Source organism: Podarcis gaigeae, assembly GCF_964106915.1.
Source record: "Podarcis gaigeae genome assembly, chromosome: 10".
Lineage (NCBI taxonomy): Eukaryota > Metazoa > Chordata > Lepidosauria > Squamata > Lacertidae > Podarcis > Podarcis gaigeae.
This window is the reverse complement of record NC_139686.1, coordinates 45,756,875-45,878,770: the sequence shown is the minus strand read 5'-3', so window position 1 is coordinate 45,878,770 and position 121,896 is coordinate 45,756,875. Positions and strand designations below refer to the sequence as shown.

The 121,896-nt window shown below is 41.4% G+C and overlaps 2 protein-coding genes and 1 long non-coding RNA gene across 8 annotated transcripts; 2 read left to right on the top strand and 1 right to left on the bottom strand.

The window, feature by feature from the left end:
• Nucleotides 1-227: 227 nt before the first annotated feature.
• On the top strand, nucleotides 228-20,659 carry LEMD3 (LEM domain containing 3). 3 transcript variants are annotated; one of them, XM_083699115.1, is made up of 14 exons: nucleotides 231-450; nucleotides 916-1,818; nucleotides 7,862-7,896; nucleotides 9,437-9,500; nucleotides 10,901-10,968; nucleotides 13,994-14,073; nucleotides 14,788-14,936; nucleotides 15,618-15,719; nucleotides 16,538-16,640; nucleotides 16,792-16,970; nucleotides 17,408-17,489; nucleotides 18,096-18,201; nucleotides 18,281-18,359; nucleotides 18,556-20,659. In XM_083699115.1, exons 1-14 carry the CDS (start codon nucleotides 300-302, stop codon nucleotides 18,717-18,719), a joined length of 2,265 nt encoding a protein of 754 aa, XP_083555241.1. In that variant the 5' UTR covers nucleotides 231-299; the 3' UTR covers nucleotides 18,720-20,659. The 3 variants fall into 3 exon arrangements, with proteins under 3 accessions (XP_083555240.1, XP_083555241.1, XP_083555242.1); XM_083699116.1 differs by lacking the exon at nucleotides 231-450 and adding an exon at nucleotides 548-739; XM_083699114.1 differs by having other exon boundaries at nucleotides 228-1,818.
• Nucleotides 20,660-22,559: 1,900 nt separating this feature from the next.
• On the top strand, nucleotides 22,560-81,477 carry MSRB3 (methionine sulfoxide reductase B3). 4 transcript variants are annotated; one of them, XM_083699525.1, is made up of 8 exons: nucleotides 22,560-22,978; nucleotides 34,515-34,658; nucleotides 37,123-37,249; nucleotides 46,102-46,210; nucleotides 49,432-49,509; nucleotides 53,457-53,485; nucleotides 73,842-73,939; nucleotides 78,789-81,477. In XM_083699525.1, the coding sequence occupies exons 3-8, from the start codon at nucleotides 37,174-37,176 to the stop codon at nucleotides 78,951-78,953; spliced, it is 555 nt and encodes a 184-aa protein (XP_083555651.1). In that variant the 5' UTR covers nucleotides 22,560-22,978; nucleotides 34,515-34,658; nucleotides 37,123-37,173; the 3' UTR covers nucleotides 78,954-81,477. The 4 variants fall into 4 exon arrangements, with proteins under 4 accessions (XP_083555651.1, XP_083555652.1, XP_083555653.1 ...); XM_083699526.1 differs by lacking the exon at nucleotides 34,515-34,658 and having other exon boundaries at nucleotides 22,635-22,978; XM_083699524.1 differs by lacking the exon at nucleotides 37,123-37,249 and having other exon boundaries at nucleotides 22,766-22,978.
• LOC310825752 lies at nucleotides 22,841-27,387 on the bottom strand. Its single transcript, XR_014555515.1, has 2 exons — nucleotides 26,880-27,387; nucleotides 22,841-26,829 (listed from the first exon to the last, which is right to left on the bottom strand). It is a non-coding gene; the product is annotated as an uncharacterized lncRNA (long non-coding RNA).
• Nucleotides 81,478-121,896: the final 40,419 nt, after the last annotated feature.

Here is a 121,896-nt window from a genome sequence, read left to right as displayed (position 1 = left end):
AGCGAGTGAACCCCACCCCATCTCTTGAATTTCCGTCCAAGCCAAGGTGCTAATCCTGTCAGGAATAAAAAAGTCGCCCTTGGAGATTGGGTCGGCTTTCCCCATTTTTTTCGAAGCTATGAGCAGAGCGCGCGTGTGCAGCGCTTAACTCTCCTTTTTTTACCCCGCACATGGCAGGGCTTCCATCGGCGAACCGGAACTCTCGTCAGAGGAACCTATAAGACCGCAGCCCCTTGGGCGGGGACCGGAGCTTCGGCGCGTGGGTAGGAAGCGGCCGCGGCGGCTGTTGAGGGAGGAAAATGGCGGCTGCCGCCGCCGCCGCGCAGCTTACCGACGAGGAGCTTTTCTCCGAGCTGAGGCGACTCGGCTTCTCGCCGGGGCCCGTCACCGAGAGCACACGGCCCGTCTACCTGAAGAAGCTCAAGAAGCTCCGCGAGGAAGAGCGAGCTGGCGGGGCCCGAGCCGCCGCCGCCGCCAGCAAGACCCGGAACAGTAACAACAATAACCCCGGGGCAGGCGGCGGCGGCGGCGGTTTGGCGTCTCGGCTGGCCAGCGCCGACCTCTCCTCCTCCTCCCTGTCTGGGGCGGCCGGCGGCGGCGGCGTCCGGGCCCGCGGCGGCGGCAAAGTGCTGCTGGGCTTCAGCTCTGACGAGTCGGATGCGGAGGCCGGTCCCCGGGGCCCGGCTGGCGCCGCGGGCAGCCGGCGGGAGCGGGGCTCAGCCTCCCGGAGGGACGCGAGGCCTGCGGCGGCGGGCACTGGCTGCCTCCCCAGCGGCGCGGCGGCGCCTCCTCTTCGGAGGAAGCCCCATGCCTGGTGGGGGGCGACGGCCAGGCGGGCGGCTGGAGCTCGGGAGCAGATTCCGGGCGGCGGAGAGGACGACGACGACGGGGAGGAGGACGACGAGGAGGAAGCAGCCGCCGAGGACGAGCCCCAGGAGGAGCAGCCGCAGCAGCAGGAGCGCTGCAAGAACCGCGCCGTGAACGGGAGCCGGTTCCTCTCCAGCAGGAGGGACAAGTACTCGGACTCGGAGGAAGAAGAGGCGGCGGCTGCGACGGGGGCCAAGCAGCAGGTGCTGAGAGAGGAGGCGCTTGCCCGCCACTACCTGGCCCGAAGGAGCCTTAACAGACCTGCCTCGCCATTCTCGGGCCAGGCAGGTGCAGCAGGGGGCTTGATGGAGACTGGCCAGGGTGCTGGTGGTGGCCGTGCATTGAATGTTAGGGTGGTTGCTGCTGGCAGGAGCAGTGACAGGGGGAGAAGTCGAGAGGAAGACGAGGAAGAGGAGGAGGTCGACCTGGCAAAAAGGGGCGGGTATCTGGATTCCAGTCCACCCCTCCTGCCCAGGTACCGCGGCGGCGGTGGCGGCTCTGCGAGGAAAGCCCACCAGCAGCTGTTTCTTCCGCCGCTGCTCAGCGGCTTGGACAGTAGTAGCAAAATGACTGATTCCTTGGGCGGTGACAGGAAACCAGCCAACAATCATATCCTCACTGGTGGCTACAATGTGGAACCCAGGATATATACCGCTACCACCAGCCTCTCTCCAGGTGCTACCACTTCCTCGTCCACTAGAATCAATCACTCCAACCACACAGGTTCAAATCATACTTATCCGAAAAACACCTACAAGCAGAAGGTTTCGGAGCCCGAGGAGGATCTTCTGCAGCAGTTCAAGAGAGAAGAAGTATCCACCACAGGAGGCTTCAGTGCTCATTACCTGTCTATGTTCCTCTTAACTGCTGCATGCTTGTTCTTTCTGATATTGGGGCTCACGTACCTAAGAATGAGAGGTTCGGGAATAACTGAGGATGTGGGAATTGACAGTAAGTATTGGGAAACAGGGCAGAAGCCCTTTGCTCCACTTAATGACGTAAATAAATGCGTGAAGTATGTCACATAAGGAACCCAGAAGCTTGAGTTGCTGCTTTGTTTTCTGTCAATCCTAACAACTTCTTCTGTAGACTTGTGGATGTTTTTGCTTACCGAGTGGAACGAGAAACAGCTTTTGGGCAAACCACAGAGACCTCTCTGTTCCTTAATTCAATAGCCTTTATGTAGATTTTGTTTCCTCTTAATTTCTTGCTATTAATTTTGTTAGAACCTCTCAAACTTTTAAGGATATGTCCTGAAAGATGGATTGGGGTCATTGGCCAGGAGTTGGTGCACTTGACTATCTTTTTTCTTCTTCTCAGAACAGAATAATTACTCCTATGCCTCTTAGATTTAAAAATGGGAATCTTATTCTAAGCTTGTGATTTGTAGCTGTGGTGTTCGTGGGGTGAATCAGATTGTAAATGATGTTTGAAACTCAGGTACTCATCCAACTAATTGACAAAATTCAGACACAGGAGATGCTTCTGTTTGAAAATGAATGAGTTGCATAGGGTAAATTCATTCTGATGCACATGTTGTATGTTAATTCCTACATGTAAATCTAATTATGTAGGTATTTATAACATGTGAGTGACACCAGTGTTTAAATTTAATGTAAATTCTAAATTTAAATTTAGGATTTACTCTTAGGATTCTGAAAAAAATGCTAATTGTCAGTGACTCAAAGTTGGCTTAGTTACAGTGGGTTCTGACAGTTGGAAGGAACAGTGGGAGGAAATAGCAGGTGTTTGAGTTCAGCTGAGGGGGGATAGGGTAGTGGGAGATCTTGAGCAGGAAAAAATAATTAGTTTAAAGTGGTTTTAACAAGATGATTGTCTTGTTTAAGGCATAAACACCTTGGATTTAATATGCTGTGCAGGAAAAAAAGGGGAGCTTAAAGGCCCCCTGAAAATCTGACATACACACACCTTTTGCTAAGCAAATCAGCACCTTTAAATGATTTCCTGTAACTTGCGGTTCATTGACACAGCCACAAGGCTAGATTTAGAAGATCTTTCCATCTTAATGCTGTGTTTTTGTTGGTTTACTCTTGGCATTTTCATGGTGACCTGGTTTTCATGTCACCCTAAGCCTAAACCATAGTTTAGCAGAAACACACAGGTCCCAGGAGACAGATTTGTGCCTACCTTACTCCTCCCTATCACTCTGCTGCTATGCTAAGTCAGCGCTTGACTTAGCATGTGGTCCTGGGTTTGTGGTTTAACTGTCTTCATACTAACCATTAGATGTAACCCAAATTTGTCCCATGGTTTGTGGCTCATTGTTTGTTTGGAAGAGCTAAACTGTGAGCCTGGGTTCAGACAACATGCTAAATCAAGCTATGGCTTAGTGTAACACAGCAGCCAGAACCACTGGGGAGGCAGTGCTCTTCTCTGGAAACTTGCACTCACATTTGGACTGAGCCATGGTTTGGTTTGGTGTAGTGTAGTGTAGTGTAGTGTAGTGTAGTGTGATGTATGATGTATGAACCAGGCCAGTGTTGTCCTGCTGGTAAAGATGGAAAAACAGAATATGATGGTTCCCCCAATGGTAGTTTTGTGATTTATGAAAACCTTTTTACTAGGAAAACATGGATAAAAGACTATTTCATACCTGGAAGCTGCAGTCTTCCTTGGTTTATTTAATCAGGCAAAGTGCTTCTTGTATACATTTGAATCCTTCTAGCTTAGGTGTATGTGTTCATTTTTATTAATCCACAATTGCCTGCCTGAAGTACTGTTTAGACAAAAATCACCTTGATGGATTCTAAAAACTAGGTAGATAAGTAATATGCTATCAGAATTCTGAAATTGTGCTGCTGTATGATGAGGTTCAAAAGTCAAAAAGTACGTGCTACTGTTTTTATCGGCCTGGTTTTTGTGTTGCTTCATATACCATGTAGATAACATGTGAAGCAGCACCCAAGACTTGAAATTCTTGGAAATAGCAGCCATATAGAGAGAGAGAGAAATTGGTGCCAAATCATAACATTTCCCCAGAGTTCTTGTGCCTCAAGCTATATTCCTAGTGGTTTGGTGATATGCTTGGCTTTTGAATCTCAAGCCTCCAGATTGCGTGCACACACATTCACCTGTTGGTTTTGGCAGGTGGGTACTGCATATTGAGTCATCTTGGCCCTTTCCTTATTAATATGCTATATGCATGCTAATTGCAATTTATATTTGCTTCTGAAGTTCTCTGTGGATGTAATCTTACGGTCTCTGAGAGAGTGTATCAAGGGCCATAGAATAGATAGCATTGATATTGAAGGCAGAGATCTGGACAGGGGCATCTCATATGAGTCTCTATCTTTGCTGCTGGCTTCAGTACCCTGCTTGAACTAATGTCAGAGCTCCAGCATCTATAGGGTCAAAAGAGGGACATGTCTGGAGCCTCCCATGAAGCAGCTTGGAGCTGAAGTATTCAAAGCTGCCCCAGTCCCATGACACTCCAAACCAAGGAGAGGAAGTTTAGACATGTTTCTAAGCATGTCTGAGGAAGCAAAATGTCCTTTAAAGAGTTGGAATGTGTATAATTCTAGGAAGGCTCAGGTGAGGAGAACAGACAAATGTGTCTTGTCGCCAATTTCTAAATGTGTGTAATAACTGTAAGCTTAGGATTTTTTTGGGGGGGGGTTAGAGGTTTTGTGCAGTAGCTTCTGAACAAGTGGATCTTGAAAACTGAAATTTGTATCAAAACTGCATACTTTTTCAGGTGGGTAAGAATGTTTATTGTGTTTCTGAAACTGAGGTGCACCCAACAAAGTTGGGGAGGAGCTGTAGCTCCTGGGTGCTGCACATGCTTTTGTACGCAGAATTCCCCAAGTTCAATCCTTGGTGTCTCCAGGTGTGACTGGGAAAGGCCATATCTGAAATCCTGGAGAGCTAATGTTAGTAACTGGGGACAGTGCTAAGCTGGATGGAATAGTGGTGAGACCCAGTCAAGGCAGATACTTGCCCTACAGCTCCCACAGTCCCTGACATTGCTGACAGGCACTAATAGGAATTGGAATCCAACAACATCTGGAGGGTCACAGGTAGGCCACACCTACCTACTCTGCTGCATTTGCCTACAGAGTGTGGAAATGTTGTTGTTGGTACGTAAAGTGGACTTACGCTGCATATAGCAACATGTTCCTCTGTGACATGGGACTAGTGATCTTGGTAGCAGCCATGTGATTCTAAGCAATAGCTACGTTGAGGTACAACGTATATGATCCTCCAAGCAACTTTCTGTTGCTTGATTTAAAATGTTTGTTAAAGGTAAAAGTTTCTGTAAGTGGTTAGAAACTTGACTGCCACTGCAGGCCTTCAAAATAGGGCTGGAATGTTCTTGAGCAGGAAGCTATGTGATGTAATATTGTTTTCAGGGACTTGGTACAGGGGGAAAAAATGGCTGCCCCAGGCATAAACGTTTTCTTTTTAAAAGCAAACTACCTTGTTACTGCAAGTTGACTAACTGCTTCCCTCACTCACCTCAAAGTCAAATAAGCTTTGTTCCCCCCCAATTATTATTATTTTATTTCATAAAATTTATGCACTGCTTGATTGTAAAAAACACACACACCCTCAAAGTGGTTCACAAAAAAGTTAAACCAGTAGGATTATCAATAAGAAGAATTAACAACAATTTAAGACTTTCAAAAGTTAAGATAAAGCATATTAAAACTTGCACCAACTTTCTAAGTATCTGGGCAAGCAAATGTTTCCAGCGGTCACTGAAAAGAGTACAGTAAATGCACATGGCATCTGCCAGATATCCATAGGCAGAGAGTTTCAAAGTGTAGGTGCTGACACTATAAAAGATCAAGTTCTTACAAATGCAGAACGGGTATTATGTGCACCTGTAACAGTGCTGGTTCCGCTGCTTGAAGTGGTTGAATATTTATTTATTTACAGTGGTACCTCGAGTTACATACGCTTCAGGTTACAGACTCCACTAACCCAGAAATAGTACCTTGGGTTAAGAATTTTGCTTCAGGATGAGAACAGAAATCATGCACCAGTGGCAGCGGGAGGCCCCATTAGCTAAAGTGGTGCTTCAGGTGAAGAACAGTTTCAGGTTAAGAACGGACCTCCGGAATGAATTAAGTACTTAACCCGAGGTACCACTGTATAGCATTTGTACCCCACTCTTCAGTCAAAAAGGCTCCCAGAGTGGCTGACAAGAAATCAAAACAAGCCATTCCCTACCTGCAGGCTTCCACTCTCATAAAAGGAAGGCATATCCCTGAAAGCTCCCCTAGTCCCAGGCTGGGAAGAAAAATTCAGCAACGGTGGTGGGGGTAGGGATTTCTTTTCCAGCTCTACTTAAAAGCTGGGCAGTCTTTTCCACAACCTGGTCAGAGAACAGTTGGCCATACCAATAGTTGGAATTGTGCCTGAAATGAACTGTTAGCTGGTGAAATTAATGGGGGTGTGTGTGTCAAATGCTCTCTCAAACTGGTTTCAGGCCGTAACCTGGTTGTAGCCAGTGTTAGAAACTCAGATATATAAGATAGGCACCAAATGGCTCTTTAAGCCCAGGGTTACAGTCACCAAACTGGAATGTCTCTTTTCCATTTTGGGGCCAGATGGCTCGAAAGTCATATTTTTCAATATGACTTTTTGGTTCCTGAAATTCATTCTAATTGTGCAGATAAAATTTTAAAGGACGTGTTGTTAGTGTGTGAAAACAGGCAGGATTTAAGGATTTCCAGGAATGCACCTCCAGATAGTGCAGACATCAGGCGCCATCCTGGCGCTGGACATCTGCACTTGCTTGCAAGTGGCCAATAGTGCATGGCGAGTGGCAAATTTTGAATGCTGGTTTCAGCATTTTGCAGCAGCTGAATCTCATATACACAATTTTTTCACCTGCTATATTATCCTCACAACATCTTTATGCAGTAGGTTATGCTGAGAAGAACAACCATCTCAGTGAATTTCATGGCTCATTGGGAATTCTAACCTGGTCTGTCACATTGGTCCTGGTCTGTCACTGAAACCATTACATGACATGCTTAAAATATATTATGTGTACACCTAAACATAACATTGGATATGTTTTTCTGCTTTCTTCTCAAATGTAAATGCTTGACTTTATGAGCACTATCAGTGTAGTCAGCAAGAACTGTTCTTGTATACCTGTATACGGCCCAGTATACCTGAAGGAGCATCTCCTCCCCCATCGTTCTGCCCAGACGCTGAGGTCCAGCGCGAGGGCCTTCTGGCGGTTCCCTCATTGCAAGAGGCAAAGCTACAGAGTGGCTGGGGAAACCCAGCCAGATGGGCGGGGTGCAAGTAATTATTATTATTATTATTATTATTATTATTATTTCTTTTGGCAATACTTAAGTCTTCAATTACTGTTTGAGGGTACCAAACAAATTGGGCTTGCTGCTGATTTGTGCTTAGTAGAGGTCTGCTGTAGAAGGTAGGGGGGTGAGACCTTTTTTGCCAATTTCCCCCTCTTCCTGCAGCCCCCTGAGCCTCCTAAAAGTCTCCTCTGACAGGTTGGTGAACCCTTTGAAGTCTGCATGATGGGTAGCATTGAGGAAGTGGGCATCTGTGAATATTGTCTTCCAGCCCTCTTCCTAGAACAGGAAGTCTCTGCTGAATCTCTGTGCCTTCCATACGCAGAATAACTGTTTCCATTTGTGGAACAGCCACTCTGTATCCAACTAAAATCTAGTAAGTTGTTGATAGCCTGCTCAAATTCTGCATTTTAGCTGTTTAGGAGCAAGTTTATGCTTTCAGCAGTGACATGCTATGGTAGCCAAGCAAGTCAGGTGGACAACTTCCCCACTTGCTTCTAGGTGTAGTAACACTATCATACACAAAATATTATGAATGGCATGATATTGTGCTAGTTGTCACATTGTAATTACTGGATTCCTTTGTAATATGTATAATAATGTAAGCTGCATTTAACCTTGTGGTTTTAATTTTTGCAACATTTAAGATACTGGTATTGAAATGGTATTAAGTAAATTTCTTTTCCCCCCCTTAATAGATAAAAATCTTCTCACTGGGATGGTTAATAGAAACGTGAGTATGTTCTTAGTATCTATGTTGAGGGCTTGTCTTTGAGCTGTATTATGTCCTGATAATTTTGATTAAATAGGTTATTGACAACCTTAAATCTTGGATAATCTTAATGCAAGAGTTTTGTGTCTGCAAGCTAGATCTCCATTTTACTAAAAATTTGTGTCCTAAGAATTGTTGCCGACTCTGAGAAGTCCAGTTTGTAGGCCTCTTGATTATAAGGCTGTGTTTGAATTACTTGTACACAAACCCTACACTGCAGAAAAAAAATAGTTGAATTAGGGGAAATCCTGTTTTGCTAGCTTAAGCACATTAGGTTCTGAAACCATTTACTCTGATGGCCTTATCATTTCCAACCACTCACCTAGAAGTGAGGGCACTCAGTTCCTTGTATTGCTTTGCTTTCAGTATGCAGTAGCCTCACAATTTTTGGCAAGGTAGATCAGTCCCTATATGACAAACTACCATCCAAACGTAACACAGCATTTCATATAACTACACTCTTCTTTGAGCCAGTATTGGAATAGTGGCAGCTGAGAGAGAGAGACTCATGGGAAAGTAAATTGTTCGTTCCTTTTAATTAGAGCGTTGTGCCTCTCCCAGCCCCTGGGTTTCCTTGCTGTTGAGTGATGTTTCTCAGAATTTAGGATGGTATACTTTTAAGTCTGTGGCACTAAAGATGTGAAAGCCCAGGGGGCAAAAACATATTTTTCTCCCAATTTTGAAGAGAACACACACTCCTGTGAAACAGTTTCTCTTTTGGAATGAGTGAAATTTTATTCATTTGGAATGTCTAGTGTGAAAATTTCTATTAAAGGCATTCTGAAGCTTTAGAAACTGATAATTTCTATCTATAACAATGTAGAAATATGCAATGCTTGGATCAGAGATGCATTTCTGCTCCTAGGGCATGCTGCCATCTTCATGAAGAACATTGCTTTTGTTTCCTACAGCTTTCTTAGTTTGTGCATCTCAGAAGTAGGAAAAAATAAGATAATGTGTGTAGATAGCACAGGATGCAAATATTTGCAGCTCTTTAGTATTTAGCATGCTTACCATTTTGTAAACTTATATAAGGATTGCTCTATGAATTTCATAAGTATGCCATACTTAGCATACTTACTGCTTTGCTTGTAGAAAATGAAGCCATGTGTCATATAGCAACATGTTACATACAAAAATGTATCATTTATATTGTTTGTATTTCTATAATTTTGTATTTGTGTTATTGTATTTGTATTTATCTGCTTATTCTTGAGTCACCTTGGAAGCCTTTTTGGCTGAAAGGCGGCATATAAATAATAACATAGCGACATAATACATTTTATATTAAAGCAGCAAAGTAAGTTTCATTTAATAAGAATGTATCTATTCGATATATTTTCATTTTCCCCAAAATGGGGGGAAACAATTTCCCCCCACTGCTTCAATTTTTTGAGGGGGGAAATTGTACATATCTGTGTTGTGCTATCTAGGATATATGCTATTTCCATTATTTCAGACTTTGTTATAACACTTCTTAACTGGCTTATTAAATTTCTAGGTAAATGAAACAATTCTTATGAACAGCTTATATAAACTACATGATAAGCTGGCACAAATAGCAGGTGAGCATTTAAAGCCAATATTAAACTGTTGGATTTCAAAAGAATGCGTGTGTAAAGATTTATAGCAATAAGCAAATTTTGAAAGTGCTTTGTGATTGCAGGAATAAGAATAATTATTTCATTCGTATGGATACAATAATTATTGTATTAAATCAGTGCTAATATCACAGATATTATGGTAAAATACCTTGTCTTGACTGTTGAAATATGCTTATAAAACAAGAGAGATTTTAAAACGAGAACTTAAACATTGCATTAATCAGCAGGGTAACTAATTCCCTCATAAAAAAACATAGAAAAAGCTGTGTTGGCCCATTAGGGGAAAATGTAAAAGGTAAGTACGTTTATTGGGACCAGGTAGAACAATATGAAATAGTGAGCCAACTTTCAAGCTGTCCAGAACTCTTCATCAGGCAGACATTAAAACAAAATTTGACAGGGCAGGGTGGAGTAAATGAGGTTCGGGGGAGGCAAGAAAAAGCAAGGAGTGGTCTACTTTCTGAAGTCTGCAGTTTATAGCAATCCTGAGCTGGAGTACAGGCATTCCCCAAGGTCCAAGACAGATTGCAGGTTGCATTCATTACTGTTGGGGCTGAAAAGCAGAAATGGATGTTACCCTTGTTTTTAAATATATATAAATGAGCCATTTTCCAGTTTGGTGTCAGGCTCTAACTGGAACACATGAGTGACTTATGAGGCAAAGAACAGAAAGGAGGAGGAGTCTTTACGTTAGCAAAACTTTGGATCATTTGCATCAGTCCCCCAAGGTCTTCAAATGGTAGAAGATTAGCTATGAGAGACTACTTCAGTTAAATCCATCTTGCATTTGGTTTTGATTTTTCGTCGGAAATAAAGTTAGTAAATAAAAGTCAGCGTAGTGGTATTCAGTTTCTTACCTGTCTTTCACCATGAGGTCCAGGGGAGAGAGTTTACAACAACTTAAAAATACAAGATTGAAAATATTTAAGAGAGTACCTTTGCAATATGTGTATCAATAGGAACTGTACAGAAAACCTACCGGTATTTTAAGTCTGAGAAATTTTAGAAGTGTATATACTGTAATTGTTGAAGTACACAATATCATTGAACTTAAAGATTATTAGACTTTATTCCATACCTGAATAGAATTTGACACTTAAGTTAATCTTGAGAATAAGCTCTAGTGAAGAAAAGGGACTCTACTTCTGTGTATACATGTATAAGATTGTACTGTCAACTGTTAGTAGAGTCATCTAGAGATTTATATACTATTTATCTTATAGGATACTTTTCTATCAAAGCAATATCAAAAATAATTTACAACATTTCCCCTCATGTATCCAAGTTAGTATTAATATATCCAAAGTTTATTTAGTCACATAACTGTGAGAAATACATAAAAATACTTTTCATTATACTAGGAGATCATGAATGTGGCAACTCTATCAAGAAAGGTCTTTCTCTCCAGGAGGCAGATACATATTTAAAAGTAAGTAAACGCTCATCATTTTAAATATTGCAATTAACTTGGTATGAATGTTACATTGACTTAGCTTTGTGTTCAGTTATTCCTCTTAAAACATATTTTTGTCAGCAAAACAGAAGCTTCAGTGGTAGGTTTCTTAGCATGTGTGATTTAATAGCAAAAAAAATATTGAGTGGGAAAATGTAGGTTTTGGTTTTTTTTTTAAAAAAGCAGGATTCTGTTCTTGTTGGTCAAATTACTCATTATAACCTATATATTTAAAATACATTTAGCCGTCCTTACCTGCTTCACTATTGATCAGAAAGCTCTCTAAGAATAGGAGAAACCCGCACTTGAAGGGTTGTGGGAGACCATAAGCATCAAACTGAAGTGTTTACATGCTATGTGCGTTTTCAGTTGAGAACCATGTAGCCAAACCTTGAGTGTTTTGGTCTTTAGAATAGAGGGATCAAGCCCCAAGCACAATGGTTTCTCTTCATTACCTGATGAGGGTTTCCATACATTTTTCAGCAGACTGTTGTTTCTCTGCTTTGGGGTGAAGTACTGTGGTTCAGCTGACACCTCTAAATTTTTACTTAATATTGTATGGCACCAAGGAAGGATGTGCACTCTACTCAGTTGCCTCTGATTAGGCAAAAAACCTAAGCACCATACCCTGCTGTTCTGGGGAGAGAATTCTGAAGGTATGACACTTGAATACAAGGTTTTTCAGGCTACTGGAGAGTAGTCCTGAGCAAAGAGTAGCAAGAAGCTCACAGATTTTAAATTTGGAGTGGGTATGTTGTGGGGAAGATTCTTCTGCCTTATTTCTTCTTATACTGCTTATTCCTTTCGCTCATCTGTGTGTACCTGTGTCATGAGGGAAGTCCTTTGGCAGTTTGCCAGTCTTCTACAAAGGAGAATTTTTTGCAGTTGAGAAGCATGATAGTTTGACTTTATCTCTGGACAATATGAAGGCTTTGGGCCTAATCTGATCCGCATGAACATGGCAATATTGCTAGTAGAAACATAAGTGTTGAATTTTGTTGCTCATACATAAGTATGTGAATGTCATTTTCTGTAATTTGTTATATAAATATTTAGCTGTTGTATTCAATAGCCCAGGAGGAATGTTGATGTGATAGTGAGAGACTGACAACCATAGATACTCCCCCCCTCCAGTTAATTAACTTCATAAAAACTGGTTCTGCCAGATTTTTTGTCCAAATTCCTGCATAGCTACTTATTAACTAAATTCTTCTACTCTGAGTACAGGAATTTGCATTGTTGATTATCAGCTTATTTCAATAGCATAGCAACATCTCAGTCCTGTGTTGCCTTATTAGACATTTACTAGCAACAAGAATAGTTCTAAGCTAAATTCTCTTTGGCCCTACAGTGGTGATACAATACATTTTTCTGTTGAAATATGCACTATATCACTGTTGGTTGGTGTATAATATGCAGTCTGGGGCTATTTTAAGACCTGTGTGTTTTGAGGGAATGCAGAAACAAGGAAGCTAAGGCCAGGGAGATTGTGCCACCGACTCTGAAGATACTGTCAGTTGGCCTGGGAGGTCTCTGTTGCTCTATATTTTATACCATTCATGTGTTTTAGTGTTTTAGAATTGTAAACTGCATTGAGTTCTCTGGCAGAAAAACAGCATAAACACAGTTCATTAAACAATAAATATACGACTTTAAAAAGCCTTACATTATAGACTCTCTTTTCATAGGAAAAGGGCAATATTGATTTGCATTCTTGGAACGGGAAGTAAGCAATTAAACTAGGACAGACGTATAGAGCAGGGTGCAATTTTTTTTACAAAAGTAAAATTTCCATTTTACAATTCAAACACAGAGTATGGCATTTGTGTGTTCTAACATGCTTTAAAATGGATTTAAAACTTTGATGATTAAAAATGGGTAAATGCATTGTCATTCTAATGCACTGTAATACTTTCAGTAGTTTGTACATGTAGACTTGCAAGCAGCACATCCCAGTGCAAATGACCTGATTGTGTTGAGAACTGGGGCAATTTTCCTGTTTCTCTCCCCAAGTAGTAGCAGATTGGAAGAGCATTGGTTGCAACCAGGCACAAATAAGTGTTCAAAGGTGCAAAGGAATGGTTTTTTAAAACAGTATTTTGCATCCACCGGAAAAATAATTATATCAAAAAAATCAAACTTCACAGAAATTAGCAGAGCACTAGTATTACTTTTAAAATGCATATATTTGTAAAAGATATCTAGAGGCTAACCTGTTACCAGTCTAGACATTTTATAGCTTTGCATCCTCGCACTAAAATTATCTGTTTACTGCATTTTATTCTGCTATTAGTTTTTCTGTTCCTCTGTGTGAAATACACATGGCTGCTGCCATTTGTTATTACCGTGTTGATTTATTAATGTAGTTGATTTGGTAAAAAAGCCAGGAAATGCGGTTGCATTTTATTGCACAGCTATTATTAGCATTTAAATATTACTCAGTGCTGAACACAGAATCAAAATTGGCAGAATGGCTTTTGTTCCTATCAGTATGACAAGGGAATGGAAGGGGGTAGGAAGGAAGCACATTTAGAGTCAAAGTCTGGTCGCTTGATAAATGTCAAAAATTTGTTCAAAAGTGAAGAGGCCAAGCCAAGTGAGGGTATGGGTGCATCTCCAGTTGCATCAGACAGCAGCCTGGTAAAATTGTCATAGTGTATTGAATGCTATTGCAGGGGTTTGAAAGGGTGGTGCAAGCAAATACTCCATTTAATTTTCCTGCATTTGATAGACAAGTTCCGACTATAAACCACAGAATTTAATATTGATAAACCAAGCTGAATAAAATGTCATTGGCTTTGCATGTTCCAGATGTTGAGGAAGGAATTGATGGTTGAGGAAGAATTTATATATAAAAATGTGGTGGTGGTGGTGTTCCCTTTTATTATATTAAAATGCTTTGGATGATATTGTCACATTTTTGTAGCATTTATTTTGGAATTTCTCTTGCAACGACTCCTGCCATTGAACCTTTTGCTTTGTTTTCTTTGTTTCTCTTTAGAGTTTAGGTCCAGAATACGAAGGTGTATCTAATGAATCCCTGCAATGGATTCTAAATAGTGGAGAAGATGTTGGCATAAAGTAAGTGATTTTATTTTGTAGTCTGCTTTCACACAGAAGCTCAGTTCAGGCAACCTTTTAAATAATGGTTCGGTATTATGAACAAGGGACGCGGATGGCGCTGTGGGTTAAACCACAGAGCTTAGGACTTGCCAATCAGAAGGTCGGCGCTTCGAATCCCCGCGACGGGGTGAGCTCCTGTTGCTCGGTCCCTGCTCCTGCCAATCTAGCAGTTCGAAAGCACGTCAAAGTGCAAGTAGATAAAGTAGATAAATAGGTACCACTCCAGCGGGAAGGTAAACGGCGTTTCTGTGCACTGCTCTGGTTTGCCAGAAGTGGCTTAGTCAAGCTGGCCACATGACCCGGAAGCTGTCTGCGGACAAACACCGGCTCCCTCAGCCTATAGAGTGAGATGAGTGCGCAACCCCAGAGTCGGTCATGACTGGACCTAATGGTCAGGGGTCCCTTTACCTTTATTATGAACAAACGCAGGATCCATATTGCTCCCTCAAAAAGTGGTACACTTGCCCTCCAAAGCAGAATAATATGAGGTTTCTGATTGGCTGAGGGCGGTGATGAATGATAAGCATAGGTTGCTGATTTAGTTGTTACAACAATGTATACTTAGTATAAAACAAGAAATGGAGGGGAAACCACAGAAGAAAGGAGGCATGTGTGCATTTGTGACTCATTCATGTCTAAGCCATAGCTGTCATAATATCTCTTTTTAAATAGGTTTGTTGACAACAGCTCTGATGAAGATTCCATAACCAATACAACTAATGTAAAATACCTGGTATCAACTAGGCCACAGATGTCTTTTACATGTCGTTTTCGCCGTGCATTTATTACTGTAACATGTAAATCGTTAATTCTGCTTTTGGGTGAGTTTTTCCCCCTGTCAGTTTATTTTAATACTTGTATATCTCTAGGGAAACTGCGAGAATGATGTTACCAGACAAGTCCTTAAGATTTTGTAATCTACTTCATGGTAGATTAGTTTACGGGAAAGAGGAGAAAATAGGCAACCACTTTCTAAAAAAATTGTGTAGGCAGGACATGTTGGCAACATCAAAATTCTGTAGTGCAAGAAACAGTCTTTATCTTCTCTTCATTTACAATGAGATCTTAGCAAAGTCTGTCCCTTTCTCAAGAAAGAAGCACTAAAAACTACAGGCATTCTCACCTTGTATAAAAAATTGTTACTACTCCTATAGTTCAGTAAAAATTATTCATCAACATTTGGTATAAAGCAGAGGTGGGAAACCTCCAGACATTGCTGGATTGCAGCTTCCATTGTCCCAGATAATTGACAGTACTGAGGATGATGGGAGTTCTAGTCCAACAACATCTGGAAGGCCACAGGTTAAAATACCCCGGGTAAAAATATTCTTCATAAAAGATACCAAGGTGTAGATGGAAGTAGTAGATGAATGATGTTCCTCCTTAAATACCTTTAAAATGTTAGTTTTGTGTAAAATACGTCTACTGCATAATGACAGCCAGTGATTTTTTAACATAAAATTTGGATTATTCAGCTAAGAAAATCTTTCTATTTGGCACAGGTATAGGAATGGCTTGGGGAGTCTTAAGGTATATGAAATACCGATGGTCTAAGGAAGAGGAAGAGACCAGACAGATGTATGATATGGTTGTAAAAATTATAGGTAAGTTTTAGCTAAATTTGGCAGTGGCTGGACTCAAACACAATACTAAACTTTGGGTGTGGGTGTGTGAATGAGTGAATGCGGCAGACTCCCTCTCATTCTCCTTTCTCCAGTTCAGCTGCAAGCAGATGAGAAACTCTTGCTTTCATTTTCGGTAAACTGCAGTTAAATTTTACTTGTGAGCCCTAAGCAGTGGTTAGCTTAACTATGAATCATCGAATTTGTAGAGTTGGAAGGGACCATGAAAGTCATCTAGTCTAACCCCCTGTAATGCAGGAATTTCAACAACCGGTTCCCTGAAGCAGGCCAACTCCATTAAAAAGCAGTGTTGAAGTTAGCTTGTTCATTATACCATAGTTAAGACTAACTACTATTTGCCTGGGTTCAGAAATACTGGTAAAATGCTGTTAGTTAAAAATAGAAGTGAAGGCTTCTGATATTCTCTTTGAAATGGAGTAGAGGGAAGCAAGGAGCTGATGAACTGTAGGCTTGTGTTTATAATGCTAATCCATAGTCTAGCATTACATGTGAATGAAGTCAGCGTCTCGCCAGATGACCCTGTCAGGGGAATCTGCATCATTTTCAGCTTTGTGTACTGTATTGAGAAATTAAATGCTATTCAAGGATGGAAAATGGAGAATATTTCATGCTGGAAGATCCTTGAATAGCTTATTATGATGTCTTCTGATATACCGTATATCTTACATGTAAGAGGGGCAGTATCTTGAAACATTTTTTCTTTAAATACTATCATTTGTAAATGTGATTGATTCCAGTTCAGATTTTACAGTATTGCTAACTTGGTGCAATTATTTCAGATGTTTTAAGAAGCCACAACGAAGCATGCCAGGAAAACAAAGACTTGCAGCCATATATGCCTATTCCACATGTACGAGATTCCTTGATTCCACCTCAAAACAGGCATGTACAAGTTACATCATAGTTACATTATAGTCAGTTTATACTGATGCATGTTCTGTTTTGCCTACAGTGGGAGAAGTACACCACACTGATAAGTAACTTTGCTTTTGTAACTTTTGAAAACTTTTTTTGGGTTTGTTTTTAAATATAGGAAAAAAATGAAAAAAGTATGGAACAGATCTGTTGATTTCCTTGCTGCTAATGAATCTAGAGTTCGCACAGAAACACGAAGAATAGGTGGTGCTGACTTCCTGGTTTGGAGATGGATACAGCCATCTGCACCATGTGATAAAATAGTAGTTATACCATCTAAAGTATGGCAAGGGCAAGGTAAGTAACTGTTTATTTATACATCCCTTCAGTCTGCATTTACCCTAGCTGAGGTCTGTTACCATTTTAAACAAAGTTTAATACAACTTAATTGTAGTCAGAAAATTGTGCTTTAAACAGAACTTTTTTATCATTGCTTCTTGCAACATCTATAGCTACGTACGTTCTTTCTAATACTAGTGTCTTGTACAGTTATAAAAAGTGAACTCTTATCCCTCAGGGCTGTTCCTTGGCTTTTGAAATCTTTGTGTCTCAGTGTGCTCTAAAAGTTAGTTTATCAGATTCCTACCATAAAAGCTAGTAGTTGACCCCACACATAATGCACACACTTGTATGCTTTTATAACTTGTGTAATCTACAGGAAACTGATTAATATTTGAAATATGTGGACTAGAATCAAATCCTATTTGCTGATTGAACTTCTTTTCCCTTGGCAGCATTCCATTTAGATAGAAGAAATTCACCACCAAATAGTTTGACACCATGCCTAAAAATTCGCAATATGTTTGATCCTGTCATGTAAGTACTTTTTAAATTCACTGCGAATAGAAAACATTGAGTTTATGTTTTGTCTTGACAGTACAGATGCAGAAGGAATAAAAATTCATTATTACTGTCTTAGTTGGTATAATGACACTGGGCAGCTGGAGAGGGAGACATAAGAACAAATTGCCTGAATACTGTTTTCATTTTTAACTTCATGTGATGACCCAAGCAACTAGGCGTTTCTCTTTGTTGAGAACCAGCCTTTTACTCTGACTCTTCCACTATTCATAACCTTATATTTTTAATGCATATTCATTTCAGAGAAGTTCTGTTCCAAGGAAGTCACTACTTGTAGACCTATAGGCCATATTTGCATGGATTGCTAAACCAGGGGTGGGGAATATTTTGATCCTTGTTGGACAATAATTCCCATAATCCCGAACTACTTATGTGATGCTTGCTAGCGTTCATGGGAATGGGGCTCCAACAACCTTTAAATGTCCACAGGTTAACCATCTCGATCTAGAGAAAATGTTTATTACTGTGTTTCCTAATAAGTTTGTATCGTTATTTTTTTTAACAAAAAATCAAAATACTAATAATGATGTGCAAGTTTTGTTTTATATGTGTGTATTTTAGGGAAATAGGTGACCATTGGCATTTGGCAATTCAAGAAGCGATCTTGGAAAAATGCAGTGATAATGAGGGAATTGTCCACATAGCAGTAGACAAAAATTCACGTGAGGTAAAAAAAATGATTTAAAGTCGATAGTATACTCAGTTTCTCTATTTGATACAAATCAAAGCTTTATTTCTCTCCTCAGGGTTGTGTATATGTCAAATGTTTATCTCCAGAATATGCTGGAAAGGCTTTTAAAGCATTACATGGATCTTGGTTTGATGGTAAGTTGTTCTGATTTACAATTAATTTAGCAGGTTGGTAGTTGGCTATACATCAGTCTCAACAGCAAGAGTGACTAGCTTCTGGATAAAAGTATTGCATGTCATAGTATTCATCTCAGTTATATGCGCAAATCAGTGTGTAGAATAATGCTTTAAAAATTCAAAATCTTAACATTCTGAACTTTCTTTACTATAGGGAAACTGGTAACTGTAAAATATTTACGGCTAGATCGATATCATCATCGTTTCCCCCAGGCTATTACTTGCAATGCTCCATTGAAGCCATCAAATACACGCATGAACTCAATGTCACATCTTCGTCTTCGAACAGGCACAACTAACTCTCAGGGAAACTCCTGAGACATCTTACTGCTACCAGAACTGTTGACTTGCAGCAGGAAAAATTCCTGTCTGGTCCCGTCTTCCACTTTTAGTACTTTTTGTATGTAACATTTTCATTAATCAAAGTTCCAGAGGTCTCATTTTTCAGGATTTCTGAGCAATGAGGCAGTAATACTGAACAATTGCTCTATGAAGTGTTTTGGAGCTCAAGCAAACAAACACATTAAGTTTTGCATGACAGATGTTGAATTTATTAAACATTCTCAGATGTGGCTGTATTTTTGCACCAACAAGTGTTTGATAACAGTCTAAAAGCATGGAGATGTACTGTATTTCCATAGTTCCTGTGAAATAATCTTGTGGGTATTTTGTAACACAACCACCTACAGTTTCTGATGGCAAGTAAGTAGAAGTGTTAGTTTCTGTCTGGTTTTTGGCTTCTGTTGCTGTAAAAGCTTCATCTGTGTCAGCCTAAGGATGAGAAAGGAATTAGGTCTTGGTAATTGCTGAGAGAAAATAAACTGAATACAGGTTTACTGGTTTTGTATATAAATGTAGATGCTGGTGGCGGAGGCAGCAAAAGTAATTTTGTTTTGTGAGGATGTCTGCATTAAAGCAGTGAATAAGCTTCCTATTTTATTCATAACCTAATGTTTTCTATGTTTTGGCTGTACCATTACATAAAGGCCAAACACCTTGAAGTATTAGATACAAGTTAAATATCTTTTATAGGTTTTATATTAAAATATATGGTTATGATTTTTGTGTGAATGGTCTGATATTGTAACTGTGATAATGGATTCAAAATTATGTGAGCAATAAAGACACAATTGGCAGGTACTCAAACACTTTGTGAAAAGCTGTTATTTATTACAAGGAGAAGCTTTGACAAAATTGACCACTGGGGAATATACTTTCCTATATGGTTTTGCTACCTAGGCATGTGTGAAATTAAACAGATGCACATATTTTTGGAAACAAAAATCTTGATTGTTAGAGCTTAGAAGTGCAGAACACTTACAGCAAGAATTTGTGTTCAATAGTAAATGTGTGCATTGTTTACACCTAAAACTACAAAAATGTTGACCTTTAGTTGAAAATATCAAATAATTGGATTCAGTAATTCCTGTTGAAGCAGCATAATTTGTCAATCCACCTGGATATTGCATAAGTGAAGAGATGGGAAACCAGCCAGTTTAAAATACATTTATTAAAGCCCAGTTTCTATTGTAGATATGGATCTGCAGCATGAACTTGCACAAATGCACGTTTTCTTATGGTTAAGTGAACATGATGCACACTTCTGTAACAGAAAATCCTATTGTGCCTTACCTTTGTGCTTTTTTGTGGGCAACATGTTTAATAATGATGGTCGGTTTCTTATCTTTGAAAAAAACTTGGTCTATGTCCTGGATGCTAATGAACAAGTATATGTAATATAATCAGCCATGCAAAATTCTACTCACCAAGAACAAGTACATATTTTTGACCAGCGAGTAGATTTTTGTCAAGCCTGGTAAATTTTTCATGAGATTTACTATATACATATACAAATATGTACAATATATATGTATATGTATTATATGTATATAATCAGATTTTGCTGTATTTGTGCATCATAGTGATTTATTGAGCTGAGTAACCATCTTGTGACCTGTTGCAAGTGTGAATGTAAAATTTAGTTGTGGCAGTTTAAAAGGTTGCCTTTTGATGCAGTCGCATCGTTCTTGCTTCTAAACTATTTGTAAACACACTGTACATTTATTATAGTAATCTGTACTATTATGCAGCTTATTTTACCTTTAAAATGTTGACCAATATTCCTCCCTGCAAGACAGATGGGAATGTGTATAATACCTTGGACATTTGAGAAAAATCAGATGTTTGTAATTTGTAATTTGTCCTGTAAAAACACAAAAGCAAAACTAAACTAATTAAAGATTTATTAGGGCTTTTTACACACGTGTCAGTTTTTGTGACATTCTGGGGCTTATGACAGCTCTTGTATACTTCCTTTTTGGGGGTGGAAGAAGGCATGGAAGAGGGTTCAATATAGACTGCAGCACGAAGAGCCACACTATACCACATTCCACATAAACAGTGTTTTTCATGCTGCCAGTTTCTGCTAAAAGTACTGAAAAATGGAGAGCCTTAGTTTGACACCAACTCCAAGTTAGATATCATTGGTACATTATGTGACTTGCCATCAGAATTCCATAAATATGTGTGCTTATAGAAGGTGGTGAGATGACTATTATATACAAAAAATGCAATTGCAAGAGAACCTGTTTGGTTCCAGCCATTCATTTAAACCTCCTTTGTATAGTGAGTGGAAAAGACAACTTTAGAAGATGCTCAACTCCTTGTTTACAAGAAACAAAATGGAGAAAGTATAGGAACACCACAAAAGGCATTCATTATTTTAAAGATTCTTCAATACTCTATAAAGACCCCAAACTTCCTGCTTTTATCAGTTGCCCTTATGAAAACTCTGTTGGGTGAACCTGGAAAACGTAGTACATGCCTACTGCCATTTAGAGACCTTGGTGTACTGCTGCTGGGAGTTCATGCGCCCAGTGTCTCTTGGTGGTGGTCTTTTCTTTTAAAAGCAGTGTTTTTAATGTGAGCTTTTTCTAGCCTTTTTTTCTAGCTTTTTTCCCTAGCTTTTTCCTCTTTTTTTTCTAGCTTTTTCACTCTGCCAAATGCGCCAAAGCTGAACAGCAGTGAGCCCTTTGATTTATGTGCCTTTGTGAAATCTTTTAAAGTAGTACTTCTTTGTTTCTTTCAGCAGGTTTTATGAGAGGGGAAACAATGCATTTGTTTATGTTGATGCTTTTGTTTTAAGTCATTTCAGCATCTGAGGGAGTAGACGCTCTAGAAGCTCATGTCGCTGAAGGAAGCTGGAAGTTCCTATTTTAATAAGCTGCAGTCTAATCCAGTTCTGCCCTTAAACCCCTTTTTATTGTGCCTTCTTGAAACTTCCTTAGGAATTATCCCGCAAAGTGGGTGGGGCTGTAGCTCTTAAGATGTAGGGCACATCCTTTTGTGTACAAAAGGTTCCGCATTCAATTTCCAACATCTCCAGGTAGTGCTGGCAGAGACCCATGTCTAAAACCCTGTAGAACTACTGCCAATCAGTGTAGAAAATACCAACCAATAATAAATATAGACCAACCTTAGACTTGGGTCCCCAGCTGTTGGACTGCAAGTCCCATCATGCCTGGCCATGGGTCGTCCCGGCTATGGATGATGGGAGATGTAGTCTTAACGGCTGGTAATCCAAGTTTGAGAAATACTGAATTCTGATCTTTTTGCTGCACCACTACGCAGCTCTGCCATGGGTTTTGTAGGCTTCAAGCTTGCTTTAAACCCCCCCCCCCCCAATTACTTACTTGGACCTAACAAAGCAAGAGGTCTGATGACTTCTTTCCATCCTGGGTATTGGCTTATCTGTATTACACTTTTATCATGTACTGGTCTTTTTCTAAACAGCTCTATGAAGAGCACTCACATTTAAAAAAAGTAGTCTGACCTACCCAGCTTATGCCTCATAGTAGATGCTGAAGAAATGCAACTGGAAAGGTTAACTTAGCTAGCGCCTAAGTTTGCTTCCACGCCCCCGTTCCTTCTTTTGCATCTGTCTTTTAGGCCGCGATCCTAGGAGCGTGGGGATGCGGATTGCTTTCTTTACAGATCTCTCTGCAAGCCTGTCTTACTTGTTTTGGACTTGGGAGAAGCTGGCTGGAGGGGGAGGAAAAAAAAAAAAGCCAATCAAATAAAACGCCGTGCTTGCAGCAGAGCTCTGAAAAGGCACACGGCCAAATTCCAGCTGGCAGCAGAGCCATAGGGACCCATCATCACCCGAGGACTTGATTTTGAGGGGAGTCAGGAGTTCGCCTCCCCGGGGGGGTGGAGTGAAGCTCACCCCGAGGTGCCTCAGGAAAACCACAGCCCCTATTTATCCCCCCTCGGCCGGCTTCTCCACAGCTCGCGCTCTCTATGCTCATATTTGGAGTTGCCTGGGCGGCCGGTGCCCAGGAATTTCCCGTCATGCCTCTCCGAGAGGCGGCTGGGCCTGTCATTTCGCCGGGCCGTAGGCGGGCGGCGTAGCTGAGGGGGAGACGGTGCCTTCAGCTCCGGCTGTTTCTTCTTCTCCTCCTCCTCCTCCTCGTTCTTCCCGCGTTTACTTTCCGCCTCGCCGCCCTCCATGCGCGCCGAGTTTCCCTCGCTGCTGCTCAACTTCTCTTGCCTTGTGGCGGCCGCTGCGCCGGTGGCAGGTAAGGGAGACGTCGTCGCCCGTCATTGCTGCAGACCGGGCAGCCTGCCTTGCCCTGCCTGCTTGCCTCCCTTCGGGTTTCTAGAGCTTTCCATCCCGGCCCCGCTTTCTCTCTAAGACCCCACACCACCTTAAAAGTCTAGGGAAAGGAAGCCATGTCATCCCTCCCTGAAGCTCAGGCATGTCTACTCGGGAGTAAGACCCCACTGAGTTCCGTTGGCACTTGTTCCCAGGTAAGTGGGCACCGCAAGAAGCACTCCTAGCCTAGGAGTCCTAACTCCTAAGGGCTGAGGTGTCTTCACCTCCCTTCCCCCCCATAAAATATTTGAGGTCCCCCCCCAAAAAAGTTGATAGGCATTGCCATTCAAATGGTTTCATGTACACCCTGAATTGTTATCGATTTTGTGACGGGCGGGGCTTACTACCCCCCCCCCAATATTTTGATCAAGTTGGCACTCGGACTCCTAGACTGCAGCCCACTTAACCTGGGAGCAGGTGCCATAGATACTAAAGGGATTTTCCTATGAGTAAGAAACCCCAAAACAATCCACAAATGTCTTCGGAATGGTGGACAGTATGCTTATCTAAAAGGAAAAACCTTTACTTTTTGTTTCAAGGGGTTAAGAAGGTAATTGTGGCCATAAAACCAAGGGCTGGTAATGATTTCTGGGTTAAATATGTAGGTAAAGGTTGCCCTGCTTGGAGTATCGCAGGAAGGCCCTTCTCACCTAGTATAATGTTTCCACATCATGGCCTCTGGAAGCTCCCGACAGGAGCATGACGTACAAATTTGCATGTTGCGTATGTGCAGTTAGCTAACTTTAGCATCAGGATTTAATGATCTTGTGGTGCGGTATCCTCTTTAGATAGCGGTGTGTGTTACAAACTGTGTTAAACCAGCTCCAGCTGCATTTAGGGACCCTGTACTTCTGTCCCAAAGTCCTGCCTGGACAGCAGCACTGCTTATGTGGCAACAAAATCCAAAGAGTACTGTACTTTATTTGGTTTGCTTTTGGCACCTGCAGTAGGCTGGAGGGTAATGGGAGGGGTGAACCCTCACCCGCATAATATAGGGTTGCCTCTAGATCCTCTTTGTAAGGATCCTATACTGGAGGAATTTACATTTGTTTTCCCATTTTGGGTGTAATAATTCCCAAAGCAAATCATGTTCTAAAGGAGAAGTTATTTAATGGTCCAAAGTGAGCTTATGACTCACGAATAGAAATAAAGCTGTTGGCAACTTTCTGGACTCTTGAGAATGTATGTCCTAACTGGCCATGGAATGCTGGAATGCTAGATATAAGTCACATCCTATTGAGGGCTTGAAAAAATGGTTTACTCTTTGTTTTAATGCTGTGGAACCATGATGCACAGGTGAAATCATTTCAATCTCTGTACACAAAGTACAGAATAGATACAGAGGACCAGGAGGAGCTCCTTTTTTGAATTCATAAATGGGGGCTAATACTTTACACACAGAACTATGCACATATAAACGGATAAATGATTCCTTGGAAAAAAATAGACAAGCAATCTTTTATCAGCTAATTACTTTGAAGGTTGTGGGACTTCAGACTGTAAAACTTCCCTTTCTAGTTGCTGATATTGAATCCTCTCACAAAAAATAATAGCATGACCTAGAGCAGAAAGAGGAAGACTAAGATACACAATATATTAGAGTGAGCAAAGTTAACGGACAAACTGTGAAAAGGACAATAGTGATTTTGAAAAAGAATGTGAACCCTTTACAATATATTTGCAGAAACAAAACAAAAAACATGGACTCAATGGCAGGATTTAAATAAACATTTACAATTTTATGTATAGAGAGCAAGAAGTATAACAATATGATAACATAGTATTATATACAAACAGCAGAAAGTATCATTTGATGTAATAAACCAGAAATGAAAGCTGAGGGAAGTCAACAGGGAGGGGGGAAATTGGAAAATGGATGTTTTGTAATGATATTGGATATTTGTTACAAGAAAAGAAAATCAATAAAAAATATTTTTTTAAAAAAGATACACAATGTATTAACATTTAGGTCTTTTCCTAAAGTTTATTGTAAGACGGAAACAAGGATGTAAATTAGTGCTGTGAAAAAGTATTCTATCTTGGAATAAGATGCCTTATTCTATATTGAGAGACACTTTTTTGTTGTTCATCTCTCAGAATCTTGGGCAGGCATTCAAAGCTTCAAGGTAGTCCAACAGATATTGCCTCCTAGTGTCCTGCCACCACCTTTGCCTAGTCAGCTGGAATTCAGGAAAAGGACTCCGCTTTCTGAACAGTGTTGACAATTCAGGGATTCCCTCATGCCTATCAGCTAAGCCATGTCAAGGATCCCAATTCCTTTGGATAATGTCACTGAAAATAGTTCCCTGTTTATGGAATGCCTCCCTGTTGAGATGCATCTGTCTCACTCATTATTAACTTTCAGGAGAAATTTTAAAACATTCCTGTTTATGCAGGCTTTTGATTGCACTAATATACTTGGCAACCTTGAAATTATTAGCTCTGAGGATAAGTGACATTGATTTTTTAAAATGTTTTAAATTTCTTAAAAGTTATAATTCCTATTCAGTTTTTGAATGCTGAATTCTCATTTCTTATTCTTAAATACATTCCCGTGTTCCTTCAATGCACATTGGAATTAGTAGTAGCATACTGCTCACAAGATTACATAGATAGAATGACTTGTGCCTTCCCCATATTCTTGCTCAGGGTGGCCCAACTTTTAATCCCAAGTGGGCAGCAAGAGTGCTTTTACACAGAACCCACAGGTTTCACACTTCCTTTTCATGTGGAGATGGGGGGGAGCAAGCTCAAAGTTTGATGCCCCCCCCAGCCCTTGCACTGCCTTTGCAAAGCTAGTTAAGCAAGGCTCGGGGCTTTGGGAAGGAGGTATGAGGCTCTAGCAGCATCCTTGAGCCCTTCTACCTCTTTCCCAAAGCTGGGAAAAGTGCTAACTAGGCTTTCAGAGGAGGCAGGAGGACTCTAGAGCCCTCATTCCTCCTTCCCAAAACCCAGTGCCTTGCTTACCTGGCTTGGGGAATTATACATCTCTACTTCTTGGGAGAAAAGCAATGACAAACCTAGATAGCACCTAAAAAGCAGAGACATCACCTTGCCAACAAAGGTCCGTATAGTTAAAGCTATGGTTTTCCCAGTAGTGATGTATGGAAGTGAGAGCTGGACCATAAAGAAGGCTGATCGCCGAAGAATTGATGCTTTTGAATTATGGTGCTGGAGGAGACTCTTGAGAGTCCCATGGACTGCAAGAAGATCAAACCTATCCATTCTTAAGGAAATCAGCCCTGAGTGCTCACTGGAAGGACAGATCCTGAAGCTGAGGCTGCAATACTTTGGCCACCTCATGAGAAGACTCCCTGGAAAAGACCCTGATGTTGGGAAAGATGGAGGGCACAAGGAGAAGGGGACGACAGAGGACGAGATGGTTGGACAGTGTTCTCGAAGCTTCTAAAATGAGTTTGACCAAACTGCAGGAGGCAGTGGAAGACAGGAGTGCCTGGCGTGCTTTGGTCCATGGGGTCACGAAGAGTCGGACATGACTAAACGACTAAACAACAACAACAAAGGTGACAGTTGCATAGAATATATTAGGAGAGGAATGAAGCTTTTTGTATATCAGTGGAATATAAACAGGTGATGAATACGAACTTGTAGTGTACCAATAGAGTATCAGTATCGGGAACTCGGTAGCTCAGCCAGTGGGATTACTTTCACCACCCAAGCAAGCCTTCCTTACCAAAGAAAACTGGGAATGCACTTTTAGGGCCCATTGGCAGCAGCATCTCTACCTGCTCCACAACTGATGCCACATTTGACCTTAGGTGTGGGGCAAGTGAGTGTGGGTTTCGGAAAATGGCCTCTCAGACCAAACTGGGACCAGTGCTGGGTCTAATTATGCCCATTGGCTAGAGGTTCTCCATGCCTGGTTTAGCTCACGTTCTATAATAGAAGATGTGGATCCACCCACATTGTGGCATAGTGCAGATCACTTTGATTCCAACCTAGTGCTGAGAATTTCTACTTGCTTGCTGACTCACTACTGTTTCTTATGGGACGCTTTTTTATGCTTACTTTTATAGTTCTGTCCTAATGCCTAGAGTGTAGTTTCCTTCTTTGTGTTGTTGTTGTTGTTGGAGTTTGCCAAGAAATGTGAGCAAGAGAGCCCTTCAAGGCTTATTTCCAACAGAATTTCCATGTGACTATTAAACTTAAACATTTGTTTCTATATTATTTTAAAGGTTTAGTGCTCTTGAGATTATAATATTTGGTTTAACGATATTTATTTCTGCACTTGATATAAAAGTATCAGATGTCCACGTCCTAATGGCAACCTATGAAAACATAATTAAAGATTTGAAAAAGCTCTGCAAAGTACTATAGTAAAAGGTAAAGGTACCCCTGCCCGTACGGGCCAGTCTTGACAGACTCTGGGGTTGTGCGCCCATCTCACTTAAGAGGCCAGGGGCCAGCGCTGTCCGGAGACACTTCCGGGTCACATGGCCAGCGTGACAAAGCTGCATCTGGCGAGCCAGAGCCGCACACGGAAACGCCGTTTACCTTCCCGCTGGTAAGCGGTCCCTATTTATCTACTTGCACCCAGAGGTGCTTTCGAACTGCTAGGTTGGCAGGCGCTGGGACCGAGCAGCAGGAGCGCACCCCGCCGCAGGGATTCGAACCGCCGACCTTTCGATCGGCAAGTCCTAGGCGCTGAGGCTTTAACCCACAGCGCCACCTAGACTCTGCCATAAAAGCTTATGCCACAATTCATTTGTTAGTGTTTACGGTGCTGCATGACTTCTTGTTAATATTGTATGTCTCTCTTATCCATCTTAACTATTAGTTTCCCCAGGATACAATATCTGTCTGCTTATATAAGAGGAAAAGGTTTGTGTTGGGCTTTTTATTCTGAACTGACAAAAGACTTCAAATACTCTTACTGATTTTTCCCTTGAGTTGAAGGTTAGAGAGATGGTGAATTGGAGGAGACAGCTTCAGTATCTGCTGTTTTAGTATTTGTTGTAGCATAGTCACACCTAAATATCAGAACGTAAATCCTTACAGCCAAAGAGTGCCACCAAATGCAGTGCTTTAATTTTTTGTTAGACGTTAATGGTAACCATTCATTTATGGAAAAAAACTCCTGCTCTAGTGCATTCGGGGACACCAGTGGTGCAGGGACTGGCCCTCCAGATGTTTTGGCACTACAACTCCCATCATCCTTAGCTAACAGGACCAGTGGTCAGGGATGATGGGAGTTGTAGTCCCAAAACATCTGGAGGGCCGAGTTTGCCTATGCCTGGTCTATTTACTGCTCCTGGTTATCCGGGACTATTCATATCAGCAACACCCTTTGATTCTGTTAAATACTGTTCATCTACAATCTTTCAAATGTTGCTATCCATCTTAATACCATGGTTATTTACAGTTATGTAAGTTTTATAAATTGGTCAAACTTAAAAATCAGGTTTAACTGAATTAGGGGAAATGTTTGTGTGGGAGTGTTTAAATTGGCTTTATTCTAATCTTGTTTAAGGTGGCAAGGAATCAGATTAAACTAAGCCAACTAAGGCGATTTTAAAGGAGAATAGGTGTCTCCACTAACTGGATTTTCACCTATTTAATTAAATAAGATTTCAAAAAGATTTTTGTTCAAACTAGGCCAGAATCATTCCTTTAAACAGAGAATTGGCTCATGCATTGAGTGTTTAAAAGCAGATCTGCAGTACTGTACAGCAGAAAGTAGATCTTGCCTGGCAATGTAGCAGTCTCCTCTGGCACGTACAGAGTTTACCAAGGCACTAGTTTAATCTACTGCATCCAAAAATGCTTAACTGAGCACCTGTGCCATCTGTAGCCCTTTTCTGGAGGGAAGACCCTGGAACATGGGCCCTGGAACTTTGACTATAACATCAGTTTTCAGGGACAAGAAGAAACTAATATAATTACCCCCATGATTGTATATCTTTTTTGTGCACATTTCTGTGGATTGCCTTCTAATTATAGATCCATTCTCTGTTACAGAAGTGGTGATCCATTTTCTGTCTGAGGGCCATATTTCCTCATGGGCAGCCACATACCAGTGGGGGGCAGGGCCCAGGGTCAACAATTCTACTCTTCTACTGGATTCTACTCTTACCTTTGTCCAGTAGGCTATATTACAGCTACCCAAAAGTCAGGCGTTTCTACACCCTGACCCACCACCCTCAACAACTCTCTTCAAACAAGCAAGAGGTATTTTTTATCACAGTTCAAGAACACATTGCAGCCAGGCGAAAGCACCTGAGGACGGTGCAGAGCAGGACCAGTGATGGGTATTGCCTGGGGAGAATCTTCAGGAAAGACAGAAGTCCATAGAGGGCCACATTTGTATCCCAGGCTGGTTATTCCCCACCTGAGCTCTATTACAACACCAGAATATGCTCACTATGCTTCCTTGGGCATCATCCTTGATCTCTGAAAATTTCCTACACTAAATGTCTCATCAACAGGATGCCTATGCAATGCCTGACCTCATTTTATGAGTCACCATAGCCCTGCTTGATCCTCTAGTGTGTATCACCCTTTGCATTCTATGACTCTGGCACCTATATTCATTTTCCATACTCTCTACTGGATGAGTTGGTCTTTTTATATATTCTGCCAAGAGTATGGAATGCTCCCTTTTCCTAACTCACAGCAGCTATAAGCAGATGGAGCGTAGTTTCTGGGAAACACAAGGAAGTAAGTCTTCCACTGTTGTCTTATTACTTGCACATTGAGTCTAGGGGATTCCCCAGGATGGTTTTAGACTTGCCTTTTGCAAGAGTTTTAAAGTGGTGTTTATTTTCCTTTATAGAGAACTACTGTGCTCATATCTTCTTGCAAGGAAAATGCAGCTATGTTAAATCCTCAGATCAATAGCTGAGCAAGTGCGCACTGTCATTTGGTTGTTCCACTGACATCAGCTGGACTTTTGTAATGAGTGCAATAACAAAGCAGAATTTACTGTTCTGTCCTTCTCATCAATCTGGCCCTTTTAAAAACCCAGCAATTTTAAATAAAAATGGGGAACTACTAAAAAACCTCCAACAATTCCAGGCCTGTACTAATATTATAAAAAATATAATTACCATTTGAATCTGGCAGTTGTGTCAAGTGCTTGTTTATCTATTTACTACAAGCACTCAAATAATAAGAAAATTAGATGATAATCAATAATAATGATAAATGATAATATTTGATTGATGCCTGAACATGGGTGAGATGTTAGGAGGTTTGCGTTCCCTGTCTGCAAGGTGAGATATGATAAGAAATTCTCTTTGTCACCTGGACTGCACTAATAAAAATGACACTTCATGATATGTTGTGTTCTTTGGGGATTGGGCTGGGCTACAGAGGCCACAGAAAACAGAGGATTTGGGAATCAGTTTTGTGCCTGCATCATAAATGGAATGCCTGACTATTCATGGGAAGCAGGGAAAGGGGTTTAAAAGAAGACTCAGTAAATCAATTTGGTATTTAAATTTTCAGACTTAATTTGTGTTCCCAATATTTTCTTCTTCTTCTTTTTAAATGCACAGTTGTGTTGCTTTTTTCCTTCTCCTAACTTCAGACTTGGCTGGAGTTTAGTCATTACATAGGACAAGGGAGGATATGAAATCAATAATTCAGCTTTAATAATAGTCCACAAAAGCTTCCATGACATAAGAGGAAGAGTTTTTTTCTCCCTCATGGTCACAGGCTGAACTTTTGTGACACAGTGAAAACCATTAGAAGGTAAAAAAACAAACAAATGTTTTTTTGGGTTTTTTATCCTTGAGTTCAGTGAATAGTTTAAATCTCATTGTGGCATACATTTTTACTTTAAATGTCTGATGAAAATGGTATTTTATACATTATTAAAGAAAATGAGAAGACCATGATTGCTGCCAAAATGACTTTTGCACTTACTGGCTTCAGTGTGTGAATTGTGAGAGACCAAGTTCTTTATGTAATTTTCACTCTAGTCATGAATTTGCTAGGTGCCCTGAGGCAAGCCATTATCTCTTAGGGTTTGCAGTAAGAGGGTAATATTACTGACTACCTGTAAGGTAGGGTTGTTGTAAGGGTTACTAAGATCACATGTACATAAAGCACCCTGAATGAACTCTAAAGAGCTATATAAATGCTAAGTGTTAGCATCATCTAGATTTTTAATGCAGTAATTTAACATAGATGTGGCTGCTGCGTATGGTTCTGCACCTACAATTCTGATGGCTTAAAAATGCTTTCTTTGTTTGGGTATTTTATGGGCTATTGACTCCCAATATGTTGTATCAGCAAATTCATTGACATTAAGAATTTACTGCAGCTTTGAGTGACTGTCAGTTCTCTGCTGTGCTAATGGCTTGTTAAGAAAGACATCTAACGACTTAGAACTGAACACAAGCCATTTCTATTCTAAGAAGCAATTATGTATGCTGACACAGCATATGCTATTGAAACAGCCGTTCTTACATGTTGTTCCAGCTAACTATATATTTCATCTCATAACTATTAAATGTTCAGGTGGAAAACCCTCCTTGGTGACATTTTGTCCCCCACCCCCATTTAATGCAGCCACCTACTTTAAAGCTAGTTCTTCAGTTTTAACCTTTCCATTAATTTGTTGACAAAATGTATAAATAAGGTATGACATTAAAGGTTCAGCCAAAACTGACTTAGGAGGTGGAACCCTATTAACATAGAGGGTAAGTGGGATTACGGCAAATTGAATTTTTCCTATGTTTCTCCATTGCAGACATTCCATTACAGTCTCTCAGCATTCTGTCATATTCCCTAATACTGATTTGAGTCTTCCTCTCCTTGTGCTAGGGACACGGGTGGCGCTGTGGGTTAAACCACAGAGCCTAGGGCTTGCCCATCAGAAGGTCGGCGGTTCGAATCCCCGCGACGGGGTGAGCTCCCGTTTCTCGGTCCTCGCTCCTGCCAACCTAGCAGTTCGAAAGCACGTCAAAGTGCAAGTAGATAAATAGGTACCGCTCTGGTGGGAAGGTAAACGGCATTTCCGTGCGCTGCTCTGGTTCACCAGAAGCGGCTTAGTCATGCTGGCCACATGACCTGGAAGCTGTATGCTGGCTCCCTCGGCCAATAAAGCGAGATGACCCCAGAGTCGGCCACGACTGGACCTAATGGTCAGGGGTCTCTTTACCTTTACCCTTTACCTCCTTGTGCTAATGTAGCCAAAACCATATACGGTAAGCTACACACAAGAGGGAAGTATTGGCAGACTCAGGGTATCCCAAAGTATGTACAAGTAGGGAAAAGCCTCCTGCTGAAACAAACCTAAAGGAGAACAACAAAGAAAACAAGTATCAACAGGCTTGATGCTTATACTAATTACAAAAGAACACAAATTATTGTGGAGCAATTGCATTGTTGTTTCTGTTTTTAAATGAATTATTTTGTTTTATATTTATTCTGGGCTTCCCTGAATAAGCTATGTGTGGTGCACCTAGTTCCCCCATTTCATGGCTGAGGATTTGAATTTGGGTCTTTCTAATTCGCCCCTTTGCCTGTGTTAACCATACCAATCCTTCCTGCTCCTGGTCATCAAATAAGGCTGACAATCTCACCTGTACCTTGCTTCCTTCCCAGGATCCCCCTTCCGCCCGTTGTTGCAAAATATCCCTGTCAATAACTCAGGCAGAGATCTTGCAAGAACAATCAGTTTTCTTCCTCTGAAGAGTTGCTGCCTGCTGCCCATTGGTGGCCTAAGAGTCTGCCCACCTACTATGTCTTTTGTCTGAGACCATGCTCAGTGTTCCATTGGCATTGGAAACTTGGTTAGCGCCACAGGGCTTTTTTTGGGGGAAGCTCAGTTGGCCCCCTCTCATTGCTTTTCTGAAGTTCTGTTAATGCCTTTCCCCCCTCTTGTTCTGAGCTATATTCTACTTGTGCCTGTTTTTTCATATGATTATGTGTTGATTAAATTATGTTTTTAACTTGTGATTGTGAGCTGCCTTAGGGACTCCACGCGGAACCCCATGTGGATAAATTATTTTATATTCCATGCACCTGCCTGTCAATTTGACTGTTTACTCGAGGGAAATTGTGAAAATAATAGGCGCTTTCATCACTGTAGACTTCACTTCTGCTGTGCAGCTGCAATACACCAAGGCAAGATAGTGAGCCATCCGTCTTCTTTCACCGCCACCCCAAACTTTAGGTGATCAATGCCTGATTCTTGGGTTTTATGCAAGATTCACACTTTGATGCCTTAGTATCTGTGGATTTTTGTCAAGGGTATTTTAAACTTGTGGTATTACCCACTCCTCTGTTTGATGAAATGTTGTTCCATATGTCTGGCAAAGCCTACTTTTTATTGTTAAGATGGTTTGAGCATACTTATAACACCAATCCTGGCTCAATTACACTGGCTTCCATTTAGTTCTAGGTCCAATTCAAAGTGCCTGTTTTGACACATAAAGCCTTAAATGGCTCAGGACTGCAATGTTGTTGTTTAGTCGTGTTCGACTCTTCGTGACCCCATGGACCAGAGCACGCCAGGCACTCCTGTCTTCCACTGCCTCCCGCAGGACTGCAATACAGTACCTCAAAAAACTGACTCTCCCCATATGAACTGACCCCAACCCTGTGATCATCATCTGAGGCCCTTCTTTATGTGCCTCCTTCTCGAGAGGTCTGAGGGTGGCAATGTGAGAAAAGGCCTTTTCTGTGGTGGCTCCCTACTTGTGGAATGTTCTTCCTAGGGAGGCCTGCCTGGCGCCTTCATTATGTATCTTTAGGTGCCATGCAAAAACTTCCATCTTCTCCTAGGCCTTTGGCTAATTAAAGAATATATGGCATTTTAAGCTATGTATGTGGATGGAGTATTGTTTTTGTTTGTTACTATGTTATGTGTTTTTGTGCTTTTATATTGTAAACTGCCCTGTGGTCCTCAGATGATGGGAGATATAGAAATTCAATGAATGAATGAATGAAATATGTTGTGAGAAGCTTAAGCACCCTCTTTTTCTAAGCATATTTGGGCCTCTCCCCCTTTACCTCTTATTAGCTGGATGACAATAAGTGTCAGACTCCTGAGATGAGGCAATCCTTTCTGAATTTTCAGTGAAATCCCAAATTGCATGTGTTCACTGTGTGTACCGTTACACAAAACAGATGGACTTATTTAGTCTAGAGCGCTTAATTGCTTCTTGAGTGTGAGCCAACCTACACTTTTATTCCTAGTTGATATTAATCTTTTTAACTTTCAAAAGTTCTATCATCTGGTTTAAGCAACAACACAAGCCATTCCTTTCGCTCACACTTTTTTCCTATGCTAACCACTAGGTGGTGCTCTGCTCCTTAGCTAGTGGAAAGAGCAGCATTAATCATAAATCACTAAGCCAAAGCATGCTAGAGGCCTCTCTACTCCTGGGGCACCCAGTTTTTTGGTTTTTTTTAATGGTAGAATACATCTTTGTTCTTTGCCTGACCTGAAGAGTGACATCACTGCCTTTCTTCCTGTTGCACTGTAGCTGCTTGACTCACAGTCTTTGACACAAGCCAGATGGCTGCAATTGGTAGGCGCACAGGCTGCCTGGTACTACAGTTGATGAAACAGAATAGGAAGACGTTTTATGATCAGCTGCGGGAGCACAATAAGACTCCAGCTTTGCTAGGTAATTACGTTTTCACTGCACACTTTTATTCCTCATGGTGAAGGTTGCTTGGGAGAAAAGATTACATTTTTATTTGTGTGTTTGGAATGCATATACCTTTGATCTTTTATTAGTCAGTAGTCTGCTCCAGAGGAATGTTAGTTGGGTGTTTTTTGGTTTTTTTTTTAAAGAAAGGAAACAAAAAAGCAGTTCTGCAGTCACTCGTGGAAATGACATGTTTATTTATGTTTAATGGTTCTCTCAGGCTATTCATTGCGGTACTTACCTTCTCACTCTTCCTCCCCACCTCTCCATTTAGGAACTCACAAACATTTCATTTCCATCGCTTTCTAAGTCAGCGTTCAGCCATGTTAATTGAAGCAGGGTTTTTATTGTTATGGTAGTTGTTGGTACTTCAAACTGATTTAATAATACATATATTGATGCTTCTTATGTAAAGGGACTGGAAGAAGCAACATGCAACTTCCCCTTTGCTTGACGTAGGGGAAGTAGAAACAGTCATCCTTCTTGTACAGTGGTACCTCGGGTTACATACGCTTCAGGTTACATACGCTTCAGGTTACAGACTCCGCTAACCCAGAAATAGTGCTTCAGGTTAAGAACTTAGCTTCAGGATGAGAACAGAAATTGTGCTCCGGTGGTGTGGCAGCAGCGGGAGGCCCCATTAGCTAAAGTGGTGCTTCAGGTTAAGAACAGTTTCAGGTTAAGTACGGACCTCTGGAACAAATTAAGTACTTAACCCGAGGTACCACTGTATATATTTAGGGTGGCCGCATATCCTACATTAGAGGACAGTTCTCTGAAGACGTGGTCAAAATCCAATTTTAAGGATGGAGAAGGAACAACAAGGGGCCCTCTCAGTTAGTTCATGGAGAGCAGACTGCAGACACCACAGGTCACCTGGTCACTGTAACAAGATGTATTTCGTTTAAGCTAGGAGATGCCTCTAAATCTGCATCCTAGAAAATTTCACACCAATAACATATCCTCTTCTATCCACACCTTTGGTGATGTGTAACTGGGTAACCTACATACCTTTGCATGCCCTTTACATTGCATAACTAATGCGTGAGTGCACACAATGCAAATGGAAAGGATTGGATCCCAAGGTTTGTGTGAGTAGAAGGCCATTCATGCAGCAGATCTTTCCTGTCTCATCCAGACCATGCATCTCTGGAGCACAGACTGTAGTGTGGGGTGGGAGCTACTGCTGTGGGGAAAGGGAATCACTGACAATTGGGAAGATACCTGTTGCATGAGTGTAGTTCTGCTTTCTCAAGGTGCCTTCTCTTGCATAACTTTTAGGTTCAATCTCATGTTTTTCAGAACTTAAAGAGGGAGCAAAGAAGATATAACTCTTTCCCACCAGGGCCTTCCTCCTACTCTTTCGATGTTTGCACACAGGTTTCTAGGCTATTGGTGTGCCCTGATTTAGTGTACTCAAGATGCCCACAAGCCAAATGAAAATGGTGTCAATTTCCATGTTGATCCTGTTTGGCCAAATTACACATCAGGGAATTAGCATGGAGGCCATAGATGATACTTTACAAAAAAGGAATTGCCCAGGTTCTTGTACAAACATCTGCGAAACTTTGCCTCCCTTTCTACTGCTTCCTGCAACTTTAGTTTACCTTCAGATTACAGACGGATGAAGTTGTTGTCACGATGCAAAATTAGTGCAGCTAATAAAATGTTTTATTATACAAAGTGTGCAATCTATTGCAAACTCCTGGATATTCAGATGAATGGGAATAGCAGAAGAGAGATGCAGCCTTGCACAATCTGTTTTATTGCAGCCTGCCAACTAGAAGTTTCTTTTTGGTTTGCATTGCAGAAACTTAGGAAAAGATTCTATGTTTATTTCACAGGGTAACTGCACTTTGCCAACTCTTGTAACAAATTTCCAGTCCCCTCAGATTAACTTTCCTCTCTGCATCTCTTGCTCTTTGACCAAAGGCCTCAGTGCAGTGTTCATGGGATTACACCATTTAAATATGATGACAGGGAAATTGTTAAAAGTACTCAACAGTTTCAAAGTGCCTATTATTTGTGTAACACTATCTGCCCCATTATTTTGAAGGGACCTGGAACATTCATGTAATCTCATAATAAGTGAAAAAGAAAAGTTCTGTGTTTTATTTTCTGAATTTTTCATGAGATCATTTCCCAATCATCCTTGAATTCCCTTCTTTTTTGTGTCTTGTATTTTAGTAAGGTGCATCAACGCCTGGTGCAGTCAGTGTGTTTGCTTATTATGTTATCAATCATGCTAATGTAATCAAGCATAAAAGCCTGACGGCAAGGAATTAGATAAAATTACTTATGAATGTGTATTTGGAATGTTAGTCTTGTATTTTCCTTTCATTTTAAAAAAAAATCATAACCACCAGTTTTGCTGTGAATGTATCTAACATTTTTGATGTTTTAATTTTATTTTCATCTTTTTTTTTTCTCCCTTACTCAGCTCTTGCCCCTGTTCTTTGCCTCTGGTTGTGTTGGTGAGGATATTACAGTGATGTCTGCATTCAACCTTCTGCATTTGGTGACAAAGAGCCAGCCAGTGGCCCTGCGAGCCTGTGGGCTTCCCTCAGGTTGAATGGCTGCTACTTGTTGTGGTCATGCATATGGAGGTCCCTCTTAGTGACGTGGGTGCCTCTGCTACAGTAAATACTATGCCATGCTTTGCTAAACTGCTAGCTATCTAAAACGTCTGAAGCTGAAAGTATTTGTTAAAGAGACACCATGCTTTACAGCTATGTTGAAAAATTATTTGAGAAATGTCTTGGAGGCCCATACATGACACAATTCCTTTAGATTTGACAACGTTTCTCAGTTCACAAAGAAATAAAAGAACAACAACCCCAATACTGTATAATTGTCCTGTAAATAATAGTCACATTAAATACTCCCCTAGCAATATATAAGCAATACAGTCGTACTTTGGAAGTTGAACGGAATCTGTTCCGGAATTCAGCTTCACTTCCAAAACGTTCGGAAACCAAAGCGCAGCTTCTGATTGGCTGCAGGAAGCTCCTGCTGCCAATCGGAAGCCCCTTTGGATGTTCGGGTTCCAAAGAACATTTGCAAACCGGAACACTCACTTCCGGGTTTGCGGCATTCGGGAGCCAAAACGTCCGAGTAAAATTGACTCAATAAGTGTCATAGTTTCCACTTCAAAACACTAGCACCTACTTTCCAGTCTAGATGTACTTAAGTGTACATTAATGAGGGAGAATGGAATTAGTAATATGACATATATATCTATAAGTAGTCACTGCCTTCTGTATTAGAAATTAGAGCTGGTCTGACTTTTTTTGTTCACCTTTTTGTAACAGATTTGCACTTTAAGATAGTTTATGAATATCTTCAGAGCAATCTGCTTCCCCTCTCAACCAATACCCTCCCTTGTTCCAAGCCTATCACAATTTATGCCACCTTATTGGCCTTTTCCTAATATTGCTATTCATCTGGAATAAATCTTATTTTTCTGTAGGAAATATTTGAAGTTATATGTTTATATAATTGAGGTGTTTTTATTTTTTTTCCAGTGCACAAAATTGGGCTTATTTAGAAACGACTTAGTTTTAAATTAACACATGTTCTGTAGAGATTTCAGCCTAAAAGTTAATTGCTCCAGATTTCCAGTAGATGGCACTAATTATGTATTCTTTTGAATATTTTAAATAGAATTATCCCTCTCTAAACAAGAAATCTTTCACATGCAGACTTAATCTTGTTTGAAAAGCAATTCTCATCTAGAAAATATATCAATAGTGTTCTACTTGACGATTGAATAATCTAACAATATTTGAGAATTCATTACACTTTTGTGTCCCAACATTTTCTGTGAATATACAGATAAATTTTGTTTTATAAAAACTTTAATGTAAATTTGTAAGGATAAAATAAAACCTTTATTCATATGTATTTATACAAAACTTTAAAATATATTTTCTGTAGCAGAGCACCATATTTATATAGGGGGAAACTGACTTTGCTTTGCTGTGAGTTTGCATTTTATAAGCTCAATCATCTCTTTTTCTCATTCACACTTTATGTTGCTTGCATCACCTTTTGCATGTAGTAGAAAGCTATTCTTCTTGCTCTTAGAAGTCTAGAAAAGTAGAATTACATGTATAATTTTAGTTACATTAATTGTTAAGATGTCTGAAAGACATGGATGTTTCTTAATACTAAAGTTTTTAAATACTGTGCAGTGTTTAATTGCTAGAATATTTAAATACCATTTATAAAATATTTTCTAAGTTCACAGTGGAAATTACAATACAGGTATTGGGCATATCATGTTATTTTTTTGGTATGTTTTTAATGTTGGATTTTGTTTTCTTTTAATTGACTTTAATAATAATTAGGCAGTTTTAATGTGAAAATGAACTCTTACAAAGTCGTTAAGTAGCTTGTTGAGACTACTTTAATGATAATGGGAAATACAAAATTCAGCCACATCTGTCAAGCACTAAATATGTTTTGAGTATAATACCTATCAAAAAGGAAGATGCAAAACTGTTCAAATCTAGTGGGGTTTTTTATACAAAAGTCCTTTAGCAGATAGATGTTTTTAAAAATCCTAGTAAGATGTATAGTGAACCTATTTGCCTCAACTTGAGCGTCACAGTTTTAAACACAGAATTCAAATAGTTGGATATTTAATCTTAAACTAATTTCAGTCTTTTCCTTGCTGTGAGTCTGTTTACTGTGACCACAACTTGAGAGCTGAACTTGTTCCTGTCCTAGTTATTTAAAGTGGTTTCTTTTACACATTTTAAAGAGTTCTAGACAATCTCTCTATTAAAAACAACATCCAAACTAGGAGATGAAGGGCCCTTTACTGTTTGAGGTCATCAGTGAGGTGTTTCAGAGAGGCTAAAGTACAGTCTCATATCTTCTGATCTAAAAACGTCCCTTCTTGAAGATGGGTCACTGAGTAAGCAATGGTCCAGTTCCAGGAACACATGGTTACATCTGTACCAGTTCAATATTTGGTCAGGAAATAACATTAAGATTGTGCTTTTGACCTTGATTGTTTGTCTTCTGGTGTCTATGTTTGGGAGCTGGATATGGGTGAACCAAGTGACACTATAGAAGTAGTAATGATTGGGAGGTTTCATAATATAGAGCATGTTGGCACTCACACCATTGTTTAGAGTGTCAGCAATGTACATCCTCTGGTCACTTAAAAATAAAGGTAAAGGTACCCCTGACCGTTAGGTCCAGTTGCGGACGACTCTGGGATTGCGTGCTCATCTCGCTATACAGGCCGAGTGAGATGGTGTTTGTCCTTAGATAGCTTCTGGGTCATGTGGCCAGCATGACGAAACCACTTCTGGTGAACCAGAGCAGCGCACGGAAATGCCGTTTACCTTCCCGCCGGAGTGGTATCTACTTGCACTTGATGTGCTTTTGAACTGCTAGGTGGGCAGGAGCAGGGACCGAACAACAGGAGCTCACGCCGTCGCGGGGATTCAAACTGCCGACCTTCCAATCGGCAAGCCCTAGGCTCTGTGGTTTAGTCCACAGCGCCACCCGCGGCTTGCAGTGTTTGATGTGCTCCTATAATTACTCTTCATTGAGTCCAGATATTCAGGTCGCAGTGGGTAGGCATGTACATTGTGGCCCTCTTTCAGAGATGGACCTCATGGCCATCATGCATAGCTTCATAATCCTGACATGATCCACCCTAAGGCACTTTGTGTGGCGCTACCATTGGTAGTGGTTCAGAAGCTGCAGCTGGTGCAGAGCATTTGACCTTTCTTACATGGAGAGCCTAGTCATAATCATAATGTATTGTGATCGACAGCACTCCAATGCCTGCACTGGCTTCCTGCGGCCTCCCAGACTCAATCTCGGATGCTGCTGATTATTCCAACGGACCTAAATGATCTTGTCAAAACACACCCCACTGTTTTATTATATCATGACCCTTTTCATTTGAACAGTTCAGTTCAGCCCAACATCTAGTATGTACAAAGTCACGATTGCCCAGGCACTTTGGCAAAACCCAAGTTTCTACACCTGCTTGAAAGTCCAGAAATACCCCAACACGGCTTACAAATAAGGAAACAGAGAGCAGAACACTATATAGCAATAAAGTGGCATCAGATACTGTATATATAAATACAGAAAAATACATTTAAAAGTTTTAGAATGCCAGGGCTTCCCTATCGTTTCATTCTAGAGTAGAAGTACTCAGGATTTGCTGGAATTTTATTTTTACATTTGTTTGTATTATTATTATTATTATTATTATTATTATTATTTAAGTCGTAACTAGTTTTGAGTGATGGAGAGGTAGTGTATAAATATTTGAAATAAGTGTGATTTAAAAACAAATAAACTCACTCTTTGAAGGCTAGTTGTTCCTCCACAGTTTTAAAAAGATTCCCCCCCCCCCAAAGAAAAGCCTGACTGGAATATTGATAAAGAAATTTGTGAATATTAGAACAGTAAAAATCAGTAGAAAAATACTGGGAAGGTTGTACTGAAATTAATAAAGAATCAGTCTACAAAATGTAAGTATGGCAACAACAATAATAAATTTATAAGATATTTTGTGATTTGTTATGTTTTATAAAAACGATACAAATACCCTCTGAAATGATATAATGGATGAATGCAAAGATGAAGTGCAATCCTTCATCTTTTAATTCTTCTAAACAAATTAAAGAAGACCTTATTGTTCAGTCAAACTTTTGGTAGCCAGGAACAAATTGAGATAAGACAAAAAGGGTTTGTTTTTGTTTTTTTATTGGACTTTGGAGCTTTGTTCTACCATTGCTACCTATTATGAACCTCCAGAGATGGAAGTGGGCCACATAAAATAAAATAAATAGTCTTTTTGTAGCCCTGGATTTAGATTGGAAGCTACGGTAACTTAAATTATAAAATTAAGAGATTGCATAGGGCAACATTGCCTTGTCTGTGGGTTTTTAACGTTGATCCCCAAACAGGTCAAAACAGTGTTGCATGCATGAGTAATGTAGGTTCTTATTTTGCTTTTAGGTAAACTTCTGAAAGACTTATTAGTGCAAGAAAACAGCAGAGTCTGTGAATGTAAACTTCCACCACTTGACTTCTTAAAATAATCAACATAACGTTGTAAAGCACAAACCTCACTCACAGTTCGGAAACAATATTTATATTTAAGGTTGAGAAGCCAGGATGTAGGAAAATCTTGCTAATTTGTAAGGTGACCTTTAAGTGCACAAAACCCAAATAATTTGTCGCTTATGAAACAGGACATTCCTGCAAAATTTGGGTGAGTACTTGCATAGTGAACCTTGTAAAACAAAGAAATCTGGAATAAAGTCTTTATCCTCCTCCAAAATAAGATTTAAACCAACAATGGGGTTAACAACAGTGGTCTTTCAAAGACTCCTATTAAAATGAGGGCTCTGCAACCGTTAATGAGAGAGCTCAAAGAATGGCTAGATCAAAAGTAATTTCTAATCTGTGAGATAAAAGTTTCTTTCTAGTACCTTGCAAGTTAATAACAAAGCTTGTAATGTCTACTGTTTACTCCAATCAAATACTTTTAAACGTTCTTCTTTCTGCCTGCAAAGGGATAATCAGTAGTGACCAGAAGTCTGTATGTTTAAATTATATATATATATATATATATATATATATATATATATGCAGGTTTTGGTGTCCTCGGGTGTCTTCCCGTGTAAAAGTTGGGGTGTCTAGGCGACGTTTCGACGAGGTCTCACTCGTCATCTTCAGGCTGGTGCTTTCGGCTTCTTGTTACTGGAACAGAGCGGGATCTCAATGTTTGAGTTCCTATAAATACTGTAGAGGGGGTGTGGTGTCTAGCCTCCAATGTTCTGGGCAGAGAGGAAGTTCCCAGGCTAGTGTGCCTTTTCTTCTTTTGTTCCTTAATTACTTGAGAGATACCTTGAGTGATTTCTTGAGTGATATCCTGAGTACCACTTAGGTGGGTCATTAGGTGTGGATTAGTTGCTAAAGTCTTTGTGTCTTGACCTCTTGAACTTTGTGAAGAGTTTTCCTGAGAAGATGGCTGTATTGCACTTAGTTGTGCTTTGGCTTGGCTTCGTGTATAGGGGCGAGCTGTGGTTTTGTGGCTTGTGTCAGCCAGATCTGTGTAGGGATTGCAGGGGGGTGCAGCATCCGGAGGTGCCACCATGGATTGGCTACTGGATGGTGTCAGTAATTCATCTGTGGAGAGGGTCTGGGTTTGGGTCTGGTGTGGTTGATTGGTGTTGGCGTTCTGTGTGCCTCTGGATCTGGTGTCAGTTTTTGTGGAGAGGGCTAATTTCCAGATGTCTGGCAAGCGGGATGTGTCGTCACGCTTGTTCATGTTGTGAGGGTGTTTCTCTATCTCGATGGCTTCCATGATTATTCTCTTGTGGTGATGTTCCGTGTTAAAGAGCAATTTGGAATCTGCAAAATTAATTTCGTGTCCTGTTTCTTTCATGTGTTGGAAAAGAGAGGAAGTTTTTTCTTCTTTTTTGACGGCATTCTTGTGTTCTGCGATACGTGCATTTATTCGTCTGTTTGTTTGTCCAATGTACGTGGCTGGGCAGACTTTGCAGGGTATTTCATAGATCCCTTGGTTTTCCAACTGGATTTTATCCTTGGGGTTTCTGAGGATATTGGCTATTTTTTGGTTGGTGCAAAAGGCTGTTTTGATATTGTGTTTATGGAGGATTTTGCTAATTTTATCTGTAGTGCCCTTGATATAAGGAAGGAGGGCCATGCCATTGTTTTCTTCTGTGTCTTGGTTTTTGGGGGGTGTTTCCTTTTGGATTAGCTTCGTAATCCTGTTTTGCTGGTATCCATTGGCAATTAACACATTTGAGAGATTCTGTAACTCAGTTGTCAAGTGGTCTTTGTCAGCCAGGCGTTTGGTTCTGGAGATGAGAGTCTTGGCTACGGAGTTTATTTGTGCAGGGTGGTGGTGTGATTGTGCATGTAAGTAGCGGTTGGTGTGTGTTTTTTTCTGGTAGATAGTGTGTCCTAGGGAGCCATCAGGTTTTTTGTAGATTAGGACGTCAAGGAAGGGAAGTTGGTTGTTGGCTTCTATTTCCATAGTGAATTGTATTTTGGGTATCTCTCAAGTAATTAAGGAACAAAAGAAGAAAAGGCACACTAGCCTGGGAACTTCCTCTCTGCCCAGAACATTGGAGGCTAGACACCACACCCCCTCTACAGTATTTATAGGAACTCAAACATTGAGATCCCGCTCTGTTCCAGTAACAAGAAGCCGAAAGCACCAGCCTGAAGATGACGAGTGAGACCTCGTCGAAACGTCGCCTAGACACCCCAACTTTTACACGGGAAGACACCCGAGGACACCAAAACCTGCATTCCTGTACCCGTGAAAATCTACGAAAGCATATATATATATATATATATATATATATATATATATATATATATATATAGATGGAAATGGAATAAAGGGGAGGGGGAAAAAGAAACATCTTTCCTTAAATTATTTGAAAGCATCTGTTCTTTAAGCTACTTTTTATGAACACTTCTTAGTAATGACTGAAGGTAAAAAAGCAGAAAAGCATCCAATGTTAGGAAATTGCAATCCAATACCATGTAATTTAAACCTGCCGTTTCTTCTCTTGTACTAAATGACATACAGATGGATAACTCTGGTCACTCTACTTTGAGAACACAATTGCTTTCTTTATGAGCATATATCTATTACTAACAAACTTTTGTCAAGACTGACTATTTCTAATCAAGCATAACTCCTTCAGTAATTAGAAAAACTCATTTTGAAAAACATTAGTTTTTCAGACCCAGGCTAACTGTAGACACTTCAAAAGTTTTGATTTTCCTAAAACACCTGTGTGGCTTTTGAATATAATTTTAAATACATGTATTTGTAGCCTAACTTCAGTAGTATATGGCCAAAAACTAAAGTTTTTATAGGGTATTTAATGCCTTCCCTCCCCACCTGCCCATCCAACAACAGGATTCTTTAAAATATATATTTTGTGGTGATTTTGTCTTGTCAAACAACCCCATATTCATTCTGTTAAAAATAATTAAGTTAGATATTTTGAAAATGTTGACATCTCTATGGTAGCTTTTGTTATGTGAATGGTGCCACAGACCCCCTGAGTGGGCTACGTGGACCCCCAATTGGGAACCACTGGTCTAGCGCAATGTGAGCAAGCATGAATGAGCCACAACAAACCTTGGGGTTTGTTGAAATCATGGTTTCTAGTTGGCTTGTGTCAGACAAACTATACTTAATATTAACCAAAGTTTGTTGGTTCTGACAAAACAACAAAGTGAGGTGTTGTGTTGTTGTTTAGTCGTGTCCGACTCTTCATGACCCCATGGACCAGAGCACGCCAGGCACTCCTGTTTTCCACTGCCTCCCGCAGTTTGGTCAGACTCATGTTCGTAGCTTCGAGAACACTGTCCATCTCGTCCTCTGTCGTCCCCTTCTCCCTGTGCCCTCAATCTTTCCCAACATCAGAGTCTTATCCAGGGAGTCTTCTTTTCTCATGAGGTGTAGCAAAAGTTCTAGTACAATATACAGAACAAACAATAAAGTAGCAGGCATGCTACTCCATGTAGCAATAATTTGCAGATTAATACATTAATTCTAAGAGATATTTCTTTATCTCTCTCAGCAGTAGCAGGTAATACTTTCCAATGCCATTAATATTTTGGATGCTCCTAAGACACAAGAGGAAGTAATCATGAGCAACCTCCAGAGAAAGTATTTCGAGCTTGCAACAGATTTTACAAAAATCAAATTGATGAGGCAGGAAGGCTTATCTGTTTTTTATCAGCAGCAAGCAAACCTTTAAAATACCATTCATTTAGATCTAAAATGCAAATTACAGCTTCCAACTGAAGTGCTGTCAGCTATTCTCTTTGATGCAAAGTAAAATTTTAAACAAAGAAACATTTGTTTCTAAATTTGTTTCTAAATTCCAAGTTTCTCCGAATTGTGTTTAAACATCATATGCCCATTACCTTTATATCTACAGTTTCTTCCAAATACAAAGGCTGTGCTCCTAAGCATATTTACTGGGAAGTTCCATTATGTTTAGGCTCAGGTTGTCGCCTTTTTGTGAATGATTGTGTGAATGTAGAATCTTGCCGATGGTTGTGACTTTTCTGCATTCAGAAGGCTTTGGCTGTATCACATGATCACTGTTCCAATGGAGTCACACACACCCCTTGTGAACAGCAGACTTCTTCTTCTTCTTCTTCTTCTTATTATTATTATTATTATTATTATTATTATTATTATTATTTTAAAAAGTTGGATTTGAAGAAGCCACCAGCTGAGGCACTCTAATATATTAGAAACTGATCTGGTCACTGGGAAAGTAAACACAGAAGCTGTGTTTTGGCTAGAAGCCAAAGCTATTGTTCAGGATTTCAACTAAAAAGACCCCTTCTCCTGTATCCTCTCCCTTTGCAGGGTCACATAGGGATAAAAAGAACTGTAAGGTGGTCTTCTCCCAGCAAGAACTGCGGAAGCGGCTGACACCTTTGCAATACCATGTTACTCAGGAGAAAGGGACTGAGAGGTAAGGTATGGCCATGTGGTCAATGAGAAACACAGGCTGCTCCCCTTTCAATCTGCTGCTGTTTTCTCCTCAGCTGACAGCTTCAAGAAATTTAGCACTTGTTTACTAACTTATACAAATTAACACCACCAAGCCAGACAGGAATTTGCGGCAGGGAGGGCAAGGTCACAGACTTCATAAATATAAAATGAACGCTATTCTGTCCTTTAGCTTCTTCTTGGGGTCTGTTTTCAGTTTACTACAAAATGTGTGGAAGTAATGGCAGTTAAGAGAGTCTTTTGTTGTTGTTGTTTTGGGGGAGGAGGGTGGAGACACCACAGTAAGCAGAACCATAAGGGAAATAGCCCTGTGCCATTTAAAGGTGAAGTTTTGAAGGTGGTCATTGTATGTACAGACAGTTTGGCTGGGGGTCTGCGAGGGTAAGAAGGTAGCATATTTTCATTCCTTTTCCACTTTCTGTATTGAAGCACATGTGGAGAAAGTATTTATTGGCTCATTTGTGGCTGGAATGTCAAATATTTTCAATAACTGCCCTCACATGGCTTTAGACCTTGAAAGCAAGCTCTAAATCCTGGAGAAGATTTGGGGGGGGGGGGAGACAAGAGAGCTAATTCCCAAGGCTCTCACCGTGAATATAATTTATCTCAGCTGATTTCTAGAATGAGGAGGAGGCAGCAGTCACCCCGGTCAATGTCTAACTATTTTGCTGTATGCAGGTTCAATCCCCATTCGGCACAGTTGCATATTCCTGCAGGGTAGGACTAGATGATCCTTGGGGTCCCTTTCAACTCTGCAATTCTATGATTCTCTGTTTCTTCTGTCCATGGAGTTTACCTGAGTATCTGAAGAAGTGTGCATGCACACGAAGGCTCATACCTAGAACTAACTTAGTTGGTCTTTAAGGTGCTACTGGAAGGTATTTTTTTTATTTTTTTATTTTGTTTTTAAAAGTCAGATAGTGGTTTATTTCCTTGACATCTGGTGGGAGGCCGTTCCACAGGGCAGGCGCCACTACTGAGAAGGCCCTCTGCCTGGTTCCCTGTAACCTCACTTCTCGCAGTGAGGGAACCGCTAGAAGGCCCTTGGAGCTGGACCTCAGTGTCCGGCCTGAATGATGGGGGTGGAGACGCTCCTTCAGGTATACTGGGCTGAGGCCATTAAGGGCTTTAAAGGTCAGCACCAACACTTTGAATTGTGCTCAGAAACGTACCGGGAGCCAATGTAGGTCTTTCAGGACCGGTGTTAAATGCAATCTTTCATTCTATTCCCATTTCCAAAAAACCTCCTTTGCCACATGTGAGGTCCTGTTTAATTGGCAACAGTCTTCCTGTCGGGGTCGCCTTTTTACTAGACTTTCTGAATGGGGATCACTGGCACAAGGTTGTCTGTGCCCCCACAACAAACATGGTGGTGGTGCTTTTCCCCAGCTCAGTAGGCCTTCCAGGCAAGTCGTTTACTGTTGTGTAGAAGATTAGCAAAAATGATTTAGTGTGCACAAACAACCAGGGTTTAGGTCATTTTTAAAAATCCTGTTTATAAAAAAATATATTGGACCCCCATAAAAAGGGTGAAAAGATAATAAAAACAAGCTGCGGAGCACATAGACTTTTTGTTGGAATAGCACAGCTGAATTGTATTAGTTGAATGACCTCCTAGCCTTTAAGATTGTTAACTTAGAAAAATATTCCCTTAAAGCAGTAATATTCCTTTTCAAATAAAAATATAGAGCTCACACAGCTTGAAATCATGGGCCAGTTTTCTTCTCCTCCTTTTCTGTTTGATTCTCTTGGTAGTCCTGCTCAATCTCCCACAAAGATCTTGCACTACTGCATAGTTTAATGCAAAAGATCAAGACTATGATATGGAAATGTTGTTAAGATGTTTAGTATTCAGATTTATTTTAAAATTACCATAATGATTCAGGTGCAAAAAAAAAAAAGAAGAGAAAAGGGCTTGATCGAAAACGTCTAGCTACTTGTAAGCAATTCAGTACTTTGACATCTGAACAATAGTTTCTTTTCATAAACAGGACACATTTATGTTGCTGTTCAGATTTTAATATGTATCTTTTTTGTTTCTGAAGAAAGAACAATAATTCACAAACCATGAAGTACAATTTATATTGGAATATACCGTATTGGCCTGAATATAACCCGCACTTTCTCCCCAAATTCCGACTGTGAAAAGTTAAAGTGCGGCTTAAATTCGCAACCTTACAAAAATGGGCTTTTACAGTATTGCTGCTGAAACAGACATCTGGTAAAATGGAACGGGTGTGAGTGCAGGCGTAATTTTAAGGGAGTGGCTTATATTCAGGTATTGTCTTTTTCTCTCCCCCGCCCTTGAATTTTAAAGGTGTGGCTTATTTGTGGGTGCGGCTTATATTCGGGCCAATATGGTATAAGAGTTGAACATAACAATTTCAGTGTCAACGCAATGAGAGTTCCCTGTCTGGGTGTCATAATTTTGTTTGATATGCATTTTGTTGTAATGTTAATGAAATGAAGTTCTAACAAAAATTCTTTCAAAGCGTTAATTCTCTAATGTAACTGCAAGCTATCACTCTACTTTGGAACACATTTTTAAAATAAAAGCCTGACTAGCTTTTCAGATACCTTTTAATTGCATAACTTTCTAAAGAAATGCCTGAAGTAATTGATATTAGAATTTGAAGTCTTGTTTTTTCTGTTATATTTTACTCCAAGAAGACCCATTTATCCTAAATAGAACCCAATAAGGCAAACATGTATGTACAAAATATTTTTTTCAATGTGTTCCCATTGAGATCCCAAGATGAACTTTTGTAGGTAGATCTTAGAAATATTAAATAGGCAATACATTTTTTTTAAAAAAAAACACCTTTAATCATTTTTTTTATTGTAACTTAAATTTAAAATTTAAAGTAAGTCCATCTTGTGGCATATCATATTAAAGTCCATGAAGTTTTGAAGAGATTGGTGTTTTTAGTTCTGACGTATCTCAATGCTGGGCTGAGCTTTTAAGGTTTCAGTGTAGTCCGACAAGGCCAAAAATGTCATTTTTTTTGAAATTTCAAACCCTAATAACTCAAAAACGGGATGAGATAAAAAGCTAAAATTTTAGATTTAAACTTAGTTTTAATATTTAATATTAAGAAAATTGGATGACATGAGGTTATAAAGTTGGACAACTTGATATGCAATAACCTGTTTGCTAAAGTACTGTGTTGCTGTTTGTTCTAGTGCCTTTGAAGGAGAATACACACATCACAAAGCTCATGGAATATACAAATGTGTTGTTTGTGGAACTCCTTTGTTCAAGTGAGTAAATTAAACATAGTTACAAAATAATGGTGGCTCTGGTTTTTTGAGTGTTATATATGTGCTATAGAGGTAGATGTTAAGGTATTGGTCTCGTACTTCATACTGATCTCACTATGGCTGATGTGTGGAGGATTCCAGGTTGGGAAAAGTGCCCTGAATAGAAGCAGCACAACTGAACTCCTTGTTGATGGAGAATCTCAAGGGCTACATCAAAACTCAACTGCAGCCCGTGCATGTAAGACTCGCCTTCAATTCATACTGGATCAAGGTTCACACAGAGCAAATCAGCAGTGCAGACACTTTATAATGGAACCAAAAACACTGGGCTTTATGTGAGCATAGACTAAAGGATGATATAAAAAGCATCAGTTCAAGGGTTTGCCTATTCCTTACCATCATAAACAAGAATTTAAACCTATGTTGGAAGTTCATAGTCTAGCATTCATTACATTTCTCCACACAGAGTCAGGGTCATCATTATAACCTCTGCTATATTTGAAGAACCATCAAATTGTAAAATATGGGTAACAGAATTTGGCTTCCTTCCCATCCCCTCAACTCCATGTTTCTGAGAGTTGCTGTTAATTTTTTGTTCTTTGCACCACTGTGGTCTGTAACTATGTCATCATGACCTGTGAACCAGTTATTTTTGCCAGGAAAGGGAGAATGGTTCTTCAGCACTAAGATTAACAAACTTCACCTTTAATAGATCTGATTTATGCTGCTTCATTACTGTGTGGCACGTAAGGTCAAGGAACACATGAATTTTGCTCTGCAGATGAAAGACCTGAGGTTTCTTGGTACACGTTTAAAATAGAATTCTACCCTTATCAGCAAGGAACCAGTGAAACTCAATCTCACTCTTCATTTAATTTGATCGTTCCAGCAACTTGAAAAGCTACAAGGTATTTAATTGTGACCACCACCACCACTTTTCTATAATGAAATGTGGCATAGTCTTACAATTATTGCCCAGAAAAATCCAGCTTTACATTTGCAAAAATGCAACTGAGAGTCATTTTGCTTAGGAAATTTACCCACATCTGAAGTGGGGGTAATCTTAGCTTTCCCTGTAAACTTCCTACAGGTAGTTGTGTTATGAGTCCCTGTTACAATTTAAAAAAATGCCTTGTTTCCTAATGAATTGTTTTATAGAAACTTGCAGAAAGAGCCCTTTTCTTGCAGAAAGAGCCCTTTGCCTGAGCTTTGTAGCTTGTGGAATTGGGGAATTGCAGGACCTGAGATGCAGAGTGGGCCATACCCCTGCCTGATTTGGGAGGGGAAAGTTTGATTTTATAGTTTTAACTGATTTTTATCTTTTATACCTTTGCAAACTGCTGAGAGACTATTGTAGCTGAATAGTATATAAATTGTTTAAACACACACACACACACACACACACACACACACAGCCTTTTGTCTGCTCCCTACCACCTTGCCCACATGCTACCCCCTGTACAGGAGCTGCTTGCCACCAGGGGTGACAACTTGAAAAAAATATTTTTTGGGGGGGGTAAGCCCCACCCACATAATCGATCACATGATGTGGTGCATGCACACCATTTGAATGACAGTGCCCATTAACTTTGGGGTCCCCTGCCCCCCTCAAATATTTTATGGGGGGCAAAGACCCCTCAGCTGCTAGGTGTTGGCTCCAATGCTTGCCACCAACCACCTTTCCCCATTGGTAGCTACCGGCTTTCTTTTGTATAAAGTACAGTGGTACCTCGGATTACATACGCTTCAGGTTACAGACTCCGCTAACCCAGAAATAGTGCTTCAGGTTAAGAACTTTGCTTCAGGATGAGAACAGAAATCATGCTCCAGTGGCGCGGCAGCAGAGGGAGGCCCCATTAGCTAAAGTGGTGCTTCAGGTTAAGAACAATTTCAGGTTAAGAACAGACCTCCAGAACGAATTATGTACTTAACCTGAGGTACCACTGTATAGAGATATCTACTAACTTTCACAGTAGGATCAGCCCCATAAACTCTGCCTATGGCATCTGCCGATATACTATAATGGCTCTATTAAGTTGTCAGTCCTCATGTTGCAAGCGTGACAGTACTAGGTAGGCATAATTGTTTAGGAAATATCTGATACACAAATGGGAAATGATGTAGCCTGATTTGAATCAAAATTGCCCTGCTTGTGGGAGAGCTTACAAAACGAATTCTGCGGGGCTTGTACAGGAAAATGTCCTGTGGATTGTGCCCAAAAGAAACAAAAGTTGGCAGTAAGATTGCTGTCAGAATTCTTTTTTATTATTATTATAAAAAATACACTATTTATACCCTCAGAGTAATGTGTGAAATTTATGGCCATATAGCAGGCTCACTGAGTTCTGTATACCCACTCACCCGTTCGTGGCCTTGAGCAGGCAATATTCTCTTTACTGGAAGGGTGTTCTCTTGTAATGGAGATTAATGCTTTGATTCATGCTGCTGGTGCACTGTTCAGTACTATTAGAATATATTTTTGGCTAAAAATCTTTGCTTCTTTTCCCACCCTTTGAACATATTGAGTGTTTCTTAGTGGAACAAAGCAACCATTTTCCATATATACTGCCCCTTTTTTCCCTTGGCTTTTCTGACTCTTTCCATCGCCATCTAATGACTTATTCCAGTTAACGTGAAGTTATGGGTTTAAAAAAATAAATTTATGGTGCTTTGCACTAATTTGTTTTTGGGTGGGGGATTTTTATGTTTAACACAGAACAGTTTGCAATTGTTGCTTTAGTAAAAGACCTGTACAACTCCCCAAAGTGCACCAATGTCTTCTTGTGGAGTCAAGGAATCTGATATTTCCTACGTGGCTTGGGTGTGCTTCCCTATATTCTTTAGGGCAAGGGTGAGAAATCTGTGGCACCTCCAGGTTGTGGGTCTCCCATCAGCCCCAACCAGCATGGCTTGTGGTCAGGGATATTGGGGGTTGCAGTTCAACAATATCTGTAGGGCCATAGATTCTCCATCACCACCTTAATAAATACCACTCCAGAAATAACAGGCTTTAGGAAGATTCCTACCAATCAGCACTTCTAACTTGCTGTGGCAGGGTGTGTGCGCGCGCGCATATGTGTATAAACACACACATACACACACACTGCTGATGGTTAATTTGTGATATAATTCTGGCTAGAGTATGCCCACTAATTGGTTTGAGAGTTAGACCTAGACAATGCTTCGTATAGCTGTTTCTTCGGATAGGACTAGTCATAGGGTTAATTCTGCTTGACAGCACTTCAGCAGCATCTTGAAAGCAATTACCCAACTTGCGTTTTCCCACAGCTGAATTGAGAGCTTCAAAGGCTTCTGAGTTTAGAACTATCATTAAGCTATATCTGAAACATGATGTTCCCACAAAGGCTAATTTCCCCTCTGTTCCCCACTCCTCCCCCTCATTATTAAATCTACAGCCTACTGAGTTCTTTTGTGGTATGCTAAACACATAAGATATCATGTAATAAACAGGCAAAATTGGTAGTATAGAATGGGCATGGTAATTGTATGTTTTGTGTGTACTAGTCTCTTGTTCTCTGGGTTTTCCAGCCTTCTCTGTTCTTAAGGGAAACAACCATTTATTTACTGAGGGGGCAGATTAACATGCACATAGATTAAAACTGTGTTACGATGCTTTCCAAAGAAATAAATCTGACAAATGTGATGATAGAGAATAAATGACATGGTGTTTGTAATTCTCACAATGTATTTCTTCTATTTTTAACTTTATGGAGAGGGGTTGTGGGTTTTTTGTGTGTTCTGTGAATATTGATCAAGGTTTCCAATGTAAAAATACATTGAGAATATGTTTAGGAACAAATGTGTTTACAGATGAGGTGCATTAATATATAAATTTGCTATTTGTACTTCAGTCATGGGTTTCTCATGACATAAACAGTTCTTTATCATTAAAGGATTCCCCCCCTCTCTTTTTCTCTCTATTTTAGATCAGAAACAAAGTTTGACTCCAATTCAGGTATGTTTAGGTTTACATTTTTATGTTGACTGTATGCTGTTTTCATGTTGTTCCCCAAAGAGTAATTTATCAGTTCAAGTGCAGTCTTAACTTTAAACAGTCTGGAACAAGCCAATCTTTTGAATAATCTCAGGTTTCAGATTGCCTTAAACAGTGCTATTATTGTGAATGGCAGTGCTTTTATTCCTTTCATAGCTTCAAGTCTCTTTAATTTTACTCTTTTATGTTAAAATGATTGCAAAGAAACCATGTCAGTTCTGCATTAGGTTTTGAATGATATAGCAGGCTGAAAGAAGAGGACTTTGGGAATATTGACTGTTTTAAAAGGATATTTTTCTTCCTGGAGGACAAAGCTATTTCACGGGCATGAAGTCTGAGCAGCCAATACATCAGGAAACAGGTTATTTGTCACCAAATTTTCATGACATGTCCATGTATACTTGCATGCCAGACAAGGCTATAGATTTCTCTCTAGGTGGTTAATTTAAATGTCTGTTTCTTTTAGATATATAAGAAATATTGATGTCATAGGCTCTAAAAAGCAGAACATTCCAAAAGTTAATTTAAATTGAGCAGGAGAAAGTATGCATTCTAGCAAACTGGCTAACTTTCTGAAATCAAGGGTGGTGGTGGAAAAATCTGAGTTGCATTTCCTTCAGCACAGTTTAATGGTAAAATATTCTTTCCTGCTGAGAAGTTGAAGTGGCTTCCCTATAATTAAAGCTCTCTGAATTCTTTGACAGAGGCTTTCCATTTAGATTTTTCAGTGATTGTGTTTAGCCTTACTATGAGAATTATCAGGCAGCAGCACCTTGATACAGTTTACTTGTGTCTACATGTGTTAATTCAGAACTGATAACACTGTGCTATATCCTATATACAATATGTGGAACAGACTTGCCCAGTTAAAACAATAAATCTTTGTAATGCTGCTGTAAATTCATTGCATTTTGTGCCCAAGGGGTGAGTTAGCGCTGCATAATAGCCCTAGATCTGTGGAGATCTGAATCTTCAGCCATCAGAAGAATATGCCTGTAGACCAGGGACAGGCATAGTCAAAGTCTGCCCTCCAGATGTTCTGGGACTACAACTTCCATCATCCCTGACCACTGGTCCTGTTAGCTAGGGATGATGGGAGTTGTAGTCCCAAAACATCTGGAGGGCCGAGTTTGCCTTTGCCTGACCAGGGATGTGGAAGAAGTCATGGCCCTCTCAAAGTTATTGAATTCTAACTCCCATCAGGCCCAGCCAGCATGGCCAATTCTTAGGGATGATAGGCACTGTAATTCAGCAGCATCCAGAAGACCGCCAGTTCCCTACCCCTGATTGCCAAGCTTTATAACCTTTAGTGTATATGTGCATATCTTACTGGGAAGTACACCTGAAACATAGCTATGCATCATTACATTCTTATAATTATGTGGTTGGAGTAGTAGCTGCTACAACATGGCTGTTTCCTTTGACATTAAGGTAATGAAGAAACCCCAGGGCATGTGGGAGGAAGTGACAGTAGATGGAAGAGATGCATAGTAGCTTCTTCAAACATGGCCTATGGTCTTCCATGATACTCAGCAGGGCACAGGGCCGTCTTTACCTAGAGGTGCAACAAGTGCGGGGCACCCGGGTGCCGAATTCTGGAGGGCTCCAGGCGCCCGCCGCTAAAACCGCCTAAGCTCTTAACTATCTACCTGTTATGAAATAATAAATCATTTTGATCAAGCTAGAAAAACAAAATACATATATACCTAGGTATTACCGAAATGTATACCTACTGTTTCACTAAAGGACTTTCAACTTTGTGTGCTCATTTACCCAAGACGCACTGCCCCAGCGGCGGTGCTTGTCGTTCACAATGGCGCCGCACACGCGAAATTAACTCTTTCATCAAAATATTATGTTATGTATTATATTGAGCTGCTATGCGGCAGCGGGGTCAGCGGCACCTATGACACGACTGATGTTTCTCCTAAGCAGGTGCCTAAACAATACCTATAAGTTTAAGTATGGTGGTGCTGTATGCTTAAGTATAAGTGTATTGTAAATAAATGAGCAAATAAAAAAGCTTGTTTCTTTTTCCTCCCTTCTTTCGTAAACAAGAGATAAGGCGTACGCGTGGTGTCTGACATAAGCATAATGCAAGTTAATTTGGGGGCTAAACTAAATTTGGGGGTGCTGGGCGGATCTTTGTACCCCGGCGGCGCATATGCTGAAGACAGCGCTGGCAGGGTAGGTGGTAGCTGTATTGCAGTTGTTCTGGTGCCTCCACAATTTACAGGAAGAAGTGGGCTGGAGACCACATTTAGGTTTTATCATAAGATATGGAATAAGCTAGAGAGAGAGAAATATGCTTATTATCATTGACCTCAGAATTGTGTGAATATCCTAGCAGGTTTTCTCAACTCCTGGATAGAATTTGACAATTTTGATGAATAAGTCTACTTGTTTTACTTTTTCTTGGGTCTGCTATTACAATTTCTAGCTCATTTAATTAAAGAGGCTCATTTCTTGAATACTGTTTTTGTTGCTCTGCTTCTGCACACTAATCTAGAGCACACATTTCTCCTTCCTTGGACAATTCCCTCTGTTGGAGAGGAAATGTATTTGGAAAAACCATTTATAAGGCACAAATAGCTTGATAATTTCTGTGATTTTTTAAATTTTTTTGTGGTGAAAATAACATGAAGAATTACACAGATTTATTTCCTTGTAATAAAAGCAGAGTCTGGCATGCAGTTATGAAAGGACCAATTTATTAATTTCAACTACAAAATCTGGAAACCTCGTACAGGGCTGAAAGACTGAGGAAAACATTGTCTATGCAACATGAATTTGAACCGAACATTTAACTTCAAAGTGAAACAAAAATTTAAATTAATGTTTGATATTCATCATACAAATGGCTATAACATCTGTACAGAAATGCACATTCTTCACTTTGATGGCCAGAAGTTTATTTACTTTAGTAACACTGTAATCTTTTGCTGAAATTAATTCGCCACTCAATGTAGATACTGCTGTGTAAGAAAACAATTGTATTATTTTCTGTTTTTGAAACTTGGTGTCATAGAATAAACTGATGCATAGATTAAAATGTTGCACTATACTTTTAACTTTAAAGAGGTAAGAAATTGAACTAATTGGATTTCATAAAAGCTGATTGAAGGGAAAGAGGTACTTCTATGGAAATCCAGCTTGCCTTGTGGGGAAAAGATTTAAGAGAACGAAGAGTAGTTGCTGGCAAGCAGGAATCATGCTAATATTCAATAATAATAATAATAATAATAATAATAATAATAATAATAATAATAATAATTTTTATTATTTATACTGGGCTGAGGCCGTTTAGGGTTTTAAAGGTCAGCAGCAACACTTTGAATTGTGCTCGATAACGTACTGGGAGCCAATGTAGGTGTTTCAGGACTGGTGTTATGTGGTCTTGGCGGCCGCTCCCAGTTACCCGTCTAGCTGCTGCACTCTGGATTAATTGTAGTTTATGGGTCACTTTCAAAAGGACTGTGTCTCATATATATTGTACATATGATATTAATGCTTTATTATTTATTCCAGTAAAAGAGACGCGGGTGGCGCTGTGGGTTAAATCACAGAGCCTAGGACTTGCCAATCAGAAGGTTGACGCTTCAAATCCCCGTGACGGGGTGAGCTCCCGTTGCTCGATCCCTGCTCCTGCCAACCTAGCAGTTCGAAAGCACGTCAAAGTGCAAGTAGATAAATAGGTACCGCTCCAGTGGGAAGGTAAACAGCGTTTCCGTGCGTTGCTCTGGTTTGCCAGAAGCGGCTTAGTCATGACCCGGAAGCTGTACACCGGCTCCCTCGGCCAATAAAGCGAGATGAGCGCCACAACCCCAGAGTCGGTCACGACTGGACCTAATGGTCAGGGGTCCCTACCTATTTATTCCAGTAACATCTTTTGTCCAGTATTCTGCAGCTTACATAGGTTGGCTTCATATGTTTGGGTTTCCTTGTGAGTGATGAGAGAGATATCTTTCTTTAGTAGCATTATCTATCTCAAGTAATGTGCTCCAGCTTCCAGAGCAGTAGGGAGCGCATTGCTTCCAAGAGACCACAGTGGAGAAACAAGTGGTACAGTTCTTACAGTGGAGTCCTGTGTTTGTTTACTTGGATGTATGTCATATTGTTCCAAACTATGAAAGAAAATGTTTATTTAGTTTTTGATGACTGCATCTCTAGTTTGATCAGAATTTCACTGTGTTAATGATGATATATTCTTCTTCCTTCTTTGACGACCACTCATAGCTGAGTAAGATTGTCTTCCACGAACACAGTCTTAGCGGTATATCCGTAGGTGACTTTAGAGGCCAATTCTGGATCCACATGTCCTTCCACAGTAGGTTGCCGGGCAGGAGTTGATCATGGTGAGGGTTTGCCAAATGTGCCTTTCTCTTAGCTTGTTTCTCTCTTTCGTCCTGAGTTCGAGTGTCTTCAAAGTCCATAACACCTTTGGTAAAGGCTGTTCTCCAGTTGGAGCTCCTGCAGGCCAGTGTTTCCCAGTTGTCTGTGTTTATACTACTTTTTTATGTTTGCCTTGAGACTTTAAACTTCTTTTGTTGGTCACCAGCATTAAGCTTTCCATTTTTAAGTTCAGAATAGAGTAGTTGCTTTGGAAGACAATAATCAGGAATCCAAACAACATGACCAGTCCAACGAAGTAGATGTTGAAGACCCATTGCTTCAGCACTGGTGATCTTTGCTTCTTCCAGTACACTGGTATTAGTTCACCCGTCTTCCCAAGTGAAGTTGTTGTGTAAGTTCAATTCCTCCCACTTTACAGACTTCCGCAGGTATCCCATCAGGTCCACTGGCTTTGTTGTTTTTCATTTGGTTTGTTGTTTTTCATTTGGTTTCATTTGGTTAATATGAACAGCTCTCCCAGATTTGGAGATCCTGCAAGCTCATCTCTAATTTGTTTTTGTGGAATTTGTGAGAGGACCTCGGCTTGAGTGTTCATTTGCACCTTGGCTTCCTCACTTGAAGCCTGTGTTGAGGTATAATCTTGATAGCCATCGTGATATGTATTAATTGGTGATCTGTCCAGCAGTTGTTGGCACTCGTCATAGCTCTGGTAAAGAGCACATTATGGCAATCTTCAGCTCAATTATATAGTCTAAGAGGTGCCAGTGGTTTAACCGAGGGTGCTTCCATGATATATACAGAAGTATGCTCAAGTGTGTTCAGTGGGACTTATTGCAAAGTAAGTGTCCATAGGACTGCATTTTTGTTGTGGCATAAGTGCTTGTGAACTGGAGTCCACTTGGAGTTAACCTACATACAGGTGCAAAGGCCAGGAACTATACAGCATAGAAATAGGTAAAAGGTAAAGGTACCCCTGCCCGTACGGGCCAGTCTTGACAGACTCTGGGGTTGTGCGCCCATCTCACTCAAGAGGCCAGGGGCCAGCGCTGTCCGGAGACACTTCCGGGTCACGTGGCCAGCGTGACATCGCTGCTCTGGCGAGCCAGAGCTGCACACGGAAACGCCGTTTACCTTCCCGCTGGTAAGCGGTCCCTATTTATCTACTTGCACCGGGAGGTGCTTTCGAACTGCTAGGTTGGCAGGCGCTGGGACCGAGCAGCGGGAGCGCACCCCGCCGCAGGGATTCGAACCGCCAACCTTTCGATCGGCAAGTCCTAGGCGCTGAGGCTTTAACCCACAGCGCCAATAGGCTTGTGGTATTTCTGTGCAGAGTGTATTTTTATGCAAGGTAAGAACAGAGTGACCCATTCACAACAGCAGTGCTTGGGACTGTTTCCATAATATTGTTGTGAATAGATCACTCTGTTCTTAACTTGTAGATGTTTGGGCTCTACAAAGAAATACGACGTATCTCTTGTTATCCTTTGCATTTTTCTGTACCTGAAACCTTTTGTCTGAATCCCAGACATGACTACTTAGCCCTATTGTGTCCAGCGAGGCTTACTCTCAGACACATTGATCACACTGGCTACAACCTTCCCGCTTCACAATGGGTGCTTTTTTATACTCTCTTGTGTGACTGCAAAATTAATCTCCATACCTTTTTATGAAAAAGCAGGATCTTGTTCTGAGATCTGAGAGCTCAGGGTGGAATATATGGATAAAATTAACAATATAATATCCCAACCATCTCTTTATTGTTAGAACTAATAATGTCAGTTCTGGGATGCAGATGGGGATCTACCTTTAAACAAAAATGTGGCGTGGATTGATAGGTTTCTTGAGGTCCCCAGCCCTTTCATGTATTTTTAGACAATAGGGATGTGTGGCATAAGGTGTGGAAATTTGAATCTTCAAGGCCTGTTTTGATTCTCGCATCTGGACAGGCTTGCAAGGTGTTTTGAAGGCCTTCTGTGAGAACTTTGCCTTGCTGGTGTTTGGAAATCAGGCATTTCCCCTGAAACAGATTGTCTTGATGGCTCCTCACCCTCTCCCCTGCGGAGATGTGGACTGTGTGTTACCTCTTCAGTAGTTTTATAGAGGGAATCCTACTGAGTGCACCTGGCATTTATGGACAATTACATCAGGGGCATGTGCAAACCTTTTGGTATGCTTGAGTTTTTCAAGGGATGGAAATGCACCACTCCTTTTTGGTTTGTAGAGGAGCTTGTGCCTAAGAAATGAAACCGTTTCCCATAGTGGAAACAAGTGTGCAAAAGAACTGAAGCCCAAGAAGAGAACCTTGAAAGATGAGCACCAACTTTGTGAGCATGTGAACAAAGACAAAAGTTTAGAAGATGTTTACATGTGGCTGGCATGGAGGTGCTCAAGAGATGGTACTGGGGCCAGGCCACTTAGTTCCTTCTGAGTCCCCTGTAGGACAGAGTTCTCTAGGGTGAAGGCTTATAAAGGAGAAACTTGAACACTTAACAAATCACAATTTCCTTTGGAGCCCTTGCAAGTGGGTACAGAGTGAATAAACTGAGGTTGTGAGCAAAATACAAAAATTGAGAACACCAAAAACTGAACCGAACATCAGTTCTAATTGGAGATTCCTCTAAAAGTGTGTGTCTGTGAGGTTGTAATTGGGGGTGGGGAGCACTGTTCTCTGGTGCATCTTTTGCCTTTTAAGGATACCTATTTATCTTTACCTATGATCCGCTTCCTTATTTGTAAATAATACAAACATTACAAAGGCACTAGAGCTCTGCAGCTTGATTTCTGGATTCTGCACACAGGTCTGATGCTGTCTCACATATTTTGTTTCTTTATATTGGAAAACCTTATTTAATGAGTAAAGGAAGTGAAAATAATGGACGCTGATGGGTGAAATCTAAAGACCTTTTGGTAACTGTGATGTGTTTAACTGTGGTTTGAATTAAACAGTCTTCTTCCAGCTGCTGATATTCACAACATTTCTGACAGTTAACTATACATCACACATTCTCATGTCTATTCAATCTAAACATTGCTGTTTTAAGGAGAGTCCAGAACTAAACCACAGTGCCGGAAGCAAAGTAACAATCTAGCACCTCTACCCTTAACACATTTATTTGCAAGCAATTCACACTGATTTCATTGGAATCCATTTCCAGGTAATTGTGCTTAGAATCTCAGCCTAATGTGATATGGACCTCAGTTCTATGCTCATTATAACCCGGTTCTCATTCAGGTAGTAAACCTATGCATGGGGTCTCCCACTTGAGGCAGCAGGTGGGGGCTCATATGGCTGCATAAAAATTTACCTCTATGGCCAGGAGCCCTTTCAGCCAGAAACCTTTGAGCTGAAAGACCTAAGGACAGTTCACTTTGAGCCAGATTCTCCTGGTGCAATGCCAAGGGTCTCATTTTCTCTAGTGCTTGCTTGCCAGCATATGAAATGCACCAGGCAGGAGTTGAAAGAGGGGCTTTGAGTCCTCTTCTAAAGCTCTTCAGTCTTCAGGAAGGGGGCAGAGCCTGGGGGGGGGGGGTAGTCAGGTCCCTTGAAGCTAAGAACATGTTGGAACTAGTCATGTGCTCTGTGTGATCTGTCCAGAGTACTGAAGGACTCGCTGCAGATTTTCCTTTCCTTTCGGTTTAAGGATTATTAATCTCGACATGTAGATCCTGGCTGTTTTTTTGCCTGATTTTCATTTCTGCTCCAGACGGTTCTCTTGGACTGCTTCCTGCCAACTCTTCCCAGTCTTGGCAGGCTAGGACACTCCTTAACATCTAGCATTTTTGTTTTCTGAGAATCATGTAAGCCCTCACCCTGACTGCAGTCAGAAGTAGTCCAGCAGACACATAGGTTTACTACTTCAGTGAGAGTTAAACTTTACTAAGGAAAAGTCTAGAGACAGTTTTATAAATGATGTTGTTTTAAATTATTCCAAGTGAATCAAGCTAGATGTGACTTTGAGGATCCTTGTTTCACAGCTCTTTAAATTTATTTTAAAAGTAGCCCTTGAAGCAATACCATGGCACCAGGTGTTTTTCCCTATCGCATTTTCCTGATCTGAATTTGGCCCAGTACATTGTGGAAAACAGTACAGGAGAAAATACTTTTGACTCTGCCCTTAGCAGCATGGCCCTGCTGATCCAGAGAGGAGGACATGGACCAACAGATTCACATTACAAGGAAGGGGATTCCTGCTAAACACTGGGAAGAACTTTCTGATGGCAAGAGCCATTTGACAGTGGAGCAACCTCCCTCAGAAGGTGACAAACTCTCCTTTATTGGTGTTTTTTAAGCAGTGGTTGCATGGCCATCTGTCAGGGATTCTGTCACTGTGATTTCTGCATTCCAGGGAGTTGGACTCAGTGACCCTGGGTGTACCTTCCAACTGTACAATTCTATAACTTTGGGGACCCCATGACAACTTTTTAAAGAAAGTTTAAAAGACAAAAAAAATAAAAATCCACTCATGGGTTTTTAGTGTCTTATACAGTTGGCCCTGAGTTTCTAATCTGAGATCCACCTTCAAATTAATTAAGATTCAGAAGACCATATGGAAACTGAAAATTTAAATATCCAAAGTTTTGTGAGGGGATTAGAAAGCAAGCACATTCCTAGATGATATAGAAGCATATTTCTATCACATTCGTACACTACTTAAGTGTCCTTGCCTTTTTGTGTGCCAGCAGTTTGGGATTAATTTTGCGTTGGCTTCAGAAGCCATACAGTAGCCAAAGAAAAGCCTATGACATGACACTTCTAACCTTTGATTGCATGGCTTCCGCTCTCCTGGATTTCTGAGTAAGCGTGCGAGTGCTAACTTCATCTTACATTATTGCAAATAATTGCATCATTCTGTTTATAGCACAGGTGCTATGCAGCAGCTACTGCATGGCTCCCAGGATACCTGATTCCACCATTTGTATGATCTTTTTCTGTGCATGGATCTATGGGGCAGTCTTGGCACTGTTTTAGGCTATAATCCTAATCCCATTTACCTGGGAATAAATCCCATTGAATTCAATTGGATTTACTTCTAAGTAGATATGGTTTGGATTCCACTCTTAGTTGTCACATTTTATTGGCAGTTGGAGTTTACAGTTATTATATTTTGTGTTGTAGCCCAGCCTGGGATCATGAACTGATGAAGGGTGAGACAGAAAGGGAAGCAATAACCACAATAATTTATACTTAATTGGACCCAGGACATCTTCCCTATATTTCAGTTATCCTACCAGTTTTACCACCATCACAAATAAACTCCCTGAATCGAAAAGCTACCAAGGGTGGAAGTTTCCTTGTGAAAGAGATAAAGGCCAATGAAAATTGGCTCAGGTTGGTCTGATTTCCTGCTGTATTTCAATTCTTGCTCCCCTGCACTAAATTCATCAACCTCCTTTCCTAGCGACAATAGCTCATTAGATTAGTTGAGTATTCATGGAGATTTTCATCTTCTGAGTCATACAACTCTTTTATTCCCTAAAGAATTTATTGTGTAAGAAAGGAATTTCATGTCTTTGTAGTTTTAGCTGGGTTTGTTGAAGCAGTTTCTGAAGTTTTCTTGTAATACCTGGGGAGCCAGGTCACAGATTTACTCCCGTTTCTCAAGAAAATTGATCCCTTTTGGTGCCTCTCCCATGGTGGTTTTATTCAGATATTTTCTTAATCTTTTTAACCTCTTCCTTTCAATAACATCTTCACTTGGCTGCTTAGCGTGTTTCCCAGAAGCTAGATGTGCATATTTTAGTTTAATTCTTTGAATGAACCAAAGTCATTTACTATTAGTATGTGGCTTCCAGGCTTGTCCCATCAGGTTTCCATCACTCACTTGTTATATAAGAGAAAGCTAAAGTTACAACTATATTGGCCCATTTAGCAATTGGTGAAGAATGCTTTTATGCCCATTATGTACACTCTTTTTCTCTTTCATGACATTTTTCAGGGAGGGGGGAAGCAGATAAAATTCAGATAGGTCGGAATACCAGAATTTTAGTGTGTTTTTCTTTGCAAGGCTGAGTGATTTGAGGATGATACATCTTGACATGTGAGTTCCGGAAATGTATGGAGTGATTGTAATGTGAGCAAGGCTGGCTTATGCAAGGAATTTTTCATGGATGTATATCTCTGGTTGTATAAGGTGACTGCACTTAGCTGTTATTAGTTATCAGTTGTGTGATATATTTGAACATCCTTGAGTTTGAGATGATCATGCTACAGGTAACAATATTTCCAGATGTACTTTTAACCCTCTGTTGAAAGTGCCGATAGAAAAATTTACTGTATCAATCTGGTTTGGGGCTCAAATATACCCCAAGAAAGCCATAAAAATAAAATAACTGAGGGAAGATATTAAGCATGATACCATATGCAAGAATGATAGTATGCCTTTGCTGAAAAATGTCATTTTCCAGCAAAACAAAAGGGGGAAAATAATTGGGTCAACTGTACCTCACCTACAAGAACAGGGTGTGATCCCATGGGTTATCAAAAACATATTATAGCCTTAACATACATATAACATAACAGTTACATAAGTATAACTGCAATAATCATGACTTGCAAATTACTTGTAAGAAAAATAACAAAGCTCAAAGACCTTGCAACCAACCATACTGTTCAAGTCACTAACACACAATTACCACACTTCACAACTGCATGAGTAGGAGATACAAAATAGGTTGCATGAAGCCCGTCATTGCAGCCATTTTCTGTCACGGAGATGATATCCTGACTGATGGTCTACTGGTGATCAGTTGTTTTATTCTGTTCAGAAGCCTGGAGGCCACTAGTATATAACCCAGTGCAAATGCTGGCAATCAGGTGATTGTCCAGGCTTGCAGAGTGCTATAGATCATTGTGATGTCAGGTGACTGACGGTTGTGTGGCCCACCCACCTGTCAAACCTGACCTGTTTGGGAGATAAGGATCCCTTCTGCCGGCCAGCTAGACCCACTTTCACACCCCTGTTTCACACAGATCATTTTGTGCAAAGTAAAAGGTAGCTTTTCCCCCTACTCCCATTCCAATACTTGGATGAAAGCTGCTTTTGACTCTGAAAGAGCAGGCAGACTGTGTTATCTCTGATCTTAAAATGTCTCTCCTACTGATTTTGTTTTTTTACAAGCAAAGGAATTTTATCTCCTGATCAAATTAGGAGATAAAGCTGTAGGTGCTGGCAGGCCACTTCCTGCGGCTTGCTGGGCCAGATCCAGCTGCCCCTGGTCTGAAACCTTCCATGTTGTACATACCTGCATTCTCAGTAGATATTTGCAGGAAAAATCTAAGTCATCTGGGGCCAGAGAGCTTTAGGGAACAACTTCTCCCATATAAATCCTTCATACAATAAGATCATATGATGGGGCCCTAGTCAGAATTCACCAAAAGTTTGGGCCTGATGTATACATACATACATGCGGGACGCGGGCGGCGCTGTGGTTAAACCGCAGAGCCTAGGACTTGCTGATCAGAAGGTTGGTGGTTCGAATCCCTGTGACGGGGTGAGCTCCCGTTGCTCAGTCCCTGCTCCTGCCAACCTAGCAGTTTGAAAGCACATCAAAGTGCAAGTAGATAAATAGGTACCGCTCTGGCGGGAAGATAAACGTCGTTTCCGTGCGCTGCTCTGGTTCGCCAGAAGTGGCTTAGTTATGCTGGCCACAGAAGTTGTACGCCGGCTCCCTCGGCCAATAAAGCGAGATGAGTGCCGCAACCCCAGAGTCAGCCACGAATGGACCTAATGGTCAGGGGTCCCTTTACCTTTATACATACATGCAGCGAAATATAGTGGTTCACGCTGCAAGGTGATTCATCGGGCTGCGTTGTTTCTGAAGGCAGATAAAAGTTCACATTTCTTTTTAGAGCTCCTCTATATTAAAGAATCCCCTCAAGTAGAAAGCTAGCATGGCAATCAAAATATTAGGCTATAATCTTTCTCCTTCATGAGCTATTCTTCAATTGTAGGGAGTTTCCTATGTGGAACAGCATCAAAGGGTGTATCTTCCGCCTTGGTACATGCCATTCTTCCACTGCAAATCTAGACTTAGCCGCAGGTTGTGGTAATAAGGATCAGAGTATCCTTGTGGTGACGGCTTCATCCCTGAGCAATTCCCTCTGAAAAAAGAAAACAGTGAAAGCTGTGTTGTTTGGGGTGGTTTACTATATCAGGAGTACTGTATTTTGTGCATGTGGCTGCTATATGTTCTATTTTTTTTTTTATTGATACTGCCTATCTTTTATGTGTATATGTGTGCGTATTTAAACAGTTTAAATTTAAGTTATTTTATACGGCTTTGATAAATCTGCTTTCAGAACAAAATGCAGGTTAAATGTGTTGTTTTTTTAAAAAAAAATCTATATGGAATTTTCATTCTTCTGTTTACACTTTTTTACAGATTCCTCTTTGAGTAGCCTCTTATAAGAGACTGAAATGTTTGAATCTGGGAATGGTATTACATACAAGTCTAGTGTTAATTTCTTATTTTTCATGGTTAATGTTAAAAAAAAAATCAGATGAACTAAAAGCAGTTAAAACAACTTCAGTTGCAACAGATAATGTTCCATTTCTTGAAGCTGCAGTTTAGTGGTGATCTATCTTTAAAAACCTACATTGGCCTGGATAAATTGATTTTCTTTCCCTATCAGCAGGTGGAGACAGGAACATAGACAATGCACATCAGTCTTTTTATAGCATGCGTGCTAGCTTTCGTTTAAAAATGTAGGCAGTTGCCACCAGATGGAAGCAGCTCCATGCTAGCTATTTTGAGATTTTTCTAAAGCTTCCAGATTATGCTACATAAATTGCTCCTTTACCTAAATTCTGCTAAGCCCTTCATGTGAATACAAGTTGTTTATTTGAACAAGTCCATCATGGAAATGGGTAACCAGCATTGTATGTGATAACTCACTTTTGGAATCCCTTCTCTGAAGTGATACTGGGGCCATTACTACATAACTCTGTAGAAACTCTTCTGTACATTTTCATTTTCTTCACTCCTTCAGGGTAAGAACAGAAAAATGGATAAGATTTTTAAAAGCTTGATGATGTTTCATGTTTGACAGTGGAAAAGAAACTGGGGAAAGAAAAGTTCCTCCTTGCTTTGACCTCTAGAAGTAATCCAACTGCCGTAGATAAAGTTATACAATCTTCTTGAATAATTAGTGCAGAAAATTTATCCATTATTTTTTACACTATTATCATGTGAAGTGGCTTTTTCTTAGTCCCCTCATGATAGCCACCTTCTGTATTGCAAGTAGCAATTACTCATTTTCTTAATTTTTAATTAATGTGGTTGACTTCCATAATCAATCTTGACTACAGATGTCATCATCTACTATTCTTCCTTGTTAATTTTTGGGAACCACATTCGCCGAACTGTTAAACAAAAAGAGACAACACTAGGGTTGCCATATGTTCCTGGACATAGCTGGTATTTGGTCGTCGGAAACAGTGTCCAGGCAGAAATCACTTAAATGTCCGGGAAAATACAGGCGTATGGCCACTTTAACCTTTTGAAATACAGTGGTACCTCGGGTTAAGAACTTAATTCATTCTGGAGGTCCGTTCTTAACCTGAAACTGTTCTTAACCTGAGGTACCACTTTAGCTAATGGCGCCTCGCGCTGCTGCCATGCTATTTCTGTTCTCATCCTGAAGCAAAGTTCCTAACTCGAGGTACTATTTCTGGGTTAGTGGAGTCTGTAACCTGAAGTGTCTGTAACATGAAGCGCCTGTAACTCGAGGTACCACTGTATGGCAACTCTTAATTGTTGGTTAATTGTTATTAAGGGTGTTGGTGGTAGTATGATTAGCAGGCAACATTGTCCATTGTATACACTCACCACTTTTGTTTCTTTATCATCTCTCATCACCACACTTAAGAATTCGTTGGGCTAACTATTCTTACTCAGTTTGCATGTTTCTGTCTCTGATGCTTAGAATTCAATTTGAGATTGCAAAGGTGTGCACATATGCTTGAAATGATTCCCATGGAACTCACTGGGACTGCCTTCTGAATAAAAATGTAATGGCCCACTTGGCCTAGGACCCAGCTAACACAGAGTATACCCCAAACTCAGCCACTTCCCCTTTCCCCCTAGCTACCACCAGACAAGGAGTCCAATATTTCCACAAGGCTTCCCCTTATCAATCAGTTTCCAAATATCCCTGTGATTTCTCTAAGTAGCGAGTTCTATAGCTTCTACATGTTATATATGCGTGTTACATGAGGAGTGCAAAGAGAAAAGTAGCTGTGTCTTTAAAATTGCACAGGGTTCTCTGGGACAAAAGGCACTGGAAATCAAGATTGTCTCTGCTAAATTAGAGGACAGTTGGAGAGTAAAGAACAAAGCATTTGAGAAGCTATATTTTTTGAGTTAGATGGCTTTCAAGTGATGAATCCATGTATTCTAAATGCTTTCCCTTTGAATCAGTATGGCTAAGAAGTGCTTGACTTTGGCTACTGCATACACCTAGTGGCTGTGCAGTGTGATGGCAACATGCTAAAGAAGCTAATGTTGCATTTATGTGAATGAGAAATTTACTTACAAAATTAGGTTTGTCATTGATTTGATTTAAATGATAGGATTTCATGTTTCACATGTGTTGTGTTGATAAGGTAGTGTAGACTAAGACTTAAATATCTACAGAGGGTCCTATAGATGGTGTTTTAATATGGACAATATTAACTATAGAAGCTGCAGTAGTTTTATAGCATCCTGGAGCTAGTGAGTAATTCATTAAAAAAAAAAACATGGGCAGCGTGACAGGTTTTGTTTTGTTTTTCAGTTGAACTGCTTTTTGGGATAGTAACAAAAATATTGTTCAACACTGAATGTTTTTGGATTGAGGTTACCAGGTCACCAGTAAATTTTTAAAAACTATTTCATACATTTTTAAATGGCACTTCAAAATTACAGCTTAGGGTTATACTTCTACACAGTGCCATTGGGATCCTTTGATATTTATGATATACAACTGACTTACATTTTATGTTCTATTTTCAAAAATCTTCCCTGTGATTTAAAGTAACATGAGAGATCAAACAGAAGTGGACAAGGCGAATATAATGCTTTTGCTGAAATGAAGCGGGTTCCCCCTAAGCTGTAAAGTATGCAATTAATGGTAGAAACTTCACTGGCAAGATACAGTGGTACCTCAGGTTAAATACTTAATTCGTTCTGGAGGTCTGTTCTTAACCTGAAACTGTTCTTAAAGCACTGTTCTTAACTGTTCTGAAGCACCACTTTAGCGAATGGGCCGCCATTGCACGATTTCTGTTCTCATCCTGAAACAAAGTTCTTAACCTGAGGTAATATTTCTGTGTTAGTGGAGTCTGTAACCTGAAGCATATGTAACATGAAGCGTATGTAACCTGAGGTACCACTTTATTCTCTCCCAACAACAGGATTAGTGCATTTGTATAATAAATAGAAGTTAATATATTGGAGTGATATAATTTTACTGTCACCAATTCTGATACATTTTGAAGACTGGCAGATGCTGGTAGAGTTTATTAAATATATTATAATTGTGATAGTATTGTACGTATTGATGTGTTGAATCTCTGAAAAGAATCAGAGGATATTTTCATTCCCCAAGGGTGTCTAAATTGCTCTTGTCAATCTCACTTTTCTGAACAAACCACATGTAAAATCTTGCAGTTTTAAGTCCCTTTTAAAACAAGTGTTATCCTACTGAGAACTGAGCCAAAGAAATGAATCCTGACAAACTATTTTTGTTAGATCTCTTAGCACATTCATCAGAAAGGGAAGTGAAGAAAGAAATATAATCCCTACAGTTTTTATTTCCTTATTATTGAAAGGAGAGAGAGAGAAATGGGCTTTCCTCATAAAGTTTGAGATTCAGACATGTAGCTAAAATTTATGCAGGGTGTCCCTGCTCCCCACAAGTACAATTCCCAATTTTGCCTCCTTGTGCTGCTTCCAATGTTGTCAATTCATCTCCAGACATAAACTACCTTCATGTTCCTAGTCTGAAACCTCTCAAGGCAATTACTTTGCAGCATATTTTCCAGTGGTAGCCATTGACAGTGCTGTTGGTGGAGAGATTAAGAACCTTGTTAGATCAGAGCAAAGGCATCTCTAGCCCACCATCCTACTTCCTGCAGCGATCAACCAAATACCTTTGAGGAGCCAGCAAAAGAGGACAGGGACTGATGGATCACCTTTTTCTGTTTGATGCCAGACAGTTCCATCCCATTTTGTTGCTGGCTTTTTTTTTTTAAAGCTATACAAAAAAAGTCATGAACTTATGAAGGTCTTTGAGGATCCCATGGAGGAGGCAACAGTTATGTGCTCTCACTTGTGTTAGGTCATATTCACTTCAGGACTTGTGCCTCTTAATCCAGCAGGTTCTTCAGCAAACCATGAGTCATCTCACAGATGAGCAGGCAAGCAAGCCATGGTTTGTTTCTCCCAAAGCTTATTTTGTTTTCTAGCTACTCTTGACTTGTGTTTTTGTAGCCTGACAAACAGTTGTGGCCAGGTGGTAAAACAAACCATTGTTAAGCAAGGCTGTTGGATTTGGACATAATGCCAAACCATAGTTTTTTTTTTAAAAAAAGCTATGGTTCATAAGACAACAACAAACATCATGGTTTGTTTCCATAAAACAAACATTGATTAACCTGCTGGACTGATTTTTCATATTTGTGCTTTCCTCACTAAATGTACTGGAAAATAGATTCACAATGAGACAGATTACATTTATATGGTCAATAGGGATTCACTATTCTATATTTCCAAGCTATAATGCAGTCCATGCCTTGAAAGAGCAGTTGCCTTACTGACAAAGAAACTGAATAAGAAATAGAAAATGAAATATTTTTTTTTGCAGTGGAGTATTTTCTGATAGTTCAGTATATTTTTTCAGCTGATTTCATGTTCATAATGTGGATGGGGTAATATATATATATATTTCTTTATGCCTTTGCAGGGGACAAAAGTAAGAGGCTACAAGTAAGGGGAATGAGCAATTGATTATCAGTATCAGAACTGGAAAGAAACTCATCCATCTTCTAGTTCTTTTGAACAATATAACTTTTCCCATAAGACAGAGATTGCTCCAGTCTTTTCATTTCAGCCTTTGAAGTTTGCCTCTTGTTGTGTGGTGAAGGATGTTCTCTTTGAGGATTTCTTCAGCACTGAACTAGTCTTCCTCCCCAAATGATAAAGGCATTCTTCTTCCAAAGTGCTGTTGTCAGTTTATAGCAATAAAGTACTGGTCCAAACCAGAAGCAATTATTAGGGATACTTTATCCTCCTGGAAGATGTGAATGTTTGTGGAAGATTATGTTCTCTGGCTCCTTTCCATTGGCTTGGCAGGAATAGAGGAATCTTTAGAGTTTATGTTTCAAGATGTTTTGTGTTGTCCAGTCATTTTGGTCTGCATCTTCTTCAGAGAGCCCAGATGACCCTGCTCTTCTCATTCTGATGTAATTGGTAGATACTCTTAGGCTATGATCCTAAATAATTAGTTTTACGCAGCTGGGTAAGAATGAGGCACAGTCTTTCCATTAGTTTCTACACATGGGCTATATTGACTCCCCAGTGAGATTTTTTGGTCTTAGAACACTCTGCATGGAAGTGGCTGGAAGATATGAAACTTAATTTAGTGTGTTTCTTTATTCAAGTTTTTTTTTATGAGTCCTTTTAAAATACACTCTTTCAGTTTTTCATCTTGTTTTAACTTGGTTTCAATTACATCTGAAACAGATTGTATTCAACCTATGTTGAGATCTTTTGATGACTTTTGCACCATTTTGCTTTAAAATATTTTTAAAAATTAAGCACATCTGCAAAATACTTGTCTCTGAAAGCAGCCCCCCCCTTTGTCTTTTGTATGGCATAATTTCATTAAGTCATTAGCGGCATACTTTCAGGAAATAGTGGAGACTGGATAAGAGAGTTTGATTAACATTTTTCTAATGTAATATGATTGCAGGCTCTGAGTGTATACCGTATTTTTCGACCCATTGGACGCTCCGTCCCATAGGACGCACCTAATTTTTTTTTGGGGGGGGGAAATAAAGGAAAAAAATGTTTCCTTTATTTCCCCCCCAAACCAGGTCAGGGAACAGCGGGATGGCAGCGCTGCGCCTCCCTGCTGTCCCCCGAGCTTGTGGGGCTGGCCGATGTCTGCCCAGCGCGTGGGGTGCTCTGCTTCAGGGCATCTCACATGCCGGGCGGCAGGCTGCTATCCGCAGTGTGGGGAGCCCTGCGGGAACTCCCGTAGGCTCCCCAGGCTTGCTGATAGCTTCCTGAAGCTTGGAGAGCGAGAGGGGTCGGTGTGCACCGACCCCTCTCGCTCTCCAAGCTTCAGCGAAAGCCTGTATTCGCCCCATAGGACGCACGCAGATTTCCCCTTCATTTTTGGAGGGGAAAAAGTGCGTCCTATAGGGCGAAAAATACGGTATACACACACACACACACACACACACACACACATATATATGAATGATCGGATTATATCTTTCAAAAAAAAAGTCATCTCATTTCCCCAAGGCCTTCTACTTCCTCAATGGAACTTCTCTTCCCACTCCTCTTCTTGTGTGCCCCCTAGCCCCTCACAGAAGGGGAAGCCCAAAATCAATTGAGGGAGCATGGGGGGAGGAGTGAGAGAGAAAGATCCATTGAGCAAGCAAAAGTCCTTGTGTGAATAGGACAACCTTGCTGAATACAAACCCTAAAGGCTGATCCACACGTCCTCTTTCCCCCTGCCCAGACAGCACAGGCCCAAGTGGTTTTCCGCTTGTCCCGTGCTTTCTAGGCACAGGTCTGAGCAGTTTTCAGTCCCGTTCCCCCCCCCCCCACACTGCTTTCCCCTGGAAAAGCTGCTCTTTAGTGCTGATTCAGAGCAAACATCAATCTATGGAAAACCCAATTGACATTTGCTCCAATTCAGCAGTAAATAGTGTTTTTTTCCTGGGGAAAGTGGCAGGACAAGCAGAAGTCTGGCTGATCTTTCAGTCTTTGCTGCCTTGACAGCAATCAACTACGGTACTTTAGAAAACAAGGAACTTTGCTGACTTCCCACTCTGCTTGGAAGTACCAGTTGGAAACTGCACTGGATCAATTCTTCATCTGATTCATTGGACCTCGAATGAACTTTACATCCTGAGACTATTTGGAAATAGTAGGTCTTTGCTTAGTACAACTATGATCTGCTCAAATTTAATTTGTTCTCCTCAGTGTTCTTATTGACAAGGAGTTGCTTTTATAGTAGGGATGGGAAAACAGTAGCCCTTCGTGTCTTGTTGAACTCCAATTCCCATCAGGACCAGGCAGCATGACCAATAGCCAGGGATGATAAGAACTGTAATCCAACAACATCTGGAAGGCAGAAGGTCCCCAGATCTGTTTCAAAGCATTAATAGCAGTAGGTAGAGATGGTTGTAGAGATTCTCTGATACAAGAGCCAAGTGTTCCTACTTGGCTCTTGTATCAGAGTAATGCTGGTCTTACACATTTTCATACTAGAAAGAAAATGGCAGAATGGCACACCTTACTATCACCCACTGCTTTTAAAAGTGGAAGAGGTCTTTCAACAAACAAACAAACAAACAAACCAAGGAAAATTATGCCCTTCTAGAATTTGCTTGCAACTTATTAATTTAGCTCCATGATAAAGGGACCTGTTAACTTCCTATTTTAGGTGTACACTTTTCAAGAAATTCAAAATTTCTTGGATAAAACTGTTCTATTGGACAAAGTGTATTAGTACACGGTTGTAGATTTGCACATTTTCAGGTTGCATAGGATTCTGTAGGCAAAAAAGAAGAGTATATTTGCAATTGGAAACTTGCTGCTTTACCTTGCCAGCCAACGGACGTTATCATCTAGAGCTTGTTAGATCACTGACAATTCTATTTGTGATTGAAACTTTAAAAATCCTATCTGATGCAGAAATTATCACAGGTTGTTGCTGCTATTGTTCATCCTTTTGTTTTTTTTCCAGGTTGGCCTTCATTCTATGATGTGATGGCTTCTGACAGAATTACATTCACTGATGACTACTCCTACGGGATGCATAGGGTTGAGACAAGCTGCAGTCAGGTCAGCTCAGACACAAATAGGTCATTCTCATCTTAAAAGGTTGCCGAAACCGTAGTGTGTGTAGTTTCTTTACATCTGAAGTTCTGCAAAATTCTTAGTTGCCAAAAAGGCTCATTAGGGTTGTATGATGAGCCACAGGCATGACAGCTGGTGGATAAAAACGAAAGTCAAAGTGCTAATGAGAATCTGTATTGTTATCTAGGTTAAGCGTTATTTAACAGAGCATGTATAAATGACATCAGAGGGCTGTAGCCTACAGAAATGGTCTTCCAGGAAGGCATCTCTTCAAAGTTCACCTCTGAACTCTGTTCTCTTAAGCCTAAATGCAGATAGTCTAGACGAACATTGAATTGACTCTATATCTGCAGATTGCATCACAGAGCATTTGCTGAGGATCACTAGTGACAATGGTCAGGGTATCTTTCCGGCCACCTCTATGTCCCATCTGCCCAAATAAGCAAGTGAATAATAATACCAGACACTTGTCAGTTTCCCATTATCTTTCTCGTTCCGTCTCCTTTCATTCTTTGTCATCACCAGCCTTCTGTTGCCTTAATGGCTCAGTCCTAACTAACTTATCAGGGGAGAAGGGTTGTTGACCTGGCAGTTAGTGAAGGAAACGCTTGGCTAACCTGCAACTAGTTTCTCCCACCAAGAATGCACCAGTTTTAATCAGAACTTAAAGTCTGATCTCCTGCTTTGTTTGCTTTAGACCAACTGGGAATCTGGAAGAAAATTGGGATAAATGAGCTCTCTGAATAAGCAAGGGGCCAACATATTGTGTGGCCACTTTCAATTACTCTTTCCAGGAGGTTTTTTTGGGGAAGAACTTTCAATCTGCTGCAAAACAGTGTTCAATAGGTTAGCGCCCAGCTATATCTAGATTGAAATGTTATCTGAGATCCAAGCCATAGTTGTATTTGTATTCAGTGGTATACTGCACTTAAACAGGTAAACTTTTAATCATACAGTGGTACCTCAGGTTAAGAACTTAATTCGTTCCAGAGGTCAGTTCTTAACCCGAAACTGTTCTTAACCTGAAGCATCACTTTAGCTAATGGGCCACCGGAGCACGATTTCTGTTCTCATCCTGAAGCAAAGTTCTTAACCTGAGGTAATATTTCTGGGTTAGCGGAGTCTGTAACCTGAAGCATATGTAACCTGAAGCGTATGTAACCCGAGGTACCACTGTATTTGTATTAATGTCACTTTATAATTAGATGTTTGCCTGTTTCTGGGATTTGTATTTTGCCTTTCACTGCAAACAAGTCCCGAGGCAGCTCACAATAATATCAAGTAGTAAATTATACTAAAACTTTTGTTACTTTTAACACAAAAAGCCCTTTAGTGATGGCATAATATTTATTGAAGATCTCTGGAATTTCTGGTGCTGTTCTGCATTTGCTATTTTTATTTTATTCTGTTTCTGGTTTTATGCTGTGTTACGTTTTATGGTTCTGTTATATTATTTGCATATATGGCTTGCAGCTTTTATTGTAAGCCACCCAGAGAACTTTTTTTTTTAATGGAGGAGGGGGGCTTGAAATACAACAAATAAGTAAATAAATAAAATACAGTATTAACAACCGGTGAATAAAAGCAGCATACCAGTATACCAGTATATGTGGCTTGTGTCCTCCCCATAGTCATTACCACACCATACAATGCATCCATTATTCAGTCATTTATTCCCATCTCCATGAATCTAACAATATGAATCATACATCCAGCTGCAAAATGCTATTGTTTTATTACATATCAGAATTGCATTGGGAGTTTACTTGGTTAAAGCGGAGAGCAAAATCCTTTTATTTTATTTTTTCCCCTTTTAGGGGTGGGGGGCAAAATCCAGCAGATGAAAGAATTAAGTACACTTCCCATAAACATTCTAACACCTGTTTTGCTCCTGTGCGAACATCTTCCTTTGGAATGCCATTGATTTAGGATACAAACAAGTGCTTTGGAAGAAAATTACCTTCCTATAAAACAAAAGCATCCTAAATATTGTCTGTGAAACAGCTTTCACGGTTTTGTTAGAAATACATCACTGTAGAAATATGAGAAAAGTCAAATATTTGTGACAAGAAAATGTGAATTGCAGGTGCACTTAGGGAGTAATATTAAATTGGTTGCACATTCTTCCTTCCTTTCCTATTCAAGGGCTATTTCCCTTGGAGACCTCTGCAGCTATTACATTGTACCTGTAGAAGCCAATAACACTGTATAATCACAAAAAAATGGGTTGCACATTGATGTGCTGTGACTAAATCACTGGCAACCATCTGCACAGATCTTTCTTTATCTCATAGTAATGGGATTATTGTGTGTAAAGTCAGGAACTCTGAGAGGTGAAATACGTTCTCAGCTGGCAGACAGCTAATTTCCATGTCCAAACCGGCATGTACAGTAGACAAACGTGGTTTGAGAACTGAATTCAGAATATGGCACAGTAGTCATATGCTTGTCTTACCAAACCAGTGTTCAGCTCATGTCTGGCAGCTTACCAGTGGCACTGTAAGTGTGGGACAACTTGCACACTACACATTCATTGAGATATTCACACAAATACATGTGCCGAATTCTCTGCAGTTCTAGATCCACTCAGCCCATATCTACAGCACGCCACTAGGGTTGTACAAGTTGAAAAGTGACACAATTATCACTCCTAGCAGTCAGTCCAATTTGCAATCTCTCCACTTTCCTGCTTATGGTAAAGGCTGAAATTTTTGCAAACTCTCAGTATGGTAGCCAACTAAGGTTTACTCAAGGTAGACCTATTGAATTGAAATGACAGGAGATGGCTAACTTAACTCCATTAATAGCAGTGGGTCTGCTGTGAGTAAAACTTCGTTGAATAGCACCCTGCAGCCCATTTTACATAAATTAACCACCACCATGGTGCAGACCTAACGTTGCAGCTACTTGGAGAGCTGTAATATATGAGCCCACTGCCCCATCCACACGGCTTCTCTTGAACATAGTGGTGCATTGGTGTGTGTGTGTGTAGTGTCCTGTGTTCCGTGATCACCCCTGGGAAGCTGCATGGTCTGGTCCTCCCTCCCTCCATGCAGCTGTGACTACAAGACCTCTCTTTGCATACAAGATTTTAGCAAGTATAAACTGAGTCTTCAGCAGAACTCCAGTGTGAAAATTCTTTTATGTGTGGGCTACAAACGCAATTGATATAAGATTGACCAATACTATGAGGCATCGCATTTCCGGGTTGATCAAGCTGATCAAGTTGAAGCGGGCTGATGCAAAGAGTTATTTGGAAAAACTGTTTTTGTTTTTTTTAAGAGGTAAAGCTAAATTGGTCAGGCATCCAATTGCTGCTTAACTTCTTTCACATTGGAGTTTCAGAAGAAAATTACGGTCATTAACTTTCTGCAAGGAAATGTAGGGGTAGTAGACTGAAGCCACACTTCATACATGTGTAATTGTCTGCCATTCCAGAAATTCCCTTCTGTTGTGATTCTTGCTTTGTTTCTTTATTCCTGATTGTTTCTTTGTTTCTTTATTCCTGATTGATCACTTGTTTGCCCTGGAATCATCCTGTGGTATCTTCAGTATTTTAAGTTTGCTTCACAGTGTCATGTTACTGGAGTTCAAAGGCCCTGGAGGGAAAATGACTCGGATAACAACACCTGGGAACTCTCTTCTAAGAATTTGCTTACAGATGTACAAGGTGTTTCCCCCTAACATGAGTCACAGAAGCACTAATAAGTATTTGTAACCTGAAAGTTACATGTTTGATTAGACAAATTCTTTTTGCCTAGCATGTGTACATAATTCTTTGGATTCTTCTTCCATGACCTGAGCTGACATTAAAAGCTGTTAAAAAGTTTTGCTACAAGGAAAAGATAAAGCCCGTGCAAACTTGCTCCTTTCTGGCCTTGTGGGCTCACTCTTGCTCCCGCCTTTTATTTCAGTTGCCAGTCTTTTTTAAAAAAAATATTTAAATATTTTTATTATGAAGAATTCAAATCATTAAACACATTTGCATGCATACACGCACACACCCTTCAATATTGTGTGAATTCAATTAAAATTAAACACATAATTCAGTATGTTCAGTCTTAAACACCAATCATCAAAATCTTTCTACCTTTGATTTTTTTAAAGATTATGACCAATACTGATGCATTTACTTGAACAATGCAAAATGGGCAGACCACCTCAGTTTTATCTGGATTGAGCTTCAAATTGTTGGCTCTCATCCAATCCATTACCGAGGCAAAACAATGGTCCAGCACATCCACTGCCTCACCTGCAGGTGTAAAGGAGAAGCAGAGCTGTGTGTCATTAGCATATTGTAGACAATGTACTCCAAAACTCTGAATGACCCCACTCATCAGTTTCATGTAGATGTTAACTTGGTTGGCCTAATAAAGGTACTACTATACTAAATATTTTGGATTTTATTTTTATTTTTAAAGAGTATTTAGTCAGAATATGTTGTTCAGGCCTCAACCTGCCTTTTGGCATGTTCAGGTTTTGATACCACAACTTAGCATTGGTACTTCACATGCTTTTTGGTGGCTCTAAGCCTGCGTGATAAGCACATTCTCTTTTCAGATGTTGGCATCAAACTGTGCATGTCTGAAGTCCATTTGTAAAAACCAGACTTCTCTTGGATGACCGCTTATATTTTCACATTACTGGCAACTAGAAAAAAGGCAATGGTTGACCCTCAAATGCTTTACCTCCTGATTAAATTTAAACTTCAAAATGAAGCCCGTATCTGTGACTCTCAAAGAGAAGCCCATATACTATTACAGGTTGTTGTAAGTGTTTTCATTATGCTTATTGATACTTACAAATGAATACAAATTATGCTCTTCTATTTCAGTGTGGTGCTCACCTTGGACATATTTTTGACGATGGGCCTCGTCCATCTGGCAAACGATACTGCATAAATTCAGCTTCATTGTCTTTTGAGTCTGCAGACAAGAATCATGCTGAAGAAGGAAGCATGGGCGCGACTTCTGCCCAACCAGACAAGACAGAGCTGTAGGAGGAAGATAGTTTCTCACAAAGCTTATTTTCCTAGATGACTCTTAAAGAATGTTATTCTAAATTGCCTTCTACCTTATATGTTAAAAAAACACCACAGAACCTTTTATGGATATTCTGCACTATCAGTTCTTTTGTGTATCAGAATGAGGCCTTGTGTGTGCCAATGTATTTTTGTTATATAATCACACTAAAATAATTATCAACTTACATGCAGTGGGGAACCTCATAACAAAAGGGTATTTAGCACTATGGGTTATTAATCTCCACTTAGTGCTTTGTTAAAATAGGTTTGAATAACACCCCTCCTTCTTTCTGAGGGAGCAGGCTATAGTTCAGTCATTGCAGAACTGTACTGTATATACAGCAGTCTCCTAATATCTCATTACTTCAGTGATTTTGCTCTGATTTACATGACATGTGTACTCGACCATCTTTCCATTTGACACATCACCCAACCTCCATTATGGAAGTGTGTGTTAGTTAAAGAGCGGCGGGTCATATCCAGCCCATCCTTTTGCTGTGATAGGGCCAGCTGGAGTGGATAGCAGGCCTTTGCCCCTGAGTCTGTTCCTCCAAGTTGCGATGAGTATTTAAATGAATGTGGATGGAAACCTGTTTGTTTTAACCAGTAGCAACCAGCACTTTTACAGGCCTGGTCTATCAGCCAGAAGTAGGTGAAAGCGAATAGTAGGTCACTTGTTTTACTAAGCCCCTAATGAGGGTCCTGCAAAAACAAAACATCAACGAGCCAAAGAGGATTCACAGTGTAGCATGGACTAGTTGTTTTGTGGGTCGCGCCTTGGAGCATGCAGTAATGTTGCTAATTACTGCTCCGCTTTCAGGTTTTGTCCTGGGAAAGTGAATACCTCATTGAAGAGGTACAAACTTCCCTACAATTCCCCCTTACAATGTTTGGACAGGCATTAGAAGGGATGCAGTTCCCTTTCTTTCAAGCAGTTTCAATGTGCAATTATAAGCACCAAGTGGCTGTGCCTTCTCATGTGCAAATTTACAGCAGTGTGTTGCTTGAAGAACAACCTTACTATTTTCCAGCTTGTATGTGTGCTCAGTCTTATTTTCTGAGCGCATGTATGTACAGGAAATGCACAAAGCCGACAACCAAAACATTAAGAAATGCAGCAAGAAGTAGACATGTCCACGAAGACGGAAGAGTTTTAAATGGAAACTTGTCCCAAGGCCTTTAGTGAGATCAGATTAGACGTTTTTAAGCCTTCTAAGGATATGACCATCTACTTTGTGCTGAAACTTCCTTTTTTACACTGCAAGAAAACTGTCTATAGGTAGTGTGTGTGCATATATATATGGCTGAAGCAGAGAATAGCTGCATTTTCTAAACTCGATACAAGTACTGTACTGTTTAAGATAATTTTGTTGTAGAATATTCAATTTCAATATCAATAGATACTACCTGACATATCTAACACCGAAGCCCTGTACAATAGGTTGAAATTGCAACCTTTATAGCCTTATAGCTCAAAAGCGAGAAAAAAACTTGTTTGCTAATATAATTGAAGAATAGACAGATGTAGAACTTCAGAATGCAACCGTATGCATAAGAGAACAATTACTCCTGTTAGCCTCACTGTTCATGTATGCAATTATGTACTTTCCAGTTTGTGCAGTCCTTCCTTTACAATGGCAGAGAATTTTCTATGCTTCATGTCATTCTTTTGCTTATTTCCCTCTCCCAAAGGGCTGTTCTTATTCCTTGCCTTTGTTGGAAGAGAAGTGAGTTTTCTCCTATCACATTTTCTGCCATAAATCTCTAATATGCAACATTTGTAAAAATGTGGAGCCTCATGCATTTTGCTTTTCAGATCTCTGCTGTAGTTAAGGGTTATCGAGTTTCAGCATATTTCTGTCTTGCATTAAAGAAATATATTACTAAAACTTCAATGAGCAATAATGCCAGCTGTCCATCGGTAGATTTATATTTGCAGGATATGGAATGCAATGAACTGAATCAATATGGCTAGGTGTATGTGATCTGTAAGAGTGGAACACTGTTAGCAGAAGAAAGCCTTTGTTCTTTCTCTGTATGGAACACTGGGCAACATTTCTCACTATTAAGGCTAGTAGGGGATATAAGTATGACTGGTATTGCAGAACTCAAATGCAGGTCATCTTGTTTATGTCCTTGGCAGAGGATCTCAGAAGGTGAGCACAATAAATAAGCAGGGAGCCCATTGCTTGGACTTCATTCTTTGTATTGTATGGGTGCGTGCAACTACTGAATGCAAATTATATAAGAACAGAGAACTGTATTTTATAGTATCCAATCTATATTATATAGAGATTTGCAGAGCTTAATATATAAATATCAAAAGATACTTGGAAAAAAGAGAAAAATAAAAGTATTTTATTCATTTTGAAAAAAATCGAACTTTTCATCAGAATTATGGTTTGCTTTTGAGACAATAGTGTTGGATTTTTCAACGAAGGGTATCTTTTAATATATTTCTTGTACGCTGGGTATATAATAAAGTTAATTTATAAATAAATGCCTCTGTTTTTAATGGTTATGATATTGTGCCTGCAGCTGCATTGTGCCCCAGCCCTTTTCCTCACCTGTCAGTAGCGGTGACACATCAACATTTGAGCTCCAACATCCTTTCCAAGATGAATAGGTGGAGCAAAGGGATAAAGCACACCCAAATTCCCTGCATGTGGTTATGACCCTGGGAAAATATTTTCAAGGATTCAGATATAACTTAGGGGAGGGAGCACTGACAGAAGTACTCAGCCTCCACCTTAGCAAAAAGACAGAAAGAAAAAGATCTTAGCTTTTTGTGTACATTATTGTGTTCTTTGGGTCTGTTCCATAAAGATAGCACATTGCTTACTAAAAGGAAGTCTTGCCAAAGAAGTTCTAAACTACAGCTGAATAATTTGGCTGGAGATGTTTTCTTGCGGATTGGTGTCTAGGGAAACAGATTTGGAATGCCCTATTGTTTGCAGATAAGCTCAGTTTGAGAAGTCAGCAACACAAAAATTGGGTGAAAAGGGAGCTTTGTGGTGGTCTCAACTCAGCTGTCATGTTGACATTCCCTGAGAACTGCTGGTGCATCCATTAAGTTGTTAATTGTCAAATATTAGGAGGACTATCTAGGGGCATCGAGGGGCAGTGGGTGCAACTGATGATGGGAATGCCAGGAGGCGGTCTCACTTTTGTATTGTGGTACAACTTCTTAGTAACAGTTCTTGCACAGGAGATACTGGAGCATGCTTGCCTCTATTGACAAAGAATCTTTATACAATCCTTTGTGCTTCGTACATGCTGTTTAAAAAGAACATAATTGCATGTTCATATTATGAGAAACTGCAGCTATGCACAACAGATAGAGTTGTATCCAACTATGTTATACCCAGAGTATACCCATTGAAATTCATAGACCTAGGTTAGTAATGTCCATTATTTTCTGCTCCTAGTGGAACTACCATAGGATACAACCCAAAAAGGAGTATTCAACTATTGTGTCCTGTGTCAGCACACTGATTTCCACTTGCAAAATGGGACCCCCCTCTTCTCCCCGCCCCCAACATGCCCTGCAACCTACCCAAATCTGTTCCATGGGGTTGGTGGAACCCCTAGAACAAATGATAAGGGGATGGGGGGGGCGGGACTTCCATTATACAAGAAGAAATCCTTGTACTGGCAGAATTAGAGACAGCATTATGATGGATGATTCCACCCATAGAGTATGCACTTGCTATATTTGTGGGAAGCAACCATGTAAATTTCTGAATGCACAATCCAATAATTCTGCCCGGGGATTTTAAAGGAGATGCGTTTGAGGTTGATCCGTCTGATCACCTCTTTCAACAGCCTGAGACCTTGGTTGTTACCTCACTAGATTTCAGCAACAAGCTTTATCTTACGAAATAAAATCTCTTCTGCCTATTTTCCCCAAAGAGGATACTTTTTATCATGGATTAAAACCCCCAAAACAGGCCCCTGCCCCCCACTTCACTGGAATTGTAGAAGTGATAAAGTGGAGTTTATTGTAGGGTTACCAGACGCCCCCGTTTCCCGGGGACAGTCCCCGGATTTGCGAATAAATCCCTGGACAAATTCCATCCCCAGAATGTCCCCGGATTTCATCTAATGTCCCCAGGGAACGCAGCAGTGGCAGTCTCAGCAGACTGGAGCAGTTGGCTCTGGCTGGCTTCAGGAGCTGCTCGGAAGTCTCCATATGATGGTGGTGCAGGGGCTCTAAGATGCAGCTTCCGGGCTGCCACCACCTTCCCTGACCCCAGCAACTAAGCTGTGAAGGGAGGCTTCATGCTGCCTATTGGAGCAGCCTCCCAACTCCTACTTGCGTGCAAGAAGGAGTGGGGCGGGGATCTCTCAGCTGGGAAGGGAGGCTTCACAGGAGGGGCAGAGATCTCTCAGGCAATGGGAAGCCTCCCTTCCCAGCTGAGGGATCCCTGCTCCCTCCTGCTTGCACACAAGTAGGAGTCGGGATGGGGCTGCTCTGATGGGAAGGGAGGCATTGCGCTGCCTGAGAGATCCCTGCCCCCTCCTGCTTGCACGCAAGTAGGAATGGGATTGGGGCTGCTCCGATGGGAAGGGAGGCATTGCACTGCCCGAGCCTTGCCGCTGCTGCTGCTCTCGGCCCTCCTCCGCCTTCCATGCCTGACCCACCACCACCAAAGAACCAACAACTCAGGGGCTGCCCAGGCTCATGGAGAAAGGAGATAGAAGCCTCGGAGGAAGAGGAAACGTGGCGGTTGAGGTCAAGGCGGCGGCTGCCCCTCTGCCACCGCCATTGCTGCAGCATCAACGTCCCGAAAGTGTAGTAATTAATTAATTACTAAGGTGTCCCCGGATTGATTGAAAAAAATCTGGTAACCTTAGTTTATTGACTTATACTGTTACAAGCAGGAAGGTCTACCATAAATTGCTCTCCCTAAAGAACACCGAAATTCCTTTGTTCCTGGAAGAGAGATTAAAGCCTAAAAGCCCACTTTCAAAATAGCCTTGTTTTCATTACTCAGGTGAGGCTCTTCTGGCCATAAGGTCACAAGATGCCAGACCCTGTTTACATTTTAAAATGACGGCAGGCATGGTGGGCGTCATCAGATCACTGCATCCAAACAAACAGGATGTCCTAAACCAAACAGTGACCTGGCCAAAGGGCAGTTTTGTCCATCCCAACTGATACTCTGGGCAAGATAGGGAGCAATTCCAACTTCTGAATGACGTACATAGAATGTGAAAAATAATTGGCATTTTCAGTCCATGAGAGTGATGTGGAGCAACAGTGTATTTGCCTGTTGGAGACATTTTACAACCATGGTCAATTACTGAAAGTTAGGTTGAGCATAAAAGGCTGGTGAGTTTCCCCTAGTGATAAAACACCAGAAAGAAGTAATATATCACTGCACTCACTATATGCCATAAAACTAGGAGTCACTATGGCTGCAATCCTACACATACATATCAGGGCATAAGTCCTATTAACTCAGTGTGGCTTGCTTCTAAGTAGAAATGCCTAGAATTGCACTGTATAAGATAATAACAATTTAGACTTGTTTTCTCTATTTTGTTTGCTGTTTTATGTAAAAAAAAAAAAATATGTAACAAATATATATTTATGGCTGTTCCAGCTGATCAATTCAAAGCTCAGCTGCTGATTCTTGTTGCTGTGGATCCAGATGTCTTCCTCCAGAAAGTACTCCTGCCGGGGTGAGTGGAGAGAGGAGAACATTGTTCCCCCCCAGTAGTACCTCTTTTCAAGAATGCTAAACATGCAAATGGTGGAAGGCGTGACCATTGGGCAGGATGCATGGCTAGCCAACAGAACAACATGGCCTGTCTCAGGAAAAGGGGGTGTCGTTGCTCTCAGGCATAATCCCATTGTCCTTTGAATGCATATGGTGTGCCGTCTAACCCGCCTCCGTGTGATGGAACTTTATAGGAACTAGCTTTTATAGTCATTTAACATATGCTTGTTCCAGAGAACACCACTGTTCCTTATTATCTTTTGTGATGGATACATACTGGTTGCTAAACTCCCAGCATCACCACCCTTTTTGTGGTAAGATGCAGCTGTACCTCTTGCCTGTAGGGAATCTATGCATTGCTTTTTTAAAAGCTTGTGGTTGGGTTTTATGTTTCCTTTATTCTTTAGGTCAGGTCATTTGTTTCCAGGAGAAATGTATCGCAGTCTGGATGAGTACAGTTGACCAGCTTTCCATGTGGGAAAGGTTGCCCGTTTCTCAGGGTGTGCTTGTTTGCAGCAATCAGGCAGCTTGCACCTGGTTTTCAGCTTTTTCTGTGGTTGCTATTGCTCTGCGACTGGTTTTGTTGCTAAGGGATAAAGACCTTCCTTAACCTAGTCCCTCAAAGCATTGCTGTGCTGGGTTGGGTAACTGCATCTCAATGGTCCTTGACCTCATTTCACATGGCTGGGAAGAGCCTGGATGGAGCAATGGAAGGAGCGGGGCAAACTTTCTACAAAAAATTCAGACCTCTGGCAAGAGTGACCTGTTCTGCTCCTGGAAGTGTGCTAAGGGTAGGGCAGAAACAACAACAACAACAACAACTTATTACTACTACTACTACTACTACTACTACTACTACTACTACTACTACTATTATACCCTGCCCATCTGGCCAGGTTTTCTCAGTCATTCTGGCGGACTTAAAGGTAAAGGGACCCCTGACCATTAGGTCCAGTCGTGGCCGACTCTGGGGTTGCGGCACTCATCTCGCTTTATTGGCCAAGAGAGCCGGCGTACAGCTTCCGGGTCATGTGGCCAGCATGACTAAGCCGCTTCTGGTGAACCAGAGCAGCGCACGGAAACGCCGTTTACCTTCCCGCCTGGAGCGGTACCTATTTATCTACTTGCACTTTGACGTGCTTTCGAACTGCTAGGTTGGCAGGAGCAGGGGCCGAGCATTGGTCTGCTAGGTTGGCAGGAGCTCACCCCGTCGCGGGGATTTGAAGCATAAGATATGCTTAGAGCATATCTAAATAAAAAATAAAAACATCAAGTGTTAAAAACCTCCTAATACAGGGGTTCCTTCAGATGTCTTCTAAATGTTGTGTAATTCTTTACCTCCTTGACATATGAAGGGAGGGTGCCACTACCGAGAAGGGTGGCAAAGAGAGAGAGAGAAAGAGAGAGAAGGTGTTGCCTTGCACCAATGCTCACACAACAAATCGTCCCGGAGGGCATGCAGCTCTCCTAAGTAAAAGGGCTTCCAACCCCTGCTGAAGAGGCCACAGTGTAACTGGAAAGTGGAATTCTAAAAGCATGATTTGATGGGTGGATGGATGCATTGTTGGGTGGCACTGTGGTCTAAACCACTGAGCCTCTTGGGCTTGCTAATCAGAAGGTCAGCAGTTCGAAGCCACATGACAGGGTGAGCTTCCATTGCTCAGTCCCAACTCCTGCCAACCTAGCAAATTGAAAGCACTCCAGGGCAAGTAGATAAATAGGTACCGTTGCAGTGGGAAGGAAACAGCTTTTCCATGCAATCGGGCATTCATCACTGAGTCCTGTTGTGCCAGAAGTGGTTTAGTCATGCTGGCCACATGACCTGGAAAGCTGTCTGTGGACAAATGCCGGCTCCCTCAGCCAGAAAAGCAATATGAGCGCCACACCCATAGTCCAGGGGTACACAGGTCCTTTACCTTTACCTACCAGATCTTTGTTTACAGACACAGATGGTTAATCTGTTCTCACTATCCTAAAAGCATATTCAGACTGATAATGGTGATGTTTCAAAGAGGTCTGCAATGACATTTCCTGCTCACTTTGCAGGATTCCTCTTTCCGCCATGAAACATGTATTCACAATGACTAGATGATTGGGCTGCATTCAACAAAGTCATCCTGTCTGTGCAAGGGCCTTTTGCCCACACAACGGGACTTCCTCTTCTTCTCCCTGCAGGCCCCTCATGCACCACAAATCTATTCCAAAGGGTAGAGGGACTCCTCAGAACAGGAGTGGGGAGACAGAGAGGAGAGGAGGGGAGGAAGTCTCATTGCATAACTGAAAGTCTTTGCATGAACGTGATGACTTGGTTGGATATAACCCATTGTTTTTAAGCCTTTGAAGTCATCTTTTGCCTGTATAATTCTTCACTTTAAAAAGAAAAAAAAAATCATAACACATGCACATACAACCTTCTTCTCATAGAACACACGAATCTCATAGAACTGTAAAGTCAGAAACATTCTCATTATTGAAATGTGAAAGCATTCCAGCTTGCCAGATGAAATGACACCCCCCCTTTCCTTGCATGCTGTTCTGGGGGTTCTCTCACCCCCCGCCCCCCCTGCTGCTGCCAATGCCAAGTGAAAAGGAGCAGGGACATGCAGAGAGTTACAGCGCCTGCTGTGGCCGTAGAGACATGTTTTGTTGCAGGTAGGGTAGATGAAGGCATTGTAATTGTTTTCAGTCAAGCTGAAGGCTTGAGAAAGCAACAGGGAGAAAAATGCGCCAAAGAGAGTAGGGGCGAAACACAGGCCTTTTTCACATCGTTCTTTATAGGGAAGGCAGCCAAGGATTATCTGTCATCCTGTCAGTGCCAAAAAGCTCCATTGAGCTAGTGGAAATCCTTGCATGGGCTTCTGTTAGTGGGACTTGCTCCTTGAATCTGGCCCTATGCCTTTAAATCATGTTTGGAACACATTCTTTCCCTCAAAGAATTCTGGGCCCTGAAGTTTTCCCCTCACAGAGTTGCGATTCCCAGCAACTCTTAACAAACTACAGCGCCCACAATACCTTAAGAGAATGAATATCCTTCAAATGAGCTTTAAAGGCCTGGCGTGTACACACAGCCTAAATTAATTGCACTTAGTTCCTACTGAAATCAATGTGAAAAGTTAGCCATGGCTTGAAGTCTCATTGATCCGGATCCAACCCATTTGCTGCCGGTTATGTCAGAAACACAATTTTAAAGGTAAGACCTAGACATTTCTTTCCAAAATGCACCATGCTTCCCTTTGTAATATATAATCGCAATATGTTTACCATTACGCAGAGAAAACTCTGAGCGTTACTGCACTCCGCTCAGGAATCAAACAGCTTGTTTTTATCAGGGTCAGTAGAGTAAGGAGCCAACTACAAGAGGCTTGTAAAAGACCAAATCTGGGATTGTTTACAAGGTAATACATTGAGATCCCCTAGAATCAGCTGAGGGAATCGCTGCCTTAAAAGGCTAGACATGAGGTAAGAACACACTTTTTGAGGAATAGGATAACTTAGGCTTTTATATTGCCTCCAAGCTGCAAAATGTTTTTCAGCTCAAGATAGTATTATTACTTCAGAACCTCTGAGGGAAATTGCCAGCTTTATTTAAAGATATGCATAAAGAATTGTACTGTGAAATATTTCATTTTTGGCTGTTTTCAAAGCTAATTCCAAAGAACTAAAATGTCAGCCACAAAGATGTACAACATTTTTCAAGAAGCCCGGACCAATGTTTTCATAAAAAAAAATAGTCTGTCCTTCATAACCACTGTTATTGAAAAGACCTCCCAAGGTTGCATAGACATACTTTAAATACTTTCTGAAATTCAATCTAATATAATTTATACATTAGGACTCATTCATAATCTTGTATTAAAAACCTATGCAATTTTCATGAAATATATCTGCTGTTTAATCATGAATGCTGATTTTTGAACCACAGTGCTCTTTTTTCCCTTAACACCCTTCCAACAGGTCTTAAAAAACCCCCAAGAAGAAATAACAGTTTAAATTTTAAATAAACATTTCTGGAAAAATAACGTCCTTAAAAAGAGGCTGTAATCTTAATTTACTGCTCTTTTGAATGTGCCACAGAGTCCTTGGTTGTGTGAGTACATTAAAAACCTCTTGCTTTATATGGACTGCAGGCACACAAATCCATTTGTAAAGAATCTGCAAAATAGGGTAGAAATTATATGATGTTATGTAGACAAGAATTAATCTAAACAAGTATATGATCTAAAAATTATTTAAAATATCAGCACATTATCCTTTACTGAAGTTATTTGAGCTTTGAAAGAAATTAAGCTTATTTTCCTCAGGGCTTACAAGTTAGGTCTTATTTTTTAAAAAAATCAGAGATCATCTAAACCTAATAATTGTGTGGCACAATTCTCCACATGTTTATTCAGTGTTGTTGTTGTTGTTGTTGTGATGACGATGATGATTTTCTGTTCCATGCCCATCTCACTGGGTTGCCCCAGCCACTCTGGGTGGCTTCCAGCATAAAAGAACAACAGCAGCACAACAGAACATCACACATTTAAAACTTCCCTATACAGGGCTGGCTTTAGATATCTTCTAGAAGTCAGAAAATTGTTTATTTCCTTCACATCTAACAGAAGGGCGTTCCATACGGTGGGTTTCTTCTTCTTCTTTGGCAATCACTTGTAGCCGAGTAAGATGGTCTTTCATAAACACTGTTTTAACAGTGAGTCCGTAAGTGACTGTGGAGGCCAGTTCTGGATCCACACATCCTTCCACAGTGGGGACATAGGTTTCCGGGTGGGAGTTGATCATGGTGAGGGTTTGCCAAGCTTGCCTTCCTCTTAACACGTTTCTCCCTTTCGTCCTGAGTTCGAGCATCTTCAAACCCCATGACAGCTTTGGTAAAGGCTGTTGTAAAGAGTGGGCATGACTACCGAGAAAGCCCTCTGCCTGGTTCCCTGTAACTTCACTTCTTGCAATGAGGGAACAGCCAGAAGGCCCACAGAGCTGAAGCTCAGTGTCTGGGCTGAATGGTGGGGGTGGAGATGGTCCTTCAGGTATACAGGGCTGAAGCCATTAAGGCTTTTGAAGGTCAACATGTTTCCACAATACTTCAAACTTTTAATTAAGATCATAATATACCAGCCAGTTAACATCTGGATCTAGAAAATTAGAAAATGATATTTTCAGGTGGATCTGGCTTAGGCCACAATTATTTTTTCCTTGACATTGCTGGGTTTCTAAATGGAAGTGGCTGTTACTCTAATTATCTAATCCCAGGAAGCTGCTATTTGCTCATTTGTCTTAGTGTGAAATTCCCTACATAGCATAAATCCAGATCTGAGAAGCTGAAAGGTAAATGGAAACTTCCTGCTCCAACCTTCTTTCCTCACCACACAAATGTTGGTGGGTCTTTAAGTTCACTGCTAGAGTTGTTCAGGAACTCTCTAAGGCTAAATTAATTGAGAATATATATATATAAGCTTAATTTCTTTCAAAGCCTAGACACCCCAACTTTTACACGGGAAGACACCCGAGGACACCAAAACCTGCATATATATATATATATATATATGCAGTGTGCCACGTGCTTGGCTTTGCATTTTATTATTTTTTAAAACAAATAACTCCAACCAGTCCTTTCACACAGACACATCTTAATTTTTTTTTCATGCAACGTTTACCGTGATGTCCAAATATGACATAGTTTCTGGTTCGACTCTTATAGCTGCTTTCCCCTCATGGCTCAATTCCATGGCAGTGTAAGAATTCAAAAAACATGTGAGATTTCAAGGGAAGATCTATGCTGGCACCAGGGGACAGGTCAAGAAGAAAATTGTTCTTGTTATCCCTACCCCTCTCCTCCAACTTGGTTTCCGTTTGCGTTAATGGGAGCAATGAGGGAAGGAGCCATAGATAGGGGAAGGCAAAAATGCTCTGTGAAGCTGCTGGTGCAAACACGGAACTCCTGAATATGTGTACAGAAGAATGCAAATGTGGCCTATTTAAGTTGATCACAAAGGTCCTTTGGTTAAGTGTCCTGAGCCTGGCGTACCCAAAGATAAGTCCTGGGCAACACTAGAGAGTAGTTGGACAGTCCAAACAGCCAAATACCAGTCCAGGTCCAATGCGAAGAGCAATGTTCGAAGTCAATCTGCAAGGTCAGGTTCCTGCCTCTGCAGAAGATCCAGGGTTGAAACACCCAGGATCAGTCCCAAAGTCCCAGCCCAGTGGAATCCCTGAAGCAGCCAATCCATGGTCCATCAATAGAGAAAGTTGAGCAGACACAGAGTTTCTGCCTTGCTTCCTTTTTCTCCTTCACAATCTTGATTGCTACACCTGAGTTGGCTTCAGCTGAGCAGCCATGTTGTGGAGACTTGATGAAACAGGTGATCCTCATTTGTCTTGAGCCTAATCAAGCTGAGTGACCACAACCTCCTCCCAGACCTAATGAGTCCAGTGATTTCCACCTGGTCCAGTAGTGAGCTGGGCTGTCTCAGTCTCTTGCCCAGCACTTCCTGCTCTTCCTGACACCTCAGAGCCCACCATGTTTGGGAAGATGTGGGCACGTCTGGTCCTGGCGCCTTCCCCTGGCTCCTGTGAACTATCAGCTGCCCCTTTGATGTCTTCTGATGTCCTGTGAGTACCTCCTAAGTCCCCAACCTCCCCTTCCCCATCTTCAGCTTGTTGCTACACCCCTCTCCAGAATCCTCTTCCCCTTCCTCTGTGCTCTGCCAGTTCATGACACTAAGGGCGGTTGTATGGGCATGAATCTGAGTGCATGATTTTGCACTTGCAACAAATTGCTTGATGGAATATGACTATATCGGTGCTTTATAGCTTGCTGTTATTTGGTGAAGTGAACAATGTGAATACAGAACCCTTTGTTTCAAATTTTGAAATGCCACTTGGCAAGACCTGGTATATATTAGAACCTCTTTTCTTTTCTTTTCTCACTTTGCTTCTCTTGGAACACCGTACCAGCACTTTATGCCATTATTTCATTCTGGTTGAGTCTTTAAAGAGTGCAATTCAAACGAAGGATTGTTTAATAGCAGGAGGGTTTGAGTGGTGAACAGTTTGTCAATTGGCCATTTAAATCATAATTTTTTTAAAACAGCAGCAACAGGTCTACGTTTTATTAACATAAAATTGCTGGAACTGCAGTACGAAGGCAAAAGTGACAGGAGAATTTACATAACTGGGATTGCAGTTATTGTGCAGAACTATTTTAATCCTTAATGTTATTTGATTCCATAGTGGGGGCAATGTACAAATCATTTCATGCTATGTTCATGTTATGCCAAGTGCAGACTTCAGCGATTGCCATAAGTCAGGAATGGTGCTTTTTTTTGTTTTTACTCAAAGGTTGCCATTCATACAACTCTCCTCGTAGACAATTAAATGGAGTAAACTGTGTGCAGTGTGAGTCCCATATGTATCCAACAGCAGCAGCTGGGAGCTGCTGGAGGGGCAGATTTCTGAGATGTTTCCCACCCTTTCTGGCTAGTTACATGAAAATGTTATGGATGGATGGATGGATGGATGGATGGATGGATGGATAATGCACTGCTGAGTTTTTAAATTTTGTTTTAGAATTCTAACCCTATCATTTTGTGATGGCTTGGGGTAGGCTAATGAATTAGTAGTTATTTAATCAAAACATCTATATCTCTCATTTTGCACCAAAAGCACTTCAAAGCTACTAACCTCAAAACCAAAGCGAACCAGGGCTCTGTACACACAGTACATTTGAAAGCTGCTTCGAAGCCTGTATTCCTTCCCAAAGAATCATGAGAATTGCAGATTGTTAAAAGTGCTGAGAATTGTATACACTTCCTAGGATTTTGTGGGGGTGTGGTTTGAATATGCTTTAAAATAGGCAGTGTGGCCTACTGACGGCCAGACAAAGTCACAAAATGCAACTCTATGTTTGCTAAAGGTGCTTGGAATTGTCTGGTAATATGAGTCTTACCAATGTGTCTCACGATCTTTCAAGGAGTTTGAAGTAAAGAAAGTGAATAGCGAGTCAGCAGAAAGGCTGCAGATTTTGGAGGGTCCATCAGAAATTTTGGAATATTCTAGGTCACCAGGTCTACCTGGAGGACAGAAGTTCTGATGTTTCCCATGATGATTTCCTCTCTTTTTTTGACATTATCAAATGCCAAATTATTCTTTTTTAAAAGTCTCTCTTGAGTGGGGGGGTGTGTGTGCCCCTGCTTTGCTGGTGCCCTAAACATGCACTCAGTCTGCTTATTGGGTAGTCCAGCACTGCCTGGAGATCTTTAGAAGTTTAGGGCTGAAATGGCCTGTGCCAGCTGCGGGTGATAGGAGTTACAGCTTCCCAAAATCTGGAGGGCACCACGTTGGCAAGGCCATTCCAGGTTGTCAGAGCCTCTTTGTTTTCATCACCAATTCTGCTATTTTTACATTGCAGCAGCAGCAGCAGCAGCATTACTCGAAACAAGCTCTGCCATCCAAAAACCCCGGCTGTGCTTCCAAAGTTTCACCTAATAAAAAGTGAGGCCAGGGCTAGCATTACACATCCAAGAGCTTTACATTTAGTCCTCAGATTTCATGTAGGTTCAACTTTGAGATTCCGCCCTACCAGAGAGTTTGGAAAGGGTGGCCTTAAGATGTACACACACACACACACACACACATGCACAAAATAATTAAAATGTGCATGTTTGGCAGCTGACTCCTGTGACCTCATTTTCTTCGCTTGCAAGGGACCAGCTAAAAGGAAGACAACACAAGTCTTAGCCCTTGCTCTTTCAAAGATGATCAATAGGTTTCTTTTTTTATGATGCGGCTTAGGATCCTGCTAAGTGAAGCAGGAACGGTTCCTGCATGGTCATAGTCTACATTAAACATTAGCTTTATGGCAGAGCGGTGTTTTTTCTTTCTTTTTCTTTTTTGACTAGGCTGCTTTCAATCAAATTCTTTCTGCAGAGGCCAGCCTCAAGTATAGCTCGGAGCATGGAACAATGAACACTAGTACACACTTGTGTAGAGTGTTCTGAGCAAGGGATATAAATCACCAAATGTCATGTTCATACCTGACCATGCCAGCATTGTATTTACTTTACACTTCTGGAATCTGGGCTTGATGTTTCCTCAGCAATGGCTGGCTTGTGCTGGAGAATCAAAGGACCAAGTCACTTGGGGCAGTGTTTTTAACTGTTTTTATCAATGAATAGCTTTATTCCAGCTGGCAGATATTTGAACTGATTCAAGCAATCAAGCATGCAGTACATTGCAAGAGGAGGAAAGGGGTTTCTCTCTCATCTGACAGACTGCCCTGCAACTGGGGAGAAGGGGCTGCCTTATATGGAGGCAAATAAATGTTCCGTCTAGTCCAGGACTGTCAAACCTGAATGGCCCATGCAAACATATTTCCGAGCCCTAGTTCATGAGTATGCTTAACTGGAATTGCCAGAGATTCCGCAGAGGGTTTCTATAATAGTATCAAGTCACACACAGAGTTCTACTCCACATAACTAGATTCTGAACTCTGACATATTTTCACCCAAATCGGCTTGCGTTCCTGCGTGCAGAATTTGAAAGCAAAGATGACATACATGGTGGCCACATCTTGGCACTTCCCTGGATCTGAGAAATATGTATCAATGGGTCCTCGGGAAAATTGAGGCTAATAAAGCAGAACAGGTGGAGGAAAGAACCAATGAGAAAGGAGCAGGAGGCTGAAAGTTTTCTGAGGTGGTTTTGTTTATTGGTTTTAGCATGAGTAGCTCCATGGGGTTCAAGTGATCATCACTGTGGACGACATCATCTGCCATGTTGGCGCCATTCTGCGTCCACACTTGAATTGGCCGGTTTGTTTTTCCTTCCTGTTTGTGGTGGTAGTGGGGACTTCAAAGGCTGCCACAAGGAAAACACACATGAGGAGAGAGCTGTGCTGCTCCTGTTCCTAAGGAAGAGCGGCCCGGATGGAAAGTTTCCAGAAGAGCGCTGTCATAACCAGACAGGTTTTACAATTAACAAAAGGAATGTAGTGAGAAGAGCACTGGAGGATTCTCCCCCCCCCCTTCTTTCTGCAAAGGCATTCACAGTGGGTGGCTTAATTTAACAGGGGGGTTGGGGGGGCTGGGAAGCTATCAAGTGTCTTTGCTACCAGTATATCACAGCTTAAAGCTAACAGCATTATGTTCTTGCTTTGTATACTGTAGCTCCCAAACAGTCGCCCCCAGAATGAAAGGGCCCTGTCTTCCATCAAAGTGTATTTAAAGTTCAGTGTACAGTCATAAGCAAAACACTGGGAGATATGCCTTTACACCTATGGGGCACACACACACACACACACACAGAGAGAGAGAGAGAGAGAGAGAGAGAGCCTATCTTTGCATTCCTCTCACACCATTCATTGCCTGTCTTCTCCATTTACGACCGCGCCAATTGCCTTTCCGCATGAAGACAAAAACATTTGCAAGTTAAGACTCTCCTCTCGAAATCCTTTGAAGGCCTCAGGAGATGCAGTGTTTCTTCAGACAGCAAGATGGGGAGCCTGGTTCACATCATAGCCGATATCTTTCTAGGCAAATCCTGTTAGCTTTGCTGTGAGGTAACTGCATATACATTCTGCGGGACAGGGACAGGCAAACCAAGAGAGGAATTGGCATTGATGATAGATTTCCGTCACTGGCAGGCCCAATGCCAACAGTTGGCCTGTTCAAGCACTGGTCATGGGTCCCAGAAGCTCAGAAAGTCCCCTCATTGGCCTCACCAGGACCCTAGGCAGCCATTTTGCCAAGCCAGAGTGCTACTTGTGAATGGAAACCAAGCTGGGGTTTTATCCTTGGTACTGGTGGTCACCTGTCACCTTCATTTATCCAAAATGTAGAATTCCAGGTTATATACATTAGTACCTCTGGTTATGAACTTAATTCGTTCCGGAGGTCCGTTTTTAACCTGAAACTGTTCTTAACCTGAGGTACCACTTTAGCTAATGGGGCCTCCCGCTGCTGCTGCTGCCATGCTGCTGCCACGTAATTTCTGTTCTCATCCTGAGGTAAAGTTCTTAACCCGAGGTACTACTTCTGGGTTAGCAGAGCCTGTAACCTGAAGTGTTTGTAACCCGAGATACCACTGTATCTATGAAAGAAAATGTCCTAGAAAGTAAAGGAGGAAGTTTTACGTATGGAACGTACCCCCATGATCATTAACCTGTGATTCTAATATCCCTTAACCACCCACTCTGAATATTCCCTCATCATTCTCTTGAGCCCCCCCCCAATTGTTGCTTCCAAATTCTGCCAACTCTGCAGGACCTTTTAAAAATGGGAGTAGATCCTGAATCAAGTCTTTAAATACAGTGGTACCTTGGGTTACATACGCTTCAGGTTACATACACTTCAGGTTACAGACTCCGCTAACCCAGAAATAGTGCTTCAGGTTAAGAACTTTGCTTCAGGATGAGAACAGAAATCGTGCTCTGGCGGCGCAGCGGCAGGAGGAGGCCCCATTAGCTAAAGTGGTGCTTCAGGTTAAGAACAGTTTCAGGTTAAGAACAGACCTCCGCAACGAATTAAGTACTTAACCCGAGGTACCACTGTATATACCATAGGGAGAAATAACAATACGTGCAGAATAAAGCCATGATAACCTCCTTAACTTGTTTCACTGAGATGTCTTGAATTGTGAAATGAAGTCGCACAGTGTGCTTTCCCCAATCCTTCACCGTGTTTGCCAGATGCAGACTTTTTAACAGCCCAGTAAGCAGGTGTGAACCTGTGTCAAGGGTTATAATAGAATTAAAGTCACTTCCACTGAGATTAAAGTGTTGATGTGGTGAAGACTGAAGTGTAAACAGCAGACTTGGCTCTTTCGGCATCTTGCTGCAAATGTGTGGCTTGACTAGGGTTGTAGGACAGAAATGAAAAAGTGCCCTTAAATTGGATGTGAAAGTTGAGAGGAAGCTAGTAAAAGGGAGCGAGCAGCTTTAGAAAGGGTGGTAGGAGCTTAGCTGGTTCAGAATTCTACATCATAAAAATGCTGTGATATAATGTATGTGCCAGCCCAGAACTGAGTAATAATTTGTTTGCATTAAGCAATTGCTTCCCCATCACTTATTGCAAGGGAGATCCAATATTGGAGGGGGAGGGGTGAGTTTGTTGCTCAAGAGCTCCAAATCAGTTTTAATTGGGCAAGCCAAAATTGCCTGGATGTGATTGAATCTCTTTTGGAAACAGCTACAGTCTGGAAGCACCTGCCAAGGCCTCAGAATATAGTTACGGTGTTTAACTCTTCCACTCTTGATCTAAATTGTCTCCTCTTCTGCTAGCTGCTGTTAGTCCCACAGCAGGGGGTGGGTGGGAATGCAGGAATAATCCAGGTAGTGTTTTTTTTCTACTGTGGATCTTAGAGCAACTTTGGGGATATAGGGAAATAGTTGGTTAGAAGAGGAGTTCTGCTGGATCAATGGCCCATCTAATTTAGTTTCCTGCTCTCACTGTAGCCAACCAGATACCTATGGGAAGCCAACAAACAAGGTCTTGAGCACAACATCACTCTCCCCTCCTCCAGTTTCCAGAAAATGGTATTCCAAAGCATGCTGCCTCCAACAGTGGAGGTATAACATAGCTATCAGGATTTGTAAGCATTGATTACTATTGCTAGAAATGGGTTAGCACACTTCTGTTGAAATCAGATAACCCTCCCCCTGCCGAAGCACAACTGTTGCTGCTTTTACATGGGAGATTGGAACACAGTTTTCCTGCACCGTGGAATGTTATTTGGTCTGCAGGCTGCAGAATACCAAGGAATCAGGGTAAAAAAAAATAGTGAACTGGCTCCTAAAAGCAATATTACTTGTGTGTGTGTGTGAATGTGTGTGTGAATAACCAGTAGACAAGATAAGAAGAAAATAGAATACATAAAACACAATGAAATACATTAAGTATACAATTAAATATAAAGTTTAAAACAATGTAATTTTTTAAAAAAGTTAGAAATATAAAATGATTATATTAAAATGGTAAAAAGAATCACGGTAAGTTGTTTATAGTTTTTAAAATTAAGACAATAAGGCCTTCTTGGTAGTGGCGTCTGCCCTGTGTAACACACTCCCATCAGATGTCAAGGACATAAATAACTACAGTGGTACTTCGGGTTACATACGCTTCAGGTTACAGACTCCACTAACCCAGAAATAGTACCTCAGATTAAGAACTTTTCTTCAGGATAAGAACAGAAATCGTGCAGCAGTGGAGCAGCGGCAGCAGTGGGAGGCACCATTAGCTAAAGTGGTGCTTCAGGTTAAGTACAATTTCAGGTTAAGAACAGACCTCCAGAACGAATTAAATACTTAACCCGAGGTACCACTGTATATGACTTTTAGAAGACATCTGAAGGCAGCTCTGTTTAGGGACGTTTTTAATGTTTGATGTTTTATCATGTTTTCAATCTGTTGGGAGTCACCCAGAGTGGCTGGGGAAACCCAGCCAGATGGGCAGAGTATAAATAATAAATTATTGTTGTTGTTGTTATTATTGCTGCCACACAAAAACCAGCTACCTTGGCAGGAATCTCAGGAAACTGGTCAGCCGAAAGATAACTGGTATAAAACACTTCAGATCTTCCTGGTATATTTTGTAAAACTGGATTAATAAAATGGTGGTGGATATCAAAGGGGACGCAGGTGGCGCTGTGGGTTAAAGCCTCAGCGCCTAGGACTTGCCGATCGAAAGGTCGGCGGTTCGAATCCCTGCGGCGTGGTGCGCTCCCGCTGCTCGGTCCCAGCGCCTGCCAACCTAGCAGTTCGAATGCACCTCCGGGTGCAAGTAGATAAATAGGGACCGCTTACCAGCGGGAAGGTAAACGGCGTTTCCGTGTGCGGCTCTGGCTCGCCAGAGCAGCGATGTCAAGCTGGCCACGTGACCCGGAAGTGTCTCCGGACAGCGCTGGCCCCTGGCCTCTTGAGTGAGATGGGCGCATAACCCCAGAGTCTGTCAAGACTGGCCCGTACGGGCAGGGGTACCTTTACCTTTACCTTTACTATCAAAGTAGAAGGGACAATGCAATAAGACATGCCTCACAGTTTCTATTTTCTCCGCTTCATGAGGGCATAAGTGTTCACTGTAATGGTACCTTGTTGTATGTACAAAATAACAGAGAGGGTACCTTTGGTTAATTTGCACCTTCCCTTTGGATTCCAGCCCTTATGTTTGGGTTTCTTTCTGATTGGCGTAACTATCAGCTCCTTGTATGGGATCTGTTCTCTAACCCAATGACTGGTAACCCACACAAGAGAAGCTAGGTACTGCCTTACAGGAAAAGCTGGAGCCAAGATAAACAAACACCACACAACAGGGGGCGGTGTTGAAATACCCACAGAACTCGTAGAAAGAAACAAGTGAAAAAAACCTCTAGCTCCAGACAACCCTCTACAATCATTTCGTGAAGAAAAGGAAAAGAGGAAGGAAACCAAATGCCTGTGGGGTTAAAAAGAGGGAGGAAAAAATACCCTGCAGTTAGCACAGCAAGTGTGTCGCTTGAGATTGTAATCTTTCCACTTCTGGAGTGAGGGCGATGGAAGGAGGTGGCCGCCCCACCTGAGAGAATCAATCAGCAGAAACAACTTAATTTCTTTGTCATGGCTCCTGCTGGGAGGGTGCTGCCTGGGAATTATATAAGGCTGAAAGGCGAAAAGAAAAGAGAAGGGGGGTGCGGCCGAAATTGACAAGGCAATTTCACTTGCTTTATTTAAAATGTAGTCTCACAGTGTTAAGCTACAGGACTTTGAAATGCATTCGCATTCATTGTGCCAGGTAGCTTCTGGCTAGGGATGCCAGAAAATTCTGACAAAAATGGAAAAGGAGGAAGAAATCGCTGCACTTTGGTTTCTGTTCTTGACCACAGACAAACATACAAACAGATATGATGGGTATTCACTGTTGGGTGGTTGTGCCATACATTGTTTTAACATTTCCTTTACACTGAAATGAATGTAAGTTATGTAGGTTACGTAACCTGCATTAAAATGGAGGACAGAGATACAAACAAAATAAAATTTGGCAGAAACTGAACTGCAGTGGAACGGAGACAGGGCTGATTTCGCTTCCTTCTTACACCCCTACTTCTGGTACTGTATTGCAGACTCTGAAAAAGGCTCAGTTCACAACACTCAGGAAATGAGGTTTCGATCCTGGAATGCGGATTTTATTGCAGCAAAATACCACCAAATGTGGAGAAAAGTGTTCCCCTGTATCCCATCACAGGGACTTACAGATGTGGAAGTGGGGTGGTTGGTTTGTTTTTGTTATTTTATTAATGTTCAATGTGATTATCTTGATACCAGGATTGGTTTTGCATTGACTTGACGGTGGTTATGGCCGCCCACTACAGAATTTCTGTCTATGGACTCAGTTCCACCAGAAAGCTCAGTGGGAGGTCTTGGGCATGTGGCTCCTTCAGCCTAAACTGCCTTTGTATGAATAAAATGTCCAGGAGTGAGAAGACAGAAAGGACTCTCTTGATCCCGGGCAGTTTACAGAGAATTTGCACAGAAATCCATGTGGCTAAGCCTCAGCCCCACCTTTTTATTATTGTGAAAAGTTACAAAACATATAAAATCACCGTCACCTTAAAAACAAACCCCAACAACAACAGTTGAAGCATTAAAAAAAAAAATCTACAGATAAACATTCAGCAGTCAGGACGTGTTCTTGTAGGAGCCTAATACTCAGGGCTCTCTACCAAATGCACTATACTTTTAACATCAGCCACTTCAAAGTGCTCTTTTATGAACTACGTATTTCACACAGCCTTCTGATTTGTGTGCAAAAAGAAGGCAGATCTGGCAGAAACTAGCCTTTGTGCTGTTTGCAACCTGGTCAACCTTCACCTGAATGGCCCCTGGACTGCACAGACATCACTGCTGGGCATATATGACAAATATGAGATCAGCTGTGTACCTGAGCTGCCGAGCCAATTTCCCCACAATTGTAAGGAACTGATCTTATCTTCCGATGATTGGGACTGCAGTTGGATTTTATTTGGGGTGAGCCATTGGAAAAAGGAGAGCTGGGCTTCTTCTATCAACTCCTGGTGTGCTTGAAAGAGTAAATTTTGTCAGGTGAAACTTCTGATGAAGGGAGATGCTGAGAAATGCCAGAGCTCTGTCAGAATCTATGCTTCTGGACATCCTAACCTGAATCAATGGCTCCTGTTTTTCCTGCCTGCCTGGAACTGCTAACAAAGGCAGTTCTGAAGCAGGTGAGAGTTAGCTGCTATAATCTTGGTGTGCCACAAGGCATGAAGCAGACCAGGGCCAACTCCAAGGTAGAGGGCCCTCTCTCTGGTGGTTCCCTTGCATTGGTGAGCCCTGAAAGTGAGCAGCAATGCTCCAACCAGCGCCAAGTTTTGGGGTCCAGCTGCCATTTGCAGTCCCCACAGTGTTGCTGTTGTAGAATTACAGCCTTACACTGAAACGTGGTGGTCGCATGGTATGGGTTGTTTTTCCCTACTGTGGGGGGGGGGGAGCTGACAGTTCAGTTTTCTTCATTTCTCATTTCCCCAATTTTAATCCAGTTCTCCCCATTTCTGAAGCAACTGGCAATCATGATGATTTTTTAAAAAAGTTTTCATGAAAATTCTTCAGCATTTTCATGCAAATTTCTCCTCAACACATTTTTGTATGCAGTTTTGGCTAATGTACACATTTTTCTCCTGAAGTAATGCAATTTCTTCTACCATAATGAATCTGCAAGTTTTATTTCCACTAATTTATCCATTTTTCTGCACATTCCTCCATAGTATATGCGTTTCTGTAAACATTGGTTGGTTGGAGAACTGCATTGCAAAATTCAGAGAAGTATGAATTTCTAAGGGTGGCAGTGTCTTGCTTCTTTCATTGTTTTGTAAAGTGAACATTTGATAGATTTGGCTTTAAATGTGAACTGAATCAAATCCCCATCCCTGTCCTGCTATAAAGTTTGTAAGTGTACGTCTCTTTCTCTTGTGTTGGGGGGAAAAAACCACTGTAGAAGAATAGTCGGTTAATCTCAACCATTAGCTGTACAAACAAACATGAAGATGAAGAAACCAAAGTGCTTACTCTGGAGTTGCTGTTCATTCTGAGATACTTAACTTTCTGCAGACTCGATTTAGGGAAGGAGTTGTCAGAATGTAATTGTTTCTCAATTTGATCATGAACAAGAGTCTAGATTTCCAATGGATCTTGGTCACCGGTTCAGCTCTTGGGAAAGTTAAGTGGAAGACTCATTCCCATGTGATTGCTTTAAATCCATTCAGTGTAGTGAGCGGGAAATACTATGTCAGAGAGAGCTCCAGAGCAGGTCCACAGATGCGCAGGTTTTCCTGCAGTTGCAAAGACGGTGTGTTGCTGCGGACGTATTAGTCTTCTTCCCACCATCTTTCTGGCTCTTGCCAGTGATGTACAAAAACACTTTTCACAGCACTGCGGGGACAACCACATGCCCCATCTCCATCGCAGGTCCTCTCTGGCCATTGCTATGTCATCACAACTTTTACTGTTGAGCAGTTCCTGATCCCGTTCACTGCACGGCCAGTCTAGCGCTATGGAAGCCTGAGCACTTAAGTATATGTTCTTCCGTGGCGAAAATGAGGTTACCATAACAACATATTGTTTGTGAAATATTTACAGTGGTAGTGGGCTGTTCTTTGTTTTAATTTTCTTATTTCCTGATCATTGTAGACCAGGTTGCAAGTAGGAATTGATCCCTTAGGGGCACATATATTGGCTTTTACTATCCGGCAGAAACCAGGATGTTTTCCTTAGAAGCAGCAGATCTCTTTGATTTCATGTGGTTGCACGTTTCTCAAATGCACCAAACCTGGAAGAGGTAATAGAATCACAATGTGTACAGCTCATGAATTGCTGTGATTGTATCCATTACCAAAGCCACCTGAAGTCTGGTCAGAAAATGTGCATTCTGAGCCAAAGGAAAGCTTTTTGCAGAGCATTTGCTCTTTCCTCTTTTTTTGTTACATGATAGGAAGCTTTTTTCAAAGTCTGCCTGTGCTCTGTTTTCTCAAATCCTCTCCCTATTTAATCATGAAGGAATGCTTCTCAAAAGAAGCCAGGTCATAAGTGCTCAATAAATCAATCCAGATACACCCCTAATGAGTGGCAAATTAAACAGCATTTGTTTTAAGTTCAGAGGTCCTCCCGGGAGATTCCTTCTTAGTTGCAAGCAACATTTCTCAGTTGCAGGTATGGGGAAGATGGGAATTCTGGAATGCTGAGCCTGGGTTTCAGCTCACTAGATAATGCCACATTTTTTCACCCAGCTGGGGCTACTGAAAGAAGATCCATGTTACCACCAACCTATTTACCGAGGAATTTGTGCAGATTCAGGTTAGCTTCATTATAGCCCTTCTTCCCCCACCTCCCAGTATATTAAGCTTCTGTCGTAGCCAGGGTCCTCTATCACCCTACTGGTTTGCTTGGGCATATGTTACACTTATAGGCAGTGCTTTTCCCCCCTAGAAAAATAAGTGCTGGTATTCACGATGAAGTTGTTACAGTAAGTGCCACACTTCTCAACAACAACAAAATGAAGTGCTGGAACTGCGTGTCCTTGAGTATGCCCTGAAAAGAAGCACTGCGTATAGGACATTTTGACCTATAAATCATGTACAGTGGTACCTCGGGTTAAGTACTTAATTCGTTCCGGAGATCTGTTCTTAACCTGAAACTGTACTTAACCTGAAGCACCACTTTAGCTAATGGGGCCTCCTGCTGCTGCCGCCGCGCCGCCGAAGCACAATTTCTGTTCTCATCCTGAAGCAAAGTTCTTAACCCAAGGTAACATTTCTGGGTTAGCGGAGTCTGTAACCTGAAGTGTATGTAACCTGAAGCGTATGTAACCCGAGGTACCACTGTATTTACATGGTATTTTCATCCGTGCATGTTCATGGAATAAAAATTGTAACTGTAAGGGCTTATTAATGTGCATTTAACTGTTGGCTGACAGTTAGAGTGATCTGGGGAAAAACAACACTTGAATTCTATATTAAAACAAAACATTTGAGTATCCGACTTTCCTACATTTTAATAGGGCTTTGTTACATAAACATCACTAGTAATGGGTTGGCATCATGGTAATTTCAGCTGATCTGAAAGGTTTTCAGGTAGTCCTCTGCAGAACCTTTTGTTCCTGAGTATGTTTTGTTTGAGAGGTTATGCTGTCAACTGTGATTTGTTCTGGGAACTACAACTCCCGGGGTGCAAGAAATTAAAGAGCACCATTAGCATGCACACACCAACATTCGAAGCTGAGAAAGAGCTTGGTCCCATTCAACACTCACTGAGAAAGCTTGGAATTACTGAACTGATTCCAGACTGAGCCTATGGCACTTCACCGCAACTAGATCCAGGGTCAGTAAGGATCCTAGTGTTTGCCCCAGCATTGATAAAGGTAAAGGTAAAGGTAAAGGTACCCCTGCCCGTATGGGCCAGTCTTGACAGACTCTGGGGTTGTGCGCTCATCTCACTCTATAGGCCGGGAGCCAGCGCTGTCCGCAGACACTTCCGGGTCACGTGGCCAGCGTGACAAGCTGCATCTGGCGAGCCAGCGCAGCACACGGAACGCCGTTTACCTTCCCACTGGTAAGCGGTCCCTCTTTATCTACTTGCACCTGGGGGTGCTTTTGAACTGCTAGGTTGGCAGGCACTGGGACCGAATGACGGGAGCGCACCCCGCCGCGGGGATTCGAACCACCGACCATACGATCGGCAAGTCCTAGGCGCTGAGGTTTTACCCACAGCGCCACCCGCGTCCCCCCAGCATTGATACCCAACTGCAAATCTCTGTGGAGCCCCTTGTGTTTTTACGTTGCAGATTGCCCTGTGATTCTCAGATGAAGGGTGGTATTGAAATTTAATAGATAATATAATCCCAGTTTTACCCTACCCCTTCCTTTTCTCTTGCTATTTGCAGCTATGTTTACCCAGTGCTGTTGATTACACTTTCTTGCTGACTTCTCATTCAAGCTGAACTCACATTGCTGTCTTACAAAAAAGGCAAGAAGTAGTTAGAAATATGAAGCAAATGAGAGAACTGGCAACCCAATCGATAGAAAGTGAAAGTTGCAGGAAATAAAAGTGAATGCTTCACCAGCTAAAACAATGCCCCACACTTTAACTTTCCTTTTGCTGCAAACTTACATAGATTCAGGGATTATTCCACGTTCAAAGCAGCCTGCCTCATGGAAGGCATGGCAGAAGCCAGCAATTTTGCACCCTGGACCAGCAGTGAGTTGAGAGAATTCCATGTTACTCAGTCTTCTAATATGCAGTTGTCCCCAGCTAACAGCTTGGTGGCAGTAACTAGAGCTGGGTTTTGAAAAACTTCACATTTTTCCCCTCAAGAAAATGTTAGTAGTAGCCAGGGCATTGAGCTGTGTTTGTTTTGGAGCATGTGGATCACACGGATAATCTGGGAAATGATGGCAACTGAAAATGGGGAAATGAAAAACTGCAGCTGCAAGGCAGATCTTTTTGCAAGACCCAGAATAACTGACACTTTCTAATCTTTAAAGCCGAACAATCAGGGTGTGGCCACCTACATACAGCCCCCGAAAAGGGAGCAAATGTATCACTGCAAAAGAATGCAAGAGAGGGTAAAGGTAAAGGTAAAGGTAATGCACCTATGCTAATTTATATGTATAGACATAACAACTATAATTTACCATTAAATAAAATATATCTCATCGTAAGTGGAAAGAGTGTGATCTATGTGCCTGCTCAGTCTGCTAAGAAAGAAAGAAAAGAAAATTATGTTTTACATTCCACTGATTTAATTCTTAAATTGAGCACCAGCTTTATATAATTACCTAATGTCGTATTTTACATTAAATTGATACATCATATTAATGACTGGTCCTTCAACCATCAGAAGGAACTGGGTGTTAGACCTTTTCCAGTCAGTTTGAGGCAAGATCTCACCAATGGAACAGGCAGACCATCCTGTAAGTTCAGTTGTCTTAACACAATGTAAAGTAATACAAATTGTGATCTAGAGGGGGCCCTACCCTGCAAGATGATTAAGTCCCAGGTCTAAAAGTATCCAAACACAGGGCTTCCCCCCCCCCCCAGCCGTAACTCCATTCCAGCACCTCTTTTTGTGGAAAAATAGCACTGTCTAAACATAATCCTGGGCAAAGATGGAGAACAGTGTTGGTCAGGTGTGCGTAACCTTTGGCCCTGCAGATATTGCTCAACCACATTTCCCATCAGCCCCAGCAAGCACAGCCTACGGCCAAGGATGATGGGCGTTGCCCTTCAATAACATCTGGAGGGCCAAAGTTCCTCACACCTGACCCTAATACACTGTTCTCCATCTTTGCCCAGGAATGTGTCTGGGTACAAGCCAAAGAAACAAGGTTCCGTTCATTCATTTCTTTATTTCTCACGGCTTTTCTCTTCAGTAGTGAGAACTGCAAAGCCTATGACAGGACACACATGCCTATCACTGATTCCCATCATGGCCGTATATGGCAGATAAAAGCCAAGAAGTTGGATCAGTGGTGGAGCCTGTGAGATTATACGAGATAGATCAGAACACCCAAAGAATGTACTGTGAGTCACTTTATTACAATGAACGCCTAAAAAGTAATAATCATTTGGCACTTGTTTTGAAGAGTTGGCAGGAATTGTTGTGATTTTTAATTCCCGTGTCTTGTGTTTGTCTTGCTTTGAGAAAGAAGCATTACATATCTTATCTGTGGAGGAGTTACTCGTAAACTTCAGTAGATGGGCACTCAAAACTTTTATTGTTGGAAAGGGGGTATTATAAAAGAAGATCAAGGATTTTATTTTTTTTAGTCATGTGTCCACACCAGTTCCATACTGGGAGATGAAACACATACCTCGGGGATTACAGAACCAGAAAGCCACCTTTTATAAGGAAAGCCAGCTGAGTGAATCATTTTAGGGGGGGGTGTTGACATGCTAAACAAGTGCTTTCTTGATAGAGTGCTGTTGTTAATTATAGAAGGATTCCATGAGAATAGAGACAAGTTAAGGCTCATAGTGTTGTTATAGGGCAAATTGTTAAAAAGAGAATAATAGAAGTCACTAAAGTTCATTGACCTTAACTGAATTTAAAGGCAGCATTAAAAGAACTTGGCTGTCCCCCGCCCTCCATATACTCTGAGTAATCCACGGGTCCAGTTTTGTTCTGTTATATATTTGACTCTAAATTCTACTCTTTCCATTATTCAAGAAATTCCATTCCAGCTAAGTTGTCTCTGCTGTGACTCCTTTCTAAAGCCACAACCCACACTAACCAATTGCTTCAGAGTAGATCTACTGAAATCCGACCTACCGTCATGTAATCTTGCTGAGCACAAACATGATTTTCTATAAGCCAGAATCATCATACTATTTAGGATTTGTCTGTAATTTTGCTCTCCTGTTAGACGACAGACCACAAGTTGCTTAAAAACAAAAACAAACCCCCAACAACGACACACTGTCTTGGATTTAGCAATGGATACTGAAATACCCTATAGCTTGAAATTGTAAAGAGAATGGTTTGTTTCTCATTGGAGGAAGGAGAGACCCTTTGGATCCAACCCAGTGTCTTGAAAATGGATTATCAATAGTGCCTGGTACTTTATAAACTAAAGTTAACTATGGTGGAATCTACACACATATTAAAAACGTTCTGAAAATGCTTTTTTTAAAAAAAGCGTTTTTAAAAATACATTGAATTTTCCATAAGGCTCAGCACCACCATCTAGTGTCACGTTTGCACTCAAAACACACTTAAAGCATTTTATTTGCAGCTATATAGCTGAGTCCTAAGTAATCACGATAATAATCTTTGTTGGTGATTTCCCATTCTGGAACTCTGACAAAATTAAAAGCTTTTGGAAACCAATCCTTTATTACTGTATTTTAATGTCTCTTTCATTTTTACATCAGTTATTTCAATCCCTGTTTAATTTTTATGGTGATTAGTTTTGCTTGTATGGTGCTCTGTTCTTTGTTTTTAATAAGTTGTGCCAGGGTCTAAATTGTTCTCCATGCGGCTTATCTTGCTTTATGTGTGTAGTTGTATATTTTTATTTGTTTATGTTTTATTCTATTTCGCCTGGAGGCTTTTGCATGAACCAACTAAACAATATAATAAATAGCATTATATAGAGCGGATCACAGGATATAGAATGCTGGAGGGTCCCTTGTGAATTTCCTACCTGACAAAGTGGGCCCTGACCCACAAAAGTTTATACTGTAATAAACTGGTTAGTGTGCTGTTGTTTTCTTCAGATGCCACATGACTCTTTGGGCTTTCAGTAGGATGAGCAACTCACCCAGTACAGTGGTACCTCGGGTTAAGTACTTAATTTGTTCCGGAGGTCTGTTCTTAACCTGAAACTGTTCTTAACCTGAAGCACTATTTCTGGGTAATGGGGTCTTTAGCTAATGGGGCCTCCTGCTGCTGCTGCGCTGCCAGAGCACGATTTCTGTTCTCATCCTGAAGCAAAGTTCTTAACCTGAAGCACTATTTCTGGGTTAGCGGAGTCTGTAACCTGAAGCGTATGTAGCCCGAGGTACCACCGTATTCGACTCAAAGAAGATAGCACGTTTAAGGGTGTACATTTTGGATGCTTCGAAAAGCTTGTGGTTTTTTTGCAAATGCCCAATTGAAGGCTCACAAAGGTTTCAATGGCTCTCTTGGCGTGCCACCTTCGTCCCAGCAACTGAAAACGCAAAAACAGCCCTGCTTTATTGGGCCATTGGCCCATCTAGTCCAGCACCTCGTTCTCACAGAGGCCTGTCAGACTCTATGCCAAGCCCCCACTGGGAAGACCTGACTGCAACAGCCCTCTCTCCCCACTAGTGATTCCCGGCAAATGGGAAGCAGAGGCATGCTGCCTCACTTACTGGTGGAACATCTTCTCAAGCCATGGACTGGGTTGGGAGCACCTGCTGCTGCCACCACAATTTGTTTCTTTTCCATGCCCCAAAGTGAATGCCTGGGCCTTAGGGAAAGGGAAGGTAGTGGTGGTGCTTGCAATTATTGACATAAACAGGGTTCCACTCACCTTGACAGTGTTCGCAAGCCTTTGACCAGGGACACTTAATTTTTATGAACTTTGGAGTCCCGGGTGTGGCTAATCTGTACTATTTACAGCTGAAGGCCACCTGACTAGCCGGGGCTGACCCAAATGCCACAGTAAATATTCATTCCCACTTCTACCTGTGTGGTATCTTTGCTCAATGCATCATTCCTGTCCGCAGTTTAAAAAAAAGAAAGAGGCCCGCCCTGTCCATGCATTTTCTTACACCGTATTGCATGTCTATGTAATGAGATCACTACTGACCCAACAGAAACATTGCTCCAGTTTGCAAAAACCTGGATAGCACAGGGCAGTATAATCAAGTTGTCTTTAAGAACCTGAGAAGTGTTGGCTAATTCCTATAGCCTCATTTGAGAAGAGCAATCGATGGGGCCACCCAAACTGAAATGGAACGTAGTGAAAGCGTTCCAAGCCCATTCCTTCAGCAGGGCACAGGCCAGATTTCAAATTCTGCTCAAGTGACAGCTGTCAGCTCCGCAGACCAATTAGGCTATAAGTGCCTCCAGTTACAAGGAAGGTTTTGGCTGACTATAGAGCCTGGCATCAATTTCCATGGGCTCACAGCCCAGGCTTTTGCCTTTTTATTTCAATGACAAGGCCTTCAAAGGTCCTTGTGTTTTTAAACTGTTGTTGTCATCACTCTAGGATACGGTATTCTGCATCTTGGCACAGTGTGCTAACCCAGCTGGGCTTCTCTACAAAAGGAAGGGGGGGAAACCCGAGATACTTACCACATGGCCAACTGGCAGTGGCCAAATATGCTGGATGACAGTTTGGAAATGGAACAAGAAGCCATATCTGTATGTTTCTACTCTGTGTGCAAACAACAATGTGTAATTTTGGGAAGCTGGTTGCAGATGCTGAATAAATAAGGTGACAAAATGTCAGGTGCCAAGCCCCTTTCTCCCCTGAAAATAAATAAGTAAACCCTTCCCACACTCAAGTTCTGGCCCAAGACATTTTGCTGCCTGAGGGTGAAGGACAAGATGGCTCCCCCATTCCACTTACAGAAACCAAACCGTCACTCCTAGGGCCCCAGCACTGCCTTAAACAGCCTGTTCCCTTGCCTAATGGTAGGGCTGTTCTCACTGAACTCTCTTAATAATTGACTAAAGCAGTGTAATGAGGGAACCACTTTCTTGGTGTTTGCTAGCAGACCCTGCCAAAGAATTTAGAGAAATATAAATTTCTCAGCATGAGGCTAGGTTGGATACAGCAGCATTATATTGCATGCATGTCATGTAACATCTCTCTTGAATTTTCTGCTCTGGCTACCAATTTGCTACTGAGTTAAGCGTAAGGTTTAATTTTTTTTTTTTGACTGATAAGGCCCTTAAACAACTTGGGACCTGGTTACCTGAGAGGGTGCCTTCTGCATTTCTAAGTGAAACCTGCCCATTCATCGATGTGTCACACCATGCCCACTGGTATGAATGAAATTTAGTGCAACATGTTGGCATATCAGTCAGAAAACCATAGCATAGCAGGTATCTCTGTGTGAAAGGAATGCTAGAAAACAGAAGTGCTAGCATTATGACCACATACCCTCAGAGTGTCTTGATTTTCCAAGGACAGTCCTGGAATTATGAAAGCCAACCCAGCTTCTGATTTGATCCTGGAATGTCCCTGTTTGCCCCACCAGCGCTTGTCCTGAGCGACGGCAATGGCAGCTGTGAAGAAGCATCCTGTTGCCTCGCCATGGCTGCCACTGCCAGTAACCTACGTTGGGCAGCTTGTAGCAGTTGCTGGAGAGCAGGCAAGGAGGAGGAGGAGGCTGCTGCTGCTGCTATGGCCCAGCCCCATGTGATTTGCTGGCTCTGAGGGGCAGGCAGGGGGCACGGCTGCCCTGGGTGGAAAGAAAGGAGGAATGGGGCGCAATAAGTCTTTATTTTATTTTTCATTTTAAAAATGCATTGTGTGTCTGCGCCTGATCTTGCCCCTTTGTAAAAATTGGTGTGTGTTTTTCTTTTTCTAAATCTACCAAATAATAAAATAAAATAATATCGGGATTAAGGGGTTTTCGCAGCATGGTGGAGGGAGTGTGTGCTGTGTCCCGTTGGTGTGGTGGTGGTGACACTTGCCCTTCTTCTGATAGGAAATGCTCTGGGGGGCACAGTAAAATGGGGGTCAGACTTCCGGTGCTGCTGTCATGCGAACAGCGGCTCCCACAATAGCGGGTGCTGGCCATGCAGCTAAATAAAGATAAGTAATTATCCTTGCAACCCCCCCCCCTTTCACTCGCAGATAATCCGATAACTGCCTCTCGCTCCGATGGAATGCAGGGGGCAAGGGCGCTTAGTGCATAGCACTGCACGTATCGGAAACTCTCCAACATGGTCATCATGAGTGGAGGTACTTCTGTTTTTTCAAGTGGTTCTGAATTTGGACTTAAGAAACAGGCGTGTTCTGGATGAAGGACAATGCGATAACCTGCTAAATGAATCAGCCACTGAGTGCCAAGGTTTTAATCTGGAGAGGGTTTTCGTCATAACTGGATTGCTATGTAAGTGAAGGGGAGCCTTTGTTCTCTTTTTACATTATATTTGCTGTCTTATGATTCAGCAAGCCTTCACTGAAGAAGAAGAAGAAGAATAAGAATTAATTACTAATGGAATGAAATTATTAATGGATTACAACTATATATGGAATGCAAGAGGGATTCAACAAGAACTTTATAATTTTCTTTATGGAGTACTTGAAAGAATACACTATGTGAAATACTGTGCTGATTTGTGATATTACCTTCTAAAGAGGGCTCTAACTCTGCTTTATTATGGGTTTGGTGAGACTCCAGCTTGTTAGAAGATCAGAAAGGATTAAAGAAGGCAAATACTGTAAGTCCACCAGGAGTCACGGCCGGACACTGGAATACTTTCGGTTTAGAAAAAGTAAAATGGAGATGCTGTGGCGCAATGATAATTGAGTCCTTGAAGGAGGGGTAATGCTGAAGAGCACTGATTGATTACAGCATGAAGGAAAGGATGAACGTAAACAAATATTTCACACAGAAAGCTCCAGGATATAAATTCCCTTTGCAAGTTAATGGATGTGGATTTGTTAAATATGAACAAAAGTCATCATACCAGTGGCTGTTAAAATAAAGGATTAAGATTGGAATTGTTGTATTTGTACTAATTAAGACCAAGGAATAACATCAACTCCTGATAACCAGAACATAGGAAGTCATCCAAAAATGTTTAATTCAGAACTGAATAATTGCCTCTTTTGATTGTATTATAATTTGGTATAATTTGGTATTGTATTAATGTAGCCTCCATTGGATTGTTATTAATGAAAAATTAATAAAAAATATTTCTAAAAAAGGAAAGGAAAATGGGGGGGGGTCAAGGAGGGGGAGTGAGAAATGTCCTTATTTTCATCTGAGAAATGTTGAAACTTAAGGCAACATAGGGAACCTACACTGTTGAAATACAGATTTTGTTGAAGTACAGTTTTGCATTGTCCCTGGTCCTTGGTCATGCTTCTTGGAGCTGATGTGAGCTGCAATTCTGCAACATCTGGAAGGCCAAAGGTTTCCCACGCCTGGATTTAAGGGGGTTGCTTCTAGATCAAATGAATAATTTAAGGTTCAGCATCTCTCTCCCTAAAAATTGCACAGTGCATGGGGGAAATTATCTAAATCCAGATAACAAAGTTGGTGGGGAGGGAATTCAATAGTTCCATGTGGGGGCCATAATCTTGGGGAGTCAAGATTAGGGAAATCTCTGCATGGCACCATCAGTGGCCTGTCCATTCAGCTATGCTAATCCGTGCATGTGGTGAGCAGCTTGCAGTGGTTCTGGCCCCCACCTTGCAAATTCCCAACAGTCTCCTATCTGAGCACTGAAACATGAGAGCTAGTCTTAAGAACTCAAAATCAGTACTTTTAATTTTAGTCTGGCCACCTATGCCTCATAAAGAATGTATTATGTATGATTCAAAAGCTTGTAATTTATTTAAGCAACTGGCAGTTGTCCATGGAAGGATATCATCTGAACTTATTTTATGGCTATAATTCTTTCCATACATGAATCATAGGCCGATATCCTTACTGGAAGGAAATACATGACTGTAGCAATTATCATACCTTTAGCCTTTTGTGGATTTTCTGTGATCTGTGTGCTGTATGTGTAAATAGAAGACTACAGCCAACCATACAGCTTGCCAATTTGAATCCTGGTGAACAAACCAATCCTGAGCTCCCATATGACTTTCGGGCTGTGGTGAGATGGGGGGGAACTGTCATGAAAGTGGATGGCTTTCTTTCGTGCTCTGAACAGTTCCTGAAGTGCCAGTCAGTGACTTTGTAAGCCTTTCTCACTTTTTTGACAAATGGTTTTGAGAACAAATTTCTTGACTTCATAGATCTGTGGGCCAGGGCAATGCATTTTGGGTAACTTAATATGGCGGGCAGCCACCATAGGTGGGAGCCAATCACAGCTCCCATTCAGAAGCTCCATCGCTGAAGTGTGTTCAGAGGCCTGGTGGTAGCAGGTGGCCACCAGCACTGCGGCCATCACAAGCAGATCTGGGCCCTGTCCTGGTTCAGGTGCCAAGGGTCTCCTTGCCTTGAAGGCAGACAGTTCCGAAGCAAGTGAATAGAGCCAGCATAGAAACCTCTTTGACTATGTCTAACCAGAATTCTCAGGCAATGGCTTCTAGTGTGAGAAGAGGGAGATTTCAAATCTAGCGAGTAGGGTGTCATCTTTGAAATGTTGGTGGATAGAAATCTAGCACTAAAACCAGCTGCCCCTTATCCTAATGTCAGTGCCAGATAAAGCTTGTCACATGTTGTTAGCCAGGTTTGATGGATTAGCAGAAAACAAACAGCCTGCTTTGTTGCCTGATGTCTGAAAAGGAGAGATACGGGAGGCCACTGAAGGTCTCCCATCTTCTGACCACTTGCTTCCTCTTAGAAGTGGTGAAAAAATGTTCTGATGACTGAATGAAAAAAGGAAACAATTGAAGCAGGAATTAGGTCTTCATCACATAACGTAACTGTTACCAGCAGGCAGTTTGAAATAATCTTGATTTTTATCACTGGACTCTACAGCATTCTTTCTGTGTGCATGTAATCACCATATCCTGCATTTAGTAGTTAACATATGCTTTTGCATATTTGTCCCTATATGTGTGTGTGTGAAAGTAGGCTTATGTATGCACTTGGCTGGACAGAGAGCTCTAGGTACATCTCTGGCCTAGTCCCAGCAGCCAGGGCTTGGTGTTACATATAGCAAGTTCTGGGCAACCTTTTACAGGGGCCACATGTCAGTGATGTGCAGGAGCAGAGGCAAAAGTAGGAGAAGAAATACATACAAATTTTAGCTTTAATTTCTACACAGTCTTCTCTCTTCTGCATCCAGGCAAGCAAAAAGCATTAACAAGAGTTCAGCGACACATTCCAGCCAGGGAGGGTGCAAAACAGAAGAGAGGGGGGATACAGCAGAGGTGTGATGTGAGTAGACACTTGAGGACCAGGTAGAGAGTCTTGCCCCCCTTGCCTGAGGTTTCCCAAGCCTGGTATATAACCTGGTTAAAAAGGCAAAACTTTACTGGCTTCCCCCAAAAAATTATGGGAACTGTAGTTAAAGTGGTTGAGTATTGTTAGGAGACCCCTGTTGTAGCTTCACATAAGCCACAGTTCCCAGAGTTCCTTGGGAAGAAGGGTTGGTTGTTGAACTTCGCTGAGATTGGTAGCTCCTTGAGGGGAATAGGGGTCTCCTAAGAACTTTTGGCACTTTTAACAGAGTTCCCAGGATTCTCTGGGGAAGCCATGGCTGTTTAAAGCAGCATGATACTGCTTTGAATGGTTAGTGCAGATGAAGCCTTAGTCAAAACCATGGGGCAAACCAGGAAGTGAGGTCAAGAAGCTGGGTGTCAGGACCAAACATCAAGCCATAACTGGAGGACAAACCAGGAGGCAGGATCTTGTGTGAACAATAACTAAGACTATTGGAACACCTAGGAAGCCCTTCCTGCCCCACAGGAAGTCTCGAACAGGAAGTCTTCCTATAGTCCTTCCTGTCCAGGAGGATCCACTGACCAGCCTTGGTGGGCCAGGGCCTGAAGATACATAACCGAGGTGCTGTCCGCTGTAGTTCAAAGGTTGACCACACAGGGGAGTAGCAACGCACTCAGATCCAGCAGTTAGTAGCAGCAGGTTTGCCTGAGTTCTTTTGGTCTGGAGCCATTTTGCAAGCCTGGTGACAGATTTGTGTTCTGTTCTTTGTGTTGTGGTGATGTTCTCTTCACGGCAGCTGGCCTTAGGCAGAAATAGGATAAATAGTTTTAGGATGTCAGATGATGGGTGTGGGGGGGGGTGTAGTTCAGCCTGCAGAGGGTGTTCGGATAGGCAAAACAAACACCAGTCCAGGAAATAGACCTAAAAAGTAGACCTCTGAGTTCAGAAAAGTGTGTTCTTAGAGGTGAGGCAATTTGCAATAGGCTACCTAATAACTCTGTCCATTGTAAGTTACCTAAAACATAATGCCCCCTGCCTCGTGGCATTATGAAATTTATTGATTTATATAACTCTATACATTTCATATATCTATGGGCTGGGTCTTTGCATTTTGGGTGACTTGAGATGGTGGGTGGCTATCACAGGTGGGAACTGAACCCTCACCTATCCACTACTGAACCCTTGTGGAGGGAGTTGCGTAGCCACTACAGTGACTGAGGAGATGCTGGGAGCATTGTGCCAAGGGCCTCACAGAGTCTACTGCCAGCTCTGCAGCAGATTGCTGGAGAAATGTTTACTGGAAAGAAAAATAAACACACAATCCACAGTTTTTGTGGACCTAATAGCGCCCGAGAGCCAATTCAATTGCCAAATTATTGATACTGTACAGAAAGGACTGTACTTTTCTTGCACTTGGGGAATTAAGATAAAGAAAGAGGTTGCTTGAAATTGTCTTCGTGTCCCTGAGTGCAGAAAGCTAAAACATCAGGGATACGTTGCTTTCTTGTAGGAGAATGATGAGAGTGGGGATACGTGGTGAGAGAACTGCACCATGGACTTCTAGTGTGAACCTGCCCAACAAACAGTCTCAAACAGCTAGCATTATTAGCTGATGCAAAACTGCTGTAACTGGAACATATCTTTCACACTCGGCTGATGATACCTGCCGTATTACTGTGTATCTAGACAATAAATAATGTCTTATTCTCAGTGGAACACATGTTCAGGACTGGGTCAACGGCAAGATTCTGGGAGAGTCAGCAATTGAAGAAAAGCTTTTACTTTCCCTGTTAACAGTTACATAACAGAGAGAAAGGTATTCCGAGATACAAGGTACTGAAGCATCTGCCTGTAAGCCCTTGATAGCTCTGTTCCTCTAGGACATTGTCAAGGAGTGAACTCAACATCAGTTGTGAGGAAGTAATCCTAGTACGGGAGAGAGGATCTGCTGTCCATATGTGCCTGCAGGTGACTGAGGGACAACACCTGAGCCTTTGGCTTAGCTCTACAAAAAAGAGAGTTCACCCAGGTGGAGTCAGCAGGGAAGAACAGGCAAGTGTGTGAGATGAAGATCTGACATCCCAATAGGATGACTAAGACTAAAGCACAGGACAGATAAAGAGAGAGAAAGAAAGAGAGAAAAATAGGAAAATTGTCTTTGGGGCTTAGATGCAATGCAGCACAATCTATTCACAGCCATAGGCTACACAATGCGGCACAATCCTAGTCAGGTTTACCTAGAAACAGATCCCACTGAATTCGATTATGCTTACTCCCCAGTAAGTATGTATAAGATTGCAGCCTAAGTCGCACAAATGTGAACACCATTCCATTTTCCTTTTGTGTTGTATCTATAAGAAGTGGCATAGCGCAGGTTGCCAGTGCCCAGGGCCACGCAGAGGGTGGGGGTGGGAGGGAGGGAAATCCATGCATATTCAACTGCCTAATGGTGTCCACGTCACCCAAGAGATCGCAGCTGCAGAGATAAGAAAAGTAGAGTCGTTCCATTGTTTGGAGAGGTCACTTCCTGATTTGCATGGAGAAGCCGTTTTCAGCAAAGCCCAGTGACTGAAGCACGTAGCTGTACTGGGGCACCAGCGGGTGTTTAAATTTTGCACTCCTAATAGATTTGCATCCGGAGCAACAGCCCCTGTGATCCCCACCCCATGCTATGCCACTGTCTATAAGATTGTGAACCTACAGGCAGGGATTGTTTTTAATCTTTCCACAGTTTATAGTATTTTACACCCTTTATAAATGAATAACAACAAGAGAAATAAAAAGCAGTGGAAACACATCCATAGGTAAAGGGTAATGGGGACCCCTGACCATTAAGTCCAGTCATGGCCGACTCTGGGGTCGCAGTGATCATCTTGCTTTATTGGCCGAGGGAACCGGCGTACAGCTTCCGGGTCATGTGGCCAGCATGACTAAGCCACTTCTGGCGAACCAAAGCAGCGCACAGAAATGCCGTTTACCTTCCTGCCAGAGCGGTACCTATTTATCTACTTGCACTTTGACGTGCTTTCGAACTGCTAGGTTGGCAGGAGCAGGGACCGAGCAACGGGAGCTCACCCCATTGCGGGGATTCAAACCGCCGACCTTCTGATTGGCAAGTCCTAGGCTCTGTGGTTTAACCCACAGCGCCACCAACACATCCATAGGAGGCAACTAATCAAATGGAAACTACACTGGCCTGTCAATACTGATGAGCGGTGCTGCTTTTTGAGTGTGGTGGGGAGCTTGATCCAGCATAACATTCCTCTATATCCCCTCCTCTCTTGACTCATTTGTGCAGGGCTAACATAACTAGAAGCGCCTAAAACACTGGATTGGACATTGAGCTCCTATTGTATTGGCCATTCAAGCAGGAAACACAGGGATTTGTCAGGGCCTACAGTTTTGATGAACTTTTCTCTCTCACACTTTATGGACCCCTACATTCGCTTTTGCTTTCTTTCTGTTGATGTAAAATCATATTTGGAAAAAGATCCTACCCCCCCCCCCCCACGTTATAAACAGGCTCTTCTAAGACTTTAGCACGATTGCCTCCATTTCTGTCACAACCGATATTTTTGAATCACGTGAATCTACAAAGTTCTGAGATCTGAGTAGAAACCCAAGAAATGGAAGAAGAGTATTAAAGGATTGCAGACCTTCATGTCGCTGCCCATACAGGTGTTCACCTTATGTCCTGTTGCACTGCACATACTTTGGAAAACTCTTTCATATTGTAAGGCCTCTGTGATGTAGATCAGGTACTTCTTGCTACAGACTGGATTCATTTTAGCCTTCTGTAATCTCTTTCTTCCAGAATGATCCCAGACTTCTTTTTTCTTTTGAAGAATAAAACCATTTACAAATTACGGTATATCTGTAGAAATCCTCACACGAACACACATGATTATGGAAAGGTTAGTTATTCCAAATGTAAACCTCACAGGTCTATTTCCAAATGAAATTGTGCTTGTCCCACCCACAATTGTTTTATATCAGATCATTTAAAAAAATGATTTACATTTATCAATAACAAGGTATAGTAACAGATGTCAAATGAAATAAAAGGGATATCTAGAACTAGAACATTCCAAATTCAAACATAATAAATTAATATCACAAGGCTCCAAGTAGCACAAATGGGTTTACATTATCCTGTAACTTATTACAGTGGTACCTCTGGTTATGTACTTAATTCGTTCTGGAGGTCTGTTCTTAACCTGAAACTGTTCTTAACCTGAAGCACCACTTTAGCTAATGAGGCCTCCCGCTGCTGCTGCTGCTGCGCCGCTGCCGCCGTGCGATTTCTGTTCTCATTCTGAAGCAAAGTTCTTAACCCGAGGTACTATTTCTGGGTTAGCGGAGTCTGTAACCTGAAGTGTATGTCACCTGAAGCGTATGTCACCTGAAGCGTATGTAACCCAAGGTACCACTGTACTACAATACATTATTAAAAGACTCCATTTCTTGATAAATACATTATCTTATTGTCTTCCCTCTCTGATTCTCATTGTGTATGTAAACTCAACCATATGCACACTGTGTCCAGGTCACTGCCTTCTTCTAACCTGTATCACAGGGTTATTGTTTGTGTGTGTGGGGGGGAATCAGCAGTGGTGCATTAAGGGATGGAGCAACAATGGCAGCCTCTCACCAGCAACACTGTATTTACTGGTACAAGATGGCGGCAAGGTCTGTGGAGCTCTGGGTTGGTGGTGTCCGTGACCCACAGACTGCCACCCACCCACCCCATGCTGCATTGTTGCAAAAAAAAAAAGTGGGTGAGGCCAGAGGGATAATATCAGCAGGACTTTTTGTAAACTTTGTACAGAAAGGTACATTCCAGGCATGCAAGAATGTGAGGTTTTGACACCCACAACTCTCTATCCTCTACCCAGGCAGGCTAGAGGCAAGGTCAAGGCTCAGAGAGACCTTCCAGTAGAACAAATGTACTTGAGGAGCAAAAACAGTGAGGAGGGTGGCCTGGGGAAGGTTACAAGGACCACATAATGAGTCCTCTAGAGCTACATCTGGCTCCCAGGCTGAAGAGCTCCACCCCTGAGCTGAGACATGCATGACTAGCCCATTCCAAGCCCATTCTGAGTAGTTTAGTCATTAGAATAGGGACACGGGTGGCACTGTGGTCTAAACCACTGAGCCTCTTGGGCTTGCCGATTGGTTCCAGCTCCTGCCAACCTAGCAGTTCGAAAGCACACCAAAAAGTGCAAGTAGATAAATAGGTACCAATCCAGTGGGAAGGTAAACAGCGTTTCCATGCACTGCTCTGGATTCGGTGTTCCATTTCACCAGAAGTGGCTTAGTTATGCTGGCCCCATGACCCAGAAAAATTGTCTGTGGACAAACTTCGGCTCCCTCAGCCAGTAAAGCGAGATGAGTGCCGCAACCCCAGAGTTGTTTGCGACTGGACTCAACTGTCATGAGTCCTTTACCTTTACCTTTGTCAGTCATTAAAATGACACCATTTATAGGCACTATCCAAAATGTATGTGCCAGTAATTCATGGATGTCAACTATGGCCACCTCTGTGATCTTGGATGTATCCAATGGCAGATCAACAAACATTATGTTTCTCTTTTATTAACTTGGATCGTTTAGGATACCTGGATGTAAAAATTAACAATGAAGCAGTTGGCATAACAGTTCCATTCTACTTTAAAAGAATTCAAGGAATGATATAAAACCATCTCAATAGAAAGCAAAAATGTTTCCCCTCCACACAGCAGTTCCTAAATAATGTGTTTCGTAGTCCTTTTTGGCCCCTGTGAATTTAGACATATTCAAGGACATGCTAACTGCAACACAATGAGGGCACACCTACACATAGCCTTGTTACAAAGGCATATTTGATTTTAAGACCCGTTTCATATTCCAGAATGTTGCAGCCATGAAGAACAGAAAATGTCAGGAATCCTTTCTTTCAAACCCTACAGTATGTTATAGTTCAGGCTAGGGCCATAGCCCTGCAGGAGTACCTGCAGAAAGCTTGACACTCACATTGATGTCACAAGTCCTGTTATCATACGTGCTCAACTTTCCTTTTCCTTTCCTTTCCTTTTTAAAAAGTCTATCTCTAGCCCATTTCCTTCTATAGTTTTCTATCCAATTGCCTGATTCCAGCTTCTGGTGGAAATGCCTGACAGTGATAACATCTTTCACCCTTAGCACGTACATTTTCTTTTTTTTAATTCAAATTCTTTAATAAATAGCATGCCTAAATAATGTTTTCTTGACTTTAGGTCTCTGGTCTTTTGGCAGATTTTGCTCCCCTCCCTAGCTGATGTTTGTGGCTGATTTTTTTCTCCTCCTCTTGTCGCTCTGGAACTCATTCCACATCGGGCCCCTTCATATAACCCAATTCCACATGGATTCCACCATCTGTGATTCCAATTTTTGTTTTAATCTCCGCATGCATGGGAGATGGTGCTCAGAATCCATGCTTTAGATTGCTTCCTGATTCAGGATTGTTACCAGCCCGCACTCCATCTTGTTTATTTATATACGTACTGAATTTACTTCATTAGGTTTTAACTGAATTTCTATAGCCTTTCTCCTGGCAAGGCCTCTTTATCTTTGTCAGCTGACCAATAGGTAAAGGCACCTATGCAATCACTTTGTTGCACTAGTTCCTCAAGATTACAAATGAGGGCCATCTGTAGACCCAAGTATTTGCCGAGATGAAAAGAAGGCTTAACTTAATGTACTCTGGCAGAGTAATAGGAAAACATCAATCAAAGGGTGACATGTTAGTTCATAGGCACCAATAGGCTCATGTTTGCGGCTGAGAACATTAAGTGGATCTGCTCCTTTACCGACGAGCCCATCACTTAAGGATGAGCATTCAAAATTATGAATACAAGGCACTTTTAAGTGCAACTTCATAAAGAGTTTGAAAATGCTGGTCGTGGCATGAATCTAAGCTCTTCCTCAGTTTCCTTCAGGTTTCTTATTAAAATGAGCTTCAGAGTTGAAACTGGGGTCAGTTGGACAGTAATTTTAGCTAAAACAGATGGAGTTCCTGTGGTTGCTTCTAAAATGATGGTTTTTTATCAGTGTCTGAGATACAAGACTATTTCCTACAGAATATTAGGGTTATGTTGTGGGCTGCCTGTGAGAGCTGCATTTTTAACTAGAGGCAGACAACACTTTTATACTTTTCTCTATTGCTGAAAGCCAGGCCCAGGCCAGATGGGAATTGTAGGCCCTGTTTCAATAATATTTGCCAAAGGGTCCCATACCCTTCAGCTGTCCCACTTTGAGCGGAACATCCTGGAATTACAGAAGAGATCCCAGCTTCTGATTGGATCCCAGGATATCCCATTTTGGCTCCTGTGAGAGCATGACTCAAAAAACCAACAACCCCAGGGGGGTCCATGCTCTTTTGCAAGCCACCTGGCTCCTGCGAGAGCGTAGCTTCAAAAGATGTATGCCCCGATTTCCCTCTGCGGCATGTTGGAAAGTATGGAGTCCCCTTTGCCTCTACCAGGGGGACTCTGAGTAGTCCCCATCAAAATTGTAGACCCCTCACAATTGGTGAACCTGGTCTCCCTCTTCTGTTCTGGCCTGGTGAAAGCTAATTATGTACAGTGGTACCTCAGGTTAAGTACTTAATTCATTCCGGAGGTCCGTTCTTAACCTGAAACTGTTCTTAACC

Coding starts and splice junctions, on each gene's coding strand:
- LEMD3 (XM_083699114.1), top strand. CDS start 300: ATGGCGGCTGCCGCCGCCGCCGCGCAGCTTACCGACGAGGAGCTTTTC. Junction 16,641..16,791: donor TTGATTCCACCTCAAAACAG/GCATGTACAAGT, acceptor TTTTAAATATAG/GAAAAAAATGAAAAAAGTAT. Junction 17,490..18,095: donor AATATGTTTGATCCTGTCAT/GTAAGTACTTTT, acceptor TGTGTATTTTAG/GGAAATAGGTGACCATTGGC.
- MSRB3 (XM_083699524.1), top strand. CDS start 34,547: ATGGCTGCAATTGGTAGGCGCACAGGCTGCCTGGTACTACAGTTGATG. Junction 46,211..49,431: donor CAGGAGAAAGGGACTGAGAG/GTAAGGTATGGC, acceptor TGTTTGTTCTAG/TGCCTTTGAAGGAGAATACA. Junction 49,510..53,456: donor TGTGGAACTCCTTTGTTCAA/GTGAGTAAATTA, acceptor TCTCTATTTTAG/ATCAGAAACAAAGTTTGACT.